This window comes from Kogia breviceps, chromosome 19 (assembly GCF_026419965.1).
Source record: "Kogia breviceps isolate mKogBre1 chromosome 19, mKogBre1 haplotype 1, whole genome shotgun sequence".
Lineage (NCBI taxonomy): Eukaryota > Metazoa > Chordata > Mammalia > Artiodactyla > Physeteridae > Kogia > Kogia breviceps.
In genome coordinates, this window is record NC_081328.1 from 40,188,569 (window position 1) to 40,310,464 (window position 121,896).

The window sequence follows — 121,896 nt, forward strand, 5'->3', positions numbered from 1 at the left end:
CTGGTTCTTCCTGTCTGAGCTTGGTTGGAGCATCCAATACCCTTTCCTCCAAGCCTGAGACTCCTTCCAAAGGAGACAGGCCTGGCTCTCTCCTCACAGCCGATGGATCTGAGAGCCTCAGACTCAAATCTTTCACCCCAAGGAACCTCTTTGATGATGTGGGTATTTGGGCTAACCCATGGGAGGCTGGAGGAGCTGATCCCATGCCTGGGACACAGTAGGTCAATCTTCTTGATGTCCCTCCCACCCTCTTTGTCTGCCCTCACTCTTAGGCCACAGTCCTCAATGCAATCTGGTTAAGCCTTTTGACTGGGTCCCAAAGCAAAGTGGAGGTACAGATGCTCTAAGAACAGCTCTTGTTTTTGCAAAGGGGAGTGGTCCGGAAAATTCCAGACTGGGAGTCCTCAGGGCCCTGCTTCAGTTCCAGGGGTCACTTGGCATATTTATTGCACAATATTTATTGAGCACCTGTCCTCCTGGAGGGGTTGCAGGCACTGGGACACACCAGTGAACACAGCAAAGTCCCCTTCCCAGGAGCTTCAATTCCACTCACACTCTTTTTTGGGAGGTAAAAGTTTTATTGAGATATAATTCATATACCATAAAATTCACCCATTTATTCTGTACAATTCAGTAGTGTCTGGTACATTCACAGAGCTGTGCAATTGCCAACCACGATCAATTTTAGAATATTTTTATCACCCCCGCAAAAGAAACTTCATGCCCTTTAGCAGTCACCTCCCATCCCCCTACCCCTGCCCTAGACAACAAGCAATCGACTTTTCAAGGTTAAGTTCTTTACTACATAATTCCGTTATAGCTGAATAACATTCCATTTCATGGCGGTACCACATTTTGTTTATCTATCAATCAGTTGATACATACTTGGGTTGTTTCTACTCTTTGGTTATAATGGATAATACTGCTATGTGTGGACATAGTTTTTCATTTCTTTTGAGTCCACACCTAGGAATGGAATTGCTGGTTCATATGGTAATTCTATGTTTAGCGTTTTGAGGACCGGCCAGACTGTTTCCCACAGGGGCTGCACCATCTGTTCTATGCACTCTTACTGAGGGAGGCCTCCCCTGGGCCAGACCACAGTGAGAATTAGTAAGCTGACTGTCATTTTTCCTGTAAGGCAAAATACCAGTAATTTCCAGACCAGCATTTCTTTTCCCAGTCTCAATTTAAGATATTATTTGCATTCTTGTCATTTTAATATTTAGTCTACTAATGATGGCTCAATATATAACCTACTTAATTTGTTAACACGATAGCTACATTTTCTCCTAAGTCACCACAGACAACTGTTTCCTCCAAAACCTTCCATCCTGGGCCACATTCTCAGCCTGAGGGGATGCCTGGTTCTGGCCAGATGAGCTGGAAAGGAGGTCAAGGAGGGAACTTGCTGGGGTGATGAAAATGTTCTATATCTCGACTGTGGGGTTGATTACATATTTGTCAAAACGCATCCAGTTGTACACTTAAAATGGGTGGATTTTTGTGTTTAAATATTTCTATAAAGTTGTTTTTAAAGTTTTTTTTTTTTAAGTAGGCTGAGGTCAAATTGTGTAGACTTCAGATGTCATGCTAAGAAGATTGGGCTTTATCCAGGAAGTAATAGGAGGCTTATCAATCAAAGGTTTTTCAGTTTGCTTTGCTTTGGTAGCAAGCAAAAGTCCAACTCAAGACAGCTTAAGCAAAAAAGGGAATTTCTCTGAAGGGTCCCAGGGCAACTCACAGAATTCAAGGCAGATTTGGGGCTGAAAGCCTAAGGAGGCTTCTCTCAGCTTTGCCTCCCAATAACCCTGTGACCTAGCTGTAATGTACCCACCATAGCAGAGGACACCGTGCTCAAAGAAGTAAAGTGACTTATCCAGGGATGCACAGCCATCAGGCAGCGTGGTAAGCTTGAAGTCCAGGTCAGTCTGATGCTGATGCCTGTGTCTTGACTGTAGCGGCAGAGAAGGGTTCACTCGAAAAGGCCCCTGGGAGAAACAGCCAAGCAGATGGAAGGAGACTGGGAGCGGGGAGGGGCGCAGAGCATGGCCAGCAGTCTTGCTTGAGTTAGGAGCAGTTGATGGTCAAAGGGACTGGGAGGTGATGGAGGGGGACTCAGGACTGCAGATGGCCCGAGGCCTGAAGGACGGAGAGGCATGTAACTGGCTGGGGGTAGCTTTCCAAGAAGATGGGTCTGTTTCTCCAGATCCAATAGATTAGGTCTCAGAACTTCTCTGAGCCTGTTTCCTCAAATGAAAAGGACTTAACAACTCCTGCATGGGTCATCAATATTACAGATGCTGCAACAGAATGCTCCTCCTGGTACCCAGCACTGAGCAACTGCAATGATTATCAGTTATCAGTATATAACTCTATATTCATAGAGCTACTGTTATTGATAATAATATTGAGTCCTTTATGCCTCCTCCTGCAACCTGTTCACCCTATCGAGCATTTTCTCTTATTCTGGGCCAGGAAGAAGGGGAGCCGAGCACCATCCCTCAGAACTTGATGGTTCCTGGAATGAACTGAGCTCGGAAGAGTAAGGGACTGAGGGCCCTTGGCACCGGAGGAGGAGCCCAGGGGTTTGTAAGGGTAGCCTGGGTTCTCACAGCCAAAGCCGCAAGAGGACACATATTCGAGCTCTTTCGGGGATGGGGGCATCATCAGCGCTGGGCCTGTGCCTAAGTAGGATAAATAATAGCCTATTTGTTGGGATTTGAGGTACACTGGCGCCTAGATCTCTCCTCCTGCCTTGTACTATGGAATTTTATCATAGGAATCTCATTGCTCTTTCTGGAGATTCTCGGCTCCATGGAAATGTAGTTCTGGTCTCACTTGTCTACTGAGCCATCCCATCAACTTCTGTGACATTGACATTGAGTTTCTCACCCCTTCCCTGGAGGGAGAAGTGTGAATGGGGGTGGGGGGAAAGAGTGCACCTGGGAGTAGAGGGGCTCACACACGCTAATCACTTATTTGTGCCGGGAGCTGTGCAAGGGCTTCAGCTACACCATCCGACTCAGTCCTCACAACAGCTCTGTGCTCTAGGTGTAACCAGCTCCATTGCACAGACAAGGCTGTGGAGACTCAGGGGAGATAATGTCCCTTAATCAAGGTCACACAGCCAGGAAGTAGTGAAGTCAGGATTCCTACCCAGAAGCCCCTGCTCTTCCTACTGTGCCCCTTCTGGTAGTGGGATGGGCATGAAAAAGCATCAGCCTACATTTCACAACCTTACCCCAGAAAAGCAGTAATGTTGAGCAGTTACAGCGGCCCTGACAGGCCACACAGCCAAAACTCTGTGACCTGAAGCAGCCCAAGGCCTGAGTTCATCCCTCAAGCAGGCAGTCAACACCCACCACCCTTCAGAAGGCTCTGCGGGTCATCCATCAGGGGCTCCAGAGTGGCAGGGCAGGCCAGGAAAATACCCAGGAGGAGCAGTGAGGTCTGCGGTCCTGAAGGCAGAAACCTCACCTTCACCACCCCCCCACCATCCCCACGCCAGAGGCCTAGAAGCCAGGAGCAGGGGCTCTGAGGCCTCACAGCAGCCCTGCAGGGAAAACAGGCACCTTGGAGCCAGCTGGATGGGAAGGAACGCCTGGTCTCTCAACATAGCTCCCCTCCCAACCCTGAAAATAGCCTCTGGGAAAAGCACAGCCCCCTCTCAACTCCAGAGACAGTTCCTCCCTAGGATCTGTAGGCTTGGAGCAAAAAGTTACCTGACTCTTCAGTGCCTCTGCCTCTGCCACCCATGCCTCTGGGCCTCTGGCAGGGACTGTGCCCTGGTCAGGACAGCTGGCAGCCCATATGCTTCCACCCCCACCCTCTCCCTGTTCCCAACTCCCAGGTTATGACACAGGGGCAGGAGAAGGAGGAGGTGGAGACTTAGAGGGAAAGGGGGCATGGATGCTGAGGAATATAAAGGGGCTGGGAGGTCCTGACCGGAGACCCTTTCGCCGTGCCGCTCTGCACCTCCCCAGCACCATGGTAATGTCTGGTGGTCCCTGTCAGCTGTGCTCTCCAGGAGCTTGGGACGGAGGCTGGCACCAAGTGCCCCTCCTCAGGCCATTAAGGTCATGAATGAGGCCAGGACAGCTGCCAGCGTTTCCTGTCCCTGCTTTGGGTGGTGGGGAGGAAAGGCGTTCCTGGTCAAGAGAGGGTTGAGGGTCTCAGGGGCTCCGGTGGTATGTAGCATGTGTATGGGCATCAAAGTATGTGAATCACTGGGTGTGCCTGTGTGTTGCCAGCACGTAATTCTCTGTGCACGGCTGGGTGTGCGTGGGGATCCTTGGGCTAGCATTCCTGTAGGCAACTGTGATAGTTTTTCATTTAACACGCAGTATTGAGCACCTACAAAATGTCAGGCACTGTTCTAGGTGCTTGTGATACATCAGTGAACAAAACAGGCAGAGCCCAGCTGTCATGGTGCTTACATTGGTGGAGCGGTGGAGGGGTTACTGCTGGGGATGAAGACAAGACAAAATAAGCACAGAATATAGTAAGTTAGAAGGTGCGGTGAGGGGGCGGGGGGAGTAGAACAAGATGAAGGGATGAGTTGCAGTGTTAGATAGGGGTGTCAGAGTAGGGTCCATTTAGAAGGCGAATTTTGAGCTGACTCCCGAAGGCGAGGCGAGGAAGTTGGTCATACGGATATCTGGAAGAAGGTTTCCAGGAAGAGTGAACGGCATGTTGAGGAACAGCAAAGAGGCGGGAGAGGTCTGAGTAGGCTGAGGAAGGAGTCACGGAAGCCAGTGAGATTAGGGAGCTGACCAATGGCTCTATGGCGTCCTGGTGTGTTCATCTCAGGACATGCCTCCCAGTCCATCGCCAGGGGCCCCGTTTACCTGGTGCTTTCTGCTCATCACAGTGCATGGCCAGGTGTGCACCATTCGGCCTGGGCACCTGGGAGTCCCTTATGTCAGTAGCGTACCTGTCTATGTCCCAGAGTCTGAGGGTCCCTGGGTCTGAGCGCCCGGGTACCCCAGCTTCCCCACCCCGCCACGCGTCGGAGGGCTGGGCGTCACGTGACCGCCCCGCCTCTGTCTGCCCCGCCCGTTCCAGACGTCGGCTCTGCGCTGCGCGTGCGCATTCACCCTGCTGCGCCTGCAGCTGCTGCCGCCGAGGTTTGACGGGGCCTTGGCGGAGGAGGTGCAAGTGCCGCGGCGTCTCAGGCCCAGGGTTGCCCGTTGGCTGCCCAACTTCGGCCAGTTAAACAAGTACATAGAGAAGCTCTGCAACAGCAGGTGGGCAGGGAGGAAGGGAGGGGGAGGGGAGGAAACAGACACTACCTGCCCCTACTACCCAACCCTACCCCACCCCACTCCCTGCGTATCGCAGCCCGGAACGGGGCTCGCAGAGCAGCCGCATGGACGTGTTCCCCAGCATGAAGTCCAAGAACGCCAAGAACTCTAATGACGCGAACAACCCCGAGAATACTCCACCGGCAAACGCTACGAAACCCCCATCAGCGAACGCCACGAAACTCCCGCGACAGAACGCCGCGAAACTCCCGCGACAGAACGCCACGAAACTCCCGCGACAGAACGCCACGAAGCTCCCGCGACAGAACACCACGAACCCGCCACGCCGGGACGCCGCGAAACCCCGACCAGCAGCCTCCTCCCAGGGCCCCAGGTAGGAGAGCCTGGGGTCGGCTGGCACCAGTCAGGGGCCTCGGAACTGGGGGCAGGTTGGGCGGGAGCGAAAGGAATCCCTGAGGGCTGGAGGGAATCCAGGGCCCCGGGGACTTCCTTCTCCAGGCTGGGCTTTGACTTCCAGAAGCCCAACTCAAGTCTCCCTGCCCACCGATCCTCTTTATATTCTGGGAGGGGCCCAACTCCTTCCCAGCCCGGCCCCGGTGAGAACAAGAAAGAGAAACGGAATCTCTGTTGCTTCCTTGACTTCTGTGGGCCCTGGGCAAGAAGGGACCTGTCCTTGGAGTGGGGAGAGGGGTTCCTGGAGCTGCTACAGTAGGAGGAAAAAGACCTCAGCTATGGGGTCTTCCCTGCTTCCTCCCTGCGACCCATCCACCTTCCCCCACCTCAGGCACTTACACCACTACGGGGGAGGGGGCGGGGGGGCCCTAAACAAGAGGGAGAGCGGAGGTGAGAGAAGTGGGTCCCAGCAACCTCAGAGGAGGAGCTTCAGCCAGACCCCCCCTCGCAAGTTTCTGCCCCGAGCAGGGCAGCTTTGATGCCAGCCTGGGAGGTCAGGGTTGGCACAGGAACAAGCAGCCCCTCAGTGTGCAGAGCGTTAAGGTCCTGTCTTTGCCCCACCCCCGGGGACCCTCTCAGCCCCTCTGGCTATGAGCAGAGCAGGGAGAGGGCCGGAGCTCAGCCAGGCCTGTCCCCAGAAGCTGTCTCCCCTGGGGGCAGGGGCAGAGGCCCCCCTCCTGATGCAGCTGTCACACTCAGGTATGTCCTGAGCAGAGTCCCGATTCCTGCTCCTGGGAAGTAACTACACCTCTCCCAACCTAGAACCCATCCCCTTAGCTGCCAGGGAAAATTCTGGGACTTAAGGCTCCATCATCCAAACTCAAGCTCTATTCTCCTGCTGAAACCAGCCCCCTTCCCGGACACCCCCTTGGATGTAAGAATCAGCCTGAGCCATGCACTTGCCCAGTGGCGGCATCCTCTCCAGCCCTTTGCCTTTTAGGGCCTAGTTCCACTTTCAAGTCGTTTGCACACACCAGACACAGCCAAGACTTGAGGGGAACCACAGCTGTGGTGTCGTTGCCATGGGGTCAGTGTGAGGTGCTGAGCCCAGGAAAGTGGACGCCCTCATCCACTGAACCCACAAGCCCCATCTCGTCAGACATGGAGGGGAGGCAGGAGGAGCCATTCCAGGAACCAAGAAGGTTTGAATTCTCTCACTTCTCCCCCCACCCCTGCCATGACTGTCCCCTATCCACAGGTGCTCCCAGGCCAGGAAAAGAGGAGAGAGACAAGGTCACTCCCTCCTGGTCCCAGACACACCAGCCCATCCCCACCTATTCAGGATGCCTGAGAAGGGCGAGGGCTGGCAAGGGCCACTGGGACCCCTCGTCAGTGCAGTCCTCCCTGGGCAGGATCCGGGTCCTCGCCCTCCCAGAGCTGGAGTGTGCAATCCACAGATTGGACCCCTGGGGGTGGCCGGAGCGCTCAGCCAGTGCAGCCTCCTCCCTGGAAGGCCGAACTCCTCCTGCGGCCTCCCCTCCTGCGACTGCTTGAATAGCTCTTATGTCCAGGGGTTAACTACCTCTTAGGGCAAGTTCTTTCCGGTTTTCTGATTCTTCAAAGATGAAACTTATAGTCAAGGAAAGCCTGCCTTCCGGAGCCCCTCCTGGAGCTGCGTGGAGTTAACCGTAACCCTATTCCGCAAACTGGAAGCTGCATGTATTTGAAGACTAATCATCCCTCGGCTCTTCTGTCCACGATGCTTCATGGAAGCAGCTGTTTGGCTGCAAGTCTGCCCTGCAGAAGCTCCCGTCTGCTAGCACTTTTCTGGGTCAAGGGCCATGCTAAATGTCTTACATGCATTATTTCACGTGCTGCTCACTACAACCCTATCGTTCAGGTTTATGTCCTGGCCCAAAAGCACACAGAGGGAACATGGCACATCCTGGATTCTAACCCAGGTTCATCTGACTCTAAAGCCAATGCTGTATCCCTGTATTAGATTGCCATCTGCTGCCGGACCTTGGACAAGCTGCTGGACCTCTCTGAGCCTCGGTTTCCTCCTCTGTAGAGCGAGGATAACGGTTTCTCCCCCCTCACAGAGAGGGTTAGATGCCCCTGGCACACAGAGGCTCCTTGTCCCAGCAACCTCGTGTGACACCATCTCCAGACCCCTCCCCAACACTGTCCCCCTCCTCTGGCCGTGCTTCTGCTGGGCACCGTGCCGGGAGGAGCCGCCCTTCAACCGAACACGCACAGCGACACACCTCTGACTGCCCAGAGGAGGGCAGCTCCGATGCCACCGGTGTAGCGGTGACCGTCTTGACCCCAGTCATTCCTCTGGGCTGGGCTGTCGCGCCCGCCCCCGTGCCGAGGACACTTCAGTATAAATGAGCACTTCACCTACTGCCTAGGCTATAGGAAAGCATTGATGGGGGTGCATTTGGGGGCAGGGCTGCCGTCAAGCCAATGATCAGGAGGGTCTTACGGATGCTGAAATGGGATGATTCAAGCTTCACTGACTTGCTGAATGAACTTGGGGGAGTCCCTGCCTCCCCTTGGGCCACAATTTGCCCCTCTGTGAAGTGGAGGGGATAAGCTGGATGGCTCTGATGACCCTACAGACGTTCTGGATCATTCATAACACCCTTGTTTCCCTTCTCCTCCCCCTTGCCTCTCCCTTTCTTCCTGTGCATTTGACCTGCTTCTGCCCCGACCTGGGGTCCACAGAGACACAGAGAGAATGAGGCTATGACTTTGATGTGCTTTATTTAACCTGCGTGGGAGCAGGGAGCAAGCTGCGGCCAGAGCCAAGGGTGTGGAAGGGAGAGCTGGGCACTGCCCCGGAGCCGGAGGAGCAGGAGGTGGCTTTACGAGTCCATTGGGCTGAGCTGCCTGTAAGGAGAGGGCCGAGCATGGCAGCATGAGTGGGTAGTTCTCGTGCCCTCGGGAGACCTCAGGCCAGCCCTAGGCCCCTGTTCTCCCCTCCCCGACACACATCCCTGTTCCCGCCCCAGGCATCTGGACACACAGGGCGGGGAACCAAGCCCACCTGGGGGCAGCTGCGTGGGGGGAGCCACACTCTGAGAAGTCCAGCGCGCCGTGTTTGTCTCTTTTCCCATACCTGGGAGGGGAGAGGTAGCGGGGCTAGCGCTGTGCCAAGGTGCCAGCTCACCTGCCTCGTGCCTACCCTTGGGCACCATCCCGCCCGGGGCCCAGGGGCCCAGGCCAGATCAGTAGAGATGCTCTGCTTTCCCAGGAGCGTGAAAGGGTCTAGGGCTGGGGTCTCTCGCCCTCTCTCACACACACCTGGGCCTGGTCAACATGTCGATGTATCTGCGGAGCTCAGCTGCGTACTGGGCCATCTGCTCCGGTGTGGCATTGTCCCCCGGGTACACTGGCTCCAGCGGGGCCCCCCGGGCACCCAGCGGTGGCTGCAGCAACAGAGCCACGCCCGTGGACAGGAACAGCAGGAAGAGGCAGCGGCGAGCAGCGGCCATCTGAGGATCAGGGAGCAGGGAGATAGAGACAGCCCGGGCCCAGCTGCCCAGCCCCCAGCCCCCAGCCCTGTCACCCATTTCTCCAAGCCTGGGCCGAAGAGCAAAGGGCTACTGGGACCTGACCACGCCTCCTCCTAGACCCTGCCCTGGAGAGCACGACGGCCCCTCTCAGGAGCAGCGCAGCAGGCGGAGCTTAGCCAGGGCCCGGGCAGAGCAGAAAGTGTAGCAGAGAAGGTGGGGCCCTGGGGCAGGAGACACAGGACTCATGACATCCAGGGCCTGATGGCTCTGAAGAGGCAGGTGCGGGGTGGGAGTTGGAGGGGAGGGGCTGCTGGGAAGTAGGGGCCCGCCCGCTCCCTTGCAGGTTGGGGGCACACAGAATGAACTTGTGAACCAAAGGGCAGGAGTCCATTGCCCGTTGGTGTGCTACGCTCCCACCCTCCCCAGCCTCCCCGCCAGGGGTAGACATGCTGATGCGGGTCCTGGAGAGGACACCACAGCCCCTGTCGCCGTGAGCAAGAGGCCGGCCACACGCATGGATTTGTGTTCACAGCCACCATCCCCTGCCCCCCCCCCCACCACATTTTCAGTCTTCTAGTCAGCAGCAGGCTGCTCTTCCAGGGTGCTGGATTCGTCCAGATGTAGAGCCGGACCCACGTAGGACCTCAGGCCTCCGGAGGCCCCCAGCCCTGCAAGGCACCGGCTCCTTCCCCACATCCCAGCCCGAGCCCCTCGGAGCCCCACGACCCAGAGCTCAGGACAGGCTGAGCCCACTTACCCTGAATCCTGAGGGAGCGGGTGCTGGACCAAGCGGGTGCCTGCCTCAGGCCGGATGGATGCCCCTGCCCTTGGCCATGGCCCTTTTATAGTCCTCAGCCCCCCAGAGTCCCCGCCTCCTGTCAGCCTCTCTCACTCCCCAGCCCTCACGCCCTCCTCCCACTGTCTCCGTCTCCCGGGTGCCCGCAGCGCCAGCGCTAGGGCCAGGTACAGGAGGGGAACAGGGAAGTGTTATGGGTACCACACTAGCAGCATAACAGGTAAAAGTTATGAGCCACAATCAGTCTCCTGTAGGCCCCCCTCTGCCTTCGGGCACCAGGGCAGGCTTAGTTCAAGAAGGACGGGGTTCTGGGACATCAGGATAACTGGAAGGTTCTGATTACAGGCCTGGGAACAGCTCCACCTGCCTCCCAAGGATTACCCCAAATCCTCAAACAGATTCCCTCAAGGCAGAAGATTGAGGCTGTGGCTTAGAGACTCCAGGGATGAAGGCTGGAGACTCAGGACTTCCTTTCCAGTTTGTGATTAGAACAAGATGGGAACGGGGGAGACGCTTCAGGTAACCAGAAAATGTGGAAAGGAGTGGGGACCCAGGCAGGGAGAAACCCTCTCCCTGGCTGGTGTATAGGATGCAGAATGAGAACTGATGTGCCCCGGGGGAGAGGGGTGCCAATATCTGGTAGCCGTTTCCCAGCACCCCCATTCCAGGAAAGTGATAAAAAAACAGCATCATTTGGAAAGCCTTGAATTCTCAGTCACCTCAGTGAGTTCCTTCAACAACCCATTTTATAGATGCAGAAACTAAGTCTCTGAGACATTTAAGTAACTAGCCTCAAGGCACATAACTAGTCAGTGGGAGATACAGGGTTTGAAACAAAGTTTAACTCCAAAATCTGGACTCTTCTAAGTAGGGCTGTTAAAATATTGCTATAATTTCCTGATTTTTGTCTGAGAAACATGAGGCTCAAAGAGGCGAAGACACTAGCCCAAGATCACACAGCTGTCCAGGACTCAAGTTCTGGCTTAGATTCCCAACTCCACCAGTACCAGCAGCCCCCCCCCCACTGCCCCCAGGAGCCTCTGAGTCTCCCCTGCTCAGCGGCCCTTCCCCAGCCCCTGGCCCCCTCCCCAGCTCAGACCAAGGAGCATAAATGACTGACTGAATAACTCAATGAAACCTGAGTAGGGAGCAAAGGACTTCTCACCCCTGAGGTTCTGCTGTCCCAGATCAGGACACCAAAAGAGTGTGTCAGGAGAGGATTTGATGGGGGGTGGGGGTGGCATAAGGACTGGAGGTGATGCTGCAGGGACCTGAGCTTTGCTTTTCCTCAAGAAAATGAGGATTAAGGAAGCCTCAGGAAACACCAGTGTTCTGCCTTGTTCCTCTCAGCTCTGACTTCTGGCAACACGAAGAATAATAATGCTTCACCCAACAATAACTTACATTCTGCAAAGCAAATATAGAGGTCGTTCGGTCTCCGCTAGCCCTGGCCCTTCTCTGGCCTCGGGATCCCACTTGGTAAAACAGGGTGAATTAGTGGCTGGTCCCAGGAGGGCCTCTGGTGAAGCCAGCAGAGGCTGCAGGCTGCCACCAGGGGGCGGCAGGCTCCAACCCTAGTTCAACAGGTCTGGTCTCCCACAGGACTGCAGTGCTGTGGAACGGTTCTAGCCACCACCCCGGTCAGCTCCCAGCCCCTGCAGACAGATGGTAGGCCTGGGGATTGACTCAAGTACTGGGGCCATCTAGAGTTTTGGCCTGTCACAGAGGGGACATAGCTTTGTCAGTGCCTAAGAAATGACAGTTACTCTACAATGTCAGCTGAACCTACAGCTTTCGTTTTTCACCTTTGCAAACAAGTGATTCCTCTTCTGGGTCCTCTCAGGGATGTTGTGACAACTGAGGAGGAAGGGGTAGTGGATGTGCTTTCTAAACCGTATGGCCGTGTCCAGACTGGCGATGCTTCTCACCTTCGTATATTCCCAGGGCTTGCCATGGAGCCCTGCTTAGAGAAGCACCAAGGACTTACCTGCAGACAGAGTAAGTGAAGGTGGAAGTGGTCTCTCTCTCCTGCCAAACCCCATGCCTCTGGGACGGGGACGATGGCCATTGGGCAGCGTTGGGGATGGCATAAGGGCTCAATGAGACGAGGAAAGGAAGACCCCAGAAATACCTGGGGTCACAAGGTGAAGGTGAGTGGATAGTAGCAAGGAGCACGGGGGTCCGCACATATGGGACTGCAAGAGCGGGAATTGGACCAGCATCGCATCCTCCATACCCACCCCCCCCGCAACAAGAGTTCCTCCAAAGCAGCCTGGGCCAACTCTTAGGCCAATGTCTTATTCCCACACTGGATGGCAGCAGGAGAGGTGGGGAAAGCTAAGCAGTGGCCACCCCCAGATACCAGGAACCCAGGGGGCCCCCCGTTCCCTGGGGAAACCCTTGGGCTGAGCCTTCTCACACACACCTTGGGCCCCTGTCCCACCCCCTCAGGACCAATTCAGGCCCAACTAAGGGCTCAGATCACTAATTTGGAACCCGGGCTCTGTCCCCGCTTCCCTCCACCCTGGGGACTCCATCTGCCTCCAGGGTCCCCTGCAGGCTCAGGAGTGCTCAATGGCTCTCCCTGCCCCCAGTGCCTGCAAAAGCAAATCCTGTCATTGTCAGCTCACATTTTTCCTGAAGAGGAAGGCTTCTTTCTTGCTAAGAGAAAGGCTAAACCAATCCATATAACAAAGTGTTGGGGGAGAGGGATGGATGAATGGGGAGGAAAGAAAAACGTAGGGGCTGGCTGTGGAAGGAGGGAGTTTTTCCTTTGGGGTGGAAGGGAGCGATGCCAGGGCAGTTTTGAGATGGGTTAGGAGTGAGTAGGAGAAGAAAGGAAGAGAAGGGGGATACGCATAAGCATGTGCCAGGCTATGCCAGGCTGACCTGTAGAGTCAGCTCTCCTACTCATCAGTTCTGCCATTCGTTAGCTGTGTGACCTTTAGAAACTTACATCATCTCTCTGAGCCTTAAAGCAGCAAACTATTATTATTATTTAAGGTGTAAGGATCCCTGTTTAACCAGTGAAGAAATAAATGCAGTGAAATGAAATGACTAAGCCAGTCACACAGCCAATGAATGGCGAGCCTCGGGTTTGGGGGGGTAGGCGTCGACCAGCGCCCCCAGGCAGAAGAGCAGGGCCAGCAGCACTGTGGCCATGGCGGGCCACGGCCTGCGCACCGTCACCATCTGGAGAAGGGGCACTGGAGTCAGCCCGCGCCTCTACCCCTGAGGCAGGAGGCTGAGGCTGCCGTGGGGCCCACGCTCCAGCGGCCTGTCTGGGGCTGCTGCATGACCAAGGGTCAGCCACCTGCTCACTGTGTGTTCTCAGGCACGGCACCGTCTCTGGCCTCAGTCTCCTCATCTGTCAGAGGGGCATAAGCCCTGCCTGCCTCCACCCGTGTTACCCAGAAGGGTAGATGGAGGAAGAAGGCTATGCTGGCAATGGGGGCTCCCCCGCCTCTCTCTTTCCCATGTCAGCTGGCCCCTTTTCCATCCAGTTTCCCGCCACTCAGTCCCAGTTTCCCCCATCCTAGCCTCAGTTTCCCCACCATATAGCCTGGGATCCCCAGCACCAGACCGTTCCTGGGTCCCAGGCCACTCACAGCGACAGCTCCAGAGGCAGAGATGATCAGGAGACGGAAGGCGAGAGGAGTCCCAAGGGCTGGGCTGCTGCAGGTCGGGCTGCGGCCTCCTCAGCTCGGGGCTTTCCCTGCGGGGCTTATATCCAGGCCTGGAAAGGGAGGGGGAGCTGGAGGGGGGAGGGCTCTTCTTCCTTCCTCCCTCGACCCCATGCCAGATCTCTGAGCTTACACCCAGACGGTGCATGATGTCTCCACCTCCAAGGAGCTGGGGAGGGGGCGAGCTCCCACACTCGGACTCAAGGTGCCTCTAGATAGGGTGCCTAGCCGGAACCCCATCTTCACCCTACAGCCCCCCAACAGCAGGTCCAGCCTTCGGAGGAAGTGAAGCATTTGGATCTAGGTTCCTGGGATGACCCCTAGTATCAGGGCTGAGATTCCATCTTTCCTAGCCTGTCCACGGGTGGGAGTGCGGGCTCGGGGGGAGGAGGGCAGGAGGCCAAACCCACTTTTTCCAGCCTGCGGGACCTGTGACCACTCCTTCCAAAAGCCAGCCTTTTCAGCCCCTGCTCTGTAATATGTTGGAGGAGGGCCAAGGAGTGACAGGACCTGTGGGGAAAACTCTCTCTCTACTGGAGGCAGGGATGGGAGCTATAACCTTGGCTCTTGACCTGCTGTTTATGATGACCTGGAGGAGAGGCCTCTCTGGACACCACACTGTGTCTCCTCTCTGTTAAAGAGCTGGTGAGGGCTTCCCTGGTGGCGCAGTGGTTAAGAATCCGCCTGCCAATGCAGGGGACGCGGGTACGAGCCCTGGTCCGGGAAGATCCCACATGTGTCAGAGCAACTAAGCCCGTGCGCCACAGCTACTGAGCCTCTGCTCTTGAGCCCGCAAGCCACAACTACTGAGCCCTCGTGCCACAACTACTGAAGCCCGTGCACCTAGAGCCCATGCTCCGCAACAAGAGAAGCCACCCAATGAGAAGCCCGCGCACCGCAACGAAGAGTAGCCCCCGCTTGCCGCAATTAGAGAAAAGCCCTCACGCAGCAGAAAGACCCAACGCAGCCAAAAATAAAAATAAACAATTTTTTTAAAAAAAGATTTGGGGAGAGGGGCGGGAGGAGGCAAAAGCCAGTCCCCTCCCCAGAAGCAGCTGAGTCAGCCATCTGTGCACCCAGCCTGACACACACAGACTCAGGTCCAGCAGGCCTGGCATAGAGATCCCTTGCAAGGCAGTGTGCCCCCATCTCCATCCAGGTATCACTCAGGGCACTGGTGTCTTATAGGATTGAGTGATGCCAGGGCTGCCCAAGAACATGACACCATCCCCAGCCCATTGCAATCTCCACTGGGCTCAGGGGCAAATATCTTCAGCCAGGGCCTTTGAAGGAAACCGGAAAGGACTCCTGTTTATTAAGCACCTACTGTGTACTGGGAAGTACATGCTTTCAGGCCCCCAAACACAATGAGCTGAGTTTCTCCCCATTTTACAGATGAGGAAACTAAAGCTCTAAGAGGTAAGGAAACAACAGCCAAGGTCACTCAGGATTCAAACAAGACAAAAGGGCTGAGGCCGACCCCAGGAAGAGTCCCACTCAATCATGGTGGACAGAAAGGCTTACTACCTAGGATAACCACGGGGCTTAGGAGTCAGGCATGGGAGCAGGGGGCGGGAAGCTAAGTATGGGGTCTGCTAACCCCATCAGACCCACCTGCCCCCAGCAGGAAAAGAGAGGGCTACTGGGGCGTCTCCCCATAAAGCCATTTCCAGCTCCCTTTCCCTGGCCTGGCTGGATCCTCCAGTGCTTCCAGGCATCCCATCAGCCCACACAAGCAGGAGGGGGCTATCCAGGCCCCTAGTTCTGGGCCAGCCCCGCCACCCTCCAGGACAGATGGCTGCGGGTGTTATTTTTAGAATTCTCTCTGGAGGTGGAGAGTCCAGGGCTCTCTCAATTACCTTTTTATGGGTTCAGTCACCCGCACTCTCTGGAAATGGCTGCTTATCAGCCACTTGGGCCCTATGGGCCCCACACATCCCAAGAAAGGCCAGGTCGGTGTGCCGAGCATGGAGGTGGAAGAAGACACCAGGACGAGGGGACATGGACCCCATCCTCAGAGAGCAGAGGAAAATCATTCTTCTTAGGGAGCTCTCATCTGAGGGGAAGGCACAGCCCTGTTCTCCAGGAACCCCGGGCCACATCCCTGGGGACTCCCAGTCTGTGATGAGAGGAGCCCCAGTTTCACTGGGGAGCCCCAATCTGAGACAGGAGGCACCATCCTCGTAGAGCCCCTGTCTGAGGACTTCCAAGAACACAGCGACAGAGACATCCAGGGGAACGAGCCTGGGTCAGTTTGGAGAGGAAACAACAGAAATAAAAGAACTCCACTCCTCCAGAGGCCTTGGGAAGACAAAAGACAGGTGCTCACCCTAGAGATGGAGAGGGCAGCCGGGGGACTGGTGAGGACAGCTATACTCCCAGGGTTCAAGGCCTAGACAAGGAGCCTGCAGGCGAAAGGGGGCAGGGACATCTGAGCGAGGGACTGTTTACTGACACTGCAGCACCAGCTGGGGTCTCTAGCATGCTGATCCCAGGCAGAGAGAGATGACAGGTCTTATGAGATGCCCGCAGGGAATTTGTGACATTCCTGGAACGCCCTCCCACGTCGGGGGAGTGGGTGTCTGAGGATAGATGGGAGGAGAAGTTAGAAGGCATGGGGGAAGGCCCGGATTCAGGGTTCAACCTCTCAAGAAGTCGCTTTCCTGTTTACCTTTAGAGTGAAAGCAAATGGGACCGGAAGAGGTCCCTCAGGGTGGACCAGGAGCCAGGCTTCCATTCCACAATTACACGGCCAGCTGATTGGCTCATTAATCACCACCGCCTCATTGAAGAGTTTATTAATTTGCTGAGGATGCCTCAGCCCTCGATCAATGGGCTCAGCTACCCCTCCGACCCACACACCCATCACCATTATTGATCCATGATTCAGTCGCTTTGAGACATGTCTGGAGGGTGGGGGGCTGACATCTGTGAGGGGAGAAAGTTCAAAATAATTGTTATGGTGGACTTGGGACTAGCACCTGCCTCCAACTTGTCCTCAAAGGGAAGTGGGGACAGAATCACTGGGGTTCCCTTGATCCCCATTCTCAGAACACCTAGCAAGGCCACCTCAGGGGTCAAGGAGGCCATGGGCTTGGACTCCAGTTGACCATTGCCCTTGCCCAGTGGGCTCAAGGCCTACTCATCAAGAGAGAGTAGCCCATGCCATTCATCCCCAGAGGGTTAATTTTGTACCCCACCCACCCACCCTCCCCGACCTCCCCCGTACAAGGCCCCTCTTTGATATACCATCCACTGGGCAGTGCTAGCCCACCCTCAGGCAAGGCCTCGTGCCCAAGGGTCTATACACAGCAGGTGGCCATGCAGCAAGAGTGATTCAATCCTCACTCAACAAGCACTTATTAGGTCCCTACTCTGTGCCAGACACTGTTCTAAGCACCAGGGACAGAGCAGTGAACAAACAGGCAAAATCCTTGCCCTCATGGAGTTTACATTCTAGTGGCAGGTGTCAACTACAACTTGGGACTTGCCAGTGGCACTTGCCATCTACCTCTGCAAGGATTAAATCATGCGCTGCTGCAGCTGCTGACTTTCAACACCCACTGAAAGGAGCTCAGGGTGGAGAGCTGAAATGAGGCACTCTGTGCTCTGGGAAAAACTGGCAGAACAGGTCTTCAGAGAGTTAGACATTTTGTTTTGTTTTGTTTTGTTTTTTGCAGTGCGCTGGCCTCTCACTGTTGTGGCCTCTCCCGTTGCGGAGCACAAGCTCCGGACGCGCAGGCTCAGCGGCCATGGCTCAGCGGCCCAGCCGCTCCGCGGCATGTGGGATCTTCCCGGACCGGGGCACGAACCCGTGTCCCCCGCATCGGCAGGCGGACTCCCAACCACTGCGCCACCAGGGAAGCCCCACAATTTATTTCTTTTTAAAAAAATTTTATTTATTTATTTATTTATGGTTGTGTTGGGTCTTCGTTGCTGCTCACGGGCTTTTTCTAGTTGCGGCGAGCGGGGGCTACTCTTCATTGCGGTGCATGGGCTTCTCATTGCAGTGGCTTCTCTTGTTGCGGAGCACGGGCTCTAGGCACGTGGGCTTCAGTAGTTGTGGCTTGCAGGGTCAGTAGTTGCAGCGCACGGGCTTAATTGCTCCGCGGCGTGTGGGATCTTCCCGGACCAGGGATCGAACCCCTGTCCCCTACATTGGCAGGCGGATTTTTAACCACTGTGTCACCAGGGAAGTCCCTATTTCTTCATTCTACTGTTGATGGGCATTTGGGTAGTTTCAGATTTGGGGATATTATGAATCCTGAGGCTATGAACATCCTTGGAAGTGTCTTTTGGTGACTACGTGTACACATTTCTGTTGAGTATATATCCTTGAGTGGAAATGCTGGATTGTAGGGTGTATATGTTAAGCTTTAGTAGATAGAGACAGTTTCCCAAAGTGGTTGTACCTGTTTACACTCCCACCAGCAGGATAAGAGTTCCGGTTGCTCCACATCCTTGTCAACACATGGCATTATCTCTCTTTTGCATTTTAGCTATTCTGATGGATGTGTAGTGGTAGCTCATTGTGGGTTTGTTTGTTTGTTTGTTTAATTTTTTGGCCACGTTGCGTGACCTGTGGGACCTTAGTTCCCCAACCAGGAATCAAACCCACGCCTTCTGCATTGGAAGCATGGAGTCTTAACCATTGGACCGCAAGGGGGGTCCCTCATTGCGGTTTTAATTTGCATTTGCCTGATGACAAATAAAGTTGGGCATCTTTTCATACGTTTGACTTCTTTTGTGAATTGCCTTTTCAAGCCTTCTATCCAATTGTTTATCAAATTGTCTATCTTTTCCTTATTGATTTGTATAAGTTCTTTATATACTTTGGATATGAGTCCTATACAAATCTCTTCTTCCACTCTGTGGCTTGCCTTTCCAATCTCTTAGCGGTATGGTCACTACAGTCCAATGTATCAATTTGCATAAACATTTTAAATTGGCAGCCAGAGAACATATGCATTGTTTCAGGTACTGGATGAAATTATCACTGCGCAGACACACCTCCAGCTCTGTCCAGCTCTGCCTGGACAGGGACAGGGGACTCCAGAACCCCAGATGATGGAAGCCCTAGCCACATTCACACTTGAACCCACATTCTCACCCACACACACAACTCCCCAACCCTGAATCTGAATGGCAGGTCAACACTATTGGCAAGCATCCCCACTTCAGAATGAATGGGCTGGGAAGCACATCCCAGGTGGCAGGCCGTCAGGAAAAGCCAGAGGACTCTGGAGCACAGATTGGATGGGGTCAAACCACTTGCACACATGGGAGCCAGTGAGTGTGTTTTCCCATACATGGCGCTGGGTGCCTGTGTAGGCTCCCCTCTCAATCAAGGACTTGATGAGGAGGCCACCGCATGCTCATATATATTACTCTATGTCTACAACGTGAACGATGCCTCTGAGATTCAGGGCTCTAGTGCAGTGCGCAACCTGGATCCTAGTACTTGGCAGCCTTGCTTTCAAGCAGGAATCAGGCAAAATCAGAGGAAGTTTAGCCAAGGTTCTGGCCAAAGTAGGAAGAAAAAGCAGATTTAAGCATGTGGCAGGAACAGGCATGACTGCACAGGACTGGACAGTCTTTCAAGCTAATCAGATGTCAGTAAGGCTTACACTTGAACTTGGGCCAAGCTGGATTCTGCCCTCAACTGGGAGTCTGGGCCATATGCCTATGACCAGTCTATGTTCGGCAGCCTTCCCTGGTCTGGGCAGTTGCTCATTTTTTCCTAGATAAGACAGTTTCTCCCTCAGGCTACCTTGGGCATGGGGTGTCCTAAGGAGGAGGAGAAGGGTGGTGGCCCCAAGTCTGCAGCCTCCAGCAGTATGTTGAGGTCCTGAAGGCAGCTAGGAGTGGAAGATGGGGGCCAAAGGAGGGATGTGGGGACAGAGCTGACAGCCCTGGGATAGAGCAGGCAGTGGGGTGGGGGTGGGGTCACCTTCCAAGGGCTCTCTGGCCCTGACCCCTGCCTGGTGCTGCCCCCAGCTCTGGGACACAGGCAGCCTGAGCCTCTCATTCCTGGGAACCCAGGGCTGCGGGTGCCTGTCCCCAAGGGTAGGAAGGTGAGGCTTGTTAGGGAGCAGTGGACAGGTAGGTCCCTGGGGCCTGGCTGGAGGGGACGCTGCAGGATGTGAGGGCTGTGCCCTGGAGGCTCACATATCACAGGATGGCACAGTCCCTCTGATACCTACTAGTGCCCACTGCCAACACCCCACAAGCTCAGGCACCCAACTGTCACCCTCAGGGACGTAGACACTTCACACATGCTTCCGTTCAGACCCACACGGACTCCCACCGGCTCAGGGGCGCGCCCTCCTGAAACTGACAATGCCCCGCGGCTCATCAGCACCCCACGCCCCCCCACGTGCCCACTCCCCACGCGCTCCCACCCTTCACCCCGTACTTCGCAACTTGGGCCGGGAAGCCGCCGACGCACCCTCTCCGCCCGCCCGCCCGCCCGGGGAGTCCTGAGCATCGCGAGGCGAGCGGCGCCTGTTTGCACAGCTAAGTGGCATCTGTGTACAGAGCTGAGCGCTTATCTCAGCAAACACGGCGCCCGCCGCCCGCCTGCATTAGCCCCGGCCCGGAACCCTCCCCCGCCGCCCCCCCGCGCGCTCATCCGGCCAATGCTGATAAGGAGCGGAGGGAGCGGAGGGGACCGCCACTCCCCGGCACCCCACCACCTCCGATCGCTCCGCGGAGCCAGGAAAAGTGACGGGATCCCTGTCAGTGGAGCTCCAACCCAGGCGAGGCCGAAGCCCCTCCAGCGCCTCTCCCGTTGCTGCCCACTCCTGCTCGGTCAGCCCTGCTTCCTTCCTTCCCCACAGCCCGGACCGTGGCCATCAGCCTGGCTACCGCAAGAACACCTGGCTGTCTCGGCCTCCTTCCCCTTGTGGGATCCACGTCTTGACCTGGATTCCCAATGGATGTAAGCAGGAGACTCAACAGGAATTCCTAAATATCACCGCTGCTGCTGCCGCTACTACTACTACTACTACTAATAATAATCAAAATAATATCATCTTGACCAAGGCTTAACTGGGGCACAGGGCTGCCTGAGAAGCATCACTATCATCTGATTTCATTTTCCCAGCAATTGAGTGAGGGAGGCATTATTAGCCCCGGTTTACAGAGGTGGAAACTGCTGGCTTAGAGACGTTGAAAACCTTAGCACATGGTTTTGAACCTGGTGCTGCCTGAACCCAGAGCCGCACCGGCCTCCTCATAAGACACCAGCTGGTTAGTCCAGCCTCCTTGGTTTACCGATGGAGAAACTGAGGCACAGCCGGGAAGGCAGCTCCCAGACCGGCCTCGGCACTGCCACGTCTGTCTGGGTGTCAGGCACCAAGTCGGCTCTGAGGTTACTGATACTGATTATCTAAGTCTAGTCTCAACCGGCAAGGTCGTTAAATCTCGATTTTGCTCTTAATTAAATCCAGTCGGGTTACATAAGTCGGTGAGAATCACAGAGACGCCTGTTTTAAAAAGTAAGAAAGGGACTTCCCTGGTGGCGCAGTGGTTGAGAGTCTGCCTGCCGATTTAGCGGACACGGGTTCGTGCCCCGGTCCGGGAAGATCCCACATGCCGCGGAGCGGCTGGGCCCGTGAGCCATGGCCGCTGAGCCTTCGCGTCCGGAGCCTGTACTACGCAACGGGAGAGGCCACGGCGGTGAGAGGCCCGTTACCACACACACAAAAAAAAAAGTAAGGAAGGGCAATGCACAAATGACTCACAAATGTGAATTGATTCAATTCCACTATTAATCAAAGAAATGCAAATTAAAACAGATACTTTTTTTTTCTATTAAAAATTTTTGGCAAAGATTTTTTTAATGATAATGCCCAGTGCTGCCCAGGCCCTTTTGCAAACACTAGAGATAAGACTGTAAAAGAGGGACTTCCCTGGTGGCACAGTGGTCAAGAATCCGCCTGCCAGTGCAGGGGACATGGGATCGAGCCTTGGTCAGGGAAGATCCCACAAGCCACGGGAGCAACTAAGCCTGAGAGCCGCAGCTACTGAGCCCGCACACCACAACTACTGAAGCCCGCTCGCCTAGAGCCCGTGCTCCGCAACAAAAGCCACCACAATGAGAAGCACATGCACTGCAACGAAGAGTAGCCCCCGCTCGCTGCAGCTAGAGAGGGCCTGCGCACAGCAACGAAGACCCAACACAGCCAAAAATAAATAAATAAATTTACCACCCCCCCCCCCAAAAAAAGACTGTCAGAGAACTTCCAGAAGGCTGGTAACGTGTATAACCGTTCAACCAGAGTTTCCAGTTCTATGAATGTAACCAATGGACACATCCAGAGATAAGCACCAGGATACTCATCATAGCTGCAATTAACAATAGCACACACACAATAAGGGAAACAACCCAAATCCCCAAAATGGTAAATTATAGTATATAGGAAAGATGTACTATTTTTTTTTTTTTTCTGTACGCGGGCCTCTCACTGTTGTGGCCTCTTCCGTTGCGGAGCACAGGCTCCGGACGTGCAGGCTCAGCAGCCATGGCTCACGGGCCCAGCCGCTCCGCGGCATGTGGGATCTTCCCGGACCGGGGCACAAACTCGTGTCCCCTGCATGGGCAGGCGGACTCCCAACCACTGCGCCACCAGGGAAGCCCAAGATGTACTATTTTAATGGAACCATTAACATCACGTTTTAGAAAAATGTTAAATGATATGGAAATGTTTATGACATATGCTTACATGGGGGGAAGCAGAATACAAAAATAATTCATATAGAATGATTCTGAGTCTGTAAATGTATATATATTTATAGGAAGAAATATTTCTATATATAGTTCTAAGAAGAAGTCCTGTAGGGATATTCTATACATTAAAATGTCAATATATGTCAACTGATTCACTTTGCTGTATACCTGAAACTAACACAGCATCATAAATCAACTATACTCCAATAAAAATTATTTTAAAAATTAAAATTAAAACAAATGTTAAGAGCAGTTATCTCTTGGGATGGGATTACAGGGTTTTTTTTTCTTTGTACTTCTCTGTCATTTTTCTAGTTTAGAATGAATGTGTATTTATAATCAGAAAAGTTCTAATTGAAAAAATCAAGAACAAACTAAAGAAATGAGAACAAAAGATGTATAATTGACCACCACCTCCCTGGCCCAGTGTCAATTCTCCCACCCCTTCCAGTCTCTGGCCAGGAGTGAGGGCCCAAGTTAGGACCAGAGCCCAGTGGGGCTGTGGTCTCAGGAGGGAAAAAGCAGAGGCCAGACTCAGGACCTGAGAGGAGCAGAGACCCACGATTCTCCAGGATTAGGTAACGAGGTGGAGACACACCCTTGGCCCATAAGGAGAGAGGTGAGTGTCCAGCAATTTCTCCCCTGAAGACACATGCCCAAGTGTATGTCCAGGGAGGACGGCCTTTGGGGTGTCTGAGCAGGAGGCTGGGTGCCCCATTGCTCCCATGGTTCACCCCAGGATGGGGTCACTTGGTTTCCTGTGCCTTGTGTACCCCAAGTTTCTGTAGTCTTGCAGCCTAACGGAAAGGGTCATTTGAGGACTGTGGCACCAGGCAGGCTTAATCTAGAATCCCAGCTCTACAACCTACTGTTTTTCAGCAAGCCACTTTGCCTCTCTGAGCCTCAGTTTCCTCATCTGTAAATGGGCATAAGAACACCCTTACAAGGGTCATTGTAAGGACCACAGATAATGGAAAAAAAGTACAGAGTGTCTGTTAAACAATACCCGAGGCTGTTTTGCCTGCCCCAGGACTCAGAACCACGGGACCCTGTCAGGAAAGCCTGCGTGTTCTGGACTCCCCACCCGGTCATCTGCTCCCATGTGGATTCTCACACCCAGCTGCCACAAACTACTTTTTGAATCCCAACTCTGCATGTGTTTGCTGCATGCTAGACGCACTGCTAAGCATTTTACATTTAATCCCCAGAGCAATCCTGTGAGGTCCCTGTTATTCATGCCATTCTACTGATAAGGAAACAAAGGCTCAGAGAGGTTAAGCAACTTGCCCCAGGCCCCACAGCAGGTAAATGGCAATATCAGGGCTCTGGGTCTGGCCAGTCTAGCCCTGGCCTGAGCTCTTTCTTCTGTCTCAGGCTGCCTCATGGAACCAGATGCCATCACATTCCTTGGGCCCCTGCTGTCCTGGTGGTCAGCACAGATGTGGGTGACTGAGGCTGTGAAGCCATGTTTCTCTGACCGATATTCCCAGACTGTGCAGAGCTCTGCCTTCCTCTGCCCTGATTAATTACACCAGGAACCTGCTGAGAAAATCAGGTCCCTCTCCCCCAACCCCTGCTGCTCTCTGGCTTAATTACTTCTCCTCCTGGCTGTAATGAATGTCTCTGAGCCCCCGAGACAGGAAACTTCATCAGGAGCAGCTGCCTCCATGACTCAGCCCATGCCTCCCACAGCCCTGTCCCTTTGGGCTCAGACACAGGCCCAGCCTCTGCCCCTATCTCCTACCCCTGCCTCTGTGCCCCGGCTTCAGCTACAGAGAACCTCTGTGGGAGGGAGACTCCCAGCCCCTCAGCCTCGCTGCCCCCCATGGAATGCAGACCAGAAAACCAGACACAACAGGTCTGCCCCAGACTGGGGGGTCTGGACCCTTGGTCCCTCGCCCAGCAATCTGCCCACAGGCTTTGGAGCAGATGCTCGGAATGGCAGTTCCTCCTGGATCCCTACCTGCTTACACTGCCGCGGGGCCAGCTCAAAGAGGCCATTCTTTCCTTTCCTTCATTCACCCAATATTCCCTGAGCACCTACTCTGTGCCAGTCGCTGTTCCTGGCACTGGGAACACAACACAGAGAAAGAGAGACAAGGCGTGCGTCTTCTAGCAGCTTACGGTCTAGCGGGAACACAGCCCCAAACAAGCAAACAAACAGATACCTAAAATGATTTATAAGGAGGGGGAGGGTGGGAGCAGAGAGTGATAGCTTGGGTGGCAGGGGATGGGCAGGGAGAGATGGCACATACACCTCCATCCCATCCTGTTTAATCCCTATACAGCAGTCTGCTCTGCATCCCTCATACTTCAAGGCCGACGTGGTCTTACTGGATCATCACCTCCAATGACCCAGGGCTTCGGTCACACACACACACCAGCCATCACCTAAAAGAACCACAGGGAGCAGAGAGGGTGATTAGTGGGATCCCGGGAGCCACCACATCAGGAGTGAAGACAGGGTTCCTGGTAGCCGCCCAGCGCCCCCGTCTGCCTCTTTGCCTTTCCACTGGGGTCCTTTATCCCCCCCATCAATCACCAAAATAATTTCCAGGTAGATCAAAGAGTTAAATGTAAAAACAGACGGAACCACTGGAAACCAGGAAGAAACAGAACGATCAGACCTCTCGAGGGAAGAGCTCTTTATGAGCATAAAACCACTGGAAGAAATCACAAAGAGAAAGGTCAACAACAGCCTTGCCCACGGAAGCGTTAAGCGTGTGTGCGTGTCATAAAAGCATGGCCGAAATTACGACTCAGACCTCCTGCCTCTGCCAGGCTAACTCCTAAGCTGTTCCAGCTTTAGTTCCACAAGGAACTTGACCCCCACCCCACCCCTCACCCACTCTGGGTCAGCTGTCACCCCTGACTTCTCCCTGAACCCCGGCTGCTCGACCCTCTATCAAAGCAGACATGAAACTGCATTGGGACGGTGCTTTCTACTTCGATACTCATGATGCATGGGTACCTTGATGTCTTCCTGTTTTTATAATCTCCGTGCCCAGCCATACAAAAATACTTCACACAGAACTCAATAACATTTTTAGTGTTATATTTTCTGTTTCCCTAGGTTTTGTGGGTTTTTAAAAATTATAGTAAAATACACATAACGTAAAATTTCCCATCTTAATTTTTTTGAGGAGCTGCCATATTGTTTCCATAGTGGCTACACCATTTTGCATTCCCACCAACAGTGCGCAAAGATTCCAATTTCTCCACACCCTCACCAACACTTGTTATTTTCCTGGGGTTTTGATAGTAGCCATCCTGATGGGTGTAAGGTGGCATCTCACTTTTGTTTTGATTTGCATTTCTCAGTAACTATTTTTTTTCAAATGAAAGTCAACAGACTAAAAAAGAAATAATCCTTATGGTCGTTATGACAAAAGGTTAGTATATTTTATGTGTAAAATGAATGTACAAATCTCTAAGTAAAACATTAGAATGCCCAAAAGATAAATGGCCATGAACAGACAACTCCAAAAGAGGAAAAGCAACATTAGAACAAATAGTTTAGCATCACTGGTTACAAAAAAGACAAAACGGGATACCATATTTTACCCGGTAAGATTTCAAAACTTAAAAAAAAAAAAAGACAAAACTCACTGCTGACAAGAGTGCTGGCAAATAGACACTGCTTCATGGCTGATGAGAGTGTATATTGGTACAACCCTTTTGAAAAGGAACTTCCAGGGACTTCCCTGGTGGTCCAGTAGTAAAGAATCCACCTTGCAATGCAGGGGATTCCAGTTCGATCCCTGGTCGGGTAGAGAGGAACCTGCACGAAAGATCCCACATGAGGCAACTAAGACCCGACGCAGCCAAAAATTAAATAAATAAATAAATATATTTTTAAAATGTTAATCACTCTCTAAAAAAAAAAAAAATGTTAATCACTGCATTGTACAACTGTAACTTATATGATATTGTACATCAATTATATTTCAATTGGAAATAAAAAGAAAAGCAACTTCCAAAGACTCAAGAGTATTAAAATTATTCATGTACTTTAACCCAGAAATTCCATTTCTGGGCACTTACTGAAATAAACTCAATTTAGAAATCTAAGCACAGGGACTTCCCTGGTGGTCCAGTGGTTAAGAATCCTCCTGCCAATGCAGGGGACACGGGTTCAATCACTGGTCCAGGAAGATCCCACATGCCGCGGAGCCCGTGCACCACAACCACTGAGGCCACGTGCTGCAACTACTGAAGCTCGCGCACCTAGAGCCCATGCTCTGCAACAAGAGAAGCCACCGCAATGAGAAGCCGGCGCACCACAACGAAGAGTAGCCCCCGCTCGTGGCAACTAGAGAAAGCCCGTGCGCAGCAACGAAGATGCAATGCGGCCAAAATAAATAAATAAATCAATAAATCTAAGCACAAAAAATGTGTACCACAGTTTATTTATAATAATAAAAACTTGGAGGCATTATAAATATTTAATAATAGCATATTCAATTTTAAAATATTCCTATCGCATAACATCATGCAGTCACCCAAAACATGATTATGAAGTCTATGAGACGAGAAACTGTCTAGGATCTAATGTTAAGTGGGAAAAGCAGGATCCAAAGTGTTACCTGCAATAACGTCTAAACTAGGAAAAAAATTAAGGGTAGTAAATGTATATAAAAATATACGGCAGGCTGGTGGAAACTATCTCTGGCTGATGGACCTGTGCGTAATTCTTCTTTTCTTCATTTTGCTTCTCTGTGCTTCCTCTCTCCACACCAGACCTCTCCCCAAACCAATAACATAATTAAAACATTTCATAAACTTTTCTGAATATTGATCCTTAAAAAACATCATTCAACAATATGAGGGAATTTTAATGCATAAAGTGCTAATCAGGACGTTGTTTATAATCATATAGAAACTGGACACGAATCAAGTGTTTAATAATAGAAAATTAATTAAGTGAGGGAATTTTACCCTTGTTGAAATCTTAGGCAGTCACTTCAAGGCCCAGTTAGGAAGTGCTATCGGTTGAATTGTGTCCCCAAAAAGATATGTTGAAATTCTAACCCCTGTACCTCAGAATGTGACCTTATTGGGAAACTGGATAGTTGTAGATGTGATTAGTTAAGATGAGGTCATACTGGAGTAGGGTGGCACTTAATCCAGTATGACGGGGACTTCCTCAGTGACCCAGTGGCTAAGACTCCACACTCTCAATACAGGGGGCCTGGGTTCAATCCCTGGTTGGGGAACTAGATCCCTCATGCATGCCGCAACTAACAGCCCTCATGCTACAACTAAAGATCCAGCATGCTGCAAGGAAGATCCCGTGTGCCGCAACTAAGACCCAGTGCAGCTTAAATAAATAAACAATTTTTTAAAAAATCCAGTATGACTGGTGTCCTTATAAGAAGAGGAGACACACAGGGAGAAGATTGTCAGGTGACGGTGGAAGCAGAGATTGGAGGGATGCATCTAATTGATACAAGGCAAAGAATGCCAAGGATTGCCAGCAACACCAAAAGCTAGAAGAGGCAAGGAAGGCTTCTTCCCTACCAGTTTCAGAGAGAGCATGGCCTGCTGACACCTTGATCTATTTCTAGCCTTCAGAACTGTAAAACAATAAGTTTCTGCTGTTTTAAGCCACCCAGTTTGTGGTCCTTTGTTAAGGCAACCCTAGGGAATGAATGCAGGAAGTAATAATGAAAAATGTTCGTGACATCCTGATAAATGAAAACTCAGGAAAATTAATATGTACACAATAACACAGCCATGTTTTAGAAATATATTTTTTAAAAGCCTGGGGCTTCCCTGGTGGCGCAGTGGTTGAGAGTCCGCCTGCCGATGCAGGGGACATGGGTTCGTGCCCTGGTCTGGGAAGATCCCACATGCTGCGGAGCGGCTGGGCCCGTGAGCCATGGCAGCTGAGCCTGCGTGTCCGGGGAGGGGAGGGGGGGAGCCTGGAAGGAGACAGATCAAATGCAAACAGCAGCTGTATTACTAGACTAGGTGAGTTTTGTTTACCAAGTTTTCAGTTGTTTCCCTAAATTACTTTTATAATGAAAAAAAGTCTTATTTTTTTAAAAAAGTATATCCTAATTATAACCACCAGCTCCTCTTTTCATTCCCACTGTCAGGACCCTGGCCTCTCTGCCTGGGATCCACCACTCCCACACCTCCCACCCCATCGCACATCCCTTCCTTCTTCCAAGAATCCGGCTGGGATCTGGCCACTCTCCTCCTCAATATCCCTCAGTGGCTCCCCACGTCTCTTTAATCCTCACCCACGGTACTGACCTCAACCCACCCTGGGCTGTGCCTTTCCCTCCCCTTCGCCTGCCCACCACACTAACTTTCCCTGAGGTTTCTCAGTCGGAGGCAAAACAACCGGTAAGGTCGTGAGGGAAGCGAGTGTTCTCCCTGCTGGGAAGACAGAAACAGAGGATCCATTCCTGCGTGGGAGGGAGCGAAAATCCTATTCAAAGCCAGCCCGAGGCCAGTCTCTGAGGCTGGGACCCGAACCCGCGTGTCTGAGCCCAGATCAAGGCAAGGACCGTGCCCGATCCCCGTCTCTACTCGCCCAGAGCCCTACCGGGTACCCAGTGGGAGCTCCATTAATGCGTCCCGTCCCGACTGAGGATGCCTGGGACCCCTCCTCCCATCTTTGCCCCAAATAATACCCCCACTCCTTTCAATGCCTTGGCCCCTGCCTCCCCTCTTTGACTGTACCCTCACTCCCTGACCTGCGGGCTGGGTTTTCAGGGAAGAGGGTTGGAGTAAGGGATCCGAGAGAGGCACGCGAAGATGGGGTGGCTCTGGGAGGGTGCTGGCTGGGGGTGGGGTGGCCAGAGCTCGGGGGGAGGGGCGTAAGTCTTGGCACGAGAGACCCGGGAGTCCCCCCACCCACCAGACCCACCGCCCAGGGTGCGTTCCCACCGGCCCCTCGCCGGATCTCTTTACTTCGAGGATGTGGGCACTCCAGGCGGACGGGACGCGGCCAGCCCGGGGCTCACCAGGATCTCGTACCGCGTGGCCGGGCCGGCGTTGCCCCCTCGTGGCACTAGTGTGTAATTACAGCCTGCGGGCACAGCGGAATCCGCCTCCGCCAGCCACTGAGGACCAGAAGAGTATTTTGGGGTGTGGACCTACTACGCCCTGAGTTCCCTGAGCCCCGGAGGCTGACTATTCATCCTTAGGACAGTTTCTTGAGCCCTGAAGCCCCACAATCCCCGACCTACACATTAACCTCACCTCTGGACATGCACATCTTAGGATGAACCATATGAAATTTCCATTACTTGACCTTTTTGATGTATAAAAAACACACAGGGCTTTCCTGGTGGCTCAGTGGTTGAGAGTCCGCCTGCCGATGCAGGGGACACAGGTTCGTGCCCCGGTCCGGGAAGATCCCACGTGCCGCGGAGCGGCTGGGCCCGTGAGCAATGGCCGCTGAGCCTGCGCATCCAGAGCCTGTGCTCCGCAACGAGAGAGGCCACAGCAGTGAGAGGCCCGTGTACCGCAAAAACAAACAAACAAACAAAAAAAAAACCAAAAAAACACACATACTGTCCCACATCTCACCTTCACACATGCCACCACACACAAACACACACACACACACACACACACACACACACACACACACACTCCTCTCTCCTCTGGAGAACACACAGAGCTTTTAGCCACACGACATGGAAATACTGTACCACTTAGCACCACACTACCTTAGCCATGAGTCCCACACAACACCCAACCCCTGCCCAGCCATAAACACACACAGCAACCCTCAGTCAAGCTCCTCACCCCAGTGTCTTCACCTCTCCCTCTTCACCTCCTCAAACTCACTAGGGAAATCCCCATATAGAAAGCCACCTTTCCTGACCTCTAGGGACCAGCCCACACCTCTGCTCCACTACTTTTCAGACTTTAATGCCCATAAAATCCCCTGGGGATCTCATTAAAATGCAGATTCTCACTCAGCTGGCCTAGAGTGGGCCCCAGATAGGGCATCTCTAACCATCTCCCAGGTGATGCTACAGACCATACTTTGAGTACTGTAGCCCTGCTTCTTTCTCCAACCTCAATTTCCCCAGGAGTTTCATGCTATGGTCTCATCCCACACCTCTCCCCAACCCTCTGCCACCTGGTTCCCCCACCCTACCTCCCCACCACCCCACCGAAACAGAAAACTCACTAATGAGGGAAGCCAATGGCCTTTTCTCAGGCTTTGGGGGCATCTACAGTGTGAGCTGCCCTTTCCTTCTTCAAACATCACCACCTGTGGATTCTTGGTGACTCCTGATTGGCCTCCTACTCTGGACCCCCTCCAACCTCTCCCCTTTCTACAGCCCTCCCTGGCAGCTCATGCCCAGGATCAGGGGTCTCATCCCCCACCCTCTCCATACCTCTCCCGCCCAGCCCTCTCTCCTGAGCTCCAGGCCCCCTTTCCAGTTGTCTGCTAGGAAGCCCTGCCTATACCCTGAAAGTACCTTACCTCCTCTCGTCTGAAACCAGCCTCTAGGATCTCTGTAATAATGGTGGGAATTCCGTGGTGGTCCAGTGGTTAGGACTCCACTTTTACTGCCGAAGGCGCAGGTTTGATCCCTGGGTGGGGAACTAAGATCTGTAAGCTCCGTGGGGCAGCCAAAACCAGAAAAGGTAAAGCCTAACTTCACGGCATTATGTGAGAATTAAGTAAGTTAATACATATCATGTGCTTAGAACAGTACCTGAGGAGTTTGCTTTTTTTTTTTTGGCTGCACCCGCGCGCTTTGCAGAATATTAGTTCCAGGCCATGGCAATGAAAGCACTGAGTCCTAACCACTGCACCACCAGGGAATTCCCAGAATTTGCTATTATTATAGTAGCCCTTCCTAAATATCCCCAATACCTAAAGATTATGCACTGAAGGAAGACGCTTCCTATCAGTTATGGACAAATCCTGCTTTTTCTCTCCCTCTGTTTCCTTCTATCATCTCAGAGAAAATGTCCCTATCAGATGCTAACATGCCTGCCTGTATGCATCAGTGCATCATCTTTCTTACACTGCTGATAATCTATTCCTTTTTTTTTTTTTTTTGGTTGTGTTGGGTCTTCATTGCTGTAGGGGGGCTTTCTCTATTTGCGGCAAGCGGGGGCTACTCTTCCTTATTCCTTGCCGTGCACAGGCTTCTCATCGCGGTGGTTTCTCTTGTTGCAGAGCACGGGCTCTAGGCACGTGGGTTTCAGCAGTTGCAGCACGTGGGCTCAGTAGTTTTGACTCAAGGGCTCTAGAGCGCAGGCTCAATAGTTGTGGCACCCCAACTTAGTTGCTCCGCGGCATGTGAGATCTTCCCGGGCTCAAACCCGTGTCCTCTGCATTGGCAGGCGGATTCTTAACCACTGTGCCAGCAGGGAAGTCCCTCTTTATTGGCTTTTGAGCGGCGAGCAGCCAGACCCCATTTTCGGTTACAGATCCCTGTATAGCACAGGGAACCATACTCAATATCTTGTAATAACCTATAATGGAAGAGAATCTGAAAAAGAATATGCAATATACAACTGAATAATATAAGAATATATAATATATATAGTTGAATCACTGTGCTGTACACCTGAAACCAACACAACATTGTAAATCAACTATACTTCAATAACAAACTTAAAATTAAAAATTGTTTTTAAAAAGCACATCTCAATTCAAACCAGCCACATTTCAAGTAATGAACAGACACATGTGGTTAATGGTTGTTGTACCGAACCCCTCAGAGTCAGAGAATTAAAAATAAAGGGGAACAATAATCGAAGGACACCGGTGTTCAGAAAAGAGGCTGCCTGCCTGTTGCAATAGGGGAAGAGGGGCGGTGGTTCTCTGGGTAGAGGCCACCACAAGTACTGATGGAAACATTCTCATCATCGTCATGGTCTCCACAGAGCTTGTTCCATCTTCACCCTGACCTTGTGAACTAAGGATTATTCTCTCCTGATTAACAATAAGGAAACAGGGTCAGTAGTCTAAGGGCTGGTCCAAGGTCACACCATGAAGGAGAACTGGATGTGGGATTCAAGCCCAGGGCTCGTGACTCCTCGTGTTGGCCATACCGTGCTCTGGAAGAACCCGGAACGATTCCTGAAACTCCAAGGGACTCCCGTGGCTTCGTTCTGTCCCCAGACCTCTCTCAGCTCCTGGAAGCCCCGTAGTACACTGCGAGCACTGCTCTCTGCTTAAATGATGGGGTGTGCTAACGTGCTGGACTCGGGGACACCACTGAGGGCGCAACAGGGGCCTCCGGGAGGGACACCTAGACCTTACCTAACAAAGGAAGAAGGAACGGAGACCGAGGACAGCACGGTGGGCAGGAGAGATGAAGAGATGAATGTAAAAGGGAGGCTTGGTGCCATCTTCCAAGCAGATCAGACTAAGGGGCCGGAGAATGGGTCGGATACCACCTCTGAGTGCTGATTTTTGTTTCCGGTAACATCAGCGTAACTTGATGAATGGTGATTCCTGATAAGGAGAGTGTGCCCAAGCAAAGCAGGTCCGTTGGCCAACGCACAGCAAACCAAACGCTGAGCTGCCATGGTTCGCAGCCGAGAAAGTTTACTCACGAGGCAGCCAAGTAAAGAGATGGGAGAACAAGTCTCAAATTACCTCCCTCAAGTCAGGTCGTCTATTCCTTTTAACAAACCCCCGGGGCAGCAGCGAGAGAGAGGCAGAGAGTAGGGAGCCCCCTGCTGGACAAGAGGTTCATGGCACATTTGGAACTGAAAATATTATATTCATAAATCTGTGGGTTTCCTCCTCCACGTTGTACTATGTATTTGTGGAGTATTTAGTATTTCACATATTTATGTCTTGGAGGAAACTATGCCTGGAAGGAGAAAACTAGCTTTTACTAAGTGTTTACATTATGTCAGACTGGGAACATGCACATATGGGAATTCATTGAATCTTTTATTTTGCAAACGTCCAAGCATTCATAAAAGTTGAGAGATTGTATAGTGAATCCCCTGTATCCATCATCCAGCTTCAACAAGTAGCAACTCCTAACTCATGGTGGCTCTGTTCCCCCACCCCGCTTTCCCTTCTCCTGGGTTATTTTGAAGAAAATTCAAGGCATCTTATCTTTTTATGTATAAATATTCAGTATGTATACTAAAAGATATGGAATCACTTTTAAGATATTAACAATCATATCACATCTAAAAAATCAATATATCAAGTATTTTTGTGCTCAAATTTTCCTGATCGTCTAATATTTTATGGTTTGAATCAGAATCCAAAAAAGGATGAAAAGAGGCTTTTAAAATGCTTCTTTTGGGCTTCCCTGGTGGCGCAGTGGTTGAGAGTCCACCTGCCGATGCAGGGGACACGGGTTTGTGCCCCGGTCCGGGAAGATCCCACATGCCGCAGAGCAGCTGGGCCCGTGAGCCATGGCCGCTGAGCCTGCGCGTCCAGAGCCTGCGCTCCGCAATGGGAGAGGCCACAACGGTGAGAGGCCATCATACCACAAAAAATAAATAAATAATAAAATGCTTCTTTTGATCTATAGGTTCATCCTTCCCCTCCTACTCTTTCCTTGCAATTTATTTGTTGAAGAAACCAGGTTGTTTGTCCTATAAAGTTTGCCAGGATTTGGCTGACTGCATGCCCACAGAGAATTTTACATCCTCACCACGATTCAATGAGATTAAGTTTTCTCTCCCCCATTTTACAGGTGAGAAAACTGAGGCTTATAGAAGTTAAAAGCCTTGCCCAAACCTTTGCATCCTAGGAAGTGGCAGAGCCCAAGCCTCCTGACTTCCAGACAAAAAAAAAAAATGGGACAGCTTCCTCAGAGCACCTAGTTCAGTACCTGGCACATACTGTGTGCTCCTCACTGGTGGAGAGGGCTGCTTTGGGGCTGCCTGGGCAATCCTAGGGCCAAGCCCACGAACACAGATTCCACAGACCCCACAAACCATGAAACCAGACTTTTCTTTCCACAGGCTCTGCTTCTTTCTCTCTGTCCTCTCTTCATTAATTTATCCAATAAATAACTACTGGGCACCTCTCACATGCCAGATGCCATCCAGGCATATGAATGCATATGGCTGTGTGCCTCTGTACATGGGTAGATGGGTATGGTCTCAGGGAGAAGTAGGTTCTCCTTCTAACTCTGCATGTAGTGTGTGTGTGTATACAAGTCTGTGTACATTTGTATCTCCAGATCTAAATATTCCTGTGGTTGTCAATGACTACAACTGGCTGTATAGTTGTGTCTTCTCAGTATCTTTCCACATAAACATGCGTGTGTTTCTATGTATGACACAGTCACTGAGAAAGCCTCCACAAATGTACACAATTCTGTATGCATATGTGTGTCTGAGTGGACCTGTGGCTCTCTGAATACCTGTGTGCCTACACACGTGTATCTATGTGCACATATGTGTCTGTGTGACTATGGATGCTGGAGCTCTCCATGTTATGTACTCTGTGTATCTCTGTACACGTGTGTGTCTACACACCTGTGTATCTGTGTGCATCTCAAAGGGTGGCGTGGGTCTCTACTTTTCTGTACTTTGTGTATCTGTGTGTATGTCCCCTCTGGTGCTGTGATTGGGACGGTCAGCTATCAACCCTCACCTGCCCAGATTCCTGTCACCTCCATGCCCACCTATACTACGTGGCAGTCAAGGAGGACTCTCACGGGAGGGAAAACCTTGGCCCTTCAAAGCAACCCCTGTGCCCAGGGCTGAGCCCCTGCTGAGGGGAATGTCTGGAGGGGTTGGAAGATTGTGTCTGCTCCCAGCATCTCGAGGACCTGAGGCCTGATTAGAAGATAAGAGCCTGATTCTGGGCCCATCGACAACAGGCTTTGCTCTGAAAGACGAAACATCAGCCAGCTTCAGAAGGGAAAACAAAATTCAAGCAGGAACCATAGGCCAACAATGATCCTGTAGGCCTTCAGTTCAGAGGGGTGGGTCAGGTAGGGGTGTTGACGCCATACCTGCAGCCATCTCCTCCGGAAAGCAGGGCCAATTCCCCAACCACGGGCTGGCCTTCTCCAGGGAGAGTGACCCCAGGGTCACCCGGACTGGAGTTAATCATCTACACTCGGGGTAGCCCTGGGCCCCATTGGCTGCCTGGGGACACAGCCCTCTGGGCTGAAACCCAAAGGAGAGGAAAGGAGTTCCCCAGCCAGTGTGCCCCACCAGCCCAAGGGAAATGGGGAGGATGCTGTTGGCTACTGGACCTGGTGGGCCCTCAGGAAGCCCCCAGTCTGGGAAGGAGACAGCAGGCCCGCCCTCAGGAAGCCCCAGTCTGAAGGGAGAGACCATCCTTGCCCTCACGGGGGCCCCAAGCTGGCAAGAGCCAGGACTCAGCCGCAGCTGGGTGAAAGGACCTAAAAGGGGTGTACACTTTAGTTAGAAGAAGCGAAGAGGGGCCGGGGTAGGGGCAGAGACCCAGAGCAGCAAAAGCGGGAGAGACCCAGAAAGAGGAAACCTGAGTAAAGAGTGGCCTGGGAGGGTGGGCGCTCTGACGAGAGGCCTGGATGCAGAGACCAGGAAGGGGAAGCACATTTGAGGTTGAGGGTCTTTGAGAGCAGAAAGAAGAAAATGATTTGGGCTCCAAGGGTTAAGACCACCTCCTCTAGTGAATTCTGGGAAGTGTGGGGATGGGAAGGGCAGCAGTAAAGAGAGAAGAGAACAAAGGCCCTGGAGGCGGCCCCTCAGGGCAAGGGGTACACACCCTCCCTGCCATTGCTTCACTCCGTTGGAACTCAGGATTTCTAAGTAGGAAAACGGAAAAGTCAATGGAGGAGATCACAGAGGTCAGCTCCCATCTCCACTCCCCCACCCCCACCCCCACCCCCGCCAGGAGTCTCCTGCCCAGGACGGTGGTGCGGTGCGTGCATGTGCTGTGCCTTGTGTGTGTATGTGCCTGTTTGTGTACATGTGCACGTGTTCACGCGACAGTGTGTTTTGGTGGGGGGATCCTTGGAAGGGTCAGTGCACTCACGCAGCATTCTCTGGGATACTCAGGAGAGAAGAGCCCAGACCCCTGCTCCCCATTCAGGCAGAGCCTGACACCCAGCACAGGGAACACAGAGCTGTACGAAAGGAAGGAAAGAGCAGGGGGTAGGAACTCAGGATGTCAAGGGTCCAGCCATGACACTAACAAGCTGTGTGACCTCGGCCAGGTCACCTCCGCTCTACAGTTGATTTCACCACCCTCTGTAAAGACAGAGGGTGGGACCCCATCGGGATAGAGTGTACCGAGGGCAGGATATGTACAACTGTTAGCATACCAGGTGTTTTTAGGCAGCACAGGGGATATACAGTATTAAGCAACAATGAATGACATCCTGTGAAAGTTTTCAAGTCCTTTTCAAATCTTGCTTAAGAGCATGGATCGGGAGCAAAACTGCTTTGCTTCCAAGACCAGCTCCACTGCTTACGAACTCAATGACCTTGTCCCTCACATATTTCTGTGCCTCAATTTCCTCGTCTATAAAATGGATATAATAATAATACCGATTCTGGAGTCATTGTAAGGATTAAATGAGTTACTATTTGTGAAGTGCCTTGCACAGTGCCTGGCGTTCTGCATGTGTCAGCAGCTATTATTCTACCTTGGAGAAAGCCTCACAGTGTGCTAGGAGATCTCTACCACCTGGTGTTTGCTAACATTCTTTGTTCCCAAGAGAAGCAGGCAACACTATCCAGCTGGAATTTAAACATTTGGTTCTCTCTTTATTCGTAAGACTTTCTTTCAAGTGATAATAGCCTTCTAGTTACAATCCTGATGTGGATAAATTTTAAAATTAAGTTCATTACTTTTAAAGTCTTTACTGAATTTGTTACAATACTGCTTCTGTTTTTTATATTTTGTTTTTTTGGCCCCGAGGCATGTGGGATCTTAGCTCCCCGACCAGGGACTGAACCCGCACCCCCTGCATTGGAAGGGGGAGTCTTAACCACTGGGCTGCCAAGTCACAGGATTAATTCTAGCCGCTCATTGAAGAGTCGACTGAAGGGGCAAGGGTGGAAGCAGGAAATCTAATTAGCAGAGGATTGAGATAACAGAAGTGGGAGGTGATGGAGGCTTGCACTGCAGGGGATGGGAGTTGGGGGGGTTGGTAGAGGAAGCAAGGCACATGTCATATTTTTTCATAATTCAGAATGTTAATTTCATTATACCATATTATAACATTTGGTTTCTCTGGCAAAAAAAAAAAAAGTTTAAAGAAAAACTTTAACACTAATAAGGGGTGATTTGAAGATATGACAAAATTCTTCAAGGTGGTACCCAGTGGCTGGCGTTTGGCAAACTCTGGTAACCTCGTGATTCCATCTTCTTTGAGCTCCAACAGGACAGAGGCATCCCCGCCCTCCACGCTTTCACTCTTCCCTCACCTCTCCCTCCAGTCTCCTCCCTCAGCCAGGCGGCAACTGCCACCTGCTCTCCCTTCTTGCCCTAATCAGACTCCCCCTTAATCATTCAAGACCCCGCAGAGCGCCAAATCCACCTGTGGGTCCCCTGAGCCCTTCCTGGAACCGGCGTTGGCAGCAAATTAAAGACACCCAGCCACCGATTATCTCTGCCTCGTGACTCTCGCTAGTGGGTTCCATCCCCCCACCCCAGGGGCGGGGGATCCTGTCGGCGCCGCCCTCTGACCCATGGCCTGACCCTCCTCAAACGCACCCGGAGGCGACTCCGCGCCCCCCGTCGGCGCCCCGCCCCGGCAGTCCCAGCCCCGCCCCGCCGTAGGTTAAGAGGCCCCCAGAGCCAGGAGCTCTGGACAGACGGTCACTTGTGGGGGGGCGAGCTGGTTTGGTTGTCATGGCGACGGCGCGGTTGGCCTGGGCCCTGCGGGCCGCCCCTGCGGGCGGGAGGCTGCGCGGCCCCCAAGGCACTGGGGGCGCCCGGAGGCTCAGCGGCAGCGCGCGGCGGCGGGCGGCCAGGGGCACCAGCCCGGGACGCCGGCTCAGCACCGCCTGGGCGCCGGCCCAGCCCGCCCAAGAGGAGGCCGAGGGCGCCGTGTACGACGCCCACTCGCCTGCAGCGGAGGAGCCGCCGTGGACACTGACCCCCGCGCCCCCGGTGTCCCCCGACTCCCCCGGGCCCCCGGCCGGCCGCTCGCTGGTGCAGCGGGACATCCAGGCCTTCCTGAACCAGTGTGGGGCCAGCCCCGGGGAGGCGCGCCACTGGCTCACGCAGTTCCAGACCTGCCACCACTCCGCGGACAGGCCCTTTGCCGTCATCGAGGTGAGAAAGCCCGGCGTCGGCCGGGTCACAGACAGGGGATGGGGGTTGTGTAGCGACGTTTCGCCAGGCATGTCAGGACGGGCTGCGGACTCTGCGCAGCGGAGCCAGGAAGGGGCTCGACGGAGCCCAGACGAGCGCCTGGGACTGCGCGAGGCCATGCGCTCCGCGAAAAGTCTCGCGCCCAGCCCGGGTGAGGAGCCTCGGGTCCCCAGCCCGTCAAACGTGATGCGCCAGAGAAGTCCTCCCATCCTGGGCGCAGTTAGGGGTTCAGTTGGCAGTTGGGGAACCTGGATAGAAGCCGCCTGCGTCACCCCCCCCCCCAAGGTGTCCTACAGTCCAAGGTCGCAGGGAGGAGCGGAGGGAGGTACACTAGTGTGAGATAAGAGGATGGCAAGACCCAACGGGGCAAAGGGCGAAGCAGGTGTGCGCAGGTGGCCAGAAATGGAGCCTGACAGCTCCTGAGCAGGGTGGGGGCCCCGACAGGGCCCTGAGGACCCGGCTGTAGGAGCAAGCGGGTGCAGGAGTCAGGGCCAGTGTCGTGCCCGTTGAACGCCCACTCCTCCGCAGGTGGACGAGGAGGTGCTCAAGTGCCCTAAGGCCGTATCCAGCCTAGCCTTCGCTCTGGCCTTCCTGCAGCGCATGGACATGAAGCCGCTGGTGGTCTTGGGGCTGCCCGCTCCCACGGCGCCCTCGGGCTGTCTTTCCTTCTGGGAGGCCAAGGCACAGCTTGCCCAGAGATGCAAGGTGCTGGTGGACGCCCTGCGGCACAATGCCGCCACTGCCGTGCCTTTTTTTGGCGGCGGGTCGGTGCTGGGAGCTGCTGAGCCAGCCCCCCATGCCAGGTTAGTGGTGACCCTGCCTGCCCCTGCGTCCTCAGATCACGCTACTCCGCCCGCCCAGCCCCGCGGGTCCTGGAGGCAACCTCCTTGAGCACCACGTCTGGCCCACAGCTATGGCGGCATCGTCTCGGTGGAGACCGACCTACTACAGTGGTGCCTGGAGTCGGGCAGCATCCCCATCCTGTGCCCCATCGGGGAGACGGCCGCCCGCCGCTCCGTGCTCCTGGACTCACTGGAGGTGACCGCGTCCCTGGCCAAGGCACTGCGGCCCACCAAAATCATCTTCCTCAATACCACGGGTGGTCTGCACGACAGCAGTCACAAGGTGTGTCTCCTCCTTTTGGACCCCACTCCCCGCGACTCTGCCAGGCTGAGCCCCTCTCTTAGGTCCCCTGCACGCCTCCCAGACGGGCCCCAGAGTCACTCTCTCTCCAGCCGCATGGGTCGGAAATGGAGTGTCAGGGAGGGACTCAGCCTATGGTGTTCAGGTCTGAGCCCTCCCTGGCCGAGGACTTCGGGAGGAAGTAAGGGAAAAGGGGTCAGTGAGGAGAGGTCCGTGGGGCGGGGGCACAGCCCTTGTCCGGCTGCAGGTCGGAGGCTCACCCCCTCGTCCTGGACACAGGTCCTGAGTAACGTGAACTTGCCCGCCGACCTGGACCTAGTGACCAACGCCGAGTGGGTGAGCACCAAAGAACGGCAGCAGATTCGGCTCATCGTGGACGTGCTCAGCCGCCTGCCTCACCACTCCTCGGCCGTCATCACCGACGCCAGCACGCTGCTCACCGAGCTCTTCAGCAACAAGGGTGAGGGCCGGGGCGGGGGGCGCGCCGGGGTTTGGGGAACCAGGAGAAGCGGCTTCCTCTCCAGACAGAAAAGGCTTCCTGCTCTTGCCAAACCTGGGGGAGGTGAGCCAGGAGGTGGACGGCCCTGGGCTAGAACTTGGGTGGAACTAGACAGATGGGAGGGACTTGGGTGGATGGGAGGAACCACAGACCCAGAGGAACCAAGTGGAATGGACAGAGCTAGGAAACGTGGGCGGGGTTTGGATGGGTGGGCGGGACCATGGGCGGGGGGGCAAGTGTAGGCGGGACTAGGAGAGGAAGGTGGGACTACAGGCGATAGGCGGAACTTGAGGGACAAACAGCCTGGGGAAAAAGCAAATCCCTGAGTGAAAATCGTGCATAAATCTATGCAGATCTTAGGAAGCATCTCACTGTGGAGAGCTCCCAAAGAGAGTACTTGCCCCACCAGCCCCTGTCCTATCTGGAACCCCCACCAGGCTGCACAAACGGAGGAGCGGAGGGGACCTGGATCTCGGGCTGAACTAACCCCTCCTCCTCCATCCCACCCCCAGGGTCCGGGACGCTGTTCAAGAACGCCGAGCGGATGCTGCGAGTTAGCAGCCTGGACAGCCTGGACCAGGGCCTCCTAGTGAACCTGGTCAACGTCAGCTTCAGGAAAAAGCTCCGGGACGACTACTTGGCCTCGCTGCGCCCGAGGTTGCACTCTGTCTACGTCTCTGAGGGGTGAGCCTGCGGGCCCCAGAGGGCAGGGACCCAAGGGACAGAGCCGGGGAGCTTTGGACCAAGGAGAGGTCCCAGCCTGCCTCTCCCCCGCTGCGCCAGGTACAACGCGGCTGCCATTCTGACCACGGAGCCTGTACTTGGGGGCACCCCGTATCTAGACAAGTTTGTGGTGAGCTCCAGCCGCCAGGGCCAAGGCTCCGGCCAGATGCTGTGGGAGCGCCTGCGGCAGGACCTGCAGACGCTTTTCTGGCGCTCCCGGGTCACCAACCCCATCAATCCTTGGTAGGTCCCGCCCCTCCCGGCTCTGGGCTGGGCCCCGCCCCCACTCTCCTCTCCACCTCTGGCCAGCTACGCCCGGGGACCACCAGCCAGGAAGGCTGGGCCTCCCCTTCTTTCATTAGCCATTCTTCCCCAAGGGAAATGGCCCACTCAGTGTGGCCCCACATTCCCCAGGGAGTGGACCACATACAGAGCCTGAGATTTCCCTAGAGGCAGAGCACACTTAACCCGGCTCTGCCCTGCCAGGGTAGATTCCTTGAAGACAGTCTCCACCTGGGAAGCAACCTGCCTCTCCTAGGGTCTGGAGAAATCCAGTGCCTCAGGGCTCTATTCCAGGCCCAGTTGCCAAGCTCTGACCCCAGGCCCATTGCATCTCCAGTGGAACACTCCCTCCTCCTCTCTTTCCTTCTGCAAATTATCACCTCATACCCCATTACCCTGCTCTGTGGGCACCAAAAAGTGAACAAGAACCCCTCCCCAGGCTGCACAGCCAAGGCAGTGTGGAGAGAGCAAAAGAGGGCCTCACTCTAACCCTCCTAGCTGTGTAACTCTGGCTAGTTTGCTAACTTCTCTGAGCCTTAGCTGCTTCTCTGTGAAAAAAGCATAACAACACCAGGCTATTGGCTAATGCTACAAGGATAAAATCAGATTACAGACCACAGGTCCTAGCAGAGTGTCCAGCATGTACAGGCATACCCCAGAGATATTGCCAGTTTGGTTCCAGACCTCCACAATAAAGTGAATATTGCGATAAAGCAAATCACATGAATTTTTTGGTTTCCGAGTATATATAAAAGTTATGTTTACACTATACTGTAGTCTATTAAGTGTGCAATAGCATTATGTCTAAAAAAAACAGTGTATATACCTTAATTTTAAAATACTTTTATTGCTGAAAACTGCTAACCATCACTTGAGCCTTCAGCGAATAATCATCTATTTGCTGGTGAAGGGTTTGAAATATTGCAAGAATTACCAAAATGCAACACAGAGGCACGAAGTGAGCAAATGCTGTTGGAAAAATTACCCTGATAGACTTGCTCCACACAGGGTTTCCACAAACCTTCAATTTGTAAAAAACGGAGTACCTGCAAAGCACAATAAAGTGAAGTGCAATAAAACGAGGTATGCCTGTAGTAGGTCCTCAGTAAATGAACCAGATAGTAGTGAGCACTGGCCTTGCCTAAAACCTATCTCCCACCTCCACCAGGTACTTCAAACACAGCGATGGCAGCTTCTCCAACAAGCAGTGGATCTTCTTCTGGTTTGGCCTGGCCGACATCCGGGACTCTTACGAGCTGGTCAACCATGCCAAGGGGCTGCCAGACTCCTTCTGCAAGCCGGCTTCTGACCCAGGCAGCTGACCCTCTCTACCAGCCCTGCAGGCCCTGGGACAGCCAGGGTGGACCAAAAGCCATGCCTGCTGAAGGTGACCCGAGGCAGCCACAGGCCAGACCAGGCTTGTTGGCTGAGTGAGCTGCAGAGAAGGCAGCAGCCCCTACTCTACCCTGCCCAGAGGGGGGCACCCAAGTGAGGACAAGTGCAGGAAGGAGAAGGGCTTGCCCAAGACCCCCTACTTGCTCCAAAGCCACAACCAGATGGCCTTGAATTTTCAGTCTAGGGATTTGCGGGGAGAAGGGCTTGCCTTTGAGGGCTCTACTCAAGGCTTAAGAGTGGGCCAGTGTCTGTGGTCTCTGTGCTGTTTTGAGGCTCCCTTGCCCAAAATATCACCCACATCTGCCTGATATTCCACCATTCGTTTTAGTTCCTTTGGGTCTTGCAACTTTTCAGGAGACCTTGATTAAAATGCAAATACTTGTCTGAAAGTCAGCTCACACTTGAAAGGAAATTAGCAGTGACCCTCTGGAAACAAGATCTTGAGGGCTGGGGAACCTCTTCCTAAAGGGAAGAGAGGAGCTAAGTGAGGCCGAGGCCCCCGGATGAATGCTGCCACCACCTCCCTCCCCCAGCTGTCAGCAGTCCCCTACCCCTTAGTTAGGAAACATCTTCCATTCCACAGACCAGACTGACAGCAGCCCCAGCTCCCTTTCCAGGCAGGGCTCAGGGCCAAGCCCAGACTTGACTGTGTTCCCCTGGGCCCCCCTGGAGGTTGTGTCTCCATCTTTGCAGGAAGAGAACATCTCAGACGGGTAGGAATCCAAAGCCTGAGGTTTCATCTGACATTTCTGTCCCCCACGATGTGCCAGGCACCATACTGGCTGCTGGGGCTACTTTCTGTCAGGAGGTGTGCGGACGAGTAGGGAGAGGGTCACCATGGCACACACATACGGGGCTGCTGTGACACAAGCAACCCCCAAGAGAGGGCTGGTGTCGAGTACATATCTGGGCGTGGGCATCAGACAGACCTGACCTGGAATCCAGCTCTGTGGCTTGAGGCAAGCTGCTCACCTTCTCTGAGCCTCCAATTCCTCACCTGTGAAATGAAAACTCCTCAGCCTCATCGTGACACTTAATATCAATTCTCTCCCTCTAGCTGCCCTCACCAAAGATTTCTTCGAAAAGAGCTGGCACCAAATGGGGAGGAAAAGATAAGCCACAAGAGGGACTGAAGTGAAAGGGCAAAGCAAATACTACAGGGAGCATTCGGAGAGTCTTGAAAAGAGAGCCAAAGGACTGTGGGAACTCTCAGAACAGGGGAAAGATCATGGGCGGATCACGGTGGGGCTTAACCAGATATGGTATTTCAAGAAACCCAAGATCAGTCCCAGCCAATGGCTAAGTGTCCCGTGGGGAGAACAGAGAAGCAAAGCCAAATGTCTATATAAAATGTTTATTTTTGGAGGACTGTGTGGTCTGGTGTTTGGGAGGGCACTCACCCCCACCAGGCCAACCACTGAGCTGGAAACAGAAGGCCAGAGGCAGGAAGTTGGCTGCTGCCTATCCCAGCCCTGCAAACCCTGGAGTAAACTGGGGCCTGCTCTACCCTCAAGGTGGGTGACAGCTCGTGCTGTTTCTGCCCCTGGCACACCCTGGGAGCCCACATGACTTCTGTGGTGCCCGGCCCCTCTGCTCCTCCTGGGCCTGATCCACCTGTCAACATGCACACTCACTCACTCTCAGTCTCAGAAAAGCACTGCAGAGCCTAGCTGCAACTGCCAGGTTCAAAAAGGGATTTTTCACATTGGCTCACTTCCGGTTCTCCTCTATCTCCCACTCTCAGTACCCCACCCTAGCCCTGCCTTACTCCCTTCCCTGGGACAGGAGACCCAAGGGAGCAGCTGGCCTCAGCTCTCCTCATAACAAACAGGAAAAAGAAACCTGTAAGGCAGAGTCATCAGGGCTCCCACCCCACGAGGTGCAAGACCAGGAATTGGGGAAGAGACCTGCCTCTTACCAACACACTCACACACATGCGTACGCACACACATGCACACAACGCCAAGTGATCAAACAAATAGACCAAAAAGCATAAATAAACAAAACTGGGCCAGCAAGGAGGAAGGTAGGGTAGCCCTCAGTGGCTCCCCGCACCCATCTCAGACTCCTGCTGTGCAACTCAGCCGTCAGTGGCCAGGATGACAGCGGCCCCAAAGATGCCCACACTCTCTCCAAGGAGCTTCATCTGGTTCCAGAACTCAACACGCCGCGTGTTGTGCCAGTAGGCAACATTGCCATCAATGAGCAGCATGACTGGGGGCAGCAGAACAGCCAAGATCTGGGCAGCCAAGGTCACGTAGTAGCCTGACAGGAAAGCCAGGGCCAGGACGCCATACAGCACGAAGAAGAGCTGGATCATCAGCTCCCCTCCTGGGAGATGGTTCAGATACGCCAGCCGGTCCTCCTTGCTGTGCTGCAGCGAGTAGGCCTAGAGACACACCATCCTCTAAGGCTCTCCAACAGGCTGAGGAGCCTGTCTGGGTAAGGCCACCCCTGGCATGCAAGCCAGCCCCTACACGGTGGGCTTCTGACTCCCCTCTCAGACTTGGGGCTTTCTGAAAGTAAGGCCTGTGTCTCCCCATCTGACTAGGGAGCTCCATGAGGTTAGGACCTCTATCTCTCCTCACCCTGGGGTCTCAGAAGGGAGGAGATTCCACAGTCAGACCGGGGCTCTCACCTCTGAATACAGAGCTCTGCACATGGGAGATGGTGCCCAGCAACTAAGATGAAGCCAAGTGACTTGGGGCCTGTCCACGTCCCCATCCACACTGGCCTCCCTGAGCACCAGGGAGGACATAACTGGCTATGCTAGACAGCCCCATCAGCCCTAAGTGGCAGAGTCCCATCTGGGACCTGAACTCTACCAAACCTCTCCTTTGTCCCCTCTCCCAGTCCTCTGGGGGCTGAAGCCATGAGAGGACCCTTCCCACTTGTTCTCCTGGCTCTCAGGCTTGGGACTGAAGGGTCAACCCATCCTCTTCTCTCCCCAGTGGCAATAATGCTGGAAGAAGGGACTCTCAGCCAGGTCTCGGGCACTTAAAGGGCCCCCGAGGCCCAGGATTTGGCAGGGGCAACTTCCGGGAGTTGGTAAGAGCCAGGCCATCAGGAACGACATGCAAAGCCTCGTTCTGCCCACCTCCCTGGGTTCTGCCAGGTGCCGGGCGCAGGCTCACTTCTCACTCCCAGTCAAGCACCTCCAGCCATCCGTCCCCCAACCTACCACGCAGATGAGATAGATGCCCAGGAAGACCTGGCCGGTGGACTGGAGGGAACGGCTGCGGGGTTTCCGACGGTACAGCTCCCCAGCACCGCTGGCCAGAACAAGAAAGCCACCGATGATGGCAACTGTGCGAGAGTACATACGGACCTAGGCCGAGGCGAGGGGACCCCAGTCAGGACCTGAAGCCACCACACTTCTCCTGGCTGCCCGGAGCGCAGAACTGCCCATCTCTATACATCCCATTCCACCGGATGAACCCTCTTACCATTTCCAAGTGTGGTGGGCAGGTAGAGCAGAGATAGGTAATTTTTTTTTTACCAGAAGTAGAAACTGAGGCCCAGAGGGGTTAATAAAATTGTCCAAGGTCCTACAAAAAGTAAGTGGCAGAACCCAGATACCAAGCGTTGCCCCCCTCCCCATCCCCAGGTCTGCACACTCGAAGCCCAATGTTCTTTCTGCTATATGGTAGACGCTGTTCCATAACTAACCGTTGATCTCACTGTCCTATAGCTATTCACACATCTGCCTCCCCTACTGGACTGACAGTCCACTCCTTGCGGGTAATGCCTTGGTCCAGGCTTATCTCCAAGCCTGTAGTGCCTGGCACAGGTCCTGGCATCTACAGGCTTAAGTGCTGCCCTAGGATTAGATAAATTTCATAAAATCGGTTGGGTGGACCAGGTACTCTCTAAGGTCCCTTTTGCCCTATGAGTCTGAGAGAACTATTGGTTTAAAGGGTTCTGAGAACCAGGTGACCTGGGTTCTGGTCACACCTGTAATGCTAACTGTGGTGTAACTTTGGGAAAGTCTGCTTCGCATCTCTGGACCTCAGTTTCCACACTCTGAAGGGGAGGTTTGCGTGGTCTCTAAGGTCCTTCCATTCTTGCCGTCTGTAATAACCTCTACACGCCTGGGGGTTCAGCCTTTCCAGGCTTCGCACTGTGCTCCTGGCTAGCACCAGGCATTGCCCAACTGTCCCGGGCATTGGCTCCCCAACACCCCAGCGAAGTCCCACTTAGGGCCGAGGCGCTCACCTTCAGCCAGTCCCCGTAGTGGACGTAGCCCCCGATGTAGGCGGCGTAGGTACTGATGGCCAGCTGGAGTGCGGCCCCCAGAGCGAACCAGCGCCGCTTCACTCCAAAGGACATGAAGCTAGCGCACAGCACGGCCGCCCCCATGTCGAAGTACAGGTAGGGCACTGGGATGTCGGGCTTCCTGCAAGCGGGGAGGGGGAAAGGAACGAGGACAGAATGAAGCACAGAATGAAGCGGGGAAAAGAGCCTTGCGACCCCTAGGGTTCCCGCAAGCTCCACTGCTTCCCCAAACCGGCGCCCCCTCTCATGGCTAGGACTCCCACACTACGCTCCATGCCCACCTTGCTCCGGACCAGGGTCCCTAAAAAGTCCAAGGTCCCAATTCCTCCCAGTCCAAGGGTCCCAACTTCTGGGCCGCAACTTCTTCCCCACCTCACCGCATCCCCTTTACTGGGACAGGCCGGACCGCCCCCACCGCGTTCGGCGGCCGCGCGGGCCTACTTACCGGCGCGCCTCGGCCCTCTCGGCGTACAGCATGAGCTGGCTGAAGCAGCCCCAGAAGGGGCAGCGTGTGAGCAACACCGAACCCAACTGCATGATCAGCTGCAGCATCCACCGTCGCGAACCTATCTTCGACGCCATCTTGAGGAAGGGCAGTCCGCCGCGGCCTCACCCCGCGGCCAAGGAGGCCCGCGCGAGAACGCGAGCGCAACTTCCGGGTCTCGCGAGGTTTTCTTCCCCCCTTCCGTCAGGAAACAAAGCTCTCGCTCTCTGGTTCTGGACCGAAGGAAGTGTTCTAGCTGCAGGGTTCTCTTTCCTTCTGCCCATGGAGGCTCAAGGTTCCCTTCTTGTAGCTGCAAAGTTGGAAACTAGAGTGGAGGAAGGAACAGTAAGCGAACTAGCCTTTGAAACTTAGGCTCCAAACCTAACGCAACCCTTTGACTTTGGGCATATCTCCTACACTTTCCAAGATTCATCTGGGAAACGGAGATGACACCTATCTCACAGGGTTGTTGTGAGGTTTAAATGAGACAGTGTTGGTTCCAGCACATAGTAGGGGTTCAATAAATGGTGTACACAACACACACACACCCCAGAGGAAATCCCTCTGCTTCTGTTTAAGCTGAAAGTAAAAGGTTTTCCCCATAATTCAGAAAGACACATGCACCCCAATGTTCATTGTAGCACTACTTACAGTAGCCAGGACATGGAAGCAACCTAGCCAGGACATGTCCATCAACAGAGGAATGGATAAAGAAGATGTGGTACATATATACAATGGAATATTAGCCATAAAAAGGAACAAAATTGGGTCATTTGTAGACATGGATGGACCGAGAAACTGTAAGTCTCTACAGAATGCAGTAAGTCAGAAAAAGAAAAATATCGTATATTAACACATATATGTGGGATCTGAAAAGATTGGTATAGATGATCTTATTTACAAAGTAGAAATAGAGACACAGACGTACAGAACAAACATATGGATACCAAGGGGGAAAGGAGGGGGTATGATGAATTGGAAGATTGAGATTGACATATATACACTATTGATACTATGTATAAAATAGTTAACTAATGAGAGCCTACTGTATAGCATAGGGAACTCTACTCAATGCTCTGTGGTGACCCAAATGAGAAGGAAAACCAAAAAAGAGGGGATATATGTATACGCATAGCTGATTCACTTTTCTGTACAGTAGAAACTATAACACAATATTGTAACGCAACTATACTCCAATAAGTTTAAAAAAGAAAAGAGGTTTTCTTAAGAGCCACTCGTAGAGAAGTGTGATCTTGGTCTGCCTTCCTTCTGTCCCCTGAGAGAAGGGCGATCTGATGTGGACATATGGGACAACTCAGGCAGTCCATTTCTCCAGCTCTGATGCTCCCGCTGTATCCCAAACTACCACCTTTTGTCAGTTTAGCTGCACCAGGTTTCCAACTGGTCTTCCCCACTTCTCCTTTGGTGCCGTTTGTTCTTAGTTCCTCTATTTTATGTTCTCATAACCAAAAGGCACCCTTCCTTTGAATCAGCACACTGGCAATTATATATTTGTGATTTTGTTGTTGTTCTTGATGACTAGATTAACACTAGATTGTGAGCTCCATGAGGCAAAGACAGTGTCTGGTTTCTGTTTACAATTACATCCTCAGGGCCTAGTAGACAGGATGCATTCAGGAAATGTGTGCCGAATAGATAAATAAATGAAAAGGTGTTACCCCTATGTCTTGCCTCAGGAATCATTTGTTGAATAAGTAAATGAGCAAAAGTTCTGGACACTCTGGGATGCCACCACAAAGCCACCCCCACCTATCTTCCTGCACACCCCACCACCACCCTGCTACATACAAATTCATCTTCTGATATTCAAGTTAAGACTCTACCAGCACTTCCACAAGGCCATTTAATTCAGGAGGTCTGTTTTCATTTCCCTGGGAAAGGGGCCTCCTGTCCAAGAAACATTTCTGACAATATGAATTTAAAATTCCCAATCAGCCAGTGAAAGGTTGGGACAACAAAACACCTTTTCACATCTAATTTTTTACGAAGTCACTAGGATAAAGCCTGTGTATGTGAGAAAGGGATGTATCCAGGCAGAAAACTAGGGAATGAGATTGTGTGATTGCTGGGGTGGGAAAACCCAGTCAAGGGGAATGAGAAAAAGACTGGGTTAAAGGTCATTTTGCCTATCCCTCCCACCCCCCACCACATGAGGCAAGTTTTCTTCACCAAAATGCAGGCACATACTACAGAATCAGCTTTCCAATTGATTTTCTTTTCCCAATCTCCTCACCCAACCCCGATTCAAACGGGACAAGATGCACAGCCATCAGGAAGGAGCTAAGGTGTTGAGAACTGGGATAGTGTACATCCACAAAATAGTTCTAGGAGCCCGCCTGGGGTGTGCCCACGGGAACAGTACCCTTACCCCGCCTCCATCATAACTTTATTTATTTATTTATTTGGGGGTGTGTTGGGTCTTCGTTTCTGTGCGAGGGCCTCCTCTAGTTGTGGCGAGCGGGGGCCACTCTTCATCGCGGTACGCGGGCCTCTCACTACCGCGGCCTCTCTCGTTGCGGAGCGCGGGCTCAGTAGTTGTGGCTCACGGGCCCAGCTGTTCCGCGGCATGTGGGATCCTCCCAGACCGGGGCCCGAACCCGTGTCCCCTGCACTGGCAGGCAGACTCTCAACCACTGTGCCACCAGGGAAGCCCCCCGCCCTACCACCTCCATCGTAACTTTAGCAACCAGTTTCTGATCAAGTACCCAACAGCAGAGGCCAGGGACATGTGTGAGGAAGGGGGAGGTAATGAGGATTAATGCTTTCCTTGTACCCATCCCGGCCCAGTTCCCTGCGGTCTTCAGTTTCTACCTTTTAGTGTCCTCTTCCCCAAAGAAGTGTTGAGGACTAGGGGCCAGATTCCTCTTTCTAGGGCTGGAAAAGATGGCATTGTGCTAGATTGGGGGAGATATGTGAGGAGGGGTGGTTGGCCCTAGGCCCTGAGAGATGAACACAGCCATTTCTCTCTCCCCCACGATTCTTCCCACCCTGCCTGGGCAGACAACTGAGCCCCGAAGACTTCTAAGGCCCATCCCTTTTCCTCTCTCATGGCTCCATCTTCTCTCCCTCCTCCAGCTGCCTCTCTAGAGGGCTCCCCTGCTCTCCAGTTCTCCTGGGGCCCTGCCTGTGCTTGCACTCAACCATGACCACAGCCACATTGACTAGAATGCTACCCGATACCTAGCCAAGGCAGAGCTGGGGCTCCACACTGCTCAGCACCGCTGCCCCCCCCGCCCCGCCGGCCGCCCAGGGCCACCACAAGTCATGCTACCCAGGTCAGCCACACACAAGTGCCACAGGTGGTCCAGCTTCCCAAAAGCCCACCTGCAGGTCAGTCGCAGACCCAGGGGTTACTGGTCAGCAGCAGCAGCATGCCTGCTGTCCAGATGCCCGCCACATCTTGAACTTGACATGCTGCAGCAGGTTGCCTACAATAGAGAGCAGGCCCAGCGCTTGCAGGGCTGCAAAGGCCTCAGCCTCCACCTTGCTGATGTCGGTCCCAGCCAGAGAGCACCTCCAGGCTGGCGCCCCTGACTCGCTGTGCCGGTTCCCAACCAGCCCTGCCAGCACAGGTGGAAGAGGCCCCTGGCTCCAGCAGTGCCCAGCTCAACCCGGCTTTGTGGCTCAGGTCCAGCTACCCCAAGTTCCCCAGGCCCCACAGGCTGCAGGGCTCCAGGGTAGCAAGCAGGTTGTGAGGTCTAGACAGAGGAGAGAGCACAGGGTGATGGAAAAGTCTGGGCACAGGTGAGCCAGCTGGTGTGGCTGAGGGCCAGATGCTCCAGGAAACCCAGGCCCCTCACCCAGGGCTCACCAGCCAGATCCCATGGGACACTGTGAGAAAGCAGCAGCACCACAGCCCCCACAGGCCCTGGAAGGAGCCACCTGCCAGGTGGCTGAGACTATTGTGGCTCAGCTCCAAGAGCTGAACGGTCAGGGAGCTTGGGAGGGGGCTGAGCAGGTGGAGGCCCCCACAGTCCACACAATGCCCAAGGCTGGGCAGGTACACGGTGCTGGCCACACTGCCGCCAGACTCCAAGCAAGGCCTATGCCACCATTGTGGCCATGGTCACTGTGAGGAAGGAGTGGCCACACCTGCCCCATCCTTGCCCCATGAGGGGCTGGAGTGAGGATGGCACCAGGCCGTCATGGATGCTGAGAACCCGCACCACACTCCTCCACCCAGGAGCCCGGGGAAGCACGGTGATGCTAGAAAGAAAAATAAACGCAAACACCATTCAGAGGTCTCACCATGTTGCCAGGTCCCCCAACATGGTCTCAAGGTCACCTTCCCTCCATCTCCCAAGATTTTACCTGCTACCTAGGCTTTTGGCAAATGCCATTTCAGCCTGAGACCCTAGCAAGCAGATCCCCCAGCCCCAGACAACCCCCTCTTCCATTATTCCTCCTAGGATGAAAGGCAATCGAGGAAGATGGCCTTTTTAATCCTCTAGACCTTTGTTACTCACACGCCACACCCCACCTCACTTATTTCCCACACGATCGCAGGAGAAACGCTGCCTTCTCCTGCAAGAAGAGCTTCAGCTAGATCCTGGCCGAATCTGGCCACTGAGGTCAGGGCCAGGGCCTCAGGTGGAAGCCCTGGGCACTCACATATATTCCTGGCACTACTTGCTGAGTGCACTCCCAGCCCAGGAACGGCAGAGGAAGCTCAGCTCTAGTTACCTGCCTTGCTGGCCTCCTGCCAGAGCCCCACCCCACAAAGCAGGAGCAATCAGCTCTCAGGAAGCCACAACCCTGAGGGTGGGGATGGAGGACGGGCTGAGGAAATCTCCAAGGCCTTTTGGCCTTATATCCAGGGGAGCAGGACCCTGCCCTGCTTTTCTAAGAGCAGGTGTTCCCCCCTCCACCTCTTTCTCCCTTCTGGAGACCCAGGCCCTCCTCTATTTCTTGTCAGGATGGCAGCTGGAGGCCCCTTGGCGCCCTCCCTCAAGTGAGGAAGCAGCCAGGTGTCCCTTCTTTCATTCCTACTTCCTGCCTAAGACATCTGGATGCAAAGGAAGGGAATGCTCGCTCTTGTTCTCACTAGGCCAAAGGTCAAAGTACTCCACTCTGGCCTTCCAGGAGTACCCAGCATCTCCTTCTGAAACAGAGGGGTCTGGGGCCAGGGTACCCCGTGCTTCTGCCTTGCCCTGGGAGGCTAAACAAGTTACTTTCTCTCTAGGTTCCTGAGTGTGCTCACGGGCCCCTTAAAGAGAATAATAATGGTCGCATGGAAGATATGGTTACCAAGGGCCAGGCATCTCATTAAAGGCTTCATTTAATTCTCAACTAAGACACTCATTTCACAGATGCTTGGCAAGGCAAGGTGAGTTGCCAAGTCATACTGCTAATTAGTGGCAGAGGTGAGATCTGACATGACTCAGGCTTTTTTGAATCCAGGCAAGCGCCTAGCCACTAAGCTACAGGGCCCCAAAGAGTGGGCCACTGTTTCCCATGCCAGCCAAACATCCCCCTAAGAAGTCAAGGTCACAGGTGAATAATACAGATGATGCCCAGAACGGTAAGAGCAGCTGAGCCGCCACCAACGTGGGAAATTAGTCTCGGCTTGTGGTTGATCAGACTTGAGCCCCTTTGAATTAATTCAAGTGATCTGGTTCAAGCAAATTATACCGGAAAAACTTGAGGAATCGCTGTCAATAATCTTTTGAGAAAATATTACACACAGAAGGTTGCCAGAGATTAGAACTCAGCACAAGTTCCAATTTTCAAAAGTCAGATAAGTGTAACAACAGTTAACAAAATTCAAAAAGGGCTCATGGAACAGGTAGTCTCAACAGTTGCCGAAAACATGATGGCCACTTGGTGCCCACGTGAGTCTACCCAAACAAGTTTATTTCCCTTCTTGATAAGAGTTGTTAGGTGGCTATCACAAACATCTGGATCTTATTAAAGTCTCTCATGATATCCCTTTAGATAATATGAAAAACAGTTTATAAAAACTGGAACACAACATTGGGATGGATAACTAGTATATTAGATTACAGCACCAAAATTTTTTAAAAGCTCTTAAGAGGCTGGAATAGTTGGCTAAAAATAAGCCATTTCACTGGAGAAGACAAGACAGCTCCCAATCATATCTGCCTGTTTAGCTACTTCAGTGACACTCACTCAAGGACATAAACAGCAAGGACTAGAGTGCAGGAGACCGGAGCTCTAGCCTCAGTTCTAGAGCTGCTGCATGGAGGACCAAACAGCGTACAGCTATCACAATGTTGCTTCTCAAAGTAATGAGCTCCCCATCAATGGAAGTGTTCGAGTAGGGGCAGTCTGTCAAGGATGCTATAAGAGTGGATATTTAAACTGGGAGGCAGTTTAAATATCCATATAAGCTCCAAGATCGTGGGCATTTCTAAGTGCTAGGATACCTGTGCTGAGCTTCAGATACCACACCTGGGCCACCCCTGGAACTAGAAGCATCCTGTCTAGAAGCACCCTGTTCACACACTGCCTTCTGGAGTTCCGTGGCTGCATATCCTTCCCTTAGCCAGTGCATGTGAATGACGGCAAGACACTTTCATAAAGGTTAATCTGAACAAGAACTGAACTGTATTTGACAGCAGCATGCATTGTAGGGGTCAAGAGACCACCACTATAATCACTCCCCCTTGCAAACATCCTCAGCTGAATTCCCTTCTCCCACCACAGTACAGACCTGATAAACCTCCCATCCTGCTTATACCCAACTATCCACCTTCTGTGTCTACACCAAGTCACTCAATATGACTCACACAGTGGCCACGCGGTTACACCCTAACGCATGAGCAAGCACCTCTAAAGAGCACTCAGCAATCTTAAGGTAGTTCCCTCGCGTGTTTACTGAGCCACTGGCCACACACTCCTTCACCCTCGTCTCCCTGCCAAATCTACAAACTCACCTGCAATGGTACTATCTTCTCCTTCCTTCCTCTTTATTGTGGAGGAAGGGCCCCCTTCAATCACAGGCCAAAACCCCTACTGTGGCCATGGATCCTCATCCATTTCTCGGCATTCAGGACGAGGTCACAACTCCTGAAAGTCTAGCTCCAGCCCACTCCTCTCCTCTGAACTCCAAGCTCGTTATCCAGCTGCCCATTTGCCCTCTGCTCTCCAGCTTTTCATGGGTGAGACAAAATAACAAAACAGAACTCCACTTTCCCACAAACGTCTTCCTCTCCCACTGTTCGCCATCCACTCAGATGTCACTCTTAGTTCCTCTTTCTCGGACCACCTTGCCCTCACATCCAATCTATCAGCCAGTCCCATCAGTCCTGCAATCATGTTTCTGCCACCACCATCCCTTGTCTGAAACACTGCAACAGGCTCTTAATGCCAACTCTTTCTGCTTCCACTGTGGCCATCTAATAGCAGCCTAAATCCCCTGACAGCTTTTATAATAAAGAAGAATAAACTCATTCTGAAACTTCATTACCCAGCAGCAGTCTATCACCAGTGGATGGCAGCCCAACAGCACCCCTTTTTCACCTGTAAAGTACTTCATGCCGTTATGTTAAACCCCTGAAGTCTAGGCAGTACATGACGATTTCACATTTCTTAAAGGGGAACTCTGGCACCAGTGGCCTCCAACAGGGATGGGAAAGCAAATCTGCCACATAAACAATGACTATCCTCCAACCCAGATGACCAATCCCAGTTCCCAAACTCTTGTCCCCAGCCTGTCCCCACAACACATTCCATACAATGCAGCTTCTAAGCTTCTAGTATTACACATTCTCAGTATCCTCCACATCAGCAGGACAGTAGATTCTATTTCTGTGCATGACTGAAAGCTCTCTACATCTTCCTTTACCAGTATGTCTTATGGGAAAACAGATTTTTGACACACACATTCTTACCTTCAAAAATGTCAACGAGGGCTTCCCTGGTGGCACAGTGGTTGGGAATCTGCCTGACAATGCAGGGGACACGGGTTTGAGCCCTGGTCCGGGAGGATCCCACATGCGGCAGAGCAACTAAGCCCGTGCACCACAGCTGCTGAGCCTGCGCTCTGGAGCCCACGAGCCACAACTACTGAAGCCCACACACCTAGAGCCCGTGCTCCGCGACAGGAGGCCACCGCAATGAGAAGCCCATGCACCGCAATGAGGAGTGGCCACCGCTCGCCTCAGCTGAAGAGGGCCCACGCCCAGCAACAAGGACCCAACTCAGCCAAAACTAAATGAACAAAATTAATTATTTTTTAAAAAATGTCAAGGAGCCTTTACCATGAATCAGTGGTTCCCAGGCTGCAGTCCCTTAACTAATATTGTAGTGCTTGAGCAATATTCAATACACCAAACATAAATCAGCAATGAACTGTTCAGACTTAAAACAGCACAGATTCAGTATCAACTCATCGTGGTAAGGCTGTTTATACCATACTGACCAGATGTTCTAAATAGCAGTAAACCCAAAGGCATGTATGTGGCAGTGTGGTGGTGACCGGGTGCTGGGGTGTAAAGGTACGTGTTCAGGAGAAAGGAGAATGCCTCAAAAGTAAGGAAACACTGCAAAACCACCTGTACGCGTTCCACCATAGATGCAAGCCCTCTGCACCACATTCAATAGTTCAATGTTCTTTCCATCCAGGGCACAACTCCTGCCACTCTCACCAAGCTCCTCTGTGTTCCACCCCAAACCTGGCTGACAAAGTGAACAGTACACATACCATCAGTTGGTAAAGTCACAGGGAAGCACTAGGAGCCCACAAGTGCATAACGCCTGGGGTTTGTTCCAGCTCTGCCACTGTGGGCAGCGGCAGTATTCTAAACAAGTCACTTAGCCCTGGTGGAACCCACTCACCTTCTGTAAAATGAGTGTTTTTCAAATTATAATCAAAGAAACTTCTCAGAGTCTTCAGGGAAGAGGTGGGGATGAGATCTGTAAGAGACTGAGAGGGCAGGGCTCCAAGGCCCCCATCTCTGCCCAAATGTTTTACATATTAGCCTCACTTAAAATGGCATCTAAACAAAGACTTCTAAAACAAAACTGGAGCTTCTGAAAACCAGCTAATTCAATCTCATCTCCAGATTTAACAACCCCAGGACCAAGCTAACATGTATACTAACATTTACAGAGTAGCTTCTAAGTATTAAGCATTTTAAATATCTTAGTTAACCCTTCACATCAGTTCTCGGAGATGAGCATTAGTTTCATGTTTACAGGTGGGGAAACTAAAGCTTGGACAAATAAAATGACTTATCCACAGTCAAAAAGCGAGGAAACGGAAGTATGAGAATTTGAAGCCAACTATTGATGTCTCCGAAGCCTTTGTTCCTCCTTCCACACTGCATGTCTTTCCCAGCATACTAACTCCACCTCTTGAATTGCTCAAAGTTCCCCCACATCATTTCATGAACTGAAAGCAAAGAGTCAAAAGTGCTTCCTACCAGAAACAGTTGGTACCCACTGTCTCCCATTCAGACCTAGAGACCAATGGGGAGAGAGTGATGACGGGGGACACGTGACACAGAGCTTCCTTCCAGGATTGCCATTTCCCATTAACCACGTTCACTTCTTTAATCGCATCTCTCAGGTTTTCTAGACCTTGCAAGGGTGCCTCTCTTCTCCCTCTTTTATCTTCTCCAGAAGTCTACATTTCCATGCGGACTAAATCAAAGGCTTGGTACTTTAAATCAAGTTCTGGCCAATGGCAGGTGATATGATGAAAGTATACTTCTCAGTCTTCTCTCATTTTTCCTCCAAACAGTCCTGTAACAAATGGTCTCATGTATGTACCCACCCCCTTTATTTCCTCTACTCCACTTACATGCAGCTCCCAACCCTGGATCCCCTTCTTAACTTATATAACTGGCACTGTTTTCTGGATGAGTTCTCAGTGGTAGAAGGAGAGGGGGTAAAGAGTAGGAAGCAGAGAGTTTAAAGGGAAAGCTTAAACCAAACACACACATCCTCAGACCCCTCCCTCTGGGGCCTCTAAAGCACGCACAAACCCGAGACATGAGTGATGGTTAAAAAAATTTGGGTTTTATTGTTTTTGCTAAACAATACTAAAAAAAAAAAAAAAAAATTTCATTTTGAAGGCAGGGCTTGAATTATTTAATTTTGATCCATTTATTTAATTAAAAAAAAAAGGAAGGGGAAAGAGATCATGGCCAAAGCAATAGTAGTTAACCCCCACCCCACCCCCAAAGCTCTAGCCAGTCACATGAGCATAACCCACCTCCCACGCCACGGTGCCTGATATTCAGACGGTGGCACACTCTACCCACTGGACCGCCTTTTGCAGGCACAGAGGCAACGGGCGCCAGTTTAACTCTCAGCAGGTTCGTCAAACCAGACAAACCGGTGGGCTAAAGTCCAGAAATTCTTCCCAGGTTTTCTGCCCATCGGCTGAGCACATACAAACTGTCATAAGCTTGTAAAACTTAAGGGGGGGTAGGGAAGGGCTTAAGAGCAGGAGGTTGGCAGAAGAGAAATGATAGGTCACCCAAGCTTTCTCCTGGGCTAGTGGCTCTGGATACAGACTTAGAGAGGTCGGAAAAGGTAGACTCCAGGTTTCTCATGAAAGAAAACCATCCTTCGAGAAGGATCTGAGATGTGCCGTGCAAAATAGTTCTTCCTGCAGAGGGCACAGGAGAAAGGGCAGTGGATGCTCCCATCTAGGAGACAGGAGGGTGGTGAGGAAGTTCTTCTAGTACCGTGAAGTAAGACAAAGGCAGAGGGAGAATCCTGAGGTTTTTGCCAAATGTGAGACTGGTACACATACAGTTAAAGACTAAAAAGCTACCAGGAACCCTCAAAGCCAGATCCCATCTGCATACACTGGTTCTACCAAGTGCTGCAGGAGGTTCTTGCTGTGAACTAAGTCAAGTTAGTTGCCTGGCTATGGGTGGTGGGGAGGACAATACACTTTTATTTTTTCAGCGGGATGAGGTGGGAAGAGCAGCCATGATCTAGTAAAAAGAGACCTGCAAGAAGCAGAAAATATTTAGAGAACATTTTAATATATATTTTCATATATATATTTAAAGTTAAGAAAAATAAAACTAATTCAAGCCATGCCCTGTGCAAAAAAAGAAAAAAAAAAAAAAAAGGAAAAATTTAAAGTGAGACCTCTGTCTGCTGCTCTAGTCTCAACTTAAGTATCACAGTCAGCTTGTTACTTTTATTTTGGAAGAGAAGATGTAAAAGTTTCTTTCAATCACTCAGAAGGCAAGTGTAGCCACTTATAAAAACAGAATGGCAGAGACAGACTGGGAAAGGAAAGTCAGAGGTGAAAGGGCAGAGCAGGAAAGGAATTTTCAAAAATAAAATTAACAAGGTGACTGTTCCAGAAGGGGGCTGTGAAAAGGACATGGTGGACCGAAGTCTGTTAGTCAAGTAATGATTCAACTTTTAAATTATTCTCTTGTTCTTTTCTGTTGGGTGTTTTGTTTGTTCAAGTCTAAGATTTGGAAATGCTGACCCTTTGTTGACAAGAGCCAACAGGAAATATAGAATCCCTTCCCTCCCCCGGCCTGCCTCCGCTGAAGCCACCACCATCGCCTCCTTGGCTGGATGCTGGAAGAGTCCTCTGTATGTGTGGACTCAGGATGACAGGGCAGCCTCCTTCTGTGGTTGCTGGGCTTGTGAACGCTGCAGTATCTTTTGGCTTTCCACGTCTCTAAAATGTTTTTCAACCTGAAAGAGACCAGTCAGCCTAGATCAGAAAAAGAGATGGGCACACAAGGCCTCCCAAACAGTTCACTCTGACTTCAACGGCCCATCCTGGCTGTCTAGCTCGTGGATTATTCAGCACCTCTACCCTTGCTGTCTGCTGGCCTTCCCAACAAGATAGCTGCGGGGGGCGGCGGGGGAGGGGGGGGTCCTCTTGTTTCAGCCACATCTTTTTGCAGCTTCAGCTAAGACTGTCTAAAAGGAGAATCTATAAAGTAGAGTATGAAGGGAGATTATTATGACCCAAACTCCCTCTCCCCTCCTTACACAAGTGCAGAATGAAAAGCTGGTGGGGAATTACAGTCTTAAAACTTTTTACATCCACAATGTTGGTCTCTCAATGCTCAGTTTGTTTTTACAAATGCTGCAACTCAATCTAGAAAGTCAGATGACACATGGAAGGGTCACAGACTCCAACAGCCACTGATGTACACCAACCAGCCCTTCCCGAGAAGAACCCTGCCTGGGTTCAGACTCAATATCGTGGAATGGTCTGGATAATTCCAAAAAGCCACACTGCAGAGGACATGGGGTTGACCACTTGCTTTATTCTGCACTGCCCAGTGGTTCCACACCCCCCCACAAGAGTGTCCAAGCCATGGCTGCAGAGCACCATGGTGCAGGGAGGCAGGGTGATCAGGCAGGGCTGCTCACAGGCTGGCTGTGTCAAAAGGGGCAGGGGGATTCCCTGGTGGCGCAGTGGTTGAGAGTCCACCTGCCAATGCAGGGGACACAGGTTCGTGCCCCGGTCCGGGAGGATCCCACATACCGTGGAGCGGCTGGGCCCGTGAGCCATGGCCGCTGAGCCTGTGCATCTGGAGCCTATGCTCCGCAACGGGAGAGGCCACAACAGTGAGAGGCCCGCGTACCGCAAAAAAAAGGATGGGGGGGGGGCAGGGACTGTGGCGTAATGTCTTGCCCTGAGGCTGGAGGGGAGAAGCCTGAGGAATCATCCTCTCCCTAAGGTTTCACAGCTCCTTTACTTACTATTTTGCGTACATGGCTCAGTGCACTCCCCTCTTTGCCTTTACAGTTTTCCACTTGATATGGGGGTGTAATAACAACTTCTTCCATGACTACGATGTTTTTTTCTTGCCATTTACAGTCTTTAATGCTGGAAGGAGAAGAGAGCAGGTGAAAGTTACCTCTTGCAAGGCATCCCACACCTCCTGCCTGATGAATAAATAACTCCAGAAAGCTAACCCCAAGTTCCTAGCTCACCACTCAGCCAATAACTGGTTGCCATCAGCCCATAGGGAGAAGTAGCCAAGAAACATTTCCTGGGCACCACTGGCTAGGAAAAGCAATGAAACCAATGCACACTTATTCCAAGGATGGTCCAGAAGAGTTACTCTGAAGCATTAGGCACCTGAAGAACTACAGAAAACTTGGTGGCAGCCTCAGAAGTCCAAACTAATTTGACTTACAAATAAACAGCTAGGCTCAGGCCACTAGATTCAATTTAAATAGCAGCCTAGGGCAGGGGTTGGCAAATTTTTTCTATAAAGGGTCGGACAGCAAGTATTTCTGGCTTTGCAGGCCATACAATCTCTGTCACAACTACTCTGCTGCTGTACCTCAAAAGCAGTCACAGACGATACATAAACAAATGAGTAGATCTGGCCCACTGGCTGCAGTTTGCCAACCTTTGGCCTAGGGGGAAATGGTACCTTTAAAAAGACAGAACAGACTCCCCATCGTATTGCACTCTGTACTCTGCTCCTCACCATCCGAAATGATAGCTGCTCCTCAAACTGGCCCGTCTCAATTATCAGACAGCTGGGTAACTTGCCAGACTGGGAAAATCCATCCCAGTTCACACCTGGGGGAACCTAGGGCAGCTGCCACTGCTAAGAGAGTTCCTTCACATACCTGTAAATGCTTAGATACTCACACCATGGCCTCAAACAGCTCTGATGCCAGCTACCATCTGTGCACCAGACCCAGGTGGTTAAATAGGGTAACAGAAGGCAGCAGGAGGAAGGGGGAGTGTCAAATGTTTCAGTTTTTCAGCAGCTAGGGAAGCTAGTGGAGAGTCAAATGACTTCTGCTGTGACAAAATGTCTTTTATGAGGTGGTAATAAGATGGCCTTCTGCTCTCCCTAACTCCCTATGTTCACCCCAATATGTAATTGGGAAGAGGGAGACAGATATAACTTTCCCTTAATAAAACTGCATCAGCTTTTAGAGAAAGGTACAAGATCAAAATAATAAAAGAGAAAGAAAGCACTAGTTCTAAATTCTGGAGTACTAGGTCTGGAAGGGACCCTTAGGGATACTCTAATCCAAAACTAATTTCTACAGATGAAGAAACTGAAGCCCAGAGCACACAACTTGTTGGAGATTACACCATTCTACCATATAGAAAGGCAACAAGCACCGCATCCCTGGAAGCTGAGGTACTACCAACACACTACCCAGCTTCGCTTGTGACATTCATAAACACGACGACCCCCAAATCAGCCACCAGACAGCACAGCCAGGCAGCATCACCCCCGGGGCAAGGGACCCCTATGCTCCCCCCAACTCACGTCTTGTGTATGGTCTGGAAGAGCTGCTGGCCCTCTAGGGAGACACCAGCGCTGATTGCATAGGCCTGGCTCAGCTTCTCCTCCTTCTCTGTCCGTGCTTTGCTGGCAAGCTAGGGTGGGGGAAAGGAAAGAGACTCAGAAAAGCATTCACCTTCATCCTTCCTTCAGGACCTAAGTTGAGGAAAAGATGCTGGAAAAGACTGGTTTGGGTAGATTCCGTTTTCTCAGAGATCAAAAGTGAAACAAACAAAAACACACAATATATACCTCAACAGTTACTGTTATTCCTGGCAAACATCTGTTCCTTCCAGTACTTACTGAATGCCTACCATGTGCCAGACATTCACTGTACTAAGCTAGAGATACAGCACAGAAGGGGGCAGGGGAGACTGACTATAAACAAAAACAAACAAGATAACTTCAGACAGGGCTAAGTGCTAGGAAGAAAACAGAGCAGGGCAAGGTTATAGAGTATGACTGGGGGGGGGGGGCTACCTGATGGAAAGTGGTGGTCAGAGATAAAAAGTAATGCATACATTTCTATGAAAGGAAAGAATTAAGAATTTTTATCAGCTACTGCACTAGAGCCTCCGGTTTAGAAGTACATGTCTACCACACCTTCAAAGACCAGGATTTGAAGTTCTAAAGACTCAACCATTCTAGTACAATTATCCGTACTCACATGGGGAGCCAGGACTCTAGGAAACCTAACCATGGATACTGTCCACCTTTGACTTGGGCTATAGCTACTATGCTCTTTAAAAAAAGGAATGGTCTGCATTCTACCTCGTGTCTGTTTCTTAACTGCCCTCTAGTGGAACAACCATAAACTAACTGATCAAGAATTGTAGTAAAATCTAGTAGGTCTACTCAAATCTAGTAAATTCGCTCCCAGCAGGGGTGGGTATCCTGTCTATTCCTACTGCCCTTCTAATACATTTCTGGTCCCCACCCCACACTACTGGTTGCTAGACTACAAAAGTACAAATTCAAGTGGAAGACAAAACAAATACACTGATGGTTTACACTAGAGGCAGATAATGCATCTGAAAGTCAAACAAATGACTTGGAGATTTTCAGATCCATGAACAAGAACATATACTTAGTATACTGATGCTGCAGCATACTAAAGACATATGCACAAACATACACATGAGAACACCCAACCTGTCACCAAATACCAGCTCCTTAAATGCAAAGAGAGATCATACCTCCAGCACATTCCCAAAGTACCTAGATGCTTGGAATTCTTAAACATTCATATTCTGCTTTAACAGTGACCTTTCAAACCATAAACCAAACATAGTTCTACAGGGGGAAAAATAAGCAAAGTGTCTAATTGTTGGTAAAATGAAGCACTTTATTTAAAGTGTGGGTTTGACTATGAAGAAGAGAAAAGGAGGCCTTCCATCAGGTTAGGGTAACTGGGGAGTCTCAACTGCCTCTGAGTTTCACAGACTGTCTGGCGGAGGAGGGGGTATGAACACAGCTCATACATGCTGTCACTTCGGACTCCCTAGGTAAAAGGGGGAAGAAAGGCCAAAACTCCGCAGTGATTTAAAGTCAGAGCTCCCTTTTCACTTGGTCCCCAGGACATGGAGAGAGACAAAATACAGCAGCAGTAAATAAACGATCTTTCAAGCCAGGTCCTGCCATTCTGGCCCCACCAGGCTACAGCTTTACAGAGAAGGAGATACACAGGGCTGACAGCATTCCCCTGGGCACTGGCAATCCCAACTGCAGCAAGGAAGCCTCGTGGCTTGAAAGAGCTCCATTTCTATGGAACGAGAACTGCTAGGGGTATATTTTAAGCACCAACAAGCAAAGCTTACTTGGTCACCAAGAAAACCCTAGTAACAAGGAGTTTCCTTGAGTCTCACTTTCCAAACAATCCTGAAGAAAATCTGAAGTCTCCAAGGAAAGAAAGGAAAACTGGAGGGAAGCAGAGCTCCCTTGGATTAACCCAGCTCCTGCAGAGCTCCTGAGAAGTGGCTAGTGGTCAGGCAGATGTTTACCCCATGAGCAGGCAGAAGGGTCTCACTTTGAGGTCTTTTTAAAAATATTTATCCCTGAAGACCAAAAACATCTCCCAATGTTGGGTCGGACAACGCTGCTTCTATAAAGCTTGTGTTGCCTAGATAGTAACAGCACCCATTCAGGAAGACAAGAGTTGGCTCAGGAAAAGCAGGCATCCATGCAGAATATTTCAGAATGAAACTGACAAATTAAGCCGGGGTTGGGGAGGGGCAGGAAGGCTGGAAGAAGAACCACTTTTGAATTTTTGTCAGAGGCAGAGTAAAATGGATATAAATCTCAGCCAGTGATTTGTTTAGACAGCCTGAGTAAAATCAACACAATGGTTATAGAACAATAATTTCAAAATATACCCTAGCCACTCCCACTCATACAATCTCTTCTAAAGGGTCTGAAAGCAAAGGAGAATGGACTAGATGATTCTCCATCTCAACCCATAGTGCAGACTGACCCCACATGCTAAATGATACAAGGGAGAGCCTTGGAAAAGTCAGCAGAAATCACTGTAAGCTGACTATTTCAATTTGCCCCAATATCCTCAACTACTCTACCTGTACCTGCTTTGGGGTTGTGCTTTGGGGATTTGGATTCACAGCAAACCCTGAAGCCTCCAGCTGCCAGTTTATGAACTGTATTTTCATGGCAATCTGAAAATGCTTAAACCTAATATTCAGCTACAGAGATCTGCTTTCACTAAGAAGCTGTATAAATGGGGTAAATTTCTCCCACAGAGAACTGCATCTATTAGGCATGAGGAAGATTACCTTCACAAAGAGAATCTAGAAATGTTTCTTCTCAAAATTGGGGTGAGAAGGGAAGGGAGATTACCCTGCTCTTTTCACACATGTTCCTGAAAACGCATGACAAATGTGGATAAGTCTCCTTTTGTAAAGCAAGTGACTATCACTCTACCCTCAAGTTAGCTGTAGCTCTACATTTCCCCACATCATATTTTTGTAAACTAATGCATATCTATAAATGGTCCAGTTACTCCAAGTTAATAAGTTTATGGTTACTGTCAAATCGCCAGAGAGAACCAATAAAAGCTGTCCCCAATAGAGAAGGTGTAGGGTGTGCCTTTTAGGCTTCAGAGGGTCATCAGGACTGCAGTTTTTAAATTCAGTTAACTATCACCATACTACATTCATTTTCAATGCAAGCATGCTAACTGCTGGCCTCTCTTCCAATCAAAACTGAAGCACTAACTGGTTAGAATCATAAAGAATGTTAAAGGCACCAACTTTAAGAATACACTGGGTTCAGGCAAACTGAGAAGCACAAACCTACAAATACATGTTACTAATGTACATGTGGCCTAATTGAAATAACTGCACAAGACAACCTGTATTTATCTACCTCTCCTTTTATTTTACACAATTCCCAGTGAAAACATTCATTCCTTGTCTACTAACCAGTTCTTCCTCTCTTGGCCATTTTATATATAGCATCTTGATGTGAGCAACAAAGAAAAGTGCATGAACTTGACTCCAAAGCACATCAATATTAAAAGGCTTCTAGTCATGCCTGCTGCTGGGTAACCCTCGAGTGAGTGAATCAGTGAACAGTGACAACACATCTCTCCTCCTGCACTCAGTGACATGGAGAAGAGGAAGCAGCCACAACAACATAATCCAAGCATCTTGTTATAACCTCATCTTGTTACTTGGTAACCAGCTGGGTCATCTTATTTCCACATACCCAGACCAGGAAAGCACAGGTGCTGTGGGGAATCCAGAGGGATTCCTACTGCAAGTATTTAACAGGCTGTGACAGCTGATAAAACAAGGGAAGCAAAGTCCAGAGAGGAACCTGCTGGATGTGACCTACTGACTCCACTGAGCCACTCTTGGTTTGTCTTCCCTCTGTATTCGGGCCTTCCAACCAGCTGCCCTCACAGAGGGGTTAGGAAGCACTGCAGCTGCTGCCCAGAACTGGCAGTGCTGCCTGCAAGGCCTGATGGAGGCTGAGGGATGGCAGACCAAAGCAGCCAAGAACCACTGCCATCTTAAGGGCCCACGCTTGCTCCTGCTGTTTCAATTCTGGGGCGCACTCCTGGAAAGCCCTCATTCTTGGCTAGCAACAAGCAGGCTCAAAAATATTTCTTCTGGGGCTTCCCTGGTGGCGCAGTGGTTAAGAATTTGCCTGCCAATGCAGGGGACACGGGTTCGAGCCCTGGTCCAGGAAGATCGCACATGCAGCAGAGCCACTAAGCCCGTGAGTCACAACTACTGAGCCTGTGCTCTAGAGCCCGTGAGCCACAACTACTGAACCCGCATGCCTAGAGCCCATGCTCCGCAACAAGCGGAGCCACTGCACTGAGAAGCCCACGCACAGCAACGAGGAGTGGCCCCCGCTCACTGCAACTAAAGAAAGCCCGCGCACAGCAGCGAACACCCAACGCAGTCAAAAATAAATACATAATATAAATAAATTTTTTAAAAAGTAACCTGAGATAGATGAATAATATGAAAACCCCAAAATAACCCAAATATTCATCAATATGAGATTCATTAAATAGTTAATTTTAAATATATATATATATTTCTTCCAACTATCAATATCCCCAAGTCTTCCTGCTCCCTGGCTGAAAGCTCCTGTCTGAAAGTTTCTAATAAAATACTGTTCTTTACAACTTCAGATAGCTGGGAACTCAAATAGAGAACCCTGCTTGAAGTCATGTCCCAGAATACGTAACAATGAACCAAAACACTGAATCAAACAGGGGAACAATAGAGTCCTAGAGGTCTGGCAATGAACACTAAAATCCTAAGAGCTATATTTGTTGAGTGAGAAATTACTCCACGCAATGCACAGAGCTACATGCTTTACATGTATTAAATGTTTAATCTTCCCAACAATTCTGTGAAATAGGGACTAAAATTTCTCCAACTTAACAGATGGACTTGCCCAAGTTTACCAAGTCACAAGTGGGAGAGTCTGGATTTGAACCCAGACAGTCTGACTCCAGAGCTTGCATTCTGAACTATGCACTATACTCAAATAGTTCCACCTGAGAGAAATAAGAGAAATGTTGGAAATACACTTATAAATTTGAATGTAGAAGAAAATGTTTTATAAAAGAGAAAACATTTTAAGCCTCAGCTGTCATCTTCTCTTTTTATCAGTGAATTCTGACATTTCCATCAATGTCCTCTGTACAGAACACAATTGTCTGCCTTTTAGTGAAGGGCCTGTTTTCTGAAAAGGGTTCCAGTCTCACCCTAAACCTCAAGGACATCCTTTATTTCTTTGGTTGAAGGTAATTCATAGGAATGCTTTTAAGAAAACAGATCCTATGTGAGAAAGCATTTCAGGCCAATGTATTCCCTGAACCCATCATTTTCTGATGTGCCAAGACTAGAGAAGCTAAGTCAAGAAAGTCTTCTGCACTAGAAAGTTAAGGCACATTGAGAGCGTTGAGCTCTGATGAAAAACACCGTGCAGCAATTAAACTCCAAGAAAGATATTTAAAAGAAAAAAAAGGAAAAACACCCTTGCAAATCCAGGGGCCACAGTGCCACCTCTGTCTCCAGGCTCTGACCAGCATATTGCTGTCGTACAATACAGGCCACAGCCTCAAGTCAGTCAGTACACGCTATAAGCAAGGTTTTATACTTCACCTGGCTTAGAACAAAAACTAGTTGCCAGCAAAGTCAATAGTTTTTCTTAATTATTTGTAATTATGTCAACAAACACTATTCATAGCTACAAAAGACAGCTAAACCTCCTGGACACCAACAGAGTAATTTCCTAGTCCCAAGACCCTGACACCAGCACTGCTGTGGAACCTCCACAGGACTCAGCCAGGAAAAAAAACTGGCACAGATATAAACTGAAATTTGACCTCAGCAACCTGTCTGTGAGAGTACACGCTCAAATTTGCCATCTCACACATGGCCGTGAGGATTAAGGGAGATAACATGGGTGAAAGCACTAGGTGAGTTGTAAAGCACTGTACAAATATTAGCTGTTAACATTATTATTATAACATCATTATTATTAGTACAGAGAAGGTGGCTTGTGGGTTATTTCAAAAAAATTCATATAATCCAACCTTCCTTTAGCCAATGAGCTCAGGGCTCTCTCTCTCTTCTGCTTTCTGTAAGAGCTGCTAGAGAGGCTATTAATCCATAACAGAATAACTTCCAAAATATAACTGGAATATTAAGTTGGAAAATGCACTTTATGTGCCAAAATGGGAGCTTTGCTTATAGAATAAAGAGTTGACTTTATTCAGAGATAGTGAAAGAACCATGTGCTGTCGTTTCCTGGGCTCTGAAGAGGGCAGAAAAAGAAAAGTAAAAAAGAAAAGTCACTCCCTTGCCCCCCCACCCAAACAAAAGAGATTCCAGCTCAAACCCCTACCTACCACTCACTAGCTGCATGAATCTGAGCAAGAAGCATAACCTCTCTTGAGCCTTAGTCCATTCATGGGGGCCCATCCTAAAGGGTTGTTATTGGAGTTCTGTAAGATATACATGTAACACCAATACTGGCACTTAACTAGTCCCTTCCCTCATTTCTAAGAACTGCCACCAGTTTAGCTCACTGACAGAATAGCAAAAGTTTCTAAATTGCAAAGATGGACAAACTGAATCAATCCAAATCAGCTTGTTTCCATTTAACTTCCCTCCCTTTACCTAATGAATTGTGATTTATTCTTCAAGACCCTACTCCACTGTTACATCTGAGAAGGCTTTCTTAAAATGTTCACTACTTTAAGCCAAGGATTGGCAAACTACAGCCTGTGGGCCAAATTCAGACAACCACCTGTTTTAGTTAAGTTTTATTGGAACGACCATGACCATTTGTTTACATATCACCCACGGCTGCTTTTGCGACAAAGGCAAAGTTGACAGTTGTGACAGAGAATGTATAGCCCACAAAGCCTAAAATATTTACTATTGGGTCCTTTACAGAAAAGATTTGCTGCCCCCCTGCAAAAAGTTAAATGCTGCTGTCTCTCACCACTCCCAAACATGAGATTTTTGAGGGCAAAAGCAGTATCTTAATCATCCTGACATTCGCAGCACCAGGAAGGGAGGGGGAGAGAGAGGGAAGTCAGATCAAAGGAAAAGAAACCTTGACTATCAGAGATGCACAGAACAGTTCCCAATGGTTAAGTGGCTAAAACACAGTCATACAACAATTCATTAGCAGCCCAGCTGTGAAAAGAACCCAGTTCTTCAAACTCCCCACATTCTACCACACTATAGTGTTAGCTTTTGGCATGGTATATAGATCCTTTAACTTTCTAGTTCATGTACAATTTGCTTCACTCCCCAGGGTAGTTTCTGGTATTTATCTAAGCTAGCCTTAAATTCCAATGCTAGAACTTGACTGCACCGCTTGTGTTTTTCTTCCCCCCAAGCCTGATCTCTGCCAGGAAAATTAAACCAGTTAGAATGCCCCTTTCTTAACACTGTAAGAGATACTACCACTGAGCTATCAGTAAAGTGCTTATTTTGAATCGTCTCTGTGTCAAAGAGATAGAATGCAGAGGTGGCTGCAACAGCACACCTATGGCACATCTCTGCCAGTCACTTGGGCCGAGCAATCTGTCTTTTCACAATGACGATTCTCCCCACACCTCTGTGATGTCAGGAAAGCCCCTTTCAGAACCAGACTCTTGACCTGAGCAGGGCTCCACCAAGTCAGCTGGCTGCCATGCACTATAGCCTGAAGTGAGTCATGAGCCCTAGCCTGGCACGCTGCACCCCCTACTATGGTTATCAGGTTGACCCCAATGTTTGAATGCCACCAAATGTGACCTCTTCCAAAGGTTAGTGATTTTTAAAATGCCAGTCAATCACTCTATCTCTCTGCTTTCATCATCTCACACCACTCACTACTTACTGTGTCCCTGTTACTCAGCAATGACGGGTTCTTCCTCTTCACCCCACACTTGCTTGCATCTTCATGACACTTCTGTGAGGAAGCAGCTGTCGGCTCAGAGTCAGGTGCAAAACTTACTGGTGGACTCTAACCTGGGACTGTGGCCTTGACAACATATTCTAATCAAGTGAGCCAGTAGGTTACATGTAGCTTCTAGAAGCCAGAAAAATTTTATCTGACAAAAAAAGTCTTGCCTTCCCTAGACAAGTTATTTCCCTTGCACTTTCATAATATGAACACATTCTAGCTTTTACTAATATATACATACCTAAACATAGGGTGGTCAAGTCATCTGATTCTACTTGGTGATAACTCCACACCTCAACACATTAGGGTCAAGATATGGTCAAGGTCTCAGCTAACAGGATAGGTCCATGAACACAGGCCACAATGTAGTAGCTACCAATGACCCCAGGAATTTACTCATACTTGAGGATTATCCCTCACATCAACAGAAAGCCGTAAGGTTACGCTAAATCTTAGCTTTCAAGCTGGTTAGAACTCAAAACAAAAACCAAGTCAATTCTTCCCTGTGTGACATCATACCTAAAGGGAAGCAATGACGTCAGTTCCTTTCAAAAGTGAACTTTGTGACTCTTCCACTTTCTCAGCCTTCCCAGGCCCTTCCACTCCCAGACCAATCTCCCAAGTATCATTTTTATCCAAAGGCAGCAAACTCATTCTTCATTACCAGGTGCTGATGAAAAGCTCTTTGAATCTCTTCTTCCTGGTTCTTCTTCCATTTAATCACTCACTGCTGGTTAGTAAGGTACAAATGGGTAATAAATACTCAAAACAGGCTGATCAGTCAGTGGGGTTTGGTAAGAGAGGTAGATGCCTCATCTGTGGAGTTCGCTTTTCCATGCTTTGTCCCTTCTCCTGCCTCCTGCACAACACACAAGCATCTCCTCTAGAAAGACTTCTCCAAAGCAGCAAAGTGAAAAGAAGACTTTCAAGTCATTAGATGCACTGGAGGCATTTACCCAAACAAATGAATACATGGCGCTTGCCTTGGCCGTCTTGGTGAGTTTTTTCCTAAGAGCCTCAGGAGTTGAAAGCACAACCTCTCGGGTTCTGTGAGTGCTCACACTAAGCTCCAGTACTCAGGCAAGTGTTCACTTAATTATGGCACTTGGTAACACTGCCCTGGAAATTCACGTTAATTCTGGTCACAACAAGAGGTATCCAATATAATTTTGATTTTCCCCAGTCTCGGGTTGGCAAGTTCGCATATCTGAGTGAATGTCAGATCCAGTATCAGGAAAGACTGACACAGGAACAGTGCCAATGTTCTTGGCTGCTTCCCTTTGTCATACTGTCCCTCTCCCCGCTTCCTGCTCCTGCACCATAATTCCAGGAACATCAACTGGCTGCGCACAGCTAATGGGGGAGAAGAGGACTAACATCTGCCAACTCTGGCCAACCTGACCTAGTCCTCCAAACAACTCTATGAGATACAGGTACTAACATGATCCCATCTCTATGGTGAGAAAGCTGATGCTCGGCAAGGTTAAGAGGCAGAGAAGTGACTTTAGAGACTTATCCACTTGGTTCCAATGTTCTTTCTACTAGACCATTCTGCTCCTGACCACACAACACAGATGTTTCTCTTTACTCAGAAATATTACTTAGGATTATAGATATCTGCATACTCATTTCATGTCACCAACCTACTCTATAAGTTCCTTGGGTAAGTACACAGAAGCAGAAAAAACATGGGACTTTGCCATCAAAACATCAGACCTGAGTTCAAATCCCAGCTCAATCACTTACTAGTTGAATGACCTTAAGCTAGTGACTCATCCACTCTGAGACTCAGTTTACTCTTCTGTAAGACGGAGATGGTACCCACACCATAAGAACTATTGTTAGGATTAAACGAGATGTCTACCGATGACTAGTTCGGAGGGTGGCATGTAAAAATATTAGTTCCCACATTACTTGCCACATAACCTAGAACAAGTCACTTAAACTGATAGGCCTATCTTCCCATCTCTTAAACTAAAAGGAAAAGAATACACTCTAAAGATCACAAAGCATGGTTTTGAGAATGAACCAAGATGTGTCAAAGCTCTTTGTAAACTGTAAAGCCCTAGAAAAATGTAAGGTATGGTCCCCAACAGAGCTTACCACAATGCCTTGCACAAAATAATTTTCAGTAAATGTTTGATAAATGCTACATAAAAGAGAACTCTGTTAATACGGACATGTCCCAAATCATCTGAGAGCACTGCTAACTCATGGGCAATCTTTATCCCCAGAGAACAAAATGTGGAGTCAATTCAAAGGAACTTGTTTAGAAACACTTTACTTCACCCTACCATGCAGACCCTGGGCTCTCATCCTCATGCAATATTTAAACCTTCCTCGTGACAGAAAACTAGTAAGCCACATGGTGAATAACCTGAACCTCACTTATGATTGGCTTTGGTGTGCTTCTGTACTTTTACAGTCAGGAAATTTGAAACAATTTTACAGGGTACAATGTTACTGTGGAGAAGATAAAATGACATTCAAAACTTCCACCTTCTGCAACCCCACTGTCCTCTTCCAAGCTTCCTCTTACATCTCACTGCTGTGGACAGACATAGGACATCTTAGCCTGAAGTGAAAGTGCCAACCAAAAGCAAAACAAGCTCATCTCCAAGAATTGCTAGTTCACACCATCTCTAGTTGGTCTGGAATTAAATATTTCCTTTAAAAGCCCTTCTATTCCATTTCCTGAATAAATATCGGGTTTATATCAACAGGTTTAATTAAACAGAGCACTTACTATGTCGGCAAGATGAGCCAGCATGTGATGTTATCTTCCACTGCAAGTGGAGTACACAGGTAGTGCTCCCTAGACTGCAAGTATCAACAGTTTTCTTCCAGGGATTTCAAGGCACTTTAGTTCCCTTCTAAAACGCTTAAACAATCCTCCATCCTAAAAAAAAAAAACTCAAGCTCATGCTCTTAAATGAGATGAACTTTTCATGTTATTCAAGCAACACGTAGTTGCCCAGATTAGCTGTTTTCAGTAACAGTAAGAGCCCTCGGGAAGAATCACAAAGCATCCTCAAAGGTTGGTTTCAAGGGAAAACCAATACAGCTTATTCATAAACAACTCTACGAATGAAGAATGAATAAATGAAACCCAAAAATAGCCCTCCAACCTAATTTTAGTCTTCAGTTTCTGACTCTTTTTTCAAGACTTGGCAAGCAGGCCACAAAGTAAGAAAAGTAAAGATTTCTGGTATTTCACAACCTATTACTTCCAGCTGCTTTCTTGAAAGAGTGGGTAAACAACTAGTTTACATTAATGCTAGTAGACAACTGACCAGAAGAAAAGCAAAACCCTAAAGGCAGAGACAATCCGCAAACTAATAACCAAGAACTATTTATACTTGAAGTCAAATGTAAGAAAAGAATTGCTTCTCAACAGCTCCTACTTAACAGTCCCACCCACACCACTCCAGCCCCTCACAGATAAATGGTGGCACCTGGTGGGCATAAGAGCCGAATCCTGTGTCTTTTACATTTGAGAAAATCATCCCTCTTTCAGATAACCTTTCCTTGACTACTGACTAAAGGTTGTTGACAAACTTCTCATACCCTACAAACACTAAAGGATAACTTAGAGCCCTTTTCACCCTCAACATACCAGGCATAAACTATTTTATTTGAAACTTTAAAAATCTCTTCTGGGGACTTCTCTGGTGGCACAGGGGTTAAGAATCCGCCTGCCAATGCAGGGGACACGGGTTCAAGCCCTGGTCTGGGAAGATCCCACATGTCGCGGAGCCACTAAGCCCATGCTCCACAACTACTGAGCCTGCCCTCTAGAGCCTGCGAGCCACAACTACTGAGCCCACGTGCCACAACTACTGAAGCCACGCACCTAGAGCCCGTGCTCCGCAACAAGAGAAGCCACCGCAACAAGAAGCCTGCGCACCACAACGAAGAGTAGCCCCCGTTCACCACAACTAGAGAAAGCCTGCACGCAGCAATGAAGACCCAACGCAGCCAAAAATAAAATAAATAATCTCTTCTGCTAACAGAAGATCATCCAAAGACGACCTATACTTTAATAGGAGGACTGAGCCAGTGTTCCAAAAATCTGTAAGTCTAAGAATGGGACATTCTGTATGCAACAGCCTTTAGTATGAAACCCAAGACCCTTCTGAATCTGTCCTCAGACATCAGTTAAAAAAAAAAGTGTGGCACTTCCCTGGAATCTAGAAAGAAGGAGCTCCAGATCTGAGGTAACTGCATTCTGCCAGCCTCAGTCTCTCTCCTCAGCTGCCTGAGTGTCTCCCTGCTTTGCTGAATTGTAGCAAACACACTACATTCTCAAGAGAGGCAACAAAAGAATACACATTATTACAATACTCTTATACAGGGAAAAAAACTTCCACCACACTAATTCAAGAGACTTAAGGAAAGGCAACAGTTATGAAAATTGAAGGCCTAACTTATTCATTCAACAAGTAATTAACGAAGCACCTACTCTGTGCAAGGCTCTGTATATTTAGTGATGAACGAAACAGGTATAGTTCCGATCCCCACAAAACAAATTTTGGTTAGACAGAAAAGAAAACAAATGATATACAATTATAATTACAAAAAAGCTATGAAGAGGGTAACCTTAAGTCGCAATTTGCCCAGGACACACCAATCTATACTTGCCTTGGTGTAAAACAAAAGCACTGCCCCCCTTTACTCTCGAAAATGTCCCAGATTGGACTATAAATGATATGTCACCTTATCTCTGAAGGCTAAGGTACTGTAAGAGAGAATAATGGGGGCAAATCACTATAGCCTGAGTGATCAGAGAAGACTTCTTGAAAGAAGTGCCATTAAACTGACTCCTGATGGATATGGCTCCAGTCATTCTGAAAGGGTGTTCCAAGTACAGGGGACAGCAAAGGCTACAATAGGGCTTGGGGTATTACTATTACTGATCAACATGAACTTTGGCTAAAACAACTAAAGTATCAGGAAAGTTATTTGAGGGTTCCCAGAGACCAATTTGTACATCCAAGATTAAAATATACTAAAACTCTAATTTGGTTAGACCTCGAAATTCAAACATAAAGACAAAAACAAAGCTCTAAGGCAGTGGTTTTCAAATTTTTGTAGGTCATTAATCCCTCTGAGAATCTAAAAAAATATTCCAAATCTTCACCCAGGAAACATATATTCTCATGTGCACACATACACAATTTCAGGAGGTTCAGAAGCAACGTCCCTACCCAACCCTCCCAACACTAGAACTTCACACATGGACTGCAGGTTGCGAGGAGGGGGCGGGGAGCCCTCTTTCACAAAGTACAAAAGCCATCTCTGAACTCTATTTCTCTATTTGGGCATTAAGACATTTCTTAAAATCTTCTGAAGATACCCAGGAATAAAGAGAACAGTTAAACTGATATATTTTTTTAAAAATATATCAAAACAAGCAATTGTAAATCACTGAAAAAAATGAAAAACAAACAATGGACAATGTATGTACAACCAAGAGTCAATGAGACTCAAATTTCCCATCATTTTGGAGAACCAGAACTGCCCTCAAGTCCTTACCTTACTAACATTGAGTGAAGCTAGGGGAGGAGGGGTTTCTGTTCGGTCATTAATTATTTCCACTTCTGAAACATACTGTAAGTTTATGAGCAAGATGTCTGCGTGGTTGGGCTTTCCACTGGAAGAGGGACATTCTGGTGAAAAAATAAAGTTAAGGAAAATAGGGGCAAGCAGAGAACTGACACATCCCAAAGGGGCATGGAAAACACAATTCACCCAAGGCCTGTGTAAAAGGTGTGCCACAAGCAAGAGAGGGAGCCTCACAAGAATCACACCTCTCCTCAGGAAATCTCTGCCCTGTCACTTTCCTCCCGCACAACCCCATCACCAAAAGATCTCAAGCTTTTCAAAGCCAAACACAATCCAAAACTGGAAGCCTCAACAGTGTTTCGGGCACCTTCTCTTTACCAGTTTTATGAAGAGGCTTAATACAGTTTTAATGCCATTATGTATACTGTTTGTCTTGAACCTAATGAACCACACTGAAGAGCAAGTACTTTCTGTTCTTGGTATAATACTCCCTATATCCGAACAGTGCTCTTTTCTCTTTTTCAGATTTGAGATTTCCCATTTTGCACAGGACAAAACTACAACGCTGGAAAGGAAGCTCACTCAAGGTGACCCAGCTAGCTAACCCATTCATTCATTCACTCACTCACTCACTCACTCATTCTCCAACCATTTCTCAAAAGCATACTGTATGTCAAATAAAGGTAGAGTAATTCTTCATTCTGAAACCCTTCCAACTAAACCACTAATGTAAAAGGTCTTACTTGGTCCAGGTATGAAGTCTTGTGTTTAAAAAACAAAAATTAAAAAAAACCCGCAACTGTTCTTGCTGTATTTAGTTTCAAAGGACATCTTCCTAAGCTACAAATCCACACCAGTAGTTAAATGAATTAAAATACTTGCCAGTCAAAGGCACCGGCAGAATCAGTAAGAAACTCCCTTTTGAAAGGTGCCATAAGAGATTACTCTTCAAAAAAAAAAAAAAATCCAGATAAACCCACCTGTGGCTCAAATAAAAGGGGAAGGGGTGGCACATTTATTACAACCAGGTAGTATACTGTTTCCACGACTGAGTTTCCTGGAGTAATTCAGAAATCACTTCCACCCCAAAGAAGGAGACCACCTTTTCCATTCTGTTTAACACTCACACATTCAAAAGGGAAGGCTACTGCTATGGAGAAGTCAGGACTCCATGTGCTGGGCTGACAAGAGAAGACAGTTTACTCTTTCACGTGTAACCCACACATCCATACATAAGCCCCTGAAAAATGTGGTCCTCTCTCTAGACCAGGTTTCCAATACAAACATCCCCAAAACAGCAACTTCCAAATCACTGAGAAGCCGAAAATTCAGCACTCCCTGCCCCCAGCGGCACCACGCATACACAAGCACCAGCAAAACAAGCCCCTATCCCCAGTTCTGCTACAAACTCTGTCCTGCAGCTACTCTCCCCGCAAACAGGCGAGGCCCATTTGGTCACCACCCCACCGCCCTTTCTTGGACCAAATCCCATCAGTGGACAACCCCTCCTGAACTCCATACCCTTGTCCCACTCACTAGCAGTTCCTTACTCTACACACCCCCTCCCCACCTGATTCTACCCGTCCCCCTCCCACCCGGGCTCCAATCACCAGCCCCCTCCCACGACCACCCCTCTCCGGATTACTGTGTCCCCTCTCCTAGCGTTCCCCCCGAAAAGCCATCAGCGTGTCAAGCCCCCCTCCACCCACCCACCCTCGTTCGGGGCCCAGCTCCCACAAGGGGTGGGAGACGAGGGTCCCCAAGGCGGACCGAGGGACCCGCGAGAGGGGGAGGGGAGCTCAGGGCCGTGCGCATGCGCTCCGGGCGCCGCGGTAGCCGGTCGCCCCTAGGCCCGGAGAGGGCCCCAGCCACCGCCGTCGTCCCCCGCCCCCCCACCGCCGCACATACACGCCGGCCCGGCCTCGGGCTCCGCGCAGGGAAGGATACTTAAAGCCAGCATCTTGGACTGGTAGTCGAAGGCTACCACCTCGCCCTGCAGCCGCTGCTCCTGGCACGTCCGGCACGACACCTGGCTCCCAACGCTGAAGTACTCGCCCGGAGGAGCCGCCATCTTGGGAGAGCAGCCGCGGCCGGCGGCGGCGGCGGCAGCAGCGGGCGAAAGCCGGGCCCCCAGTGAGCGCCGCGCCGCGACGCACGGGGCGTGCTGACGTCACACGCTAGGGCGTGGCCTGGACTGGGTGGGGCGGGAGCCTAGGTGGATGAGGAGAAAAGAGGAAATAAAGAGGCATGTGAATAATTACGTTTGTGCGGCTGCGCCCGGTCTGTAACAGGCTTGCAAGGTCCATTTTAGAAGTTAAAGATAAATGACCTACGTGGAATGAAAAGGGGAAGGAGGAGGGAACTGCAGTCTCCATTACGTGCACACCTTGACACAAGAGTTTGATGAATGAACTCTATATTTTACAAATGAGGAATCCGAGGCCCAGAAGACTTAACTAAACTTGCTCAAAACGATTACACCTAACTACAAAGTGGTAGTGGAAAGAATATTGGCTGTAGAGTTAGCTAAAACGGAATCGGAATTCCACTGAGTTATATGACCTTGAGCAAATTACTAAGCCTGATTCTTTTATTCCTTCTGTATTATCGCTGTTGAGCATCCAGCAACCCTTTGATGTAGGAATCAATATTCTCATTTTACGGAGGAAGAAACTCTTAGACTAAATTGTGTCCATGGTCGCACAACTAGCAAGGATTCGGTCTACCTGTTTCCAAAGACAGTGCTATTTACTGCTATGCTATATTAGATAATACCTCACAGAGTAGTTAGGAGGAGCGGGAGATAATGAGATAATGTGTACAAATGCATGGCATGCAGTAGATCCTTAATAAATGGTAGTTCCTCCGTGATCACCCATCACTGTTGGAACTCAAGATGCTTCCCCATCTCCCATCTTGCCCTCTCCTCTAGAAAACCGGGCAAAGAGCTAGAATGAGGAGCAATGGTATTGACAAAGGGAGTCTTGGGGCAGGAGTTTTGGGCCCCCCATTAATGACTATCTAATACACGAAACAGTTTTCTTAACATGTAAGTACAATGCAGATGCATTTTCAAGCCCTACCATCACCAGTTGCCATCCCTAACCCACCTACCCTTCCACTAAAGAAATTCTAGAGCCTCATGTATGAGTAACGACAGGCAAAGAGAGGGAGGCAAAGGGCCAGTCCTGGCACTACGTAACCTGAACAAATTTCAAAAGTGTTTCCTTGCCTTGCAAGAGACATCAACTTCCTAAAGTTGGCCCATATTAGTACAATCATTGTAACAGAAATAAACATACTGCTCCCTCATACTTGAGTTTTTCCAGAGAACTTTCACGTCTACCCCATAACAAGTCATACATAACTGCCACTCCACCTTTTATATAACGTGATTATAGGTTCTCATAAATGACTGCCAGGCACTGTTAGGAAAAGCATCCTGGAAGAAGTGGAAAAATCTGAGACCTGAAAGACAAGCAGGGAAAGAGTGGCCATGTTCTAAGCAGAGGTAACTGCAGGCATCAGGACCCCTAAAAGGAGAGAGCTTGGTGATTTCAGGGAGCATAAAGTAGCTCAGAAATATCATGAAACAGAATGTGGGACTGGGCTGGTAATGGTTGTCTTGGCTAGAGGCCAAGCAAACTTTCAAAGACTAAGAAAATTTAGGCTTTTTCCTTGGGGCAATTGAAAAACATTTAGCAAGGGAGTGAAATGAGATTTGTATCCAGCTTCCTTTCCCCACACCTTTTTAATTAGTGAAATTAATCTCTTTCCAAGAACCCAAATTTACATTCTCATTTTCACCCCTCAAAAACTCTCCAAGAACAAAGTTGTTTGAGGTAGGAAGGAACAACTTCACCAGTCTCCTCCCACCTCACCTCTGCCTCTAGGCAAGGCCTCACCTAGAATAGCTGAGATTTCTATTTTCTGTGTGTTCCTCCAAAGGATTATTCCAATTTTTGTCGTGGGTGTGTGTGCCTCTCCTCTTCCTTTACCAACCCAGCTACTATCTCATGGTTTATCTGCCCAGCGGGGTTCTGGAAGGCAAGATGACAAGAAGACGAAAGGAGAGGGGCAAGGCGAGCACAGAACTGGGAGGAAGGGTGATTTAGACTGTGCTATGCGTAACAATTCTCAAGCCGTTAGGGATGACCCCTCAAAATCAAGAGGCTGATCTGTCAGCCTCCAAATCAACAGCAGAGGAATTCAAGCAGGAGAGTCTTGGGCTGGGGGAGGAAGGGGTGTACCGATTAGCCAGCTGTGTGTGCAAACGTAGGGGTCCGCTTCAGCACCGACCAGAGGGATGCCTGGCTCCCCGGAGCAGGGGTTGTCCCTAGCCTTCTCTCCAAGAGATCTCGAAATATTTTTGGAGGGTAGGGGTACTGGAGGAGAAAGGTCTTGTTTGGAAGGAATCCTGGCCCGGGATATTACATATCCATCTTCACAGAAGTAAAGGAGGGACCCTGGAGGCACCGCCGACCCTCAGGTTTAGTCTGTCGCATGACCCGGAACAGCAGCTGGAGCCGCCTCTACGCCCTCTGCCCACGTGCCGGCAATAGCAGCCACGTGGGGCTCTGCGGAAACGCCTTCGAAAAGATTTGTCCCCTGCGCTGACCAGTAGAGAGGGAGGCCCGGGAAGAGCGCAGGAGGAGGAAACGGTACCGGCAGGAGGCCTGGCTCGAGCGAGCCTGGGGCTGCCGGGGGCGGGGCAGGCAGGCGGGGCTTTCCCGGCCACAGCCAGGGGGCGGGGCCTCGGATCTGAAGGGTGGGCTTTGGAGGGCCTTGAGGAGCTGCTTCCTGGTCACCTGGATTCCTCGGCTTCCGCCTTAGCTCAAACCCTGGCCGGGCCGGCCCCGGGGTCGCCATGGAGTCCACGCTGGGCGCGGGCATCGCGATGGCCGAGGCGCTGCAGAACCAGCTGCCCTGGTTGGAGAACGTGTGGCTCTGGGTCACCTTTCTGGGCGACCCCAAGAGCCTCTTTCTGTTCTACTTCCCTGTGGCCTACTACGCCTCTCGCCGGGTGGGCATCGCGGTGCTCTGGATCAGCCTCATCACCGAGTGGCTCAACCTCGTCTTCAAGTGGTGAGACAGCGAAGCCCTCCGGCGGCCTGGTCCCCCACCCCCAAAGGCCCTGAGCCCTGTGCGGTCCTTGATCTCTCTCGTCAGCTGCCTCAAAGGCCTGGCTTCCCTCGCACTCCCCCGACAGTGAACCCATGGCCTTAAGACCTCCCACCCCTACCCCGTGGCCACTGACTTTTCCCCTATGAGCATCTTTGTGCATCTTGGACCTCAGAGTCCCCATCCTAATCATTAAACTAGTGTTTAACGGGCCTGATCAGAGAAATCACGTAAGGGGGCGTATTTAAAATGCAACTACCCCATTCCACCTCGGACAGACTGATTTTGAAACTCCAGGGCAGGGGCTGGGAATCTGTATTTTAACAGGCATCTGTGGTGACTTAAGTAGCAGAAAGTCCTGCTTCTCAACTCACTCTTTGATTCATTCGTTTATTTGACATAGTTTTTAAGAAGGATGCTTTGTGCCAGGCTTCACACTAGCGGCTAAGGACAGAAAAGGCTTGCAGATTAAGGTGTGGTCCCCCAGACCATGGCCAGCAGCATAAGGAGCATTTGAAAACTTGTTAGAAATGCAGAATCTCAGGCCCCACGCCAGAGCTACTGAATCAGAATCTGCATTTTAGCAAGGACCCCAGGCGATTTGTGTGCACAGTAAATTTCAAAAAGCACTGGGCTAAAAGCATTGCCTTCCAGGGAACACTTTCTCTTCTCCCTTTTCCCCTTCATTCACTAGTAGGCTCTGCACACAGACTTAGAAGCCAGGAACCCCAGGCAAGTGGGTGGGGTCCTTCGGGTGTATCTCTTTGTGCCACCTGTTCTCTCTTGGGTGCAGAAGGGAGCTATACTTCCCGCTGGGCATGCAGCTGCACCTCCCCTCACCCCTCACCACTGTCTCTGTTGCCAGTTTGACAGCCTGGGGGAGGGAAGGGAGGTTCCTAGGAGACACTTGAATGGATGGGCTGGAATGACTTGCTGAAAAACAAAATATTCCCTTCCACTCTTCTCAGCCAGGGCTTCATCCCTACTGTAACCGAAAGCAATTGTCTGATCATTTCCTTCCTACTGAATTGCTCTTTGCTTTGTGCTCTCCTTCCTCAGAGTCTGTATAAGCCTCCCTCTCTAGTCCTGTTCCCCTAGGACCACCCCCTTGGGTAGACACTCTTAATGCCCCCCACATGGCAGAGCTCCTGTTCATTTCCTAAGTATGTGTTGAGCATCTGGTGTGTGATCCAGGCTCTTTTTGGCGGGGAGAGGCAAGTCCCTTCCGCACCTCCCTCCCCAGCACTTAGCTTCCTGCCAGCATCTCTTCTGCTCTCCCACCTTTTCTCTTTCTGGCCACAGCAGCCTCTGCAGTGTGTTTCCCAGGGTCCAGTGAAGCACCTGGCTAAGCCAGTGGATTTTGAACTTTTTTGTCTTCCTTATTCTCTCTCAGCCTCCTTGTCCATTCCCCACTCCCATTTTCAAACACGAGAGGCTTACCTAAGTAACTCAGACTGGAATTTGGGAAATGGAGAGAGGGGAAGCAGGAGGGTCAGTGAGGGTCTGGGGAGGGAGGGCGAGGGGCAGGTCCTGGGCTCTCCATAGATGGCAAGAGCAGAGCTGGCCCTGCAGCGGGAGGGCTAAGAATGGGACTTCTGCGCATCTCAGAGCACACATGCACACACCACAATCTCTTGCCTCCTTGTCACTTTTTAAAAAATCGCATGCTTTCTCCTGTTCCAAGGTAAAAAACCCTGGCAAGGCAATGGCACAGAATTGGACAACTTTTCTGACTCCAGCCTGTAAGCCCTCCAGAGTACTCCAGATGTCCTTCTGCCTCACCCCCCATTCCCCTGGCTGTGTGTGCGTGTAATGGCATCTTGCATCTGTTCTCTTCTAGGTTTCTGTTTGGAGACAGGCCCTTTTGGTGGGTCCATGAGTCTGGGTACTACAGCCAGGCTCCAGCCCAGGTTCACCAGTTCCCCTCTTCTTGTGAAACCGGTCCAGGTGAGAAGCCTCAAACTTCCCTCTCCCAATGTGGTTAGGGTTCGGTGAGTGTTTGGTAGTACTTTTCAGCTGGGGCAACCTAGTCAGAGGCCCAGCCTCTCAGTTACTGGGCCAGAGAACAAAGAAACCCAGGGAAGACCATGTTGAATTATAGAAGAAGAGCACCCGTGCCAGTGTGCCAGCTGCCCACCTTGTATAGAGTAAAGCCAAGAGCCGAGGTCAAGGCAGAAGCCTGAGAGCAGTGGCCTCAGGCGGGGACGAAGAAGGCTTCAGGGCAGCAGGAGCTAAGGGTCAGTGCTGGAGGAAGGCTCTCCCCTTGGCCACGGGGAGGCAGCTGTGTTGAGCAATCACCAGGGGCACCTGGGTGCCACCCACATCCTCTCACCACAGCTTCTGAATCCCCTGGCAGGCAGCCCTTCCGGACACTGTATGATCACGGGAGCAGCCCTTTGGCCCATCATGATGGCCATCTCTTCCCAAGTGGCCACTCGGACCCACAGGTACACCTTGGCATTGCCCACCAACGGGGGCAGGGGTGATGGTACCCTGGACCCAAAAGACCCAGCAGCAGGGCAGCCTGGGAGCTGGAGTTCTGCAGACCCCGGGGCATCTGGCCAAACTGTGAGGTGCCTGGGTGCTGAGGGAAGCCCAGCTGTGCGTGGACACCTCGTGAACCATTTGCCTCTCTTCTTTTTAGCCGCTGGGTGAGGGTGATACCTAGCTTGGCTTATTGCACCTTCCTGCTGGCGGTCGGCTTGTCCCGGGTCTTCCTCTTAGCACATTTCCCTCACCAGGTGTTGGCTGGCCTAATAACTGGTGAGCAACTGGGGCAACAGGGTGGACCCAGAGGGTGCCGTTGGCAGTGGGAGGACTAGTGTATGATCTTCCCATTGTACAGCCAACCCCAAGGTCCCCCTTCTCCTGCCAAACTATGCTGCGGCTCGGGGTGGGGGTCATATCCCCAAACTCCTTGAAGCTGCTGTCACCCCACTTCCCTAGGTGCTGTCCTGGGCTGGCTGATGACCCCCCGGGTGCCCATGGAGCGGGAGCTAAGCTTCTACGGGTTGACCTCACTGGCCCTCTTGCTGGGTGCCAGCCTCATCTATTGGACCCTCTTTACACTGGGCCTGGATCTTTCTTGGTAAGTCCTGCTTTGAAGCTTGGGCAAGTTGGGGTCTGTCCTGCATCACCTGTACCTGGCCTGGTGAGTCTCTGGTTCGTTGTAGCTAAAACGGGATACATTAGCTGTTCATAAACATCGAGTCTTCTGGGGTCACGGCAGAACATGGCGGTAAGCCCCAAAGGGGTGGAGAGCCATCAGCCCTCTAGGACCCAGGAGAATCTCCTGGCAAAGACTCTTGCTCCCCACAGGTCCATCAACCTAGCCTCTAAGTGGTGTGAACGGCCTGAGTGGGTGCACTTGGACAGCCGGCCCTTTGCCTCTCTGAGCCGCGACTCAGGGGCCGCCCTGGGTCTGGGCATCGCCCTCCACTCCCCCTGCTATGCCCAGGTGCGGCGGGCATACCTGGGACACGGCCAGAAGCTAGCCTGCCTCGTGTTGGCCATGGGGCTGCTGGGCCCCCTGGACTGGCTGGGCTACCCGCCTCAGATCAGCCTTTTCTACATCTTCAATTTCCTCAAGCACACCCTCTGGCCATGCCTGGTCCTTGCCCTCGTGCCCTGGCTGGTACACACATTCAGTGCCCAGGAAGCACCACCCACCCGCTCTTCCTGACTCTAGGTGTCTCCTACTGCCACTTTCCCTCTCACAAAGCCAACACTCCGTGACCTCCACACTCCGGGGAGGCAGCCCCATCCCCTTCCAGCCCCCAACAGGCCCTGCTCATGGTGAATTTTCTACTTCTCCCACCACCTGGTCTCAGCCCCAAAGAAGGGCCTTCTCTCTCCCAGGAAGGTTGGTCCTCCTCCTGCCTTCCCTCCCAAGTCCCCAAAGGGCAAAGGCAACAGAGAGACCAGTGGGTTCCTGTAACACTGTGAGGAGCTCAGAGCAGCCCCAATAAAGCCCTTCCACACCTCTGGACTCCTCTCTTGACTCTGTGCACACCTCCACTGGACTTGCCTGTGTGGCTGCAGGTGGAACCCTTGCCAGGCCACCTGTTCTGCACCCGCTTCAACCCTGTGCCCCCAGAGACTGAGAGTCCAAAGGAACAGGGAGACCTTCAGCCCTGGGCCCCCTCCCCACCATCACCATGTAGGCCACACAGAGGTTCCAGGAGATGCTGTGGCTACATTCAGTGAAACCTTGTTCTTAACCCACAGGACAGAGATCCCACTCCCTCCCACCCCAGCCTCTTGTTTCCTAAACTGGCTAGTCCAGGGGCTGGAGAAAAGAAGAGTAGTTTTTTTTAGCCAGGAGGGGGAATGAGACCCTCAACTCCATTTGAGAGCCCAGAGAACAGAGACATTGGCCCCAGAAGGCACTGGCAGAAACAAGTTTATTTACACAAGGACACACAGTGTAACAGGTTACAAAATACTTAACTGAAATCCATGTCCAAGGAGACAAAGCAAGGAGTGGGTTTACATGAGAACCAGACCGGCCGTGGGGAGAGGGAGGGTAAGTGGCCTGGAGCTGGGGCTCAGCATGGGGAGGCCTGGTACACTGGGCCCAGCCCCATCCTCCCCCCGCCAGGAGGATCTAGAACACACTAACAACACACAAGACACAGGCGCACAATGAACCAATGGTGGTGGCACTCCTGCCCCTCCCCTGGCTCCCTCAACCCTGCTCAGGCCCCCATTAGGATAATAAATATGTAAACAGATTGGTGGAGCCCTGGAGACGGGAGGAAAGAAAGTATATGCGGTGTTGGGGAGAAGGAGGGAGGAAGACTCAGCCCCCTAGGAGCTGCTTCCCATCTTTGGTTTCCCACAGGCTGGAGAGCATTCGCTAGAAGCCTTTTGGGCTCCTAGCCCTGGAAACAAGGCTAACAGGGCTTCTGGGAAGGAGAAAGGGCAGTGCCCAGCCCCATCCAGGTCTTAGTTCCCTTGGGCTGGTGGCCCACAAAGGAAGCCCAGGAGGAAGGGAAGCTACAGCTGAGAGCGGACTCCTGGGTTCTGGCCCTGCCCCTTCTAGAACTCCCACTCACCATCCCCAGGCTTCAAAGCCAAAGGCCCCAGGAGAGAGGTGGGCCACTGACCCTTCTGCTTGCAGCATGCTGGATGGCTGGGGAAATCTGGTCCTGAACAGCAGGGGGGCTCTCACCAGCCTGGAGCCCCCCTGCAGGGACCACCTTCTCCCCACTCCCCAGACTGTGCCAGCAGAGGGACAGGGAGGCCGACAGAGTAAGATGAAGAGCAGGCCTGGTTCTGCGGCTCCTCTTGGCCCCTCAGAACCCAGGAGTGCAGCTCCAAACCTCCCCACACGCTTTCACCCTCTCCAGCCCCTGAGAAGGGGAAATAGGCCCTGAGGAGGGTAAGGCAAGACAGCTCTGCCCACAGACCTCAGGCCCACATCCTAGAGCACAAAGCTTCCCTTCGGTGCTGAGGCCAGGAGAAAAGAGGAGGAGAGAGGGGTCTCTGTGGAGATGATGAGGACACTGGGGGGAAAAGAGTGAGAATCGCAGGGCGGGAGCCCACCTCCCCTCCACTCTACATCTTAAGACTGTAGAGGGACCCTCCGGATCCTCCCCTGGGGCTGGAGAGGGGAGGAAGGTGAAATTAAGGCATTTCCCCCTAAGTCAGCTGAAGCCAAGGCACCAAACTTACTGTTCCCTCCTCACTTAGGGGGACCCCAGAACCGGAAGGTGCTATCTGGGCCCCAGGCCCACCTTGAGCTGGCCCAAGCTCCAAGGGGGACAAAGACAGAATGCAGGAAGTGGGTGTGGGATACAACGTGAGGGAAGGGCTGGAAAGGGTACCCCTCGCCCTACAGAGAGCGCAAACTTCTAGAGGTGAGACATGGGCCACGGGGGGGGGGGGGGAGGAGGGGGGGCCTGAGGCAGCTTAGAGGAGCAGGAGGGGCGAGGCTGAGAGACCCACACGGCACACGTTGTTGAATGTGTGACTTTTTGTTTTTTAATAGAAAAAATAAACAAAATCACAATGATGAAGCCCAGAGGGATGGGGGCCAGGGCGTCAGAGGGCAGGTTCCTGCTCCATGGGCTCCTCTGCCGGCCTGTGGGCACAAGCACAGGGAAGGGCACTGAAGCAATGTGGGATGGGGGGAACAGTCTGGGCGAGGGCAGGGAGGTGGGGGGCACCTCACCTGGGGCTGTGCTCCCGGCCTGCAGCAGCCTGGGCCTGCTCGGCCCCTACCGACAGCAAGGCCATGGCGCTCACAGTCTCAGCCTCCTCTGTCTCACCTGCCTGGGCCTCCCGCAGGGAACGGCCTAGACCCGCAGCGAACCTCTGCACACAGCTCCAGTGTTTGCCTGTGGATGAGGGATGGGCTGGGGGTCAGGGAGAGCCAGAAACCCCCAAACGTACGGACAGCCCCAGCCCTGGCATCACGCGAGCTCCGCCCCCTTGGCAAGCTGGGCCCCGAGTCCCTCTGCCTGTGCCCACGCACTCTGGATCTCGATGACTTTCTCTAGCGTGGCCACTGCGTTGACGCTGGGCTTTTGTTGCAAGACTGCCTCGTCCAAGGGCTGCAGCTGGCAGGGGAAAGAAGAGAAGGCTTAGAGTGGCTGCCCCTCTAACCATCCCGCTGTTCAGCCCCGTGACAGGGGCAAGCATAGCCTTTCTGGGGAAACCTCTATTTAGAAAGCCTTCCCTGGCCACCACCTGTCCTCAGGAATCAGGAAAACCTCCCCAAAGGCCCTCGGTGCTGCCTGACCCAGGAAAGGGACCCTCCCTCGCTGGCCCCTTACCCCCTGGCCTACTGGCCCACCTCCCCCAGTCCCGCTGTGCACGCCTCACCTCCACGCTGAGCAGAGCGGAGACACAGGCCTCAGAGGCATCACAGATGGCGGTCAAGTCATGGCCTCCCTCGAGGGCCAGCACCACCCGGCCCCCTGCCAGCGTCATCAGCTGCCTGGTCAAGTGGCCAAAACCTTTAGGGACGGGTGGAAGGGAGGAAGAGGAAACGGTTAAAGAAAAAACTCAATTCAAGAGAAAGTAAGAAAGGAGAGAAAAAGAAACACGAGAGATGGGACAAACAACACAAAAGAAGATGGTGGATTTAAACCCAAATAGATATCCATAATAAAATTCAGTGTCGATGGACTAAATGCTCCATAAAAGACAAAACATAAGAGGCTAAAAAGATCCAATTACACGTCTCCCAAGGAGCACCATGAAAAACCACCACTGAAGCATGAGGGATCAGCGAGCTCCATCCCGACAGCTCCTGGAGGAGATGAGATACTCCTCCCCCACCTGCTTGCCCCTCAAGGCCAGGGTTGGCACGGGGAGGGTGAAAGGACGCTGCCGGTGTGATTCCAAGTCTTAGACCTGCCTTCAACCCTCCTCCCAACCTCCCGCTCGACCCCATCTTCACCGCTCCATAGCCTCCCTCGATCCCCGCACAGGCTCACATCTGGCGGTGACAGAGTAGCCACCCAGCGGAGACAGGTGTCCCTCAACAGCATCAAACCCGGCAGAGACCAGGACCACGTCAGGTGAGAACTCGTGGGCAATGGGCATCACCACTGTCCTGCAAAGGGAGGGCCCAAGCTGACACCCTGGCAGGTGGCTCGGCCAGGCCTCACCCGGCTCTGCCCCCCACAGAGCCGACCCCCTCCACCCACGCGGAACTGAGTGCCTTCTGCCCCTCCCACGGCAGGGCCCGGGGGTTCCCACCCCTCCCTCGGCTCTTCTCAGTCCCCACCTGAAGGCCGTTAGGTACTCCACGTCTCCGATGGGGGGATCCACACCTCCCGTCCATGCCACGTTCACATTGTACCCCACGCCCGGCCCTCCGCCAACCTGGCAGCACGGTGGGGGAGGGGTTACTCTCACTGCCTGGGGATCCCAGACGTTGCCCCGCCCTCAGCCCTGCCTCCAGCCCTCACTCCACTGACCTCTGTTCTGCATGGAGGGGCAGTTGGCTGGCGTGGTCCTCCCACTAGGAGCCCAGACTCCCCAGGTACCAGCACCACCACGGGCCTCCATGGCTCCCTGCCAGGTCCCATTCTGCTATCTCCCCGAGGGCCCCACGTTTGAGCCCAGGAGCTGTACCTCTTCAGGAGCCCCAGAGCCCGGAAAGAAGTTCCCGTTGTCATAGCGATGCAGGGAGATGTAGAGCACGGAGGGGTCGTTGTAGAATGCTTGCTGGGTGCCATTGCCGTGGTGAATGTCCTAGTGGGAGCAGGTGGAAGCATCAGGGAAAAGGCCCAGGGTCTGACCCAAAGGTCAAAATTCCGCTGGGCCCACGCAGCCCCTGTGGTGGACGCGGGGGGTGCAGCCCACCGCTAGCTACAGGACATCTGTGTTCTGTTCACCACGGAATCACCCCACGCTTTTCTAACCAGGGTCCGCGGGCCGGGACATGGCACTGCACAGAGGAGACACAAAGCCAGGGGACGAATGTGGTGGATCTCCCTGCGAGCCCACCCCGCTCAGCAGCGTGGAGGGAAACAGTACAGCTAGTCAGGAATGGAGAGCAAACAGATGCATTCTGAAGAAGAACCCAACAGCATGAACCTTGAAGCCCAAGCTGGGCTTCGAAGAGATTAGATCCCTCCTTGCTGAGGCTTGCTCCTCACAGGGAGCGGTAGGGGCCTTTCCCTCTGCTGTGAGGGGCAGGGGCGGAGAAGCACAGCGTGGCAGCAGGAACAGAAATGCCGGGGCCGACAGGCCTGATCGGAAACCCAGTACCAACATCCCAAGCTAAGTAACCTTGGTTGGGTAAGTCCCCCAACAGCCCAGTGTCTCTGTTTTGTCGAAATGAACATCCTACTACTTAGGAAGCAAGGCGGCCACGAAGCAGCACCACGTGTCTGGCACACGGTCAAGCCCCCAGTCAAGAGGGGCTCTAGCAACGGCAGGAGCTGTCTCTCTCTACCACTCAAGGCAGAAAATCTCCTCGGTTGCTCAAGGCTGCGGGCTAGGGGCCAAGGTGGACCAGGGGCTAAAAGCACTTCGAGTCTCCACTAGTGAGGAGGGGGGCCCCGTGGGACTGTGAAGGCTGGGCTAGCAGCCCCAGCGCGGGCACCTGAGGAAGAGGGCGTGGGGTTGGGGTGCAGGCTTCCTGAAGGCTGACCCTGGTCCCCCCAGCCCACTGCCTACCCAGTCCACGATGAGAACCTTGCCCACATTCAGTTTCTGCTGCAGGAGTTTGGCTGTGATGGCTACAGAGTTGAAGAAGCAGAATCCCCTGGGGGGGTGAGCGGAGAAGAGGGCAGGTCGTCAGCCTTAGTGGATGTTTGCTCACAGATACACACGCATCAGCTCTGCTGAGAGGGAGATGGTGTGAGGGCAGTGGGTCTGGGGCAGGGCTGCGGTGGCACTCACATGGCTGTGGATTCCTCCGCGTGGTGTCCTGGGGGCCGGATGATGGCAAAACCATTCTGGAGAGGTACAGACGGAGGGACAGAAACAAGAGGCAGACAGGGGGGCAAGGTGGCCATGAAGTGGGTGGACACAGAAGGAGAGAAGCATAAGCCAGGACGAGAACGTAAGTCATAAGCATCAATCCCACAACCTTTAGGAACGCCAGCCGGGGGCCACGTGACACCCATGAGAGCACAGACGTTAGTGCCTCTTGGTCATTCCCTCTTTACCCCTCACCCCCCAGCTGGCCTGGAGCTGGCACCTCCTCCCCACGCCTGCACCTGAGAGTTGAGATTACAGAGGATGGTGCCTTACTGACAGAAAAGCCACGGCTGCCCCCCCATCCCCCACTCCTGAGGCAACAGGACCAAGGCCCCCCCCCACACTCACCTTGAGCTCCCCCGTCGCCACCTTGAAAGCCAGCTCCACCAGGCAGCCCACCGCCATGCGCACGGCACTGGAGGAGTGCATCTCATTCCACACGGTGTCACTGTCCACCTGCGGGGGCAGGAGAGCAGGCTTCAGCGTGCCCCCTGCAGGGGGAGGGCGAGAATGGGGGTGCAGCTGTGGTGGGCAGGAAGGGAGGGGCTGGAGCTGGGAGTACCACCCACCCATCCCCACTGGCAGGTGCCCTACTCACCCCGATGCCCCCACAGGGCAGCATGGCGTACATCTTCTGGCTGATGGGGCCTGCTGGGAAGAGGGACAGAGCTACTCTGGAAGTTGCCTCAAGTGCCAGAGCCGCAGGTTGGAGCGTGCGGAGGGCAGTAGACTCAATCACAGAAAAAGAAGGCCAGGCCCCCCCAGCACACGACAGGCCTCCACAGCCCATGCCAGCTGGGAGATGTCTGTCCCCCGTCCTGGGGTGGGTGGGGGGGGGTGGTGCATCCTACCTCTGGGGCAAATGGCAGGGAGTAAAAGGCAAAGGAGAAGGGCAAAGCCCATCACCAGGCCTGACCTGTCACCTCCCATCCTCCTGCACACATCTCACCAGCAAATTGTAGTCTGTGTGAATGGCGCCCTCTGGAGGCGTGCAATGTGGCAACTGCGCCCACGGGAACCCAACTGCCTACCCCAGTGGTGGTCTTCCTGACAGCCCCCGCCCCACCGGGGCAGGAGACCTGGCCTGGCCCACGCCCCCCCATCAGCCGGCCAGCTCACCGAGCAGCTTCTTGCTGTCCAGCTTCTGTCGGTTGAGGGGGCTGGTCCCATAGAGCAGGGTGTGGTATTCGGAGTGCACCGTCTGGATCTCATCCAGCGTGGCTTTGCGACCCCGGATCCGCTGCCAGGGGAGAGCAGGAAGAGAGGCCGGTGAGAGGGATGGCACCGCAGGCCCAGCTCCCCCGAGGCCCAGCCCCTCTCTCTGCCCCACAGCCTGGGGCACATGGAGCCACTTTCTAGCCTCGGGAGATCAAAAGGTTGTTGAGAAAGTATGCCCCGGTCCCCCAGTCCAGGACCCACCCCCATTCAGCTGGGGACCATGGGGGAACAGGCTACAAGGGATGGAACTGGGAGGTGCCTGGGGGGCCTGGCCCTGAAGTCAGGGGTTGAAGAGAGAATGAGGGGGCTTCCCTGGTGGCGCATTGGTTAAGAATCCGCCTGCCAAAGCAGGGGACACGGGTTCAAGCCGTGGTCCGGGAAGATCCCACATGCCGCGGAGCAACTAAGCCTGTACGCCACAACTACTGAGCCTGCGCTCTAGAGCCCACGAGCCACAACTGCTGTGCCTGCATGCCACAACTACTGAAGCCCGTGCACCTAGAGCCCGTGCTCCACAACAAGAGAAGCCACCACAACGAGAAGCCCATGCACCGCAACGAAGAGTAGCCCCCGCTCGCCGCAACTAGAGAAAGCCCATGCGTAGCAACGAAGATCCAATGCAGCCAAAAATAAATAAATAAATTTTTTTTTTTAAAAAAGAGAATGAGGAAGAGACCCAGACAGAGGCTTCCCCAATAGGGGAAACACAAAGGCTTTCGCTGGGTTTGAGGTAGAGGCTGGAAGGAAGGGCTCCCTTACCTCACACTTGCTGAGCAGGCCTGTCTCCTGCAGCCGAGACCAGATGCTCTGGATCCGGCCAGCATGCTCGGGGTGCACGTGTGTGTTGCCACACATGCACTGGTGCTTCAGCATGAACGTGTCGTAGACCACACCTGGGCCAGAGACACACCTGTCAGCCAGCACTGCTCTGGGCCGTGTGACAGCCTGGCCCCACTCCCATCCACAGCAGAGCTCACTGAGCTTTTTCCCCAGCCCACCCTGGTCCCAGCACCTCCTCACAGGCACCCCAGATGCCCTCCCACACACCTGCCCCTCTTCTTTTCATGAAATTCCTTTCCCCCATCACCACCTGTCAAAAGCCTCCCTGCTCCTCAAGCCTCCAGCAGGCCGCCCTTGACACCCCCATCAGTTTTGACCTCATGGCACATCCTCCTTTCCCCCTCCTGTCACAGCCCCTGTGTGCTGCCCCTCTACCCCCCGACACGCCCCACTGGTGAGTCGGGACCGTCCTCAAGCCATCTGTGCCCCCCTCAGAGCCCAGCACAGGGCAGTTTCACGTGGAAGAGCCTTTTGGAATGGACTGAGGCCTCACATTTAACCTCACAGGGCAGAGAGGGAGCTAGAAGAGCAGGACCAAACTGAGACAGTGGGCTCCCTCCACCAAGGCCTCCAGGGCTTGTGCGGCGAGGGCGCAAAACTGGTGGTCCCTCAGCAGTGGTGGGGTGGGCCCCTGAAAGAAGATGCTGCCCCAGCGGGTAGGGACACTCACCACCCTCCCACTGAGGCAGAGGATGCCACCACTGCCACAGGTGGCTGTGGTGCAGAGGGAGAGAGCCAAGGCCTACTTTCCCTCCCTTCGGGATGTTCTAAGGGGCCCTGGCCATCTCTCCAGGGCAGGGGCTGTATCTTATCTCTTCACAATGCCCAGGGCTGGATGCCATGCACAGGCTCCCTGGCACATGACGTGAGGAGAGCTCGTGCGGGCGCGGGGCTCACCTGTGGTGAAGAGGTGCTTGGTGGGCTGGTCCGGGGGGCTCTTCATGCCCCCAGGGGCAGCAGGTGAGGACTGGGTGCGGCCCAGGGCCTGATGAGGCACAGTGGCCAGGCTGAGGGGCGCCTGGTACACCTGCAACGGCTGCAGCTGCTGGGCATCTGCAAACACCTGGGAAGGAGGAGAGTGGGAGGAAGCCTGGGTGAAGCTTAGTCGGAAATGGAAGTGAAGACAGGTGGCCTCCCAGGGGGTGGGGGGCCTGAATCCAGCCCTTCTCTTCTGTATCGCCTCCTCCCCCCACCCTCCTCCCTCTAGGGACAGGAGACACTCCAGCCTTAGCCATCTTCATCTCCATCTCCGAGGAGATGGGGAGAGATGGGGGGGGGACGTGATGAGTCATGCTACCGGAGTAGCATTGAGGTAAGAGGCTGGGAGGGACGGGGGTGTGAGGGGGGGGGGGGATGAGTCAGGCCCGGAGGGCTCAGCCGTGTCCGCAATGAATGGAGTGCGTGCTAGGCACCAGGGCAGACTGTAGTAGCAGCGGGGGTGCGTGTGTACACACGCATGCAGAGACCGACGCACAACCGGCCCTACGCAGGCAGAAACGCAGATATACAAAGACCGCATGCGCACGCGCACACACACACAGACACACACACACACACACACAGAGACACACACAGAGACACACACACACAAAAGCAGACAGGCGGGGGCAGTCAGAGACGCAGGGAGGGGCTGGCAGACGGAGCACAGACGGCTCTGAGACTGACACAAGCAGCTCCCTCCCTTCCACAACCCCTTGTGTCTTTCCTGCTCCCCTTTCACTCTTAAAAAGTTGTTCCTGCACAGCCCGGAAACTGCAGACTGGGGAGAGGGAAGGGCAAAGGTGGAAAGATAGCGGGGAGGACAGAGGGGTGGTGATCAAGGGCTGGGGCGGAGGGGGCACCTTTTTGTAACCAGCACTGGACTCCTCCAAGTCGGGCCCCTCCTCAGCACCACTCTCGCCCTCCTCATCCTTGACCTGGATGCAGTCCTCCTCCTCCTCCTCCTCCTCCTCTTCCTCCTCCTCCTCCTCCTCTTCCTCCTCCTCCAGGTCTTCCTGTGTGCTCTCACTCTCCGTGGAGCCTTCTCGGGGTATGGTCAGGGCTCCCTCCCCCAGGAAGGCCTCCTGCTGCTCTGTCAGCTCCTCCTCTGTCTCCTCGGGGTGGGTGGTGGGCTGCCGAGGCAGCTCCCCAGTCTTGGTGAGGATCTAGGAGCAGGGCAAGGAGGCACATCGGCTGGGAGGGGGCGCAGCTGTGCAGCCTGTGGCCCAGGAGGTTCTCTCCTTCCCTCCTCTCTCCCAGGCAGGCAGGCAGCCGCCCAGCCCATACAGACCTTTGATGCGCATTAGAAAAAGGCAAGGCGGCTCCTCTGATGCAGCCTGGGGAGTGGCCTGGGTGTCCTCCCCGCTACCTGGCCCGGCACCCTCTGTGTCCCGACCCCGCACCGCACGGCCCTGGATGTTTGCTTCTCCCGGCTCACCTTGCCCAGCTGTTGCTGCTTCTGCTTCTCTAGGAACTGCTGGTGCTGCTGCTGCATGACCAGCTGCTGCAGGGCCTGGGGGCTCTGGGGCAGCGGCGAGGACTGAGTGCGGCTCAGGGGCCGGTGCCGAGGGAGCTTGCCCACCGTCCGCATGCTGGTGGCCACGCGCTCACCCGTCACCAGCGGGGACTGCCCGTGGAGCGGCACTGTGGGGGCGGTGGAGAGAGGGAAGTAACCATCACTGTCAGGGCACCAGGCTCCCACTCCCTCCCAGAGACTCCCCCTTCTGGAACAGTGCCGCCTCCAGAAGGTTTTTCCTCATAGGAAAAACCTGTGAGGGGCCCGGAGCACCCTGCCCCCAAACCTGAGCCCCATTCTTCCTCCTCCCCACGACGGAACAGTCTCGCAGCTCAGAGCCACCACCTCCAGCAAAACTTCCTGGATTCACTTACGAGCACGTATAGTCTCGGGCCCTCTGTGTGCATGAACAATGACTAGTTCTCCCCAACTGCAAGACCTCCCTGATCATGCACGTAGATCCCACCCAGCTGGGAAGCCTGGAGGCCAGGATCACATGTCTTTTAAGCAGAACCTCTTCTGATGCCACCAGCTACTTATGGGCTGACTGTCCAAAGCCGCGCTGTCCAATCCCATAGCTGCCAGCCACGTGACCACTGAGCACTTGAAACACGGCCTGTCTCAACTGAGATGTGCTCTAAGTGTGAAATACACACCAGATTTCAAAGACGGTATGAAACGAACGAAGTAAAATATTTCATTGCTAACTCTTCATATTCATTTTACGTTCAAATGATAGTATCCTAGATACGCTGAGTTAAGTATGTTATTAAAACTAACTTCACCTGTTCCTTTTTGCATTTTTTTAATGTGGCCACTAGAACACTTTAAAGTACACATACGGCTTGTATTATATTTCTACTGGACAGCACTGCTCTGGAATGTGAGCTCCATTATGACGGCAGATTTCGGGAACAGTGCCTGGCCGGCTGTAGGTACTCAATAACGTCTGTAGAATATGGAAGAAATCAATGATGCCACGGAGGGGAAGCTGTGACAGGGCTGGTGAGTATCCCTGGCTACTTCTCCCTGGCAGTTGGTCCTTTCTTGAGCCCTCAGAATGGTGGGGGGGGGGGGGGAGCCTGACACCCCCTCCTTGGACAGCTGCCTGCCCACTCACCAGCAATGAGGGTGCTCTGCTGCCGGGCCTGCTCCAGCAGCAGCACATGCTGCAGCAGGGAGGCATGCCCGTGGGGGCTGGTGTCGCCCTCCAGTGCCACGCCCAGCAGGCAGCCGGGGATAGAGGATGTGCTCATGAACTTGCCCGTCAGTGCACCACCCTGCCGCAGGGACTGGAGGGCCTGCCTCTCGGCCTCCTGCTGCGTCGAAAGCTTCGGGGAGGCCTGGGGAGAGGAGATGGAGATGAGGGAGGGGTTTATACTGCCCCCAGTCCTGCCCGACTTTGGACCAGCATCCCTCACCTACCCTCTGCCCACCCCCAGCTCTGGGGGAGGGACATCTGATCTCCATCAGGACCCTGGGAGTACAAGAGCCCCAGCCGGGGGCAACCGGGACCGAAGACCTCAACACCAGAGGGAGGACAGGGTATGTGCCCCGTACTTACGGTGAGGTGCGAGTTGGTGACGGTGACCGTGGCCTGCAGCCCTAGGGAGATGTTGGGCAGAGAGGGAGACGTGTAGAGGCTGAACTGGTTGGGGGAGCTGTCCAGAGGGAGGGCCCGGTGCTGGGGGAGCATCTGGGGAGCAGTTGGGAGAGACAAGCATGAGAGCAGGCAAAGGGAGGCCACCTGGGGCCAAGGCTGAGGGCTCTGAATGGTGCCTCGCTTCCTGCACCAAGCCCCACCTTGGGGGTACTGAGAGATAAGAGCCATTCAGAGACCCGTGGGACAGATCCCACTTCAGGGCAATAGGTCCCTCTGGCCTGTCCACGCAAGCAGAGGGGTCCCTCCTGGGCACTCTCAGCCAGACAGACCGGACGGGACAGAAAGCAGCTCTGGCCCACCCGCCCAGCCCTTGGCAGGCCTGTACCTCGGTGGGGATGTTGGGGACTGAGCCAGTAAAGCCATTCTCGGCGATGGTGCTGTGGGAGCTGTTAGGAGAGCTGGGGCCGGAGCCTGGTGCGCTGTTACACACGGCTGCCGCTACGGGAGAAGGGGCTGTCACCTGGGCCTGCTCGGAGCCACCCCCCACTCCCCGGCCCTCAGAACAGGGACAGGAGAGGAGCAACCTTACCTCCAGGCCCGGCACCTGTGATCTCAACAGCTCTCTTCTTAAAGGTGCTAATGACAGTCCCGTCCTTGCGACGCAGGAGGGGACTGCTTCTCCGCTCGGCCACCTTCTGCTTTAGCCTCGAACGTACTTTTAAGTTGGGTTCGGAGGCTGGGGAGAAGGCAGCCGGGGCTCAGACACACGCACGCAAACGGACACACCTGCAGCCTAGCCTGGTCCCTCCACATTCCCACCTCTGCCCGCCCCACCACCCCCACCCCCCCCGCATCCCGGAAGGCCAGGTTGTACTCACTCACCTGTTTTGCGGAGGGGGAAGTCATCGCGGCTGTCGTAGGGCCCAAGCAAAGGCAGTTTGTAGGAGGGAGGCGTCCCAGGGGGGCCGCTCTGGGGAGGGGAACTCTGGTCCAAAGAAGCATGGTGGGCTCCCCTGCAGGGTGGAGGGAGGGGATGGACACAGATGTAGGTTATCACCCAGCCAGCTGGACCGGCCACCAAGCCATCTACATTTCTGAAACATCCACTGCATATGGGGATAGGAAATGGATCCTGGGGAGGGCAGCGAGGAGACAAACAGGGGTGGGGGAGATTACAGGGCCCCCACAGGGCTTCAGGCCAGGAGCCCCTTGCCACCCTGCAGCCAAGCAGCCCCTGAGCAGGACACCTCTGCAACCCACGCCTGCCAAGGGCCGTTACCAGCATTTGGGATGCTGTGGGAGGGAATGGTTGAGGCCGCCTGGTGGGGGCTCCTTTGACTTCGACAGGAGGAATTCCTGGAGCCTCAGCTTCACCTCAGTGCTGGCGATGGCACCTGCGGGACAGGGCACAGCTGACCCGGGAGCGTGGGGCGGGGCAGGAGTCCCAGCTGGCCCCGCGTGGCCCCCGGCCTCACTCTCTTTGCTCTTCTCCTTGTTGCGCAGGACGAGCAGCTGCTGCTCCAGCCGCTGCTTCTCCAGCTCCTCCTGCCGCTGCTGCTCCCGCTGCCGCTGCTGCTCCAGCTCCTGCTGCCTCTTGGCTGCCAGCATCTCCTGCTGCTGCTGCAGGGGCGCAGGGGGAGCGAGGCTGGGTGAGCCGGGTCCGGGCGGGGCTCAGAGGTCTGGGTGGCCCCCCACCCCCGCGCCCTCCCTCGCTCACCTTGAGGTGCTTCTGCAGCTGGACCTCATGCTGCCGGGTCAGGTGGTCGTGCTGTTTCTGGAACTCAGCGAACAGGAGCTGCTTCTGCAGCTGCTGCTGCTGCTTGAGCGCCAGGAGCTCCTGTTGTAGCTGCTGCTCCCGCAGCGCGGGGTCCACGGGGCCTGCCAGCGCACCCCGCAGCTCCACGGGGCTGGGACTGCCTCCTCCCCCGCCCCCCATGGAGCTGGGCATGGCCCCTGGCAGCACCGGCTTCACCTCCACTGCGGGGAGAAGAGACAGGAAGGGGTCAGTGGGCCAGCCCAGACCCCACCGGGCCCTGGCTGCCAGGCAGGACTACTAGACCCAAAGAGAATGGGGGAGGGGAGGGTCAAATCCCTGTGCTCTGTGGATACAGCCTTCTGCCTTAGTTCAATGAGATCGAAGCCATGAACTTCACTAAGAAAACGTGCAGGGCTTCCCTGCTGGTGCAGTGGTTAAGAATCCACCTGCCGATGCAGGGCACACGGGTTCGAGCCCTGGTCCGCGAAGATCCCACATGCCGCGGAGCAACTAAGCCCACGTGCCGCAACTACTGAGCCTGCGCTCTAGAGCCCGTGAGCCGCAACTACTGAGCCCGCGTGCCACAACTACTGAAGCCCTTGCGCCTAGAGCCCGCGCTCCGCAACAAGAGAAGCCACCGCAATGAGAAGCCCGCGCACCGCAATGAAGAGTAGCCCCTGCTCACCGCAACTAGAGAAAGCCCGCACACAGCAACGAAGACCCAATGCAGCCAAAATTAAATAAATAAATTTATTTAAAAAAAGAAAAAAGAAAGAAAACATGCATAAGCAAAGCAGGGTACCTGGAAGATCACGAGTGTTCAACAAAGAATATCGTCATTGACAGTTAAGGCCACTGGGCATTTTATGTGAATTACTTTAGTGATAAGGAAACTGAGGTTTAGAGAGGTGTAAGTAACATGACCAAAGACATACAGCCAGGTGATCAATGAACCAAGATGTGATTCCAAATCCTATCCTTTTAACCACCGTCCTTCCTGTGCCTCCTCCCCCACCTCTCAACACCACACAATCCCTGCCAAGAGGCCTATAAACTACAGGAGAAACCGAGGCACAGAAGTTAGTTCTAGAACTAATGTGGCTAGCAGCCAGGGACCTCAGTAAGCCCAGGAGAGGCCTGTGGAGACCCTCTGGGCATCTGTATCCGTTCCCCTTTTCTCTGCCCCACACTCAGCTAGGGCAGATAGGGCAGGCAGGAGAGGCTATGGGAATACGGGGTGGGGTGGGAGCAGGAGGCCGCAGGAAAAGGGGGGGGTGCAGGGCTGCACCAAACCAGGGACAGGAGGGGGCTGGGAGTCAGACTCGCTTCCTTTGCTGGATTATCTCCTTTCAACAGTTTTATTGTAATTACCCTGAAAATGCCGCTATATATAGAGTGAGCCAAACAGCAGCTGTGCCTGGGGGGAGGGGGGAAAGAGAGAGAGAATGGGCGGGGGTGGGAGGAGGAGACAGGAAAGGAAAGGGAATCAGACAGGAAGAAGGGTAATGGCAGGGGGTGCTGGCTGGAGCCAAGGCAGAGATCTCAGAACTCCAGTCCCAGGGAGAACTTGCAGGGAAAGGGGAAAGGGGTGGAGGGACCTGCTGGGTCCCAAGACCTTGCGTCCAGGCCCCCATGTGGACCATGGACCAAGGGGGCCCCAGGAAGTGGCAAAAGATTCCAATGGGCTTATGGGAAAGATGGGTCTCGACCTCTTGATCCCTGTATACTGTCCGCTGGTCACTGAATGTCACTCTCCACCACTGCCCCGTGGTTGCCAAGGCAACTGGGCAAACACCACGCCAGCAGGGAGCCCCAAGCCCAGCCCACACCCCACAAAGCCTCCTGACGCCTGCAGGAAAGGGAAGGCAAGCTACCCACTGCCTGGAAAGGAGGAAGTGAGAGAGGCAGGGCCAGACCGTCTTGTTTCTTTTCCACTTCTTTTTCCAAAGACAACCCTCACTTTCCCCACTCCAGCCCAGGGAGGCCACAGGGAGCTGGGCAGACTTTCCGGTGGCAAGGAGGCCCACTCCAGCCCAGGCCTGCAGAAGGAAAGACCCCACCATCCTGATGGCTGCCGGTGTCCCCTGCCCTCGGGAGCAGGCCTCTGCCCAGGCCCCCACTGCCATCTCTTATCAGGAGTGGAGAAGAAGCCGGAAGGGGGGCTAAGGGCTGAGCTCAGAAAGGCTCCCACACCCACTGCAGTCTGTGAGCCTGGATCTCTCCAGGGAGCCTGCACTGAACGAGTGTCCCCCCAAGGCAGGGACAAGGCCTGCTGAAGGCCAAGGCCATGCTACCCTCATGGCCGAACATGGCTCCTGGGAGCCACTGGGGATGGGAGAGGGAAGGTAGCCTGAGCATAGTGTCTTTCATGCTCCCCATTAGCCCTTCTTCCCCCAGCACTGCCGGGCACATTCCTCTGTGGTTTGCCCGCCAGCCACACTGACGAATCTGCGGCCACAAGGCCTGAGCCACATCTGCAGGAGTGGCCAGATGTGACTGGGAGGGTGGGGTTACACACACACACACACACACACACACACACTCACTCACTTTCCCTCCTAACCCATGTCCTGCCCCAGCACCAGGAGGAAAGGCCCTGGGAAACTACAGAGGCCCTTTCTGGAGGTGGCCGGCCCTGTCCAGGGTGCAAAAGTAGGGTGGCAGCAAGGAACCAGCAGCCAGCCTCAGGTGTCCCCAGCCCTGGAAACACTCAGCAAGGTCCCAGGCTGGCCGGAGTGTTATCTCTTCCTAGGCAAGGCTGCCTTGGCCCATGGCACTCTGATCACTCAGCCAAGAGGTGGACAGGCTTCAACCTGCTGCTCCAGGCAGTGCCGGGGCTGCGGGAGCCGGATGCCAGCCCGCCCGCCCGCCCGCCCAGGGTAGGGCAGGGGTCCAAGTGCTCCTGGCTCCCAGCAGATAACCCTGCTTGGGCTGGAAGTGCCGCCAGCAGTGCTGGCTTCCCTTGCAGGAGCCCTGCAGAGAGGGCATGGGCTCAGGCGAGGGGACTCTCCCACCAGGGCTCCTGCACAGCCGCTGCCACCGCGGCAGAGCTGCTAGGTCCTATGCTGCAGTAGCAGCCTCAGTCCCATTGGTATGCAGGTGGCGGGGCAGCCAGCGGGCTCTGCCACACAGCCTTGTTCCCACACAAGCAGGAAGCACGAGCGACTGGGAATATTAATCTGCAGGCCCTGCGGGGCCTGGACAGGATGCAGCAGCCCGTCGGTCTGCAGGTAGTAACCCGGCTCCATCCAAGATGGAAGGGGCTGCAGCTGGACAGCTGGAGTCAGGGAAAGGGTGGGGGGAGGCACAGAGCCCCCCAAATGCAGTTTTTCTGGGCATGAAACCTAGAGTGTGGCTGGCCTTGCTCCCCCTCGAGGATCTGTGCCCCTTGCAAGCTTAGCATGAGCAGAGCAGGTGGCAGTGGCTGCCTTGAGAACCAAGCACCTGGAAGGGGAAATGGGAGTGTCACGACAGGAGGAGGCTCTCGACCGCCTCCTGGTGGACTGAGAAAGGTGGCAGGACCTCTGGAAAGGGAAGAAAGTAGATGGAGGAACACTGGTCCCTAAGAGGACAGGCTGGGGACTCTGGCCAGCAAAGGCCTGGGAAGGGGTCACATGGGAGGGCACGGCCTCCTACCCCAGGCCTCCTCCTGACAGAGAGCTGCAGAAGTGGAGAGGAAGCCAGTAACTGACACAGGGACCTCCTGCAGAGGCAGACGGAAGGGTCCAGGTCGCCTGCTCCATACTCCTCCCTTTCCGGGGACTCTGACCCTGCCTCCTGGGAGCTGTGGCCTTAGGAACTGGCAGCAAGCGCATCCTGTCCTCCGGCCTTCGGAAGGACTAACCAACAACGCCTCCCCGGAGAAGCCCCAGCCCAGGCAGCTGGGTGGGCAGCCATCAGAAGGGCCCCGCACACACCAGGCTCTGGCTTAGAGGGGACCACTCTGCCCAGCTCATGGGTACAACTGAGCAGCGCCAGTGATACTTTAGTGACACTTCCTTCCCATCTAGCTGGGCTTCCGACCTCTCCATGAACCCCATTGCCCCATCAGCCCAGCGGGGGCTCCCACAGCAGATTCTCTGGGCAGCACAGCCAGGGACACCCTGACTCCTTGGGGCGGTGGGGTGGCGGGGCGGGGGGGGAGGATGACGCAGGTGCTGACAGGGTAACCTCTGGGATGACTGCCAGCACAGGCTTAGACTAAAAAGAGAGTGTCCAGGCCAAGGGACACTGCCCCCGAGCAGACAAGGGGCCCTAGGACACCAAGAGCAGGTTTTTAGCAGCACCTTTGGGAAAAGCGTTCAGAATAAAAACCAAGGTCAAGCCTTCCTCCTGCTCTGAACACACCACAGGCCACGCCCCAGCTCCCAGCCTTCTCTTGGAGAAGTCACCAACTCCAGTATCCCTGTGACCCAAACCCTAGCAGCAAGGAAATGGTGCCTTGAGTTTCCCCTGGAGAAGCACTGGAGGGGGAGGAGCACCACAGTGTGTGGACCGACCTGGCAGACCTAAGAAGCTTAACAATTGGCTCTAAAAAGACCCTGCTCCCAGAAGCCACCAGCCACAGAAGGCCGGGGGGAGGAGGGGAGCCAGGGTACATAGAGTTTGAAGGAGGGGTGTATAAAGCGGTTTGGAATGTCTACACGGGATGAAAATGAGGCCTCTGCAGATGAGCCCTGGATCTGAAGAGCTACTACCCCCAACAAAAAGAGCGAAGAGGGAGAAAGGGGAGATATCTGTTTCAGCTGCCTCGTGTCACAGACAAGGAAACCAAGCCTCTCAGGCTGCTGTGCAGGAGATCTCGCCATTTAAGTAGCAGGGACTCAAACCCAGGTGTCCTGACTCCCAGCTCAGGCGGGCTCCATCTGAACACTAACCTATGCGGTGCTAACTCCAATGCGCGGCATCCCAGGTGCTCAGCAAGAGCCAGCCCTAGAGAACTGGCCCCTCTGGAGAGCAACAGGCTGGCAGCCCACCCTAGAGGGCGGGCAGTGCCTTCCACCAGCACCCAGGCCCTCAGGAGCTCCCTCAGCAGTCTGGGGTGTCAGCAACTTCCTTAAATATCAAATGACCTCGTTCTGTCCCTCTGGAGAATGGGAAAAGGCTCTTGTCCCCTTGCTGGCCTGGAGGGATTTTGGAAGGAGGCAGGGAACAGCATTTCACACTCCTCCCCATGACGCCGATGACCCCTCCCCACCAAGGACGGTTTCCCATGATCTATTTCTGTGCTCTTACGTGACTAGGGAGGCCAATTTAGGCTCGACAGGTTCTACCACAATGCAGACAGTATTTCCACATGTGCGAGCTGGGGATGACGCTCACCTAGCAATTTTCCCAACTCCCCATGCAGTGCAAGCCAACACACATCACATAATGGTCAGGAGCGAGGGCTCTGGAATAAGAGAACACCAGGGTTCAAGTCAGCCTCTGCCACTTCCTAGGGCAAGACACCAAGCCCCTCCTTGTGCTGTGTGCGGGCATCTGTGAAATGGGAGGAAGACTAGCACCCACCTCCCAGAGCTGGTAGGGCTCCGGAGAAATAACACGTGCAGTGGAGCCTGGCGCAGAGCCTGGGAAAATCTCAGGAGGTACTAGTAGAGGCTATTAATGGCTCCTGACATTTTTGTGTGTCCTGGACCCCTCTGGCGGTCTAGTGAAGCGTAAGCTCTCTTAGCGCTCTCATCTCAGACCGTCCCAAGGTCACTCTGTGGTCCTGTCCCAATCAAAGCCCTTCCGGTGGGCCCCACACAACACAAGCTGGAGCGGCCGGCAGCTGGATCCCAGCGCTGGAGGAGGCATCCCCGGGAAGAGCCTCCTCCCGACGGCAGCGCTTCTAGCCTGTCTCTCCAGCATCCCCTGCCTTGTTAGCTCCAAGAAGGGCCACCCTGTCCTCTGAGGCTCAGCCCACAGTGGTGGGATCCCTCAGTCCCTTAAAAGCATTACTTAACACAGGTGAACACAAGCTTTGGTCCCTGCTCTTGGGCCCCAGCTCCCGGCACTCAGAAAGCCTTGCCAGGTATCTCACTTTGCTGTACCTGCTGCAGGCAACACCCCTCTCCCCAGTACCATTCTACATCCACCTGGGGCCAGGACTCGGGTGACCCGAAGCCCCTCTTAGGCAGAAGCAACGTGAAACTGATGTCAAAGACTCAGAATGTCACTGAAGGAAGTGCCAGCCAGATCAGCCACTCAACTCCCCCAGTTGACAGAGGAGGAAAGTAAAGCCAGAGATGGAAGAAGTTCATCCAAAGTCACCTGGAAAGGAGGCGGAGGAGCCGGGGCTTAACCCTGGGTCTTCTGGTTCTCTCTTGCCTCCCACCAAAAACCAGGAGAAATCTTGAAGGCTATTCCTGAACTTAATGAGAGCAGGGAGCCAAACTCCGTATGAAGGATCCAGGGATCTAGATGGGAGACCTGGTTGGCCCCAGAAACCCAGAGCCGGGAGTGCAGGGGAAAAGGGGGCCAAGTGAATGGAACCTCCAGAACCTCGAGGTAGATTGTGTCTCTCATGGACCTTAAGCTTAAGGGATGCAGAGCCCTGGTGGAAGGCACAAAGCATCTCTCACCGGCAAAAACAGAGTTAGTCACTGGTCTTGAGCAGCTCTCTGGATGAGAAGTAGACTCACTTCTCCCAGCCCAGCCATTTCCAGGAAACGCTCGGGCACTAAGCTAGAGGCAATTAAAAGGCACACTAACCATTCAAAGTCTGCAAATGTTGCTGGGACTGCCCACTCCACACCTGGGGTGGACAGCAGGGGCTCCAGGGCAGGAGCTCTGCCTGCACTACTCCCCGAGCACAGCCCAGCCCGGAGCGTCCAGCAGAGCGCCCTGTCCCCCTGGCCACTTGTCACAATCCTCTGCCCCACTGGGATTTAGACACCTGCTTCCCAGTGTCTTAAGACATCCTCCGTCTCCAGACTGCCAGGCTGCTGGGAGCTGGATCTGAATCTGACTGAGGCAACAGCCTCCCTCCCTCTGCAGCTGGCCTTCCAAGAGTCCCAAAGCCCATCGAGGCCTTCTAGGGAGACTGGTGACATCCACTGGCAGGCTGCTAGGCCCCGTGACCCCTGTCCGTAGGACCCCTGCCCATACTCCAAGCATGGTCTGAGCCTACCTACTCACACCAAAATCATCTGAGATGTGTTAAAAATGCTGGTTCCTGGGCTGCCCTATGGAATCCAAACCTTGGGGTGCGAGGTAAGGCTTGGGAATCCGCATTTTAATATCTCCCCTCGGTAATCCTGTGGCAACTGAAAGTTTGAGAACTACTTTCTCACAGTGTCCCCCCGCGGGCGGCATTTCTGCTGCCAACCTGACAGCTGTTACAGCTGTGTGCGTGGACACGGTTAATCTGATTTCCTGTCTGGCAGCTGTGCAGCAGGGAAGGGACAGCTGAGGGTCTCAAAAACAAGAAGAGGGGATGGGGTAGGAGGGGACGGGGGCAGGGGAGGCTGTCTGAATGGGACAGGGTGTCCAACTTTGTTCCTGAGCCCCCTTCTCCCCCGTTGGGCCGAAATCCCTACAGGGAGGGAAACAGCTGATCCAGTGGCCCCCTGTATTTGTAGAAAACAGTCTTCTCCCAGAAACCTCAGGAGCCCCACAAGGCCGGAATGGTGTCTCTTGTCGAGGAGCACAAACTTTGGAAGCAACAAAGACAGACCCACCACATAAGGTTGTGCAGGCTGTGTACTGCACAAGGGCACCCAACTGAAGGGACAAGTTGGGGGCTGAAGTCTAGCCCAGGCTCCCAGTGCTAAGCCGTGCACTCTGGCTTGAGGATATAGCCACCTGGAGGAAGGGCCGCCTTTAAAAAAATTTGTACAGGGACGCTCTTGTATGGGTTAGACGTCGCCCTACACAAAGACCTGAGTCTGAAGCCCAGCCGTCATTTACTCTGTGACCTTGCGCAAGTCCCTTAACTTCTCAGATCCTTCTCAATTGTAAAACATAGCTATTAATACCTTTCCAAGAGAGATAAGGTAAGGAAAGCCATCATTTAGTAGATTATAATATTAATTCCCCTCCCACCCCAGTCTCGCACTTCCGACCTACCCACACCCCTATGCCTACATACCCACCTACCTAGCCAAGCTTGGAATGGTATGAAGAACGTGAAAAAGAATATCCAGGGGAAAAAAAAAAAAAAAAAAAAAAGAATATCCAGGGGAAACCCCAATACCAAACCCAAACCCCATGGCACTTCCCAACATCCATAGCATCCCTTCCTGGCATAAGCAGGATTCACACCCTCCCTCACTGGGGAAAGAAGACTCCTCCTCCATGCCTGCTTTTAACATCCTACACGTTGCCCAATCAGCAGCGCGCTGCCCAGTCCAGGCCAGAGGGAAATCCAAGGCCCAACAGAAGGGAGGCAGGGGATCCCCCAGCATTGCATCCTTGGGAATCCCACACCAGAGTTCAAGCTCCTGGGCTCCCCGAGCCGGGACCAAGCCTGTATCAGAGGGGTGTCCACTGCGTGCTGGGCTGTTGCGGGAGGAGCCAGGCAGAGACCCCATCCATCGAGGAAGACCTGACAGCACTAGCAGAAGCTGTGTTTTGTCCCTGTCCTCAAGCAAGAGCACCCCACATCCTTCGTGGGCTCGCCTGCCAAGACTCTGGCTCACCCACCAGGGCAACTTACCATATCTGTCTATTCACCTAGAGGGCCAAGCCCCAGAATAGAGCCCAGGGATCCTGCTGTCAACCCTGGATGCCAGTCCCCTCAAGCAACATTCATTCATCCATGTGCCAGGCACGGTGCTAAGTGCGCACAAGATGGTCCAGAGAGCCAAGGATGCCCCTAAAATAGGGCTCCAAAGACTTACAGCTGGAGTGGGCAAAGAGTTCAGGGCAGACACCCACCCTGGAAAGCCCCTTTTCCTCAACCCCTCGGGCTGGGGAGGCCTGGCAACACACTGCCCAAGAAGCGTCCCTGGACACCTGCTTTTTTAGCCACAGGCTTTTGCATCCTGTCTGGAGACTGATCAAGAGATGGAGAGAGGAGGCGGCGGGGGAGGGTTGGGGGGGGGGAACACCAGGCTGCCTGGCCCTCATGGCCGTGTTTATCCGGGGTGGATTTTTTTTTAACCCAAAGGTTAAAGCGTTTCTATTTGAAACATCTATTTACATTCCAGAGTCCAAAAAAAAAAACAAGGCAGCCGAGCTCCAGGCCTATATCTGTCCCCAGCCGCGTCACAGACACAGCATCAGAGCTGCGCAGGGGGAACATTCTTAGCCCTCTCCCGGAGCCGCTGAGGTGACTCACGCCTCCCTCCTGCCAGCATGGACCACGCCACCGCTCAGAAGGCTAGGCAGTGTGCATGTGTTGGGGTGGGCGGGGGGGAGGGACTGGCTGGTGGGGTCTACGCAGGGACAGGGAGCCTTAGGGAAGGGATGGGATCAGCGGGGCTCCAGCCTGCAAGGACTCCGGGGCCCAACTTGAAAGAGGATGAGAGAACACGCTGAGGAGGAAACTTCAGGCCAACCACCAACTGCTTCTGGGAGGTAAGGGGCAGTGGGGACAGGATGGGTGGACTGATATGGCATCTGCCACATGGGATAGAACCAGCCCCCAAGCAGATGCTCTGCACAGTCAGCCCTTTGCTTGGCAAGGGACCACCTTGACTCCCAGAGGCTTCAGGGTAGGAGTGAGCGGGCAGGTCTTTAGCTAGAGCTGTGGGCTCCACTAGACCAGGGCTAGAACGGCCCTCTGCGTTTACACCCCTTCCAGGGGACTGTGCAGAGACTGCACGGCTGGCCCCAAGGTTCCACCCCCCATCCCAGGGGCCTGCACGGGCACTCTCAGGGCTGGTTCCCAGGGTTATGCAGTGACCTTAGGAGACTACGTGGGCATCCCTGCTCCGGCAGATGGTAGGCTTGGTTTGAAGGCTTTTCCAAATGTTCCCCAAACCTCCATCCTCTCACACATCCCAGTCCAGCTGCAACCTTATCCCTGGACAGCTTAGAGCCAAATCACTGGCACTTGCACAGGCACATGGCTCCCACCTTCCAGGGTTCAAAGCCTGGGACCCACACCCACGTATCCAGAGGCAAAGACTCCCCATACGTACACACACAGACACCCACACCCAAGTGCCAAGCCACTGCCAGGAGGGGCCAAGCGGGCATGGGTCCAGCAGGCCCCTCCCTAGAGGAAGCATCTTGTGGTGCCGGCCTGGTGGGGAGGCTGTGCCAGGAAGGCCTGATGCTGCCAACAGGTTCCTGGGAGGGAGGGAAGGAGTGGCCCGGCTCTGGGGGACGCCACCCCCAGCCAAGAGCCAAAAAAGTCCCTGCTGAGAAGGAGGGAGGGCTAGGGAGTCCTCAAGCCCTATGAGCCTGAGTAACATTCCTTCATCCTCAGGTGTTGAGAATAAACCAAAGCTTAGGGGAAGGAGAGATATGGGGGAGCCAGAAGCCAAGGCAGCCAAGACCCCCAACATCCCAGCTGCCAGCCTCTGCCTGCCTCCACCACAACTGCATCAAGCCTCCTCCCCAGGTGTCTGACTCCCAGGGCACTCCTGACTGGGAACCGGCAGCAATCTCTGCACTGGACCCTCTGACTCTAAGAACCCAGCCAGAGGAATGGGGGTAGCCTTTATTCTTATGGACACTCCGGCTATGGGTTCCTCCCTTGTCCAGACCCGGGGAGCAGACAGCCTGGAGGCAGGTCACTGACCCACTTCCTCCCCTCTGACCATGGTGCCAACTAGGCCAGGATCCTCTAGTAATCCACAGCCCCCAGCAGCTGATGGCGACCCTGCCGCAGGCCAAGGGGACTCGAAGAGATGCGGCAGAGTGCAGCTGGAGGGCATGGTGGGAGTGCAGGTTTTGGCCCAGGGAGAGCAGGGAAGCCCATCCCAGTCAGCACACCTCCCCCGACTGCACATATCCTCAACAAAGACCTCCAGAAAGATATATAAGCAGGAGCCCACCTGGGCGAGACTTGGAGCCAGACGCTCAGCCCCAGAGACAAGGATGCCCGATGGCAGGGGGCAGGCGGGGACACCGAGGCACTTACCTGCCACAGGGAGGCCATGTAGAGGGGTCCGAGGCAGGATTTCCAAGGATGGTTCCCGGCCTGGCATCCCATCTGCTGAGAAACAGGATTCGGTCTCATAGATGGTCTGCAGCATCTCCACAAGCCCCTGAGCCTTGGGCACCAGCAGCATGCCCGGCAGGGGGCCGCCTGAGGCGGGAGTCGGCCAAAGGGAAGGTGGCTGGGCGGGGCCCTCGCTGCTCAGGGGCTCCCTCAGGCCACTGCTGTTGGGACCCGCGCTGTGGGGAGGTGCCTCATCCGGCCTGGGCACTCCAGGCGGCAGGAGGAGCCAGGAGCCCCGGAGCCACAGGCCCAGCTCCCTGCTAGAGGGGCATCCAACCACTGGCCCTTCCAGAGCTCCCAGGAGCACTCAGCGGACAGGAAGGGGAGCTGAGCAGGCAGGCGGGCTCTCTGTGTTCCCTCCCAGCCCTGGGTGACAGCTCTGGGCCTGGCTCCCTGCTCCTCCTTCCCGAATGAGCCGCCGGCAGCTGGCAGGAGACTGAAATAGCAGTTGGGGGAGGGCCCTGCTATAAATAGGCGGAGCATGCTCAGGGAGCCGCCGGCCGGCTGCCAGGAGCCCGGGCCTGGCGGAGGCCCCAAGTGGGGGAGGGGAGGCGCGTTCCACCCCAGGAGGAAGCGCCAGGCCGGGGGGGATGGGCACAGGGGAGGGCCTGCATTCAGGGCCAACGCCACAGAGCCGGGTGGCCAGAGCCTGCGCTGGGGAAGGGCACACGCTCGATTACCCACGCATCTGGGAGCAGCTCTGGCGCTGCTCTTGGCAGGCGAGGGGCTAGAGACCAAAAAGGCAGATTTCATCCTCTATCTGCCCTCTCGCCATCCAGAGCGAGTAAAGGAACTGGAAGGGTCTGGGAGAGGGTGGCAGACAGGGCCACCTGGCCTAACCTTGCATCTTCCCTGGAGTCCCTCTAACAGCCGACGGATGGGAGTTGATTTAATTTCTGCCCTCTTTCCGAGCTGGGAGGTGGATCCCCCACCCCCTCGACCAGCAGGGAGACCCCTGAGCAGCAGCTAAATGGCAGCTCCCTCCTACCCATTAGGGGGTGTCACCTCCAGAGGCTGCTCAGCTTCCTTCCAGGGGGCAGGGAGACTCTTCCTGGACAGGCCTCACCCCACCCAGGGAAGGGCACCTGGGAGCACCTGCCCGTTCTCAGAGCACAGGTAGCTCTTCCTGTGGCAATGTGCCAGATGTAATGCTAAGAGCAGCACATACATCACCTCGTTTATTCTGCACGATGACCTCAGAAGAGAGGTGCAGACGGGGAAACCGAGGCACAGAGAGATGAAGTCGCTCACCCTAGGTCATACAGCTGTTTCAGTGGTAGGTCTGGGATGTCTGAAGTTCAAGTCTGAGCTCTAACCACCACAGCCCACTGCCTCCTGCACAGGGAGCACACGAAGCTGCCCCAGGGTTTCCATTAACAGGTATAATGACCCCCAGTACCCAGGTAGGAAGAGACTTGAGGTTGGAGCCCCTCCAAGCAGAGTCAAGGGGCTGCCAGCATCCAGCCCTTCCCCACCGGCCACCAGCCCCAGGCCTGGCAGAGCAGCCCCGGCTCCTGGGGTCCTGCAGGGACCTAAGGCTAGAGCGCCATGAGGACTGGTGACACCCGCCTACCCAGCCCACTGCTGGCCCATCCCTCCTCTTGAGGCTGTGCCTCCCACTGATACAGAGATCCCACTTGGCCTCCTGACCTCACTGGAGCCTTTTAATAGCCTGGTTATTCCTGGGTCTGTGTCCCCCTCCCCCTTCCTGATGTCACAGTTGCTATTTTGGAGCCCCCTCCTGGCCCCCTTTGCCCCCAACTCTAGGCATGGAGCCAGGGACACCTGTCCTCTCCCTGGAATGGATGACCTCACCCTCCTGTCGGGAGCCCAGGAGAAGCTGGCCAACCAAGGACACAGTAGCTGTGGCTCCGGCCAGCTGGGGACGGCAAAGGGGCCTCCTGCCCTCAGGTGGGGGGATCACATGGATGGGTAAGTGGCAGAGGTGGGCTTTCCCAGGCCCTAGACTGGCTGGCAAGATGTATATTGAGGGAGTTGGAGGTCAACAGGAACGAAACAAAGCTCTGGAGCCTCAGCTTCTCAGCCGGGCAGACTTCAGAAAACTGGTGATGGAGCAGTGCTCCCCACAGGGGTCTGGAGTTGGTGGACATTTCAGGGTAGGTCTGGGGACTTCGCTCAGCACCCCTTGCCCCAACCTCATCCTAGCCAACCAGGCTCTCTCAAGAGCAAGGGAAGGGAAGGTCAAGGTCTCCTTAACGGGTGACAGGCAGCAGACTCAAGGGAACCCAGAAAGCTGGGGGCAGCAGCCCCTCCCAGCCAGGACTCCACCCACCCACGCTGAAAGCAACCAGAAGGGCTGGCTAGCCCTGTCCTGCTCTCTCTGCCTGCCCCAGGCACAGGAGAGTATAGTAGGGCAGCCCTGTTCTGGAAGAGAGGAAATCATCAGTGACAGTGACTCAAAAGCGGGGGCCCCAGAACGTGGAGCAGTCAGAAACCTAAGGAAACACAACTCCCTGTTTAGGAAAGCTGGGAGCACCCAGGAGACTGGGCACCCAGAGGTGGCCAGAGCCGGGGACTCGGGGCAGTTCCCAGCACTACTATGACTTCCAGTAACAGCTTGAAGTGGGAAGTGAAGTGTCAGACACAGCCAGACAATCCTCAGTGTAGTTCCCAGAATCCTCCAGGGGAATAAGAGAGGAGGCCTGGGATGGGGACAAGTGTCTTTTTTTTCCTTCGGAGATTCAAGTCACGCAACAAAGTCTTCCTAACGTCTAACCTCAACCCTTCTTGCTTTATAGCACCTCTCCTTGTGGTTCATGTCTCTTCCCCATGCCCACGCATCTAGCTCTCCCGTGTCATCCCACAAACCTTACAGAACACCCACAAAGCGTGGGTTATAGGAGCCTCATTAGGAGCAGGCACCAAGCCCTCCTTGGTGCCGCAATGACCTTGCTGACTCTACTCCCTCCCCTGGAGGCTGGGCTCAGGCCTCCTAACCCTCTAAATCTGGAGGAGGAGAATCCGATGTGGCTCCTTGAGCCCTTGAAGGCTCCCATTTCCTGGGCTCAAAAGGCTGGAGCGGGGGCCTGACCAATAAGAAAAAAGCAAAGTCTGCTTTGTGCACAATAAAAAAGCCAATGGCTGGCCGGGGAGCACCCCAGATTCAGTGTGGGGTGCCAGCTGCCCTGGGGTCCTGGAGATATCGGGCCTGCCTGCCCTCCGGTTCTCTCCTGCCCTTAGAGCCCAGTCATGCTGGAGCCCGTCAGCATCGCCCAGGAGCTGCCACGCGCCAGGTCCCATGCTAGGTGCTGGCTGAACCCTCTCATTTGAGACCAAATCTGGGAAAAACGTGAACACCTACTTTGGCATCTTGCACGTCCCCTCAGGATTGACCCTGCCTCCTCTGGGCGTCCGGTGCTAAGCCTTCAATCCCTTTGGAATGATGAGACGGGAGGGGAGAGTGGGGCGGATCCTGATCTACAGTGAGCACAGAGGTGTGCCAGGGGGACATCTAAGTGGAGAAGGGACACCAGAGTCCACCTCCCAGACCCCCACCCCACGCCGACTCTGACCCACTTTCTCCGCCTTCCCCGGGGGCTCAGAGGCAGAGCCCAAGGCTGGAAGGCGGGACACCGAGGTTCCTGGCTCCACCCCACGCCTATGCCCCAGTTTCTCTGGTCACCCAGAAAGGAGGGGGCAGCCGGGAAAGGGAAGGAGAGAAAGTGTGCAGAGAGCTGGGAGGTGCTGGGCAGGCAGGTGTTGTCATGAAGCTTCTTCTCCCTCCCAGGCTGGGGCTAAGGAACCTGGCCACCTTCTCTCCTGGGGCCCTGTCGCCACACAGACTGGCTCGAGCCTCACCCTTGCCCTCTTCTCTGGGCAACGGCATGGAGGACAGGGCAGTGACCAGAGTGGGCCCAGGCCCCAGGGCAGCTCTTCCATGCTGGCCAGGGGCACATTCTGTCAGTCCTCCGGTCCCACTAAGGGGAGCAGAAATGAAAATAAAGCCTCACTCCTCAAGTCCCCTTTTGCCCGAAGAGAAGCCAGACCCCAGGCAGTGGCCTCCTCAGGGAAGCGGGCAGCCCCATCAACACCCTCTGCCTGTACTCCCAAGACTGCAAGAGAGGCAAATCAGGTCAAACGCTGGCATTCGGCCCAGCCCAGAGGTAAGTGGATCAGCTCCCCATTCCCCGGGGAGGACGGGTGAGCCCCAGAAGTAAATCTCTCGAAATCTCTACCTGCCACCCCTCACCCGGAATGTGCTCTCTTACTAACTTGTTTGCTATGAAGGCCGGGATGGACCATCTTCTATTTTTCTTTTCCAAACAGGAAAGCTCCTGCACTGAGAGAAATGGAGGGAAACTGCCCCTCACCCAGGCCTGCCGTTCTGCGCCCTAAGGAAAGAGAAGTGAGTCTCGGGAGGGGGTGGGAGGTGGGGCCAGGGCACCCAGGCGCCGGGTACTAACCATTCTCATCCCCACCTCTATCCCCAGCCCCACAGCCTCATGCTCTTCCTGGGGGCGCCCTGTGAGGTGTCTACCCGGGATGTGGACACCCAGCTACAATTCATGGTTTCATTTGACTTCCGTGGAGTCCAAGCATGTGGTTTCCAGGCTTCTGCCCGGCGCCGGACACCCGCAGCCCCAGCCCAGATGCCACCCTGAGCTCTGGGAATGGCAAATGCTGGGCCCCTCGAAGGGGGAGGCTGTGTGGAGGCTGGCCCTCTCCCTGGGCCAGAGCAGCTGCAACTCCGCAAGCGGGAGAGCCAGGCCCGGAGCCCCGGGAAAACTCAGTGGGAAAGGCCTCAAGGCGCTGCCCTGAACAACATGACGACGACGACGATCCCAGCTCTGAGGTCTGGCCACAGTCCTAAAACCAGCTTCCCAATCTCTGGCCCCCTCCCTTTCTCCCTCCTTCCTGAACACGAGAAGACAGAAGACGGCATCTCCCCCTGCTGGGGGGAGTGGGAAAGCCAGCCAGGAGGCTCGGCCAGTTCCATAGGCCCCGCTCTGGAGGCCCCTCCTGGCCCGGCTCAGCACAGATGGACACCTCCAGCCGCTGCCAGCCCTGGCACCAGCGGCCACAAGGGGGACTCGGACCACCTGTCTGTGGAAAACCCACTGATCTGATCTATCTGAGGATGATTATCTTAGCCTTTCACTGTAAGGGAATAAAATCCCAAAGCTGGAAAATGTCTTCCCCAAGCCACCAATGGATGCCTCTGGGAGGCTCCCGTTCCCCTGGCCAAGGGTTAGACCCCAGGCCCGGTGTGACTGGAAGTGGCTCCTGGACAGGTCAGCATAGTAGCTCAGAGGAAGGGAGTGGTTGGCACCCCTGCCGGGCACAACTGATCCTGCAAGGGGCAGTGTCCAGCTGAGATGGCCGAGGGGCTGATAAGAACCCACCACTCCTCTCCTTCCCTTTGCCAGCCCAGCCTCAGAGGAGGAAGCAGGAAGTCAGGGCAGCTCCCCTCCAGCACCAGAGTCACACAGACCTCTCCGCGTCTAACACCTGGCACAGCCCCTGCAGGGGGAATGAAGGCAGGCAGAGGTGCGAGAATCTGAGGGGAAGCCACAGACCCTGCAGGAGGGGGCCCATCAGCAAAGCTAACCTGGTGAGTCTCAGGAGCCCAGCCTTCTCCAGCTGGCACTCTACTCTGTCTGTGCCCGGGGTATGTCATGCTGGAAAGGGAAAGGGGAGAGGGCACAGCCTTGACCAAAACAAATGTCACAAAGCCAAGCAATCCCGCCAGCTTCGGCTTCCCTGAATCGAATCTGCTGGAAGCCCTGGGGCTGTGGTCAGGGCCACAGGTTGCCAGCAGGGGGTCCTCACAACAGGAAGCATGAGATTTAGCACAGTGACAAGGACAGGGAATGAGAGGGGAAGGGGCCTGGATTCCTCCCTGCTGCTGCTTCAGTACCATCCTGCAAATGGGTTTTGGTCTCTAGGCCCTAGTTTCCCTATCACTGAAGAAGGAGAAATAGCTCCCACCCCTACAGAAAAAGATGTTAAGTGACTGGAAGGCCTGGGGGCGGGGGTTAAAGTTGAGCAAGATGTACTCTGATCCTTGAAGTCTGTGCAGAAGAAGACAGCCAAGGAGGGAAGGCTGTTATTACTCTGACCACACTGACCCAAGACCCCCCTGTGAAACTCCTGAGGGTCCAGCTCAGGCCATTTGGACACATCCTCATGGGCACAAACCCAGACCCACCCGTACACAAAGCTGCCTGGAGTCCCACCCATAGACTATTTCTGGAAGCACTAGGCAGCCTCCCAGGAGCAGAGGGGAATAAGAAACCTCAGAGACCCCAAATTAGGACTCTCCCATGTCCAGGGCATGTCTACCTGGACTCAAAGGAGAGAGCCAAGTCTCCTCCGCCAACATGTCACTGCATGCCCACCCCAATACCACATATCCCAACACAGGTTAAGGCTGAAGGCCCTGCAAAGCCCCACTAAGAATAAAGTATGGAACACAGAGAAACACTCCACCAGGAAGAGAGGACACCACCACAAAAAGGAAGCTGGACATTCAGCTATCATAGGGAACTTCTTCCAACATCATCCCCGGACCGCCTGCAGAGGTTCAGGGGCACACATCCCCCTCAGCCCTGCCTGTCTTGGTGAACAGGGCAGGGTGGCACGGAATTGAAGGCCCCTGAGTTGAGAGGGCAGGCCTGGGGACAGAGTTGAACCCATGCCCTCCCAGGGCCAGGCTGGACCGTCAACCCATCAGTTTCAGGTCTACCCCATGGTCAATCACTTTGGGTTTTCCTCTGTCCTTTTCTCACGATGCTTCTCCACTCCTGACCCCTTGTTCCCTTACGGCTCAGACCCTGAAGGTCAGCTGGCCTGGGCTGGATCCCCATACAGCCCATTACATCCAAAACCACCCCAGGTGCCTTCTCCAGCCTCCCAGCTCTTACCCGACTCGGTGGGAGAGTTCATGCCGGCTCTGGGCCCGCAGGAAGCTGGCGTTGGGGGCTGGGACGGGAGGGGGTGGAGCTGCGGTGATGTCAAGAGAGACAGACGATAACAGACAGATGGACGGGACAGGAGCCCGGGGCCGCTGTGCCTCTAACGCCCATCCGAGGCCATCCTTCGGGGCGAGGCAGTCAGGCACTCAGAACGGCATCCCTGGGGAGAGATGGAGCAGGGTTAGAGGTCCCCAACTCTGGAATCTGAGAGTCGAAGGAGACCTTGGAGCTTGTCAGTTACACCTAGGGAAGAGAGGGAGGGCCACCTGCCCAGGGGCACAGAACTGGACCAGACCCTGGTTTCTTCTCTAATTGGTGAGGATGTCAGCCCTCAAGGGAAGGGGAATGGCTACAGTAGCCACAACAAAATTCTTTTTTCGGTGACAATGTCCACTGCCAGGTGGGGAGACCTCACAGACTCCCAAGGGTGCCTGACGTGGGAGATGGTGCTCACCGAAGGAGAAAGTGCAGGGAAAGTGCTCCTGAACTCTGTCCAGGGCAGTGGGGAGACGCAGGGCTGATCTGGAGCCCCTCGCAGAACTTAAGGGAGAGACTGGTATCCCAGCCCCAGTAGCCTGAGGAGGGACTCTCATCTTCTCCCTACTCCCTGATCCTCGTGCCACCCAACTCTGGAAACGTGATGTGCTTCTGTCTTGGTCTCCCCCATTCAACAACAGGTCAGAAAAAAGAGGGCAACAATTGCTTTTCCTCTACCCATTAACCATGCTGTTTCCAAGAATTTCGAAAGACAGAGACATTCATCACACATCCGGTGCCCTCTGGACTGGGGGTCCAAGGCCCAAGCCCAGGGCCTTGTGTGTGTTGTATAGGTTGTGCCCTGTGCCACGAGGTCTGAAATCCAGCCTTTGCTCTGCCTGCCAAGCTACACAGGCTAAATCCACCCAGAATAAGGGACACCGTTTTCCAGTTTGTACAAAGGCACCAAAAGGCCCAGCAGTACGCCTGCTGAGGCCAATATAGTAAGAGAGGATGTCCCCGTATTACAGGACCGTGAGTTTGCCAACCTGTCCCCACCTCTCCAGCTCCCCACCCCGCTCCAGCCCCACAGCTAGTCCTCAAGCCTCAGACACCACACACGCACCCACCTGGGCCCATCCCTAAACAGTCCACGATCCACCCTAGACATGATCTCATTGGTTTTCTTCCGGATGAAGGCAGGCCCTCCAACACCCAGTGAAATTGAGGTAGCTGGAAGCGATCGATGAGGCCGAGATTTAAACCCTAACTCTGCTCCCCAAACTAGGAAGAGACAATCAGCTCCACCCCAGGACAGCCCACTTCCTGGCAGGATTAATTCTCGGTAAGCTCTGCATTCTCATCAAGGATCGCCAGGCGTGGGGTACACTTGGAGCCGAGGAGCGCAGGAGTCAGCCAGGGCAGGGACACAAGAACATACATACAGACATGCACACACGTATGCCATGCACAGAGTAGGAAGACCTCAAGTCCTCCTAGGCCTGCTGCCCCCTAGGTTTGGACTCTGGAGAAAGGTGCACTCAGATGGGGAAGTGGGAGGAGGCAGAGAGAAGGGGCTGAATTGCTCCCAGCAGGTACAGGTGCGGGGCAAGGACAAAAGAGGCTGCGCAGGACTGGGGCCAAGCTCAGGAAGGCGGTAGGTGGGGTTGTTGGTGCCCTGGCAGTGCCCGCGTGGGCAGACAGCTCAACCCATGCCCACCCCGGGGCTGGCGCCCAGTCCTGCGCACACCCTTTCCCATGGGCTGGGGAACACAGGTTCAGAAATTCCCACGATTCCCAGCGGCCCGAGTGCCCCAGCCCATCTCCTTAGTGAAAGGAACCTCCACAACAGGGCACTCAGGAGGGGCAGAGCCTCCATGGTACACAAACTACGTTAAGATCTGCCCTGAGCCCCCATCTTCCTCACCCCCTGGGGAGAAGAGGAAGGGAGGGGCTCCTAGAACTCCCAAGGGGCTCAGGACTCTGTTAGGCTGCACTCCTGCCCACCCTGCAGGATGTAGCAGGACCCCGGACCCCCATCCACCTGTGGAGAGTCTCTGCCAACACCCCCATCAAGCCTCCCTGGGAAACAAAGCAGCATTCACGGTCTAATCAGGACAGGCAGGACGGGTGTAGATTTTTGACTAAGGAGGGCCATGCAAGGGGAAGGGGCAGCTTTATGGTTAAAACCTGAGCTGCTGGGAAAAAAAAAAAAAACCCTGAGCTGTTGGGTCCCTCCTCAGCCAGAGAAACTCACTGCTGACCATTGTTATAGGAAGGTCTCGGTGGGCAGTCAGGAACCAAGAGCTGTGTGGCTCCTGGCACTTTTATGCCAAACCAGTGAGCAGCCTGGCTTCCGTGACATCACAGGTAGGCAGACCCCAGGGCCCTGTCCCCAACCCCTGAGAGCTCTCTCTTCCAGTCAGACCTCTGTCCCACTCCAGGATCCAAACCCACTTCCCACCTCCAGCCAGGACAGCAGGAAACCAGCTGCATCTCACCCTACAAGCTCATGGCTAAGCTGGGGGAGGAAAGGCAAAAACCGTAGGGGAATATCTCGCACTCCATTCACGAGCAATAAAAACTCTGGCAGAGGGTGGCAGGAGAAGGACAGACAAGTGAGAGACGTAAGGAGGATGCAATGCCTCAAAGGCCAGAAGTTCACAATGCTGCCCTGCAGGTATCTTGTCCCTCAAGGAACCTGAACTCCAGCACCACCAGGCAGCTGCTCTGCCAACATACCAGCTCTGGCCCTGCTGGAGGCAGGCCCAAGTCCTGAGCACTGAGGCTGGGGACACAGGTCAAGGCAGCCAGGTGAGCTGTCTGAACCAAATCCTGTGAGCCTGAGATTGCTCACAATCTGAGATGTGCCCCAAAGACGTCATCAGAAAGCTACAAGCCCAGAAATCCCATCCTAAGGCACAAAGGAACTCTCATCTTGACCCCTCCTGACCGTGGCCACAGCTGATCACTTTCTCCAGCCTCCAAAAGCTTCCATCGCCGTGTGCCTTCCCCCAGGCTGGCCCACCAGAGAAGCCTGCAGATGATCAGAGCCAGGAGGGATGGCTGACTTGGATGTCCAGGGCCCAAACTAAGGGAGGGGGGAGGGCAACAGGGGAGGAAAAAAGGCACCAGGCTGACAAATTCATTTTTGCAATCGGCCCATTTCTGTTTGTCTGCTCAGACGCAGCTCCAGGCATCTGCACAAGCCAGATGGAGGAGGCTGCTATTTCTAGAAAAAGAAAAGGGGTGGGGGGGTGAGAGGGGAGGGAGGGGCAAGACGGGAGGCAAAGGGCAGAAGACCAGGTCTGTTTGCCCTAAAACCTCACGCAGAACGGTACCCCCTCACCAGCACTACCAGACAGGGTCCCCATCCAAGAAACGGCTGGGGCCAAGGATGGGGTGAGGTGGGGTGGGGGAGAAGAAAGGCAGAGAAAGTTTAATTAGCCAAAGTCGGCTACAATAGGCCCCCTCACGGGCTGCATCAGGTTTTCATTCATGAGCAAGCGACAGTGCTCCAAAAATGCCAAGAACCGCACCCCCTCGCCGTCTCTCCCCCACCCCCCACCAACAGGAGTGCGTCCTCCAGCAGGCTGGCTGAGCCTGATGCCGTGTTCCAGACATCCCTCCTCAAAGGGATGTGAGTAGGAAGAATTAATTATTAAAGAGCAGCTGGTACTTCGGCACCAACTGCACTCCCCCCAGCTCCTATAGCTGATGCCCCCTCCCCTCTACAGAAACACAAACTCCCCGCCCCACACCCCACCCCCCAGCCCCCATTTCTAAACACACAGCTAAGATGCCACCCCTAGGGAAGGGAATGCAAACCTTTGTCTCTGCAGCTACTTAGAGTGGGTGGGGCATGTGATACTGCTGCCCTCCCCCCCCCCATTACTCCATCCAGCCACAGAGGAGGATATATGGGAAGGGGAGGCTGGCACAGAGCTAACATGTCCTCCATCCTTGCCCCCAAGTAAACTGCACCTGGTATCTGTCTCTCTGGCCCCTGGCAGGCATACATTCCCGGCATAGAGTGGAGATGCTAGGGGCCCACCCCTCTAACTCAGAGACGCCCATCCTGCCTTGTCTGGACATAGCCCAGATCCAAGTCCAAGCGGAGATAGAGCAAAGAGAGGATTCAAGAGAAGGGGCAGGAGGCAAATCAAGGGCTCCCCAAGCTTTGTGTTTAAGAGGAAGAGGAAGGAAGGAAGACTGAAATGAAGAAGCAGGCAGCCCCCAACATGGCTCACCCCCCATCCCCAGCCCAGCCCAGCCCAGCCCAGCCCATCGTCTAAACAGCCAGCATAGGCTCAGGGCCCCTGTTGCCTAAAACTCGAACTGAGCACCCTCCCTGCCTACATCCTCTGAACCTGAGGAGGCCCAGGGCAGGACCCAGCTCCAGGCTCCAGTCCTGCAAAGCAATCTGGTCAAGGGTCCTTCTGGCTAAGACTCCTGATCTCCCACCCCCTGCCTCCTTTTGTTCCTATGGTCTACTCCATCCTTCCCTCCCAGTTGGACCCTGAACCCAGTCACCACCATCATCACCCCCAGTCGCCAAAGCTCATTCCAGGCCCCAGAAGCACAGTGATCACTGTCATAGTGGTGGGTCTCTTGAGCACCCCCAAGAGCAACTGCAGCTGCTACCCTTCCTCTTTAGGGACACACCTCATCTCAGAAGGCCAACGGGAGGTATCAGGTGGTCACCTCCTCCCCAAATGGGGTGCTCCCACCTTCCCCTCTTCTCTCCCCACAACCAGACTCCCAGATTAATTTCTTAGCACCCAGCAATTCTCATCTTCTCCAGGGGCCCAGAGAAGGGTGGGGTGGGGAAGCAGCCTCCCCAAGTTAAAAGGCACAGGCAGTGTCCCTCTCTCTGTGAGATACAGACCCAGGATGAAAAATGGGGAGCATCCACCCCAGACAAGAAAGGGGGCAGCTTTCATCTCCTAGCACTCTCTCTCTGGCTCCAGGGTGTCAGACGGGAGAAGAGGGTGGGAACAAACGCAGTAACGCCTCACGGGGGAGGGGGGTGAGAATAATGGGAGAGAGAAGTAAGGTGGGCCCGCAGGCCCCCTCCTCAAGCACGGATGTCAAGGACACAAAATCAAGGATGCGTTCTGAGGTATGGCTAGAAGCGCTGTGGGGTGGGCAGCGCCCCTCACCTCAGAGTACCAAGAAAGGGTGTCCAGCGAAGAGGGCTTTGCACAGAATCCGGGTGCAGGGCTCAAAACGCCCTGCAACGCACCACGCGCCTCCTGGGAGAGGGCAAATCAGACATCCCCGGCCGGTCTCCCGGCCATCTGGGGGTGTAGGTAGCGGGAAGACGGGCCCCTCCCTTACCTGCAGGAAGGCGCCCCTGCCTGGGAGGGGCGGGGAGGGGCGCGCGCAGTAACCCAGAGGCCCGGCTACCGGCTGGCGATGCTCCCGGGGGGCGCCAACTGGCACCCGGACGCCGGGAGGGAGGAAGGGGGGAGCGGAGCGCGACGCGCGCTCCGGGAGCCCGCGGGCAGCGACGGCGGGAGGAGGGGGCGCCGCGTCGAGTCCGGGGAGCCTGGGGGAGATGGGATAGGGGCTGGTGGGGCGCGCTTACCCGCTGCGGCTCGAGCTCCGGCTTCGCGAGCGGCGGCGGCAGCAGCGGCGGCGGCAGCAGCGGCAGCACCTCCTCGACGGCTCCTCCATCTTTGCGGCGGCTCCTCCGGCTCCGCTCGCCGCCGCCACCAACAACAACATTCGAGACGTCACTGCCGTCACGTGACTCGACCCGGAGCTAAAAATAGACCCAGACCACCCCCCCACACCCCCCCCACCCCCAGCTTCAGCCACCAGCAACCCCTCCCCTCCTTCTTGGCCCTCCCCGCCGGGCGGGGCCAACAGCGCCACCGTGACAGCTTCTAAAAGGGCCAGTACCCAGAAAAGAGTTGGGCTGGGGAGGGGAAGGAAGGCAAGGGATCGGAGCCCTGGGAGTACTGGTTGAAGGAGCCCTGGGAGTAGTGGTTGGAGGAGCGCTGCAGGCGTACGGGCCTGGCTGCTGGGAGCTCGGCCTTTGGGATGCACGATTTTCCTGCCTGCGCTTCCTCCACTTCCTTTTCAAACCGTGGATGGTGCAATCGTTGCCTGCCTAAGCGTCTCCCTAACACGCCCTCCCGCGGTGGGGGAGGGGAACTGGGGATGGATTCCTAGGGGCTGGGAGGATCGTGGAGGCCCCAACTAGGGGTCCAGGCTGCGGGTGGATGTCT

General features: G+C 53.5%; 7 protein-coding genes and 1 long non-coding RNA gene across 23 annotated transcripts; 4 read left to right on the forward strand and 4 right to left on the reverse strand.

Annotated features, from left to right (window-relative positions):
- Nucleotides 1-2,106: 2,106 nt before the first annotated feature.
- On the forward strand, nt 2,107-8,404 carry LOC136793141 (coiled-coil domain-containing protein 8-like). The gene is made up of 5 exons (XM_067020470.1): nt 2,107-2,161; nt 3,854-3,993; nt 5,068-5,249; nt 5,344-5,640; nt 7,219-8,404. The coding sequence occupies exons 1-5, from the start codon at nt 2,107-2,109 to the stop codon at nt 7,247-7,249; spliced, it is 705 nt and encodes a 234-aa protein (XP_066876571.1). The 3' UTR covers nt 7,250-8,404.
- A 6-nt stretch (nt 8,405-8,410) lies between these two features.
- Nucleotides 8,411-13,706, reverse strand: PPY (pancreatic polypeptide). Its single transcript, XM_067021898.1, is given in 5 exon segments — nt 8,411-8,651; nt 8,653-8,784; nt 8,970-9,160; nt 11,783-11,937; nt 13,586-13,706. Coding segments are annotated over 3 exon segments (444 nt in total). The 5' UTR covers nt 11,783-11,937; nt 13,586-13,706; the 3' UTR covers nt 8,411-8,530.
- Nucleotides 13,707-38,160: 24,454 nt separating this feature from the next.
- Nucleotides 38,161-42,608, forward strand: NAGS (N-acetylglutamate synthase). The gene is made up of 7 exons (XM_059046610.2): nt 38,161-38,586; nt 39,154-39,428; nt 39,537-39,750; nt 40,048-40,228; nt 40,780-40,951; nt 41,051-41,233; nt 42,441-42,608. The coding sequence occupies exons 1-7, from the start codon at nt 38,161-38,163 to the stop codon at nt 42,592-42,594; spliced, it is 1,605 nt and encodes a 534-aa protein (XP_058902593.1). The 3' UTR covers nt 42,595-42,608.
- A 1,399-nt stretch (nt 42,609-44,007) lies between these two features.
- On the reverse strand, nt 44,008-56,941 carry TMEM101 (transmembrane protein 101). The gene is made up of 5 exons (XM_059047300.2): nt 56,834-56,941; nt 47,388-47,751; nt 46,883-47,063; nt 45,849-45,995; nt 44,008-45,056 (listed from the first exon to the last, which is right to left on the reverse strand). The coding sequence occupies exons 2-5, from the start codon at nt 47,522-47,524 to the stop codon at nt 44,748-44,750; spliced, it is 774 nt and encodes a 257-aa protein (XP_058903283.1). The 5' UTR covers nt 47,525-47,751; nt 56,834-56,941; the 3' UTR covers nt 44,008-44,747.
- A 1,449-nt stretch (nt 56,942-58,390) lies between these two features.
- On the reverse strand, nt 58,391-77,343 carry LSM12 (LSM12 homolog). The gene is made up of 5 exons (XM_059047032.2): nt 77,123-77,343; nt 75,146-75,279; nt 61,655-61,764; nt 60,111-60,237; nt 58,391-59,087 (listed from the first exon to the last, which is right to left on the reverse strand). The coding sequence occupies exons 1-5, from the start codon at nt 77,244-77,246 to the stop codon at nt 58,995-58,997; spliced, it is 588 nt and encodes a 195-aa protein (XP_058903015.1). The 5' UTR covers nt 77,247-77,343; the 3' UTR covers nt 58,391-58,994.
- Nucleotides 77,344-79,794: 2,451 nt separating this feature from the next.
- On the forward strand, nt 79,795-84,284 carry G6PC3 (glucose-6-phosphatase catalytic subunit 3). Of its 2 annotated transcripts, XM_059046414.2 has the most exons (6): nt 79,795-80,260; nt 82,137-82,243; nt 82,653-82,743; nt 82,941-83,059; nt 83,243-83,384; nt 83,615-84,284. In XM_059046414.2, the coding sequence occupies exons 1-6, from the start codon at nt 80,043-80,045 to the stop codon at nt 83,976-83,978; spliced, it is 1,041 nt and encodes a 346-aa protein (XP_058902397.1). In that variant the 5' UTR covers nt 79,795-80,042; the 3' UTR covers nt 83,979-84,284. The 2 variants fall into 2 exon arrangements, with proteins under 2 accessions (XP_058902397.1, XP_058902398.1); XM_059046415.2 differs by lacking the exon at nt 82,941-83,059 and having other exon boundaries at nt 79,798-80,260.
- A 1,971-nt stretch (nt 84,285-86,255) lies between these two features.
- Nucleotides 86,256-121,526, reverse strand: HDAC5 (histone deacetylase 5). 15 transcript variants are annotated; one of them, XM_067021261.1, is made up of 29 exons: nt 121,251-121,405; nt 115,634-115,844; nt 112,983-113,101; nt 110,001-110,084; nt 108,669-108,740; nt 97,613-97,872; nt 97,371-97,515; nt 97,175-97,289; nt 96,778-96,908; nt 96,485-96,631; nt 96,281-96,393; nt 95,857-95,988; nt 95,413-95,635; nt 94,215-94,420; nt 93,640-93,942; nt 92,696-92,861; nt 91,718-91,851; nt 90,860-90,980; nt 90,339-90,388; nt 90,089-90,196; nt 89,660-89,715; nt 89,435-89,522; nt 88,385-88,504; nt 88,035-88,132; nt 87,742-87,860; nt 87,125-87,258; nt 86,775-86,859; nt 86,472-86,637; nt 86,256-86,381 (listed from the first exon to the last, which is right to left on the reverse strand). In XM_067021261.1, exons 5-29 carry the CDS (start codon nt 108,733-108,735, stop codon nt 86,342-86,344), a joined length of 3,327 nt encoding a protein of 1,108 aa, XP_066877362.1. In that variant the 5' UTR covers nt 108,736-108,740; nt 110,001-110,084; nt 112,983-113,101; nt 115,634-115,844; nt 121,251-121,405; the 3' UTR covers nt 86,256-86,341. The 15 variants fall into 15 exon arrangements, 14 of the variants coding, with proteins under 14 accessions (XP_066877362.1, XP_066877361.1, XP_066877357.1 ...); XM_067021260.1 differs by lacking the exon at nt 110,001-110,084; XM_067021256.1 differs by lacking the exon at nt 110,001-110,084 and having other exon boundaries at nt 90,339-90,391.
- On the forward strand, nt 112,610-113,846 carry LOC136793212 (uncharacterized). The gene is made up of 3 exons (XR_010838194.1): nt 112,610-112,873; nt 113,037-113,115; nt 113,201-113,846. It is a non-coding gene; the product is annotated as an uncharacterized lncRNA (long non-coding RNA).
- Nucleotides 121,527-121,896: the final 370 nt, after the last annotated feature.

What these genes read in the sequence shown, in the direction of transcription:
- LOC136793141 (XM_067020470.1), top strand. Translation starts at nt 2,107, where the DNA reads ATGGAGGGGGACTCAGGACTGCAGATGGCCCGAGGCCTGAAGGACGGA. An exon ending in CCTGAAGGACGGAGAGGCAT is followed by an intron (nt 2,162 to 3,853) that starts GTAACTGGCTGG and finishes CCCAACTCCCAG; the next exon opens with GTTATGACACAGGGGCAGGA. An exon ending in GCCTCCTCCCAGGGCCCCAG is followed by an intron (nt 5,641 to 7,218) that starts GTAGGAGAGCCT and finishes CTGCTTGAATAG; the next exon opens with CTCTTATGTCCAGGGGTTAA.
- HDAC5 (XM_059046333.2), bottom strand. Translation starts at nt 108,819, where the DNA reads ATGCTGCTGGTGCCCAAGGCTCAGGGGCTTGTGGAGATGCTGCAGACC. An exon ending in GCAGAGCACCCTCATTGCTG is followed by an intron (nt 94,421 to 95,412) that starts GTGAGTGGGCAG and finishes CCGCCCCCACAG; the next exon opens with TGCCGCTCCACGGGCAGTCC. An exon ending in TGCCCTGTGGGGGCATCGGG is followed by an intron (nt 90,197 to 90,338) that starts GTGAGTAGGGCA and finishes CTGCCCCCGCAG; the next exon opens with GTGGACAGTGACACCGTGTG.
- G6PC3 (XM_059046414.2), top strand. Translation starts at nt 80,043, where the DNA reads ATGGAGTCCACGCTGGGCGCGGGCATCGCGATGGCCGAGGCGCTGCAG. An exon ending in TTCTTGTGAAACCGGTCCAG is followed by an intron (nt 82,244 to 82,652) that starts GTGAGAAGCCTC and finishes ATCCCCTGGCAG; the next exon opens with GCAGCCCTTCCGGACACTGT. An exon ending in GTTGGCTGGCCTAATAACTG is followed by an intron (nt 83,060 to 83,242) that starts GTGAGCAACTGG and finishes CCACTTCCCTAG; the next exon opens with GTGCTGTCCTGGGCTGGCTG.
- TMEM101 (XM_059047300.2), bottom strand. Translation starts at nt 47,524, where the DNA reads ATGGCGTCGAAGATAGGTTCGCGACGGTGGATGCTGCAGCTGATCATG. An exon ending in GAGAGGGCCGAGGCGCGCCG is followed by an intron (nt 47,064 to 47,387) that starts GTAAGTAGGCCC and finishes CCCCGCTTGCAG; the next exon opens with GAAGCCCGACATCCCAGTGC. An exon ending in ACTACGGGGACTGGCTGAAG is followed by an intron (nt 45,996 to 46,882) that starts GTGAGCGCCTCG and finishes GCCTCGGCCTAG; the next exon opens with GTCCGTATGTACTCTCGCAC.
- NAGS (XM_059046610.2), top strand. Translation starts at nt 38,161, where the DNA reads ATGGCGACGGCGCGGTTGGCCTGGGCCCTGCGGGCCGCCCCTGCGGGC. An exon ending in GGCCCTTTGCCGTCATCGAG is followed by an intron (nt 38,587 to 39,153) that starts GTGAGAAAGCCC and finishes ACTCCTCCGCAG; the next exon opens with GTGGACGAGGAGGTGCTCAA. An exon ending in GAGCCAGCCCCCCATGCCAG is followed by an intron (nt 39,429 to 39,536) that starts GTTAGTGGTGAC and finishes TCTGGCCCACAG; the next exon opens with CTATGGCGGCATCGTCTCGG.
- LSM12 (XM_059047032.2), bottom strand. Translation starts at nt 77,246, where the DNA reads ATGGCGGCTCCTCCGGGCGAGTACTTCAGCGTTGGGAGCCAGGTGTCG. An exon ending in CTTCACTCAATGTTAGTAAG is followed by an intron (nt 61,765 to 75,145) that starts GTAAGGACTTGA and finishes CCCCCACCCTAG; the next exon opens with CTTGCCAGCAAAGCACGGAC. An exon ending in TGAGCCATGTACGCAAAATA is followed by an intron (nt 59,088 to 60,110) that starts GTAAGTAAAGGA and finishes GGTCTCTTTCAG; the next exon opens with GTTGAAAAACATTTTAGAGA.